Source organism: Coptis chinensis, chromosome 4, assembly GCF_015680905.1.
Source record: "Coptis chinensis isolate HL-2020 chromosome 4, ASM1568090v1, whole genome shotgun sequence".
Lineage (NCBI taxonomy): Eukaryota > Viridiplantae > Streptophyta > Magnoliopsida > Ranunculales > Ranunculaceae > Coptis > Coptis chinensis.
In genome coordinates this window covers 93455592-93574215 of record NC_141459.1, presented here as the reverse complement: position 1 = coordinate 93574215, position 118624 = coordinate 93455592, and the positions used below count along the sequence as shown (strand labels likewise).

Genomic DNA, 118624 nt, shown 5'->3' with positions numbered 1-118624 from the left:
TCTTAAATTCATAATTAGTTATTCACAATCTTAGTTCTAAATTAGTTTTAATTTCAGTTTAATTTAATTATGTCTTATTGTTATTATTGTTCTTGTGTTGGGAATGGTAGTATAGAAATTTCACATCAAATCATTACTCTCACCATTGTTCCTTTTGGGTTTGATTAGTTGAATTCGATTTAAGTCTAGAGAGTTAAGAGTGGACGAATCCTTACTCATTATATTGCATGATTATGTTTTGAGAGTAAGAAGAATTGATTTAAACGTAAGAACGGTAGGATTACGTATTAGTGTTGTTAACATTAATATTAGTGTTTTATTGTTTTTACGGTTATCATCTACCTAACACAAAACAAAAAAACTCATTATGGATATATACAAAATAAGAATCCTATCAATATTGAACTTCTAATGACATAAGAAAACCTAAACAAACCTATATATATAAAAACCAACGATTTGCCTAACACAAAAAACAAATAAAAAAAAAAGGTAAACTTTCAGTTTTTTTATTTTTTATTTTTTTTATTTTCTTATTTACATGTTGAATTCAATACATTAGTTTTACATATCTAACTGAGTTCTTTTTATTTTCTTTATTACATACAATAGAGGATATTCAATCAAGGCTTCACAAAGAGTTAAAAAAAATGGATAAGGTAAACTATTTATTATCTAGTATCTTATTTAATAATTTTGTTGATTTCTCATATTGTTATACAAAAGCATGAAGTAGTATTTTGATTTCTGTTCAAACAGTAAACTGATAACCATTTTTAAAAAAAAATGGTTAGTATAATCTCAAATTTTTTGTTTCCAATGAGGTATGAAAACCGAGAAGAATGAAATATCAGTTTGTCCTGTATATATAGACAGATTAGTTTGTGTCCATGCATCTGGCATCTATGTTGGTGTTCTTTCAGATACTTTCAGTAGACTGCCTACAGAATTAGAGAGAAATCTATAAACTTCTCTATTTATTTTTTCTTTATATTTTGGAATCAACTTCTATTATGATACATTTGCGCTTTATGGAATTAGTAAGGACTTGAGAAGAGGAATAAGTTTATCATGTATGATCAAATCACATAATAATAACTAAGAAAAGAAATTGGACCTATTACATGGTTCACCATCAGTTATAATTTATAAGATAAGAAAAATATGTTATGTGAGTGTACTGCTTCATTTAGTTAGCTTTAGTATTGTAGAATGTCAGGGTTGAAGGGTTTGCGACTGGGTGTTGAAGGAAGAGATGGTTCGTACTTATAATAGGTTGTTAAGGAGATAGGGAGTGGTGGATAAAGATAGTCGAGACTCGAGAGTTGGAGTCTGACAGAGAGTTGGCATGTGCAATCAAATAGTAATAATAGCTAAGAAGAAGAGTTGGACTTGTGACATGGTTCAATGTTAACTTCAGCTCTATAAAATGTCAGGAGGAAAAGGTCTGGGACTCATTGAAGGGAGAGATTGTTAATAAAGTTTTTGAGTTGTTAAGGAGATGGACAGTGGTGAACATAGATAGTTGAGATTCTGACTCTGAAGTGGGACATTTACATCAGAAAGACAGAGTGGTCTACCTACTGAGCCACTGTTAACCCAGATTGTGTCAACCTCAAAAAAATTTGTATGTAGACATCACTTTGTGTTATGATCTCAAGTCATATTAGTTGCAAAAAAAAATTCAAACGCAATCACTAAAAATACAAAATAATAAATAATAAAAAGCACCCAACCAACTAACCAAAGAAACAAGAAGCACACAAAAAATATAAGCAACAAAGATTGAAAGCAAAACAAATTTGAGTTTTCTGTACCTTATTGTTTTCAAGAGAGCATGGTATGCCAACAACATCAGGAACATCCACAGGGAAGTAACACCTACTCACTATAGCCCACTTTCACCCATATTTAGTGTCCTCCCACAGAGCCTGCAAAACAGTCAAAGAGCCTTCAATAAAACAAAGCCTAAAATAGTGCATGTTCTAAAATTAGCAAATTTCTATAAGCCCTGACATAAGTCAAATGTTGAAGAACCCACTAAATTGGAAATTAAGAAAGAACAAGTTCAACTTTGTGCAAGTCGATAAATGGTGAGACTTGATATTTCTGGATAATAACAAATTCTCTGTACTGATAAAAATGCATTTCCTTGAGCTTTGAAGATGTCAAATTGCCATTGTTAGTGTAAAATAAACCTAAGTTGTTGACAAATGACTAGGGCTATTAATGTTGCCTTCTTCATTAAACCAAAACACTTCGTCACCAATTGATTGACAATTTGTAATTGTTCCTGTTCAAACTACATAAAATTTTGTTGTCGTTACTATCACATTCCAAATCATTAACTAATGTAATTTTTAAAATGTAGCTCATGGAGTATGAAACCAAACACAATATTTCACTCAAGATATGTTGAAGGAAATTCTCATCAAGGAAAAAATTAAGGAGAACTAGTTTACATATCAAAGATTGAAAACAACCAATACGCGGCAGATGTCATAATAGATTTGCCGATAATGAGAGAAATCTTCAAAAATCCTAATTATCCTATAAGCCAATCATTTCCGGGGACGTATCAAGCTAAGAAAGTGGACTCATAAAATGCGGCTGCAGGAAACGCTATCCGCTTTCTATAGCAGATATACAAATTTGAGATTTTAGACGTCAACCACAAAGAAGTCATTACTAAACGTGAAGAGCTACATGAAGCAAAGACTAGAGAAAAACAACTTCATCAATATATTGAAAACTTGAGAAACGAAAATGCCTATTTGAAGTCAATAAATGAAGCATTGCTTATAGGAAGACCAAATTGGGAAATTGACTACCTAAGCATCCCAAATAATTGATCAGAATTGGATGAGAATTAGCGTAGTATTAAATATATCAAATGTATTTTTTTAGTTGTTTTCGAGATGAATTCTCTATTAGATGAGGATTAACATAGTGTTAGATCCATCAAATTAATGCTTTAGTTTTTTTCGATTTGAATTATCTATAGTTCATCATAACTTAATAAAATATTTATTTTGCTCTACATTTGCATTTACTTTTACAGAAAAATTAAGTTTTACATTTGTTGTACAGATGAAGACAAACAACCGACTACCAATAATCACGGCAGACATGTACACAGGTTTAGATGATACTACTGACAACTCAATGGTTAGAGAAAAAAAATTCAACGCTATCACAATCACAAAAACCCCTGAAATTGTAATGGATTTCAATGCTGATGAAGAAATTGCAAAATGTATTGAAAAAAATGGAATTGCCTCAAGGAATGAAGGATTTGTCAACCGAGTATTCAAGATCAAACTCGAGAAATTTATGATGAGTTTACGCAATAGCCAATATTTTAGAAAAGGTAAATCAATACGTTTTACATTTACTGATTGTTAAAAATTAACAAATCAATGTTAGAAATAAAAATTGATAAATTATTTTTTTTTTATAGCTATCTACAGGATAAATTTTCGAACAAGAATATTTCCAAGAGCAACTATTTTTTTATTTTTACATGCAGTAGAAAAGAAAGAATATGCCAACAACGAGGAAAACAAGGACACATACTCAACTGTAGCAGAACCAACTTAAAGGACATTCAACCTAGAAAACGAACAAGTTTTCTATATCAACAACACATAAACCATCAGAGCGTGACAGGCATAGAACTATGAATAAAAGCTTACTATTTATGAACATTAGTCACTATTGAAACTGCTATTTTAAATTTTAGTTTAAATTTTGTCTAGCAAATGGAACTATGTCATGATCAATTAGCCGATAGTTTAATATTTATTGATTATGCCAATTCTTTTGTTTATATATCCTCTAACAAGCATTATAAGTTATTATTTGACGTACTGTTTTTGAGGAATTGAGGAAAACTGATTATTGCAATATGGGAATTTCAACATAGTGATACCGAGTGATTTAAATTCCTATATATTAATCGGTAATTCGAATTGGGTTTCAAATTCGACTTACCAATCCTTATATAAAGCCCAAAAAAAGTGGAACCATCTGATATTACTGCCAAATTGGCTATAAAAATTGCGATCAACTTAACACTCCACCCTCCTAACATGAATTTAAATTAGTAAAAGATTAAGTGAAGGCAAGCAAATGAAGAGTGGGGAGGAAATATCGTACCATGAGATTTGTTAGGAAGAAAGGAAGCAACATCCTCGTCATTTAAAATGCATTTGGCTCTGAATAGTTGTTCGGCTAGCTTTGGGAGAATTATAAAAGAAAAAGAATTATTATTTGCCAGCCAGGCATGCAAAATGAGAGATGGGATGACAGAGAGAGTGGTACCTTTTGGCCCTGGGGAATAGAGAAACAGAGCTTTTGGATGTTGGAATTGATGGAGAGGGCACGTTGACAGAGCGATTGTTCTTCAACTGTGGATTTGGAGATGAACCTGGAGGCTGACTCTTGCAACTCCTTTGCCAGCTCCCCCAATCTCCTTGCTTAAGTGAAAGTTTCGGATAATTTGATTTGGGGTGTGCTTTGTAACTTAATTTGAATAGAAGTTGCGATACAAATTCCTGCTTAAAATATATCTTATAAAATTTGTTGGGCCTAGGCCCAATAGTACACGATGTAGAAGTTTGAAAAAAAAAACTAATTTAAGATATATATACAAAACTAAATTAAAATCCTACGAAAATCCAATCCCGTAGTAATTGAGCCTCCTACGAAATCATGCCTTATCTCCTACACGTAGAAGTTTGAAAAGAAAAAAAAAAACTAATTTAAGATATATATACAAAACTAAATTAGAATCCTACCAAAATCCAATCACGTAGTAATTGAGCCTCCTACGAAATCATGCCTTATCTCCTATATATGTACAAAAAACAACAATTGCACTACACATATCGAAAAACTAGGTAGCCTACTTTCTTCCTCTTCTCCATTATTTACGATTCTTTTCTGAGTTCATTTCATATTGATTTTTTTTTTTTTTTTTTTTTTTGTTATATTAAAGAGTATTGGATAAAAAATTTATAAATTTTATTATGTATATTGCAGATAATGGCGTATGAAAATTACATTTTGTGTAAAAAAAAATTGCTAAAGGAAATTCTAGAAGCAGGACTTAACGTTCAACAAGATCCAGTCTACAACACAGAAATAGAGAACAGACGATTCCAAAGCACTGTAACATTAAAGGTACCAAAAGACTTATTCTTTAACAATGAAGACGCCGTAGTTAAAGAAATTGATGGAAGCACTACATATTCTGTTGCAAGAGCAGAGGATTCAGCAACTTTTCACGCAATACAGTTTATAAAAGATGAACATGATATAGAAATTGAAGACTTCAATTTCAAAGAACTTATGAAGAAAAGAAAAGAGGTTGAAGAAGCGAGAATCAACTCGGCGTCCCCTCGTAAATATTATGCTAGATTGTTTGGTTGATGATAAACACAACAAAGATAAGATATATTGTCTCGAAGAAAAAAATGAAAGAAATGAAGGACAGGGAGAAAAACCAAAACAAGGACAAAAGCGACAAAGAGGAAAAGAACGCTTTCATAATAAAGAAAACAAAACAAAGAGAATTAGTACTTGAATATCAAAATTTTATTATGTTGATCAAATAGTATTTTTTTTTTTTTTTTTTTTTATGTTGAACGCTTATTTTAAATTTTATATATGCATTAATTTCAATTATTAATGTTGTCTGAACTTTTGAAAGAAGAATGTATGGCATTGCCTAATATGTAGTCAATCGTTCTAGTGATTCTATATTCTCTATAGAACTGTGTTTCTCCGGTCATGCCGTGTTCTTAAATAAAATTAACTCTTCAACAGGATCAACATCATATGTGTTGTCATCGAGTTCAACTGATCAGGTATGCAATTGGGAATCAACAACTACTACAATTATCAGGCTGAAAACGAACCAACACTCCAACATAACTGCCAGGTGGGGCTGCATCAACACCCAAGCTCATTACCTTACAATGAAATATGATATATTGAACTAGCTAGCTATAGCTAATGTATTTGAATGTGGTAATACAGTAGTGGTTAATCTGGAAACATATAGACAATTTTTTGTTCAACTGACAAAAGAAAACATGCAATCGTAAAGACTTGCAACAAAAGTTTCTAAAGTGATATTACATTTTCAACAAAAGAAGAAGCTACTCCTAACATATTCCTGACACATATTACAATTCAAAAACATACCAAACTACCCTCCAAAAACAAAAAAACTAACACCAACTTTCTAAAACTAACAAAACAGCAATTGGTATTTCTTAACAATATCCACAGCTACCTCACCAACTAACATATGTGACTTTGTTATCCATTTATGTGGTATTTCTTAACAATATCCACAGCTACCTCACCAGCCAGCATATGTGACTTTGTTATCCATTTGTGTTTACAACAGCCACACATTTGTCTTCCAAATCCATACTCTGACATATTACTCTTGATGCAGGTTTACTGCTAAACCTGTCAAATTAAACATCAAATATTCAATTTAGCCAAAACAGAAATTAGGAGAAACAGGAAGAAACGGCAAAGAAGTGATATAAAGAGAATAACCTAAGAATGTGGTTTGGAGGGTTTATACAACAACACACACACACACACAGAGAAATTGAAAGGGGAAAGAAAGCCTATGACCAACCCAATCTGTAACACAAACATTTTAGGATTGTATGGATCTAAATATGACCACCAGCGAATGGGTAGGGTACATACGTATGCATCACTAAGAATGTGAAGAGACTCCATACAAATCATCACACACTACAAATAGGAAGCCCACAAGGAATAAATAAGCAAATGACATGTTAACTACTTCTGTTCAATTGCCAAAACAATTAACCAATTTCCCTGCTGGAAGTGCGAGTGGATCAATAATCCCTTCCAATTACCTAAAGCCATGTCATCAATACATCAATATACAATGCCCTTCTCTAATGCATTTGTAAGCAAATCCAATTATCACATCTACCCCAGGGCATGACAACTCAGTTAAACAACTAACAAAAATAAATAAACTTCGGCTAATCAAGATCATGCACACATACCAGAACAACACCCAAGGATCACTTGAAGAACTAATCTAACCATTTTCAAGAAGTTAATCAAAACAGGTATCTAAAATATAAAACAAGGGATATTAATTATACTATAAACAAAGAAAAAAAATTTATGATAAAAAACAATTACCTATCAACAACTTTTACTGCTAAATTCTTCTTTGTATTTTTTTAGTATTCACATTCCCACCACTTGAACTTCCTTCATCATAAAGTTCTTGAATGCTCTTCATTTCTTGAAAGTTATTAAGGTTAAGAAAAATGATGAGGGAAAAACTTCTACACTTTCACCGAAACAACTTAACGATTCAGTAAGTGCAAATTTATACATCAACAAAAATGTCAACCACAATTAAATGGGTTAATAGACTTTATTATGGGCTATGTCTAAGATGCACTATAGCCCTAAGAAGTACACTATGGGCCTAAGCGATCAAATTGGACTGTATGTGTCAAAAACCACTCAATTCTTTGTGAAATTAAGGAGAGCATTATCTAATTATACTAATTATTAATGGGTAGGTCAAACTTTTTCTTGAACTATGGATGAGAATAGAGATGAAAAAGACACTAGGATTAGTAAAAGATCATTGATCATACTTTCTTGCCTTACCCACTATTGAGTAAGAGGAATCTCTACATACCTTAGATCACTATCGAGGAAGAGAAACTCATAGCACAGGCAATCCTTACATGTGAAGGTAGTTTACTTGCTTACTTTAACAAAAAAAATTAGATGAGTGATAAATATAATATTCATATCTCATAGCTCTACATAGTTACTAATAATTTTCATAATAAAACTATCTGTTTTTCCATAATTTTTGGTCATAAATCAAATTAATTATATTTGTTTAAATTTTTTTAGCACATAATAGTTCCTGAAAAAAAAATTTATTTTAATAATACTAGGTTATAGTATTAGTGTTAACATCAAAATTTTAAATACTACAATATTATATAGTTAAAATTTTTTAGCACATAATAGTTCCTAAAAATGATCCCCGTTCGTTGAACGGGCTCAAAAACTAGTATGTGTTAACTATTAAGGGAATTCTCTCAATGTACCAACACATACTTCTTATCCGTATAAATCAATAATAGGGCTTGGAGCTCTTGGAGCTTTAGACGCTGGGAGCAAAAAATCACTCATTGATTATCTAATGAACCCGGTTTTGCTGTCCCAAACATATGGTGTTCAACTATCAAACATTTAAGGACTTGTTTGCAAATTAAAATTTCTATGATTCTTCAAAATTGCACCCTTCCCTAGTCCTCACTTTGGCTTAATAATCTCCCACGATTTTCTCTAGTTTGTTTCCAAATAAGGAACCAACTGTTGGAGTTATCCCTCATATGAGGAAGAGGAGAGAAATTGGTACTGTTCATGTAAAAAGGTCTGAGTGCGCACGCGCTTAGATTGGTTGTGACCAAGGCGCGCTCGCGCCCTTGCCGTGAAAAAGAAAATAGTTTTTTTTCAGCCCTCTCATGAAACATGTCTTCAGGAAGTTTTGGGATGGAAAAATAAGAGGGCGCGCACGCGCTCATATTGGCCTTGCCAAGAGCGCCGCCTCGATCATGCCTTAACATCTCAGGTTCTTATTTTTCTACAGTAAATGCGAAATTTCACAGACGCGTCGAAATTTCAAGTTACTATAAAAACAAAAGTTAGGTTTTGGAAAACCAAGTCTTAAATAGAAACCAAATTTTGAGAGCAATCAAAATTGAGAGAAAACATTTGCAAAGAGAAAAGCTTGTAAGGAGATAGGAGTGATCTAGTAAGGTGGAGAGACTTGAGAGGAGTGATTGTAATATTCATTTTCATACTTATAAAAGGATTAGCTCTTGTGGAAGTAGGCATCATTGAATTGGTGAACCACGGTACATCTTTGTGTTGTGGTATGTTTTACTTGCTTTATATTTCTATTGTTTATTTGTGATAGTTATATCCATAGTTTAGGTTGTGGTTGTTGGTTGTAGTGAAATATTAGATTTTTTATTGGAGTAGTAGATTGTCGAAGTGCAAGCTATTTTAGTAGGGATCGATTGGTATCGTTTTTTCCAACACCAACGAACATCTTCTTCTTTCCGGAATCATAACGACCACTTGAGATGAAGATGAGAAGTCTTAAACCACATTAGGAGCTAATGACAAAGAGGAACATTGAATTTGTTGGTGTCTAGCAAAGGATTCACAGTTTCATCTTGTGTTGTCCACTTGTGCACATTTGATGTTACTTTAATAAGTACTTATAATTTCCTTGATAAACAGTTGAGATTTTTTTTTGCTAAAGATATTTCATTATCTAGGAATCAACATTGTAGTACAAATGTCTCTCATATCATGATTAATCCATCCACCTAAGAATGTGGGTGGAGTTACATTCCACATAAAAGTGAACTTTGGCATCCATTGTCTCCAGCTCTCCGGAAATTGATCTATGTGTTCTGTGGTGAGATCCCAATCCATAGTTTCAGTCTGTTGAGCTGCGTAATTTGCCAAGGCATCTGCACCATGATTTGCTTCCCTATAATTCCACTGCAGGATAAAATTTCCTTCATTCATCAATGATGCAATACAGATTATGGATGAAGATTACCTGGATGAATATGATGGGATCGTCAAAGTATGAGAAGTTGCTTTGATCAGTAAGGAAGTTACAGTAGAAAGAGGACGGCATGAGCAGCCAGGGGCGCTGAGTTTTGTCTTGATACAAGTGTGGGTCGCGCTCTGGGCTTTATCGTGGGCTTTACATGAATAATCGATTGTTTTGTTTATTTTTGGTAGGATTAGTTCGGGAAAGTCACCGCTTGTTTAGTTTAGGGTTAGGACGCCTATTTAAAGGCTTAGGAGAATTGTGATAGGATTATTCATTGATTTTATAAAGTTATTTCATCGTTTCTTGGTTAAAGAGCGATTCTTTTGATTGTTTGCGAGCTAACGCACTTAGTATTACATTAATCAGTTCCCGAATTTCCATTATCAAGTCTTTAACTAGTGCTGGAACCTGAGAAGCCTTGTTAGTCACTAGCTGATTTATAGTAGACTACAATCTATTTCCATCACCACATTTGTAAGGTTTAATTCTTTCACTGCCTTGATTCCTACCCATAATGCCATAATTTCTGCCATCAACACCGATTCATAGGCTATTAGAACTGCAATGGCCATTATAAAATTGCTATTCTCATCTCGTAATAAACATCCAGCCCCAGCAACACCCGGATTTCCATGAGACGATCCATCCGTGTTTAGTTTAAGCCAACCCCTCGGTAGACAATCCCATTTGACATTAATCTCCATCATCTTCTGATTGTTTGATGAGTTGCTGCCATCAATTTCCTGCATTGTTACTGCCATCTTTTTAGCTTTTATCACATAACTTAGTGGATATTGTTTTGTCCCAGTGAACTTCTTTTCATTTCTTGCGAGTCAGATATACCATAGTCCAGTACCAAGTAGCGTAATCCATGTGCTTGACTCATCAACACACATTTCCTAAGCATTTCATCATATGGTGTAACACTTAAGCGATGCTTTGGTGATTCTTCAGTAGCCATACACAGTGAACACATAGACTGAACATGGAAACCTCAATGACATAACATATCAGCAGTTGGTAGCACTTGATGTGTAAACTGCCACATAAAAAATATAACCTTTTGCGGAAGGTTGAATTTCCATATTTTGGAGAAGAGGTGGAGTTTCTCTCTATTTGGTTCACAATAATTCTGCATCAAATTATAGGCACTTTTGACATCATATATCCCAAATTTATTTGGCCACTAGAAGGTAAAATCTTCTTTCGCAATGAGAGTAAGTGGGATGGACATGATCCTTTTCGCATAGTCTGCCGGCCAGAGCTCCTTGATAAGTCTGGTATTCCATTGTCTATGAATTGGGTCAATGAAGTCACACACTCGGTCCATCATGCAACCAGTTGGTTTTTCAATGAGGGGCAGTTTAATATGAGTATCCGGAATCCAATTATCCCTCCATGCTCGAATTGAGATGCCATCACCTACCTTCCATCTCCTTCCTATAACCAACATATTCCTCAAGTAGTGCATAGTTCTCCAAGTTCTTGATGAACTTGTGCTTAGATGAGCATGCATAAATTTTTGGTTCTTGAAGTACTTATCTTTCATTTGTGTTGCCTAGAGTGATTGGGGATTGCATAATTCCCAGGCTTTCCTTCCAAGTAACGCCAAGTTTTGCATTTGAAGGTCCTTGATTCCCAGGCCTCCGAACTGAAGTGGTGTGCAGGCTAGATCTCATGCAAAGTAATGCAGTTTCTTTTCTCCCAGTTCTTGCGCCCATAGAAAATTCCTTTTTATTTTATCCATTTCGTCGATAATATTCACCGGTAATTGAATACACGCCATGATATGTGTAGGCAATGCTGAAAGGACAGAGTTTATTAATGTCAATCGCCCACCTTTGGATAGCAAGGAAGCCTTCCATGACGCCACTCTGTTGTTTAACTTTTCTATCAACGGCAAGAAATGCCTTCGTTTATTTTTTTCATTGAACACCGGTGGTATATATACCCAGATAAGTAGGGAACTTATGAGTACAAGGCATGTTAAAAATACTGTGAAAAATTCTCATTTCACTAGCTGGGAGCCTCTTGTGATGAAGGAATTGTGACTTCGTTCTGTTTATACTTTGACCCGAGGCAGCACAATATCTTTCTAAACATCTGTTAATTTCTTCCACTTCTTCAACATTTCCTTTCCCAAAAAGAATGGTATCGTCCACATACATCAAATGAGTGATCGGTGAGTTGTTCCTAGAGAGTTTGAGACCATGAATCAGCCCTTGCACTTGGAGTCTATTGATATTAAGAGAGAGTACTTCAGCACATAGTACAAACAGAAAAGGAGATATTAGGTCGCCTTGACGAAGTCCTTGTGTTGGGGAGAAGAAACCATAAGTGGATCCATTTAGGAGAATAGAAAACGTGGGACTTTTAACATAGAACATCACCTTCTTGATCCAGTTTTCATCAAAGCCAAATCTATTTAATACCTCCTCAAGAAAGGGCCACTCAATTTTGTCATACGCTTTGTGCATATCCAACTTCAGGCCAAAGAGTTTGGACTTAATATTTGCTCTGTTCTATATAATGTGGAACGCCTCATGAGCCAGAAGAGCATTATCATGTATGGAATGCCCTGGTAGAAAAGCACTCTGTTGAGGTCCGATAATTCTTTGTAGAATCGGTCTCATTCTCTGGACGATTATCTTTGCCATGATCTTGTAACTAACATTTGTTAGGCTGATTAGCCTGAAATGCTCAGCTGCAGACAGATGTTGAACTTTCGGAATAAGAGGACTATATTGGTATGATTGAGCTATTTAGTGAAAGTTCCTGAGTTAAAGAAGTGCTGGACAAGGCTTGTTATCTTTTCGCATATCTCCTCCCAATATGTTTTATAGAACACTAGCTGCTTGAAATCCGTCAGGCCCCAGAGCTTTGAAAAATCCAATATTCTTAATAGCCAACCATATCTCCTCATGCGAAATTGATCTAGTCGAGGTGTCATTGTCCTCCTGGGTCACCATAAGTGGGATAACATCCATCAACGTTTGATCAGGATCAGGATTCGACGTTGACAGAAGGTTTGAAAAGTAATCAATCAAATGATCTCCAATCTCCTGCCTCTGTGTCAACACCTCACCATTTTATTTCACCAACCTGTTAATATTAGTTCTTCTCCTTCTGTGAATCACAATAGAGTGGGAGTATTTGGTATTCAACTCACCAATTCCGTACCAGTCATGCCTAGCCTTTTGTCCCCAGTGTATGTCTTTCAATTTCAAAACCTCTTCATGCTCCATGAGAAGATCTTGTTCTTGCTACAGTTGTTGTTCAGTAGGACACCCAATTCGATGTTGTTGCTGTTGGCATTGTTTTATTTCCAAATCGAGCTGATTCAGTTTATAATCCAGGTTTCCAAAACTTTTATGATTCCACTCGATCAGATCAGTCCTACATGCTGCCAGCCTTTTAGAGAAAGTGTATGAAGGAGACCCATAAAAATCTTGTGCCATGATATTTTGAATCACTCTTCTAGCTGCAGCCTTCATCCTTGGTTCACATAGCTTCAAACCTGAAAGGCCTCTTAAGCTTTGGTTTTGTAAGATCAAAGCTCAAATGAAGTATCTTGTGGTCTGATGCCAATGTGGCTTTATGGTATATCATTGTGTTTGGAACCATTCCTCTCCATTTGCTTGAGCACAAAGCACGGTCAAGCCTTTTAGATACTCTGTTAAGAAAACTTTGTCTGTTATTCCAAGTGAAGATTGGACCAACAAAGCCCAAATCCATGAAAGCACAATTCTAAATCATCTCTACAAATGGTTGGCATTGCCATTGATACACATGTCTGCCCCTTCTTTTTTCCTCTCTATGAAAAATGTCATTAAAGTCTCCAGCACAAAACCATGCTTGGTCAGTTCCAAGATTCAACAAATCCAATATTTTCTACTGTTCTTTTCTTACAGAGAAGTCATTGTTGCCATAAACTCCAGAAAAATACCAAAAAGATAAACTATTCTCATTGATTTTTGCATGAATGATCCATGAGTCCACATACACTATATCAAGGTCTACATCACCATCCCGCAATAACCATAAACCACCAGAAAGACCTCTTAATGGATATACAAAAGACTTATAACCACCCATAATACTTCTAATAATACTATTAGATTTAATTAAGCTAGCCTTAGTTTTACACAAAAAGATGATTTTTGGTCTCAGCTTCTTGATAACATCTTTAATCTCTCTTACCGTTGAAAGGAGACCCATACCTCGACAGTTCCATATTAGACAACTCATGGCACCCTGTGGAGCTGTTTTCGGGCAGCTGCCTCCGTATGGAATTTGTTTCGCCTACCAAAAAGGCCAAGTATGTTCCCATTTGAGGAGATTGAATTCTCATTGCCCCCTGTATTCAAAGATGATTTGTGCCTATATTCACGGTCTTGAAACATACTCCCATCAAATTCTTTCTACCGCTGTGCATTCCTCAACTCACTGTTATCTGGCTGTGCCGCTCCATGTTCAATTTCCTGTCTTTTAAAGTGCAATGAATTGTCACCAATTAGATCTGATTCAGAATACCCAGAGAGGTCCACAAAAGGGATATTAGTTGGATCATTAATCATAGCTTGAGATGTCATAACATAGGCTGGATTTGATAAAACATTCATCTGCTAGATTGGCATCTGTGAAGTAAAAACCAATGCACTCGGAAACTGCGTTTCAAAGTTGACAAGGTTGCTGTTAATAGTCCATTCATTGTTAATCCATGAAGAAGGTCCAATGTTATTAGTAGGTCCAACATATGGTTCCGGGGAGTTAATTTCCATGATCAATGGTCCTTTTCCTTTCTCCTGCATATGGTGGCAATGTTCTTCATGCATATCATCTTTGATTGGTGAAAGCCTATTACTTTTCTCTTGGTTATTGTCTTCCTGAATCCTTAGCGGTTGATACACTTGTGATAAGTCATACTGGTTGAGCAGAGATACTTCAATAACTGGACAATCTGCCATTGCCTTAGGGAAGATTCTTGTTTTTGGATTATAAAGATCAAAGCGTTGTCCATTTGATGTGAACTGTGGTTCCACACTTAAATCCGCATCTGCTATATTACATGAAGCTTGATGATGGCCATGATGGCCAATGAAACCACATTTGAAACAGCACACCGGGAGATTTTCATAAGAGAATTGGACCCATTTGACACCATTAACAGCTTCAGGATGTTTAAATCCCGGTGGGATTAGATTAGAAATATCCATGAGGGCTTTAACTCGAGTCAGCTGAGCAAACTTATTGTATTTGGGGTACAATTCCAGATGAATAAGTTGATTGGGTGCAAAACAGCCTGAGTCTATCAAGTTGCCCTCAACAATTTCCCTATCTTGGAATAGTTCTGGGAAGTTCATGAGCTGCATCCACACATAAAACTTATTAAAGTCTGGTTCTCGATTCTCCTTCATCTCCATCCATGGCACAATTTGTAGAATATGCTGAGAGACGACCTAAGGTTGAGCTCGTAAAATCATCTCAATCTGATGTTGATTTTCCATCCACACTTGATAAATATCTCCTTTATACAGATGCATTTCAATGATCCGAAATGGAGCCCCTGTTTTTTCAAGGTTCACTTTGAAAGTACCAGACAAGAGTTTCCCATCTAGAATTTTGACAAAGAGACTAAGTTTATTACGTTCCAGTAGCTTATAGGTTTCATTCGGTATGAGTAATTGATTGATGGGGCCAATCGATAGGACATCTTGATTTTTCTGGCGAAGTCGAAGAAAGGTTATTTTTGATTGGGTTAGTATTGTTGAGGTTGATGGGAGATTTTCCTTTTGATGATGCCATGGTTGTAGTAACAAACTCGACTGATGAGAAGTATGAGGAAGGAAAGATCAACTGAACTTGGTATATATAGCCTGTTAAGAGGATCCATACTTCACTAAGCACATCCGCATGAGAAATTTTATCATTAACACCAACCACGCAGCCAATCATCTATCAAGAAGAAAAAAAGTTCCTTCCTTTCCAATGTAATCCTTTCTAATCACAATTTACATCTGAATTCCATCGTCTAAACTAGCATGCGTTGCTGAAAACACATCATTACTCTTAAGCCAATCAGATTACTCCAGTGCCAATCAAAGCTACATACCCACCTGGAGAGAGCAATAAAGACCTAGATTCTCTTCACAACTTTCTAAGTATAGAAACAGACTTTTGGGTATGTGAATCGGACTGACTCAGTAACAGAGGACTGAGTGACTAACACCAGGAAGAGAATATAGTGGAGATAGGAAACCTCGATCAGTTGCAAATTTCATTTTGCATAAACCAAATAATAATTTACGCATGATGGCACATTTGTTATTGGTTGTAACTTGTAAGAAATGACTTTTCACATATTTAGCATTTGGTTTGGTAGCTTAATCACCGTGAGCTTTGATACACAGTGCAACAAAGCTGCTATGATGCCTTCTCTCAATGATGCATTCAATTAGTAAGGGTAGTTTCATTAGGCACTCTTCAAATTCCATTGGGTACTCCCCCAAAAAATATATAAATATTACAAGTTTGCCATCACCTAAAAAAACATGTTTTCAGCCCAAGCCCAAGCCCAAGCAACGGTCGAACCGGTCTCGCCATGTTGAAACCACCAAGCCGTTTGAGTACTCAAACGATCCCGCCATGTAGTTTGAGTGTACACGCAAGTGGTCTGCGCGTGTCGTTTGAGACAAAGCTCTCAGGTTTTTAGCTAGACGATATGGATGTCGTTTGGGCAATCTCTAAGACGACATGGCGAGGTCATTTGAGGACTCTCTGGGGCGACATAGCTGGGTCGTTTAGACTAAAAAAAAATCAAGAAATTCATTTTGTTTTTTAGTCACTTTCATATCCATGATTAAACGATCAATTCCAAACACAAATTCCACTTTTCTTATACATAAACATCAAACACAAACTATACATCAAATTTCAATTAAATACTAAACACAAATTCCAATTTTCAATTACATCATTCAAAACGATCCTTCCATGCACAATTCAAATAACTTAAAATATTGTATTAACTCATACAACTAGTGTACAAAGAATATTTTTTAAAAAAAGCAAAGACATTTAAACGACCTCACTGGGTCGTTTGTGCCATATACAAAACGACCTCATTGAGTCGTTTGGGGCACCTTGAAAACGACTTCACTGGGTAGTTTGGGGTTTTTTCAAATAAAAATTGTCTTGGTTTCCTCCAATACTCGAATTTTTTCCATTACACTTCAATTCCACCAAAAAAACAGTTAAGTTTGTAACATAAGGTGCGCGTCCAAATAAAATCCAATTTCACTCCAATCTCATCAAATCACAGTATTATAGTCGCTATGTCGTTTAAACAGACATAACAAAATAGTCTCTGCAACTAAATAAATCACAAAAAAGGTTACAGATCTCTTCATCTGATAGCCATTGTTCTGAAGAATCACCCACACCAAAATTATCAACATTACTTGTACTTGGATCAGTAGCCCAACATGATTTTTCTTCACTTCCCATGTTCCAAACCGTAGTATTATCTTGTTCTGCAGAACTCGACGATGATAGTTTCTCCAAACGACACAAAATACTTTGTTTTACATCCATTAGGCCATTCTCCAATTTGTTCAACTCATCCAAAGAATCAAATTTTGAGACGTAGATATTCTCCCACCAAAACCCATTGTCTAAACTCTTACCCACCTCTTGTTCAATATTTACACCACGCAAATCATCAAAAACTACTAAAGAATTTTGTGAAGTGTTTGATGAAGAAGGGTTGTGATATCGTTTTAGAACGTCATCAACCAAAGTGTTACTATAAGAATAAAGATTACCCGAAGATGAAAACACCAACATTGCAATGTCAGTCTTACATAGTGAACAGAGAGTACTTGATTTCTTGAATATCCCTTGTCTTCTTTTATAGAATGTCACTTGTCTTCTAGGCTTGTCCTCAATTCTCTCAATAGAAATCTTTCTCCTCACCATCTCTTTCTTATTAACTCAATCACCTGAGAGCTTTGTCTTGGGCTTGGAGAGGAAGATGAAGTTTTGGTGGAGAAGAAGATGAAACCAAAACTGGTTGTAGCCGGTTTTCTCAGTTTTTGTTGAAGTGTGTGTGTGTGTGTGTGTGGGGGGGGGGGTATTGGGCTTCTCGTTGGGCTTGTGTTGGAGGCTGCCCAATATAGGACTCTTAGTAATTTTTAGAACTCTTTTTTCAGTACTCATTTTCAACATCATGATCAAACATCTTCACGAAGTCACGAACTACGTGACTATACACAAGTATGCGAACTGTGTTACGCATCGGTTTTTTTTTTAAATCTTTAAACCTATCGTTCTAACATCTTTAAAAAATAATATAAAAACATTAAAAAGGGTTGATTATAATTTCAATGACATGAAAGAGATTTTCTAAATTATTTTAAATAATATGAAAGCTAATTCTAATTTCAGTGAGGTGAGAAAGTTTTTTTTATAAATTACTTAAAATGGAGGGAGCTGATTAGAATAATTGAGGGATGTGTTTTTAAATTGTAAAACATGAGAGATTAGAAATAGCCTATTCGGTTGAGAAGTGTGGTTCCTGATAACCCCGCTATCATATAGTGTAGAGATATAGATTGAAATTCATTTACCAACCACAACATTTCGACGAAATTGAATCTCCAGTATCCCACTCACGATCTAATGCATAGTACAAAATATCCCGATATATCGCGATATTTGGGGATATCTATCCAGATTTCAGAAAAAGATATATAAATATCACGATATGTTCAGAGATATATACGACTACAAATATCGGTGATATTTTGATGATATTTGTGATATTTGGAGATATTTAGTGATATTTTTTGTAGTTTTTGGGGAAGGATAGAGGCACATTCACTGTAGCCACATTCTAGCCACATTTTTCACATACAAATGAATTACGGTCTGGTTTTTTGTGGAGATGATCTCCCCACCATGAAGATCATTATCACAAAAAATTATAATATTTCGATATGTCTAACCATGTCAAAATTAGTGTCCTTTTTTGAGCTTTTTATCTAACGGTCCAAAATATTTGTGAGTATGTTCTAAAGTTAGATTTCTTTGAATTACCTGAATTTTTGTGAGCATGTTATCCATGGTGGGGAGATCATCTCCACAAAAATTCAGCCTTTAATTCAACTTGTAAGTCCACGATTTTGCTTGGATTAATTTTTTAGAATGTTAAGTGAATTTATCCCCCCCAATTTCATTTAATATTTACCATTATATTTCAAATAAATATAAATAATGTATCATGATATACAAAGAAATATCCACAATATCCACAATATTTGTCGATATTTTGGATCTATTCATGATATTTACATATAAAACAATGTCAAATATCTCCAGAAAGAGGGATATATCCACCATACATATCCAGAAATTGAGTATCAATAAATACCAATATCCTATATTTTGTAATACGATCTAATGTACACTCACTGAGTCAAGATAAAAAAAATCCAAAATATCACCAAGTATCTCAGAGACTTCAAAGCGAACCGTTATTTTTTTCACTACCCGCCACAAAGTGATATAGAAAGCTAGTCTCTTGAAAGCCACAAAAAATTCTCAAACCTCAAAACTTCCCCAACCAATATACCTTTTCTCTTCTTCTCATATCCCTATGCACCATCCCCTTCTTCTTCTTCTTCTTCTTCTTGTTCATGGCTCTTTTCACTACCATCTCTTCCACCCCTCTTTCCCTTTCCTTCTCTCTTCACACTCAAAGACGTTTTCCTTTTCCATTATACACCATTGTTTCTCTTAACTCCTCATCTTCTGAATTTTCACCAAGGAAAAGTGTTGCACCTTCTTCTACTTCAAACAACACTCCAACTACTGCTACTACTACTACTACTACAAGTGTCCCTGAAACTAGTTTTAACTATGCTTTAGCCGGAACTCCAAGTACTGGAAGTAGTCCTATTTCTCGCTTTGTCCGCTCTACTGAATCCAACATTGAGAGGGTGAGTGAATTTTTTATATTTTATTCGTATTGTATAGATATTGTAGGACGTGGGTATTTGTTTTTGTGCATTTTAGTGTTTGAATTTTGTTCAAGTTGTGATTTTTATTCCACGGATAATTTATATTATTGTTTTGTTTAATTGGGTATTTCATTATGAGCTTTTTGTTAGTCATACTTTTTTCAATCATGATGGTTGCAGTCTAAGGCAATGAAGTAGTGATAATGCAAGTAACACTACCTTGTTGTGGATGTAGATATCTTCTATGTTTTTAAAAATTTGTACTTGCTGAAATTCGCCTATTGGTCATGCAGAAACACATTACTAATGTATCCCTTAGTGCTCCCTGGTTGTGGAGTATAGGTGCACTGTAAAGCAGGAAATGAACATGAACCAATCATGATAACAAATGGCACTTTATTAATGAATTGCAGAAATTGAAGCAGTGATAAAATGATAATACATGATATTGCATATTTGCATGCTTTGTAGTCATTGCATATGAGATAATATGTTTATCATAGCTTTGATTTCAAGAAGTTGAAGATGTTATAAGCGTTTAAATATTTATGTCGCTATATCATTGAAAGAGTTTTGCCTAAAACTTGCTATAGGGGGTATGGCCTTGTATTACGATCCTAATGTAAAACACAAGGGTCTTTTTTATGAAGATTGCTCTCTCCATTTATTCAAAGGCGAGAGTTTTTGTGTGCATCACTGTACACAATTTCTTGAGATCAATTTTTGTTCCCTAATTTTTTTTAACAGGGTAGATGTAATAATCATGAGTTCCCAACCCACTCAAGGCGCTCAACCCAGCAACTTCAGATCAAATGAGAAATCTCCCTAAGAATTATTGGTTGCTATTTTCCTATGCACTATGATTTTGGCTTTCATTTATTCATATTGATAAGATACTTGTCTGACGATGAATATCTACTTTTTTAACTTTTTATTTTCAATTTAATTATTCTCGGGAATGTTTCTTCTATTACTCTGACATCCTAAAATGTTTTTTGCTTTATGACCAGGTGATATTTGATTTCCGTTTCTTGGCTCTTCTAGCTGTAGGAGGCTCACTGGCAGGTTCCTTGTTGTGCTTTTTAAATGTACTTTCTCCCTACTACCCTGTATCCATTTTCGGTTGAGGAATTCAAAGTAAATTGTGGGCGCTGAAGCATTATTGTGAATACTGAATAGTTTCAGCTTTGCATCAAAAGGGTTTATTGTTGATCTTTTGGTTTGTAAAAGTATACACCTTTATGAACTTTAAGATCATTGTGGAATAGAGATGATATTTATTAAGGTGAATTTATTTCATTAAAAGAAGGATTGTAGTGTGAGTTGTTATTACATAGTCCACAACGTACGGTTCTTTATGTATCTTTCTTTAAATTAGGCTGGATCTACTTAGGCTTACCATTCTTTATCCTTGTCATCAGGGATGTGTTTACATTTTTGATGCATACAAGATATACTGGACATGCTGTGTCAAAGGCATTCACACAGGACAAATGGTTCTACGATTAGTTGAAGCAATTGGTGAGATTCTTTTCTTTTCTCTAAATGATTAAATTGATTAGATCAATTGCAAATGGAAAGGTATTATTCAATTTTAAATAGCATGTGCTTTAGGATCATGGTAAAAACTGCCGAGGTTTTGAAGAGGTTAGACTCTGAGTAGCTGGAATCTTTAATTGTTTCTATATTCCCCCCTTTTGTCAGAAAATTGCAATTCTTTTATAGTGGGCAAAATGTCCCAGCAAAATATTGACAGAAAATTCAACCAACTTTATTTTCATGGGGTTTCCTAAAAAATCACAGGTTTGTGATTAGGATCATTGATTCTATGGTTCTAGCCTTCCTCATGTGCGGTTAGAATAATGGATTTTATGCTATTGGGATAATCGAAACTGTGATTCGATTGAGCCATATAGATGAGCAAGTCAGGAATATTTGGTTATGCACACTGATTTACCTGTTGACAAATACCAATGGTAATTACAACAGAGCCTTTCATAATTAAAGTCTGTGTTTCTAAGCTGAAATGGTCTCACATTTCCTTGGATAAAGTTAGGGAGAGATATTTATGGCCTTTTTTTATTATGCTGAAATGGTCCCATGAACTCATGCACGATTCGGTGCGACGAGGTGGTACTTCAGTAGCACCAGAAATGTAGGTCTATGGCCACGAGTGTGTGCAAATGTGGGAGAGTGATGTCATGGCTACAAAAACGGCAGGGGACTGTTTAACACCATCTACAATCGAAATTTATACACCATACACAGGGTTTTTGAGTTTAACAATCAACAGAAATGGAAAAAATAATAAAAGCAATATATTACTGCTTTACTCCTAACCCGGAAGAATAATTTGTATGGAGGTTGAACACCCTCCAACTGTCTTCACATCCACTGAAGTTTGTGTTGTTTTGATTATGCATTTGAATTTTTGAAATGTGCATTCCATCATAATAGCTTTTTTTTCCGATATAAGTATCTTTAACTTAATTTTTCAGTGCAGATGTTTATCTTGCTGGAACTGTCATGCTAATATTTGGCATGGGTCTATATGGGCTATTTATCAGTAATGTTTCTCCTGATGTGCCCTCCAGCGTCGATCGTGCTCTCAAGGGATCCTCACTGTTTGGGATGTTTGCTCTTAAGGTATTTACAGTCCAATGTGGATACAATCTTATAAAAGTACTTAACAAGAGCCATTGTAGTTCTTGTTAATCACATATTTGTATGACTTATGTTTTTCTCTCTTTTTTTTTATGTAATAAGGCGGGCGAAATTTCATCTTCATATTTTACTTGATACGTGCTGTTAATTTTATATTTTCTTGCTTGAAGTGTTGTACACTGTGTAAATCAGTTGTACACATCTGGTAGTCCTAAATTCCGACATCTGTTGTAATTTTAATCTGTCAAACACAAAAATTTGACTTCAACATTCTGAATTCAGTCATTTTCTTCCGTTTTCATAATCTCCTGTTTTGTTATAGTGCGACAGTTGCTCCTTTTTTTCTAGTGTTTTTAAAAAAAAATTGTTTCTATCTTTTGCAGGAGAGGCCTAAATGGATGAAAATCAGCTCACTTAATGAGCTAAAGACAAAAGTGGGACATGTTATTGTCATGATTCTTCTAGTAAAAATGTTTGAAAGGAGCAAGATGGTGAAAATAGCTACTGGTATGGATCTTCTAAGTTATTCAGTTTGTATTTTCTTGTCATCCGCTTCCTTGTACATTTTGCATAATCTCCACAAAGAATAAATGTAAATATAATATCCTGCATTTTTCAGTTGTTATATAATATGGATGCTTGTAATACTGATTAGTCTATTGTAAATAATGAAACATTTTGAGCATTTTCCCCACTATTAAGCAGTTGATGAATGAAAAAATTGACTATGAAAACTTATCTGGTGGTTGATTTTTGATCAAGGTAGTCTGGATGTAGTTGCAGTATCTTTCTTGAACTGGAGGGACTACATAAAATACTGTTCACTTGATAATTTAAGTTCCAGGGATGTGTTATGTTGCGGAGCCTGACTTTAAGCTGTGAGCCCACATACTTGTTGTGGCTGCAGGGGGCAACGCCCCCAACCAGTAGGCAAAATCTAATATCATATTATATCGGGAAATCTAGTTTCCTATTCCGGTTTGGCATGTACACCTGTTTTATATAAAAGGGATTAAAAGGTGAAGTCATATTTTTTTTCTGTGAGAGTTACAGGGGGACTTGGGAGTTGTTTCGAACCTAGGTTTATGAGTGCTTCTTGAACATAGTGAACAACTGGCTGAATATAGTGGATTTTGACGTAGGCAAGATTGCAGAACAATGTTATATTGTGTGTTCTTGTTTTCGTTTGCGCAATATTGTTTGTCTCTTTGCTTAATTTTGTCTATTATTGTTTATTTATTAATTGCCGATGATCATATATTGGTTAATCTGAACCTAGAAGGCTGTCCATACTTTTGTTTTAGTACAAATACTTGATTCTGTTGATGTGGTACATGTTGAGATCCTATTTTTCGTAGACCTGTTTGTGACAATCACTAGACTTTCTTAGTCTGCAAACAAATGAGGACAATTTAGAGAATATCAAACTAAAAATGGACTAGATAAATTGTAAATGGGAATATATTGTTTACGAGAGAAGAAGAGCACAATAGTTTTTGAAGTAAAAGATGGGACAACCGCTTCAGCTAACTAGATTTTCATGTACAACAGTACAAGGGGAGAAAGCACTTGAGTTCTCAAGTAATATAAGGTCTCTAGGAATTTCTTTGTGCAGTCCAAATGGTGCCCCATCTCAAGACTAGTGAATCATCAACTATGGAAAAACAGAAAACCATAATCTAAAGTCAGTCAATGCAATTGAGAGACCATAATCTAACTCAGAAGAAGGTTGGAGTCGTTCAAGTTTACAGTTTACACTTGGACAAATCTACAAGAATTCTCGGTGTATGCGGTGTAGAATGGGACATACTGAATCGAGCAATGCTCTAAACCAGGCCACTACTACTTAGGTCTAGCAGTGTAGAATGGGAACATGTGAACAATATTTCAGACCAGATCATACGATAGTACTATGTCTCCACAGTACAAAGTTTGAAATGCGTATCCGTGTGGAATTCGGCTTGGAGTTGCAAATTCAAAGGTTGACAATATGCAACTATGCATGTATATAAATGTTACATTTATATGTGCTCACAAGTCATAACTCACTCGTGACTGATCTTTTAAATTCCTTAAACAAATTGTTAAGAAATATGATCAGATCAATAGAGTTCTTTCTCCTTCGATCCATCTGGCTCTTTTATATTGCTTTGCCAGTTATTAGACAGTCCACTGCTCATATCGTTGGAAATGAAACAGACAGACTTGCGTTGATTGCTTTCAAGCACCAAATAACTAAAGATCCTCTAGGGGCTACGAGTTCATGGAATGATTCTCTTCATTTTTGTGATTGGAAAGGTGTTACTTGTGCTCGTCGGCATAGAAGAGTGAGAACACTGAATCTTTTGTCCCAAGGGATAACCGGGTCCATATCTCCTTGTATTGGAAACCTCTCTTTCTTGAGAAGTATAATCCTCGCAAACAACAGCTTACATGGTAAAATTCCTCAGGATATTGGTCGTTTGTTCAGGCTACAGTTATTACATATGGGAAACAACTCCTTGTCAGGGAGCATTCCCGTCAATCTGTCACATTGCTCAAACCTGCAAACTCTTGGTCTTCAGAACAATGAGCTTACTGGAAAGATACCCGAGGAGTTTGGATCTTTAAATAAGCTCATTTCATTGAATCTACAGTTGAACAATCTCACAGGAGTCATCCCTTCTTCGTTCGGAAATCTTTCATCTATCAGAACTCTCGGTATGGGATGGAATAATTTGACTGGTAGAATTCCTGATTCTCTTGGCCAACTGAAAAGGATAACATTTCTTTCCCTCCATCTAAATAAGTTGTCTGGTATTGTTCCTCCATCCTTTTACAATCTTTCCACTTTAGAACATATTTCTTTGACTGGAAACCAACTTGAAGGTAGCCTTCCACGCAATTTCGGACTCAAGCTTCCTAATCTTCGCAGAATTGCGGTAGGAGATAACCTATTTTCAGGATCCATTCCTATTTCTTTATTTGCAAATGCTACAAGAGTTCAACTATTGGAATTAACGTCCAACAGTTTCACTGGAGAAGTTCCAATAGAAGTTGGAACCCTCAAGAAACTTGAGAGACTGAATTTGGAAATAAATTTCCTTGGAAGCGGCGGCACAGACAATGACTTGGGGTTTATTAGTTCCTTGACCAATTGCAGCAATCTAAAACTGTTTTCTATCTCATACAACCTTTTCGGAGGTAGGCTGCCCAACTCTGTCACCAATCTCTCCGTCCAACTTCATACACTATATCTTGGAAACAACAAAATATCTGGTAGCATTCCTTCTGATATTGGAAAACTCATTAAGTTAAGAGCCCTTTCTATAAGATCTAACTTTCTCATTGGTACTATTCCAAAGAGCATTGGGATGCTTCAAAACTTGCAAGTCTTGCTTTTAAGGGGCAACAGACTCTCTGGACAAATCCCTTATTCAATAGGAAACATATCTTCTTTGTTCAACCTTGATCTAGCAAACAACATCTTAGCAGGATATATTGCTGCAAGTTTTGAGAATTTCCAGTTTTTGAATGCACTCTACCTAGATCACAATAACCTTACCGGTATTCTGCCAAAACAAGTACTTGGGCTAGCCAGACAATTAACTTTTGCTGACTTATCTCATAACTCTTTGGTTGGGTCGCTACCTTTGGAAGTCGGCAACCTACAGAATCTTATATTGTTGGACCTTTCTGACAACAGTATCAATGGTGAAATTCCTTCCACTCTTGGTAATTGTTTAAGTTTGCAAGAACTGTATTTGCAAGGTAATTTCATTCAAGGAGTCGTCCCCTCTTCTTTTGGCGGTTTGAAAGGTATTGAAGATATCGATCTTTCACGAAATAACCTGTCGGGAAATATTCCTAAACTTCTTGAAAACCTTGGTGCTCTGGAAAGTTTAAATCTATCATTCAATAACTTTGAGGGTGACGTACCAATAAGAGGGATCTTTGAAAATGTGAGTGCATATTCAATTGGTGGAAACAGTAACTTATGCGGGGGTGTTACCGAACTTCATTTGCCGAAATGCCCTATCCAAATGTCAAAGAAAAGGGAAATGTCTCTTGCTTTAAAGGTGATACTTGGTGTTCTTCTCCCTCTGTTAAGTATATCATTCCTGTTTCTTGCATTTTGCTTGAAGCAAAAGCGTCGAGCAAATCTTTCTTCAAAACTCTTTTGGAAAAGTAGTCTCCAACGGATTTCTTACAACGAGCTTCGCCAAGCAACAAATGGTTTTTCTCCACAAAACTTGATTGGTACGGGAAATTTTGGATCCGTATATAAAGGAGTTCTTAATAGAGATGAAAGTATTATAGCAGTGAAGGTGCTCAACCTCATGGAAAGAGGTGCATCCAAGAGTTTCATGGCCGGGTGTGAAGTCTTGAGAAAGGTTCGACATCGGAATTTATTGAAAATCAAGACTGTTTGCGCCAGTATTGATTTCGAAGGAAATGACTTTAAGGCTTTAGTTTTTGAATTCATAACAAATGGAAGCTTAGAAAGTTGGTTGCATCGAAGCTCATCAGATAGATCACGAAGGCCTTCGAGAAACTTGAACCTTATCCAAAGGTTAAATATAGCGATTGATGTTGCTTCTGCATTGGATTATCTTCATAGCTATTGTCCAACGCCAATTGTTCACTGTGATCTGAAGCCAAGCAACATCCTTCTCAATGATCACATAGATGTTGCTGACTTTGGACTAGCAAAGTTTCTTCACGGGAACACTAGCATTTCTGTTGAAAGCGAAACAAGTTCAATGGGCGTAAGAGGAACTCTTGGGTATATCCCTCCAGGTATGGGTTTAACTGTTTTAATTAGTTGTTGTGAATTTTTTGAAATCTATGATCGTACTTAAGAAAGCAATGAATGTTGTGTAGAGTATGGAATGGGTGCAGAGGTCTCTACACAAGGAGATGTGTACAGCTATGGAATAATGTTGTTGGAGATGTTTACAGGAAAGAGACCAACTGATGCAATGTTTGACGATAGCCTAAACCTTCACAACTTTTGTAAAGTAAACTTAACTGTGGGATTGATGGACATTTTAGATACGTGTTTTGTTCTTCAAGAGATTCCAAATGGTGATAATGGTGTTGAAGAGCAGATATGCATGACAGATCGAATGAGAGAGTGCCTAACTTCCGTACTAGAAATTGGTGTTGCATGCTCATCACATTCAGCTGTCGACAGAATGAGCATCAGTGAGGTTCTCAAGAAATTGCATATGCATAAAGAAGTCATTGTTGGAATTCAAGATCACGGAGAAATGTAGAACGAGCCTAGAGTTGTACATTTTGGTTTAGCTCAAGACCAGTTAGATTGATGCAACCACTGAAATTCACATTTTGTCCAACAAGCTGGTTTATACTAGCTGAGGACTTATTTCTTAACTTTGAAGATTTTTGTCATCTAGCTAAAGCACAATCCAAATTTTGAATATAATCTATTTAACCAAGTACTTTTAGATAGGGGTGTGCATGGGTACCCAATTACCCGAACCCAAACCGGAATCGTTTATAGCGGTTCTGGATCCTAAAATGTTAGACCCATTTAAAGTGGGTCTTCAAGAACTAACCTGATAAAGAACCGAAACACCGATGGGTACTCGAATCGAAATCGGAACCGATTAGTTTGATTTTGATATATAAAATTTAGTATTATATTACATTAAATAAAGACAAACCCAAACATTATTATTATATATAGTCTATATTTGTTAGGTGTAAAATTATACTAAATATATATAACATTTAGCATAATAGTGAATGTGTGTTATTAAATATATGCATCTTTTATAATATTACATTAAATATGTGTATTATAAATATTAATAATAATGTTTACGTGTCTACGTCTATGCGTATAGTCGTATACTATAAATTAACTAATGCACTGTCTATATTAACTAATATATGAACGTGTACGTGCTTGATATATTACATGTATATATATTAGATAACGAATACGTGCGATGCTAACTAACAATTGTGGTACATGTGATATTTATTCTATATATGATGCATTACGTATAATATAATATACATATGTTCGATTTAAAATATACACATGCGTCTAATGTATGAGAATGTATTTAAAATTTTTAGATAACTTTCAAATATTATTATTGAATTTAGGACCATTACTTCTTATGAGAGGACAAAAATATCGATGACAAGTGTTATAGTCGCCGTAAACCAATTTTTATATCGGTTATATAACTAAAAATATAATTTTAGCAATAAAAATGTATAACCCGATAAGGAACCGAAACCGAAATCGGAACCGACTTAATTAATGAGTATGGATCCGGGTTTTCAAAATATAAGAAAAACCGTAAAAAACCGAACCCGATAGAAACCGCTAAAAATAGACTCAAAACCGAAACCGATAAGAACCGACCCAGAACCGACCCATGAACACCCTTACTTGTAGAGAGAAATTTGCTCCTTGGGCTTAAAGCTCCCTGCCTCCTTACAATTCCTAAATAATATGAAGTTTCTGAAATAACGGCGTGATTAGGGTTCCATACTCCACCATAAGGCTACTACTACTAGAGCAATCTTGGTCTCTAGGCATTGTCGTTATTCCTAAAGGGCTTTATTCATTTGTCAAACCTATCCCTACACTATATCATAGCCGGGTTTTCAGGCGCTCTCTCCCCCATCGAAGTCAATTTTAAATCTCTCTATTAGGGCATTTCCAATGGGGGGTGTAAACCGTATAGAGTGGAAATTTTACACTCCAAATGTCAAAAAACTCTTTCCAATGGGGTGTTATACCGTAGGTAATAGATTATTAATTGATAGAGATGGTGGGGAATTTCCCCTCTCGCTATCAGTTAATAAAAATCCCGGGCGACACTCAAACAGACGTCTGAGTAAAAACAAATTCGGACGTCACTTGGAGTGTCGTCCATATCTATTTCTAAAGTCACAACTTAAAAATTTTAAACTCGGGCGTCACTTGAAGTGACGTCCCACTTTAATTTAAAGAGAAACGTCATTTGAAGTGACGTCCGAGTTTAAAATTGAACTTTTTTACACTTTTCCATTGGGAACAATAGAGAGTGGATATTTATGGACTCTACAATAATTTACAATTGAAGTAGTAAAATCCTAATGGCACCTAGGTGGCGCCTATGTGGATGTGTAATTTTACACCCCCCATTGTAAAAGCCGCACCTCCTTCAATGAAATTAGAACACACTCCCTCTTTATTAATAATTTTTAAAAAAAAACCTCCATCAAATCACTAAAACTATATAAATATCCTCATACTTAAATTTTTTTGAAAAAACGTTCCTGAAATTATATAATTAGCCCCTAATGTTTTTGTAAAATTTCTTGAATTACAATTATAATCCAAATAAACAAGCTACCTATTGATCTCGAAGGAAACCAAGCTACTTTCGATTTCAAGAGACGGGTTTGAAGACTTATAAAAACCGATGGTAGCACGGTTTGCATACTTGTTGTACAATATTTATGATCACTTAATTGGCATAGTATACAACGTACTATACATGTTTTTGCACTTTGGATACTATACAATTTTCTAGGCACTAAACTACATTGTACTATCAAAAAAAATTCAGGTTGCGACCTGAGCAAATATTCTGGCCAAAATCTGCTGACGTGGCCAAATTTGGAGGTTTTATAATCTTACGTGGAGACATGTCATTTTATTTATCATAAAAAACATGTGTTGACATTTGCCACACAAGCTGAATAGCCAACAAGTTGAATGTCATTTCCCGCATTTTCCCTCTCCAACTTTTCCCTCTTTTGATTAGCGCCCAAAAATTGGGGATTTCATCAGAAACCCTAATTGACCAAAATTTGTTGTCTTTAAGATTAAATTACCTAATTCACACAAACCCTAACCTATATAAAACACTAATCCATAGGAATCTGGTCCAGATTAAAGTAAGTTAATGTTTTTTTTATTCTTAAGTTAATATTTTTTATATTGTTTTTTGTCATATTGTTGACGGCTATTATACATGAATATTATACTATGATTGTTGTTATATTATTGATATATTGTTGCTAAATTACTGCAGTGGAAACAGTTGTAATTAATCTCCATCATGGGGGTTCATTTGTTACTAGTCCAGACCTTCATTTAGCTTGGTGGTAGGATAGAGTGCTTGGACAATATTGATCCAGATAGGTTTGGGTATTTTAATTTAAAATCAATGGTGGAGGAGTTGGGGTATTATAATGTGAGTAAAATGCACTATGGTCAAGCCAGCAGTAAGGGTTATATGTTAATTTTTGATGATACTAGTATTATGAAAATGCTGCAAGAAGCTAGCTGTATGGGAATATAATTGAGGTATACATTGAACATGATGTTGAGGTGGATTCAAGTGAACAAAATGTTATGCATGATATTGAAGTAGTTGAGTTAGAGAATGGAGAAGACATTGAGATACAAACTCGATTCTGAGTGATAAGGTTTGTATTTCGGATGATAATGAGTCGATGAGGAAGATTTTAGGTTTGAGGATTTGCCCGAATTGTCCGATAATGATGAGGAGCTTATTGAAGTTAGGAAAATGATAGAAGAAAGGAAAAAACAAAAAAGACTTGAAAGAATGAAATCAATTTGGGATGATGGTGATCATGAACCTGAAGTGAATGGTACCGAGCCGAGCAAGCAATGAATCCGGGGTGATGATGATGTTGAAGCAATGAACGCTGAATCTTAAGTCGGGTGTCAGAAAGCAGTGGATGGGCTTTATGTTGATGAAGGCAACAATGTGTTTATTAGTGATGATGAAGTTGACCATGGGGATGTTGATAGTGACTATATAGATTCAAGTGATTATGAAAGTCTAGATACTGATGAGGATGATGGTATTAGAAAAACCAAGAAGTTTAGGTACCCTAGTTTTGATCCCAAGATCGATGTATTTCATGTGCAACCAAGACTAGGGATGGTGTTTGCATCCCCTAATCACTCAAGGATTGTTTTGAAGATTTTTGCGGTTGCTCATGGGTACCAACTTTGGTTGAAGTTAAACAACGAGAAAAGAATCCTTGCATTATGTCTTTGAGGATTGCCCCATTTAGACTATATGCTAGTTGGATGACAAGCAAGAGAAGTTTCAGATAAAGTCTTATATAGAAGAACATAAGTGTTCAAGGATATTTGATGTCCAGATTGCTAACCGTAAATGGATTGCTAGGATATATGGAGAGAAGATTTGAAGTATCCTAAAATGAAATTGAAGGATTTGAAAGAGCATATTATGCACAAGTTTAAGCTTGATGTGACATTGTGTCGACAGTAGAGCTAAAGCATAAAGTTCTAGATGCAAGTGGAAAATAGGTTGGGTGGTGTATATGCAAAGTTGTGGGACTACCAATTTGAACTAAGAAGGAGTAATCCAGGAGTACTATTGAGATAGAATTATTTCATCCTACACCTAATGAACTGCAGGTGTTCAAAGCATGTATATAGGGTTTCTTTGCACTTATAAATGCATGGAAGAGTGGTTGCGAGACCAATTATTGGAGTTGATGGATGTTTCTTGAAGGGTACCGCAGCGGGGAGCTACTTGGCGACCATTGGTAGAGATGCAAACAATCAAATGTTCCCAATAGCATGGGCAGTTGTAGAAGTGGAAAACTCATATAGTTGGATGTGGTTTTTGGATTTGCTGATGCAAGACTTGGGTTATAGTGAGGGTTAGGGTCTTGGGTTAACTATTATTAGTGACCAGCAAAAGGGTCTTGTACAAGTGATAAAAGACTATTTGCCTTTTGCTGAGCACAGAAATTGTGTCAGACATGTATATGCCAATTTCAAGAAGACATTCAATTCCCTGGTTTACAACTCCTCAAGAGTTTGAACAAAACATGGATGAAATGAAAAAGTATTCTGATGATGCAAATCACCACTGCATGGTGAAGCAAAACCCAAGACAGTGGTCAAGAGCTTTTTTTAGCATGTTTCCTTGTTCGGATTCTGTTGACAACAACATATGCGAGACATTTAACTCAACAATAGTGGAAGCAAGGGAAAAGAACATCATAGAAATGCTTGAGGATATCAGATTGCAAATAATGGCTAGAATGCAAAAGAAGATTGCAGCAATGGCTAACTGGGAGATTGCCTTTTGTCCTATTATAATGCAAAAGTTAGAAAAAAATAAAGAAGATCATAGGTTTTGGGCTGCACATTACAATGGAAGCAACTCATTTGAGGCCAGGAAGAACAAATATGAGGCCTTTACTGTGGATGCAACTGCTATGAGATGTAGCTGTAGAATGTGGGAAATGAATGGCATCCCATGTCCACATGCCATTTCAGTTATGTATTATCTCAACATTGATCCATTGCAACATGTATCTAGTTGGTATAGTGTGACAGAGTACAAGAAGATATATAGTCATGTGTTATAGCCTTTGAATGGTCAAAACATGTGGCATAGGACAAAGAGGCCTGCTATTTTGCCTCCCATAGCAAGGAGAATGCCTGGCAGACCCAAGAAGAATAGAAGGAAGGAAGGAGTAGCAGTGGGAACTGGAAGAGTGACACAAGTGGGAACTGGAAGAGTGACAGAAGACAAGGCTTCTCACCAACTATGCAGGAAGGGTAGGAAAATGCATTGTTCTAGATGCAATAGTGAGGAACACAACATAAGGTCATGCAAGTCTACAGACCCATCACTTAGAAAGAAACAAGTGAGTATGCATTTGTCTTTTACTTTTATAAGTTATTTTTACAAGTGGTTTTGATTGTATTTAAATATGTTAATATAACATTAGGTGAGGAAGAAGACAGGAGATTGAATAATGTCCCAGCTGAGGATGGAACTAATGAAAGGCCAACTAATGTAACAGCTGAGAATGCCAGTAATGAAGGTAGGTGTACAAGAGGCAGAGGTACAAGGGGTAGAGGTCAAAGAGAGAGAGGAAGAAGGGAACCATTCCCTATAGGCTCTGGAGTATACACTAGTCCTGAAGGAGAAACTTACATCAATGTGAGTCTTCTAATATATTTAATGTATTTTTCATTTATTATATTTTGTGCATTATCTTATTCATAGTGCATTATGTGTAGACTGCTTCAAGATTGACACCCTTGAATTCAAATGAACCATCTCCAAGTAATGAAGGGTCGAGTACTTTAACAGATGAGAGTGCAACTAATCAGCAACCAAGTACAAGGGGTAGAGGTACAAGGGGTAAAGGTACAAGGGCTAGGGGTGAAAGAGGAAGAGGAAGAGGAAGCAGTGAGCCAATTATTGTTCCACTTGGTGTAAACACTAATACTATTGAAAGAGAAGTCGACATCAATGTGAGTGTTTTAGTTTAGTTTTTCAATAAATTAGTTTGAGTGCATTGGCTTATTCATTGTGCATGATTGTGTAGATCGCTTTAAGATTATTTCGTTCCACTTGCACCAAGAGTAAGCTGTGTCAATGGGTGAGGGGAGTACACATATTACCTCCATTTGGAAGAAAATATTTTCATGTAAGTTATTACTTTAAGTTTTTTATTCATTTAAGTGTCTACAATTTAAAATTTAGTTTAGTTTATGTCTTTATTCTTTAGCTTAGTTTGGTAAGTTTTTATTAATTATGCTTTATTTCTTATATAGCCACCACAAGAAAGGAGAGTTGTACAAAGGAAGACTTCAAGTGCAAGTGATCAAGTTGGAAGTAGTCAAGGGTCAAATAATACACCACTTGGAACTCAGGAATCAAGTACTGCAAAGAGTACAACATAAGGCATCCCATGAATTATTTGGTAAAATTGATCTAGCTCATTTTGGTGTTTTAAGAGTGTATTAATGGTTTCAAACTTGTTGCTTTAATGAACAAGTGTCACGTTTTGTATGTTTCTCTCAAACATGGTCATGCAAAGAACAAGTGTCATATTTTGAATGTAAAGAAAGCTTTTTTTTTTTTTTGTCAAAGAGAATGCTTTAATGAACATATTGAAAACTGATTTGACTAATGTCTTGTAAATAGTGTTATAGTTTTAATTTTGGACTTTATAGTTGGTGATAATTAATGGTGTTTGGTATGCAATCTATAAAACCATCCTAGAGGGGTAGAGGTTGTATGCAATAGGTTTAGATTCGAAAAAACAATGCCCAAGGGTCAGATGATCTATGTTGAGGGTAAGGGAGAACCCAAAACTTTTGAAAGAGCATTAGTTGCAGTTTGGGACCTCATCAAAACAAAGGAGGGGAAGAGAGTGTTCATGGAAGTTGTTTATGGGAATGATGCCATTAATTTGAAGCCTTGTGATGACTATGGAAGGGTGTGCATCATTGAGCTGTTGGAAGAGGGAGAGTCAAGTTGACCTAGAGAACCAAGTCCAGAAGTTCCACCTGGATTCGAACATAAGCTCAGGAAATCTCCAAGGTTATCAGCAGCAGCAGTAAATGAAGCAGCAGTTGCAAATGAAGCAGCAGTGAGGGAATCAGCACCAACACCATCCAAGCAGCAAGTTCAAGAGGTTATCCTGGGTCTTGCTGCTGCTGCAGCTTATCCTGGGTTTTGTATGAAGTCCAAGAAGTCCAAGAAGTCTAAGTCTAAGAAGTGAACTGATGTTTGATGTGTTGAAGTGAACTGATGTTAGGTTTATCTAGGCAGTGTCTTGTGTCTTGTTCTTGTTTCTATGTTTTGATGTTTTTTTTAGCTTGGTTGTCTTGTTCTATGTTAAATTATCAAGTCATGATGTAGTGTAGTGATGTTTAATGTTTGCTTTTGCTATGTTAAATTATCAAATGCATTTTTCATTACATACATACAGTGACAGAAACACAGAAACCAGAGAACTCTACAATTTTATTCCATTTTCATTTTCATTCAACTCATTACATTACAAAAACCATGTTACAGAACATTACAGAAACACAGAAACCAGATAACTCTACAATTTCATTCCATTTTCATTTTCATTCAACTCATTATATTACAAAAACCATGTTACAGAACATTACATAAACACAGAAACCAGAGATTCAACTCATTACATTACAAAAACCATGTTACAGAACATTACAGAAATACATAAACCAGAGAACTCTACAATTTCATTCCATTTCATTCAACTCATTACATTACAAAAACCATGTTACATAACATTACAAAAACACAATGCACTTCACTTATTAACCAAACAAATACTTGTAAAGCAAGAATACAACGACCAAAATCAAACAAGTTTTCTTCATCTTATAATTCTGGTATTCCAAAGCTGTCACCTTTTTCTTCAACTCTGTTCTCTTCTTCTTCTCAGAGTGAACAATTACATTCAATTTTCCTTGCAACTCTACCTTTTCATGTTAGCTTCCTCCAAACTTTCTTTCAATCTGTCAACCTCTTTGTACAAATCAATGAACCTTTGCTTTGTTGATTTTGGAACTTTGTCCTCCCAATCAAAGTAGCCACAATCGTGAGTTTTGTAATTTGTACAACCAAAAAATCTTCTTCCCAAATTTCCAACAGTCTTTGACATTACCAAAGGAGATGGCTCTCACAAAAGCATGAATGATTCGAATTGATAGAGGTGGACGACATTTTGAACTATTCAAATTGAGAGTTAGGGTTTCAAATTGAGAGTTATGGTTTTCAAATTGAGGAAGAAGGTTAAACTCGCAATTGAGGTACCAGGTCACATGTATTTCAAGTTTCAAGTAGCAATTGAGGAAGAAGGTTAAACTTGCAATTGAGGTACCAGGTCGGGTTTCTTTTTAGTGTTTCAAGTTTTCAAATTGAGGTACCAGGTCACGTGTATTTCAAAAAATGCCACATATCTAGATGGTCGGACACGTGGCATAGGCCGGTGGCCACATCAGCAAAAATTGACCGGAAATACTTCCAAGTCGCAAAGTGATAATTTTTTGATAGTACAATGTAGTTTAGTGCCTAGAAAATTATATGGTATCCAAAGTGCAAAAACATGTATAGTACATTGTATACTATGCCAATAAAGTGTATTTATGATTTAGGTATGACCAATATATTGCAGTCGAAAGCCAGTTGAAATGTGAAACACTCACGGAGAACTCAGTTTAGACATTGACTTCAAAACAAGGGAATGATAATAACATTGTAACCTTCAAAAGCCCAATTTGACATGGGCCCATTTGACATTAAAACTTAGCCGAAGGAAAATTAGACGCGGAAATTGGAAATGTTTGTGTGCTCACGTACTCTGGTAGAAGTGGATGAACAACCTATCACCCAATTATCTCCCAATCATTGTTACATGAGATTTTTAAGAATGGAATATGTTGTTCTTCCACTTGTTATGATCTTTCTTTTCTACAATACAAATGATATTATTTGTGTTGGTCTTATTGCAATCTCGAAGTGTAATACAATCTTCACATGTAACTTGCTTCTGCGCATTTTTGCATAAGATGATACCACACAAAAATGAGACTGTAATTACAGTAACTGTAACTATAATATCTGTGTATACTTCCCTTGGTTCATGTAGGGAAGAAAAATTCGGAAATATGACAAAGACCAAGTCCCTAATGCACAATAAGCTATTGTACTTCTGCAAACAGACACTTGTGTCCATCAATTACCTTATTACATTACATTAGCCGATTTAGTCTATGTGAGTATGTAATGATGATATAACAGAAGACTCGATCAAGCTGAGTCTACATTGCTACCAGATCCTGCAACCTGTACAAAACACAAAAAAATCAGCTATGTAATTCAGCATAATGCTCTAATCAACTAACAAAATCTTTGCAACAATCCCATATCAAAAACAAATAACATAAGCTAATGCTTAAATGTTTGGTTGTTTTAGTGAAAGGATTAATCATTACCATGTAAATATAAGGATCCTTGCAACCGCCTGCACCAGATCGCTCCACCTCTTTTAGCTTCAATAGCCTGCAAGTGTTAATCATACGAAGGCTGATGAAAATTTGCTTTCCAGTAAATGACATTGATAACCAGATACTATGGTCCAATTTCATCTCTGTAAACGCTCTAATGTGCTATTTAGGCGGACAGAATCCATGGGCAAATTATGCACTTCTAACTTTATGGGCATAATGAAAAAGGGGGCCTAACTCTTGTTTACTCAATGTAGGTCCATGGATTAATGTAATGAATGAAAAAGGGGGCCAACATGGTAATGCCACATAATAGGCATACTTTTCATTTTCAAAGATAATGGTAAAAATTGTACTGAAAGATGAAAATCACAAAAAAGGGGGATCAACCTAGTGAGACTTATAAGGTCCAGCTTAGGCACAAAAAGCCCAAAAACTCCAACGACAGAAAGAGAGAAGGTTCCAAATATTTCACAAACTGACCCGAAGTACACTGCAGCTGTTTGACTGACAGAATGAGCAGCGCTCTTGCACACCCAGTACATAAATGAAGGTGACAACAGCAAAACAGGAATCAGTTATTCTAACTACAAACTGACCCCAAGTACACTGTAACACTGCAGCTAGTTAATAAGCTGTGCTCTTATAAACCCAGTACATAAATGAATCACACAGCACACCAAAACTAGGATCAGTTTAAACCAATCTGATCAGCTGATCTTCCAGCCAAAAAAACCAATCATGAGTCATGACACATTGAATGCTTATAGAGTAACTCTAGGTATTTTACTTCCAGATCCTGACACATTCTCTCAGAGTACAAAGGTGGTTACTTAAAAGTTAAAACACAGAATAAGCAACGTTCCTACACACCCAGTAACAATAAATAAAACATAAATATAAGACAAACTAAAACCAATATTACAACCAAGCACACACTGCACAATCAGTTTCAACAGAAAACCTGACACCCATTATTCTCACATTTCATGGACTTCAACCGTTTGATAAGAGAGAGAAACAATAATACTCACAATCGGAGAGTTTTGCTTGTATCACGGCTCTCACCAACAACTTTTCGAATCTGAGTTTCTGAAAAACAGCCACGAGCTAAAACCTTCAAAATTCTTTCAGCTCTTTTTCTCAAATAACCCACAGATCTAGCCCTTTTCAACTTTTCCAACTCACTCTGTTTATTATTATTACTTGAACCATTTGACACACATGAGATTTCAGTACTAGTCACTGGTGTAATTGTCCTATTACGATGGCGGTTTGAACGCCTTCTTCTAATTACCTGTAAATAACAAACGATTGGTTGAAATTAGATCTGATATGAAAATTGAAAAAACAGAACAAACAGAGATTTAAATAAAATTGACCTCGACAGCTTTTTTAACAATTGGAGATGAAGAAGAAACTAGTTCGGTTGAACAAGTTGATTTCGATTCATTACTTGTTCCAGTCTTGTACAAGAAACACCAAAATTAAGTTTAGATCTAACGAAATGACAAAGAAACATCAAATTGAAATGTAGATCTGAATAATAATTATATATACCTTGAGTTTAATGCTATCAGGATAATAGTAGTAATAATAATCAGCAGCAGCAGCAGCAGCAATAGCTAAGACTATCAACCCATCACTAGTAACAGTTGACGATGACCTATAAAATAAAAAGAAAGAATAAAACGAGATTAGTCCTGAAAAAGAATAAGAAGAAGAATGGGGGAGATGGAATGTATGCTTACGTGGAGGAGAGAGAATGAGGAAGAAGAAGAAGAGATGAAGCAACAGTTTGTTCAGATTGAGAAGGGAATTTGGAGATGATTCGGATTGATTTGCTTTTTTTTAAGACATGACTCGAAATTGAAGGTGTTGTTGTTCTGGCGCGAGGTGAAACCATTTTTTTAGTGTGTTTCAAATTTTGGATCTCAAGCGGGAAGAAATGAAAACTTTCTTTTGTGGCTTTAAACTGTTTTTGGTTGCGGATATTACCTGAAATACCCCTTTCTGTTGATATTATGACGGTTTCTGTGTGCTGCCGAAATAAGCTTCAGTTGTTGTCTTGTTGAGATCACGTTACCAAATGTCGCAAATTTCACTACTTCTGCTAGATTGTCGAATTATCAAAGTTTCCGTGATATTTCAGATTCTCGTTTTTGGTAAACAAAATATTCTTGAGCTTGGTGTCATATTCCGTAGTGCAAAATATCGTGATCTATCTATTTGAATATAGCCACGATATCTGTGCTATATAGTATATATCGACTTAAATATATTTGATATATCTAGTATCTACATATGTCACGATAAACTCGAGATATATCGTGATAGTCCTTAGATATATATTATAGTTGTACCTTCTTGGCTCTATTTTTTGAGCATTTAGAGAGTGTCCACGTCATACAACTAATTACTAAAAAATCAGAATGAAAAACTGGAAGTTTCGAAAACGTATGACAAAAAAATAGAAATGGGAGAGCAAAAGAGAAGTTTACGTAGACCTTAACCCAAAAAACCAACTTCGTCACAAATAAATAAAAAAATATACTAAAAATTCGGAAAAAACCCAAACATCGGTGCACAACTAAAACTCTAAAGTTAACTCCGTGCCGTATTGCAGAACAAGGGTATTCCTTAAACCCTTAGCAAACGGAACAAGGACGAATACCCTTTATAGGTATAACTACTCGATTTGTTGGTTGGTTTAAATGGATTTCTCTGTTTTCTGTAAATCTAGGTGTTGGGTTTGTTGTTGTTTTTATAATATTGATTACTTTTACCAACAATTCAAATTTGGGTATGATAGAAAGATTGGTGGCAATAGTAGTTTAGTGAAATCTATTTTGTTGTTTAATTGAGTTTATAATGTATAATAGGTCTATAAGCTTAACTGTTATAGAGATTTTGTTTGAGCGAAAAGTCGAAGATAACCAAAGTCCTCGAATTCTACTCAATTTTAGATACGTTAAGACCAGCAAGTTATGTTTAGGTTGTGCGTCGACCTGGGTACCCAATACAGTTAAGTTTATATGATGTCATATGATGAAACTTATTTGTATCGAAACCTCGAGGCATTGGTGTGCACAGTTAATATATTTAAAGCATGTTTAGTGATTTTTTTTTGCATAAGTGTAGGTTACAGTTGAGGAAACGTAAAACTTCAACTGCTTTGATGTGTGCTATCTGTAATCACATTAATTGGAATAATTGCATTAATTTGTACCAATTAGCAGGGTTAAATTTTACGTACTATCTCTTACTTTTGATTATTGCGAGATTGTCATGATGTAGTATACTTTTGAGTAGCCTAATTTTTTGATTACTATGGTATATGGTTATATATATTACATATGGAATTGTTGATTATTAACGAAAAGTTATTATTATTGATTTTTCGTTTGAATTGAGCAGCTCTTCTTGCAGACCCCAAAAAGAGGTGCAAAAGCTCCAGCACCAGCAAAGAAGAAGGATGTTGTAAGTTTTACTTTCATTGTTGAGTATTATTGATAGACATATATTCAAATGGGTTTTGGGTCATGTATATCTTCAGCATATAAAAATCATTAAATGAGGATTTTGTATCTATGCTCTCTACTAGAGTAACGTTTAGTGGATTAGTTTTTAAATATTGTAATTGAAGAGCATTTATATTTGCTACAGGAAAATGTCACCAATCCTTTGTTTGAGAAGCGTGCAAAGCGGTTTGGGATTGGTGGTGCCTTGCCACCAAAGAAGGATTTGCACAAGTTTGTTAAATGGCCAAAGGTTGTTCGTATCCAGAGGCAACAAAGAATTCTCAAGTAGCGTTTGAAGGTTCCTCCTGCATTGAATCAGTTTACAAAAACACTTGACAAGAATCTTGGTAAAGTAGTCATAGTAATTATTTGCAACTTTTACTTAAATAAAGAACTTAAAAAAGTAAGGGTACTTATCAAGTTAAAATTTCAAAATGTCTTGATGGTGCATCAACAAACTTATTTAAGATGCTACTTAAATACCAACCTGAGGACAAGGCTACTGATATTCACCTTTTGATATGTTAGAGATTTGAATCTCTTCCTTGGCCAAAATGCGAAAACAAAGTATTTCTTTACTCACGATCTTCGTGTTCGTATATTTTTGAGTAGGGATTCAAACCAACCTAAATTCTAGGACCACTTACAACTTAGTTTTACTCTTTTAGAAAACTAGTGAGTAAGTTTAGCTATGATTGTGTAAATACTAAATATTTGGTTTCTTTACTACACAAAAATTGAAAACATTAAGTTACGTAAACATGCAACTAAGACACGATAAAATTTTAATTAAAACAAAAGTGGAGAGTTAATTCTCCTCATGTGAAAATAACTTTTGTTATTTGATTTTAGTAAGTGCATCTTAATCTTCCTAGAACTCTTAGACAAGTCCTAATAAAAGAAAACTTGATCCCTAACATATATGACTCATCTCTAAGCTTCATACATGCTAACATGTAGAACCAAAGCAATGACTTATCTCTAAGCTCATCACTTTGATCCATAACTAGACTCTACACCAACTATCATTTGGGGATAGGATGTAGGTCTAGTTGTTCTTCTTAAACAACTTACTAAACCAAATAACAAAGATTTTCCCTCACATGAGTATTATTAACTCCCCACAAAGGGAAGGTTTAGCTCATGATCCTTGGGCTAAAAGATGAGAAGTACAAAATATAATTGTAAAAAGAGAGAGAGAACTAAAAGAAGAAGAACTATCTATATAAACTCAATTGCATTTAGATTTATTTTCAACTAGAAGAACACAAGGTTTCCTCCATTAAAACTATTACAAGCTTTCTACCAAAACTAAAAACTAAATTAAAATCTAAGACTAAGGAACTAAAATAATACATGGTAAAGGAAAAGAAGTCAATGGAGTAAATGGAGTGTCCCCCCTTGTTTTGTTTTCTTTTTCATTTGAGAGAAATCTCATTTCCTCCTACGTGAAACACCAAACTACATTTACTTCCTTCTTAACCACACAATCTACAACAAAGTGACACCTATCTTTTTTCACTATTAACACCTAATCTCATCTAACTTTATTAACTACATGCAAGGTGTCACTTTTGCACCAATTATTTGCAACTTTGTCTTGACTTGTATGATGACTCATCAAATCTTACAGGCCTGCATAGTGGGTCCATGTGCAGTTCAGTGGCGGTTTGGTCTTTTGGCAATTTTACAACTTCCCGTCTATGCGTAGAGTTCATCGCCCTGATTGTCTGAGCAACTCACTTGTCGCATTCAGAGTCCTGGTTCAAGAGGTGGGAGCTTCAGAAGTTTGATACTTCTGTGCGAATTTGTTGGGCTTCACATGGCTGATTTGGAAGAATTCATATATATATCGTTCCCCGTGCTTTAACGCAGGTTTAACCAATATTTTCATGTTTACTGCGAAAACCTGCAAAAGTACGAAAACATACTTATTTCATGATTATTAAACACATAATTAACCAAATTTATGTCTCAATGGGGTTTAATATTACAGTTTTGGGTGCTTATTAGTTGCTAAAAAGGAAAGACTTCTGAAAAGGGCACAAGCTGAAGCAGAGGGAAAAACTGTTGAATCGAAGAAACCCATTGTTTTCAAATACGGTCTTAACCACATCACATACCTCATTGAACAGGTTTAGGTCATCACTTGGGGAGTTTAATTAGCTAGACTGAGTTCTAATTTTTTTGATGTTGTAGAAAAGAGAAGGCTCAAGGAGAAATGGAGAAGCTGGAGGCAAATCTTTGCTTTAGGTAAAAATACTGCCTACTCCATGCATATGTTCTTTACTTTGTCTTTTCTGGTCCTGATTTTCTTTTTACTGGTTAATGCCAGTTCTGCGAATGGAGTTGGATATTCAGATCTTTATGCAAAACCATGATCGCAGCAGATTCGAAGTTTCAACATTTTCCTACGTCAGTATCTTGGGTTTCTTTGCTCACCATGTCGCCAACATTATGGGTTGCGATCTATGGTAGCCGATAATTTTGTGGATGGCCCGAGAACCGAGAATCGTGCGTGGTGAGGAAAATCACAGCGAGATACCCGCGCTATTTATCTATCAATTAACTTTTGAACAGTCAGGAGAATCAGGTAAGTCTTTTCACTACTCAGAGTCAATTAAATCTGCACAAAACTTTGTTTTTGAACAACAAATAACTGCTTACCTATCTAGAATACAAAGGGGTGGTACTATTCAACCTTTTGGTTGTATGCTTGATGTTCAAGAACGTTCTTTAACTGTTATTGCTTATAGTGAGAATACCATTTCTTTGTTGGATCTTGATACTCAAGTTTTTAGTGACTCTTTACTTAGTCTTGATGTCCGGTTACTGTTTACTCCTGCGTCTGGGGCGTCGTTGGCAAGGGCGGCTGCTTCGAGGGAGATTTTGCTAGTAAACCCAATTTGGGTTCATTCTAGGAATACCCAAAAACCGTTTTATGCTATATTACATAGGATTAATGTGGGTATTGTGGTAGACTTGGATCCAACACATTCTGGTGACCCTACATTTATAATTGTTGGGTTGTACAATGGCAAAAACTCGCTGTGAGGGTGATTTCTAGGCTACAATCACTCCCTGGGGGAGATATTGGTTAGTTGTGCAATACGGTGGTGAAAAAAGTGTATATTTTTGCTACTTATAAGTGTCAAATCCATCATTTGAATAGCCAGATCATACTTAGATAACTTCAAATTGGACATCTTTGGCTCTTTGTGGCTTCAATGATTGCTTTTCTTTGTTTAGTATGCCTATTTTACTTTATATATTTCAATATTTGTATTTTCTTGCCTACATGAATGCTTACAGAATCTGAGAGTTAGATACTTACATAAATGAGTTTTAGGAAATTTTGTACCATAAAGATGTTTTATCGCCTTTAATAATAACCATGTACCATAGGTTGATCTTCCATACTACAGTCTAATTAATATTGGAGTCTATGAGTTTTTTTCTTAAGAGTTGAATAAGATTCAACAGTTTGGTTTTACCCCACTGTTGCATTTGTTTAGTTGTCGTGAAATTAAGCATGTGTGTTCATTGTTAATGTCTAATACTCTCCGTGTTCTTTTTTGCTCATTGAATATTGACTTGATTTAATTGATCTTCATTAATACTCCATTGTTTTCGGTAGGATGATTAGCCCTTTCTTGACTCTTAAGACAACAAGTTTATTTTTGCAAGCCATTGAGATTTGCTGATAACCTTTTCAAGTTGGTCTTGGATTATTTTTCTTATTATATTACAGCGAAGTCGAATATGGATCAAGACATCAAGTCAAATTTATAAATCCTCTTTCAGTTTTGATGCAATCTCTTGCAATCTCTTTCAGAAAGCGGATGATTTGGTGTTGGTGGAGATGGTGGATAGAGGGTTCATGCCTCGAAGATTTACTTTCAATCGAGTTGTGATGCCTGATGGTCAGTTCAGTTGCTAAGGCCTTACTCCTTGGCATGTAATGTAACTTAAGTGTGATTGTACTGATATGAGTTATTTGTAACTTAATATTTGTTTTACCTTAAACAAGAATAATCAGTAAGAGATTGCTTTCAGAATATCTTTTCATGCTAACTTTACATGGTGTGTTTCTTTCTGTCCATTGACTGTTATCTTTATCTTCCGTTTCAGTATAGCAAATGCTTATAATTAATTATCCTTGTCACCTTTGTGGATCTGCTCCAGCAGATTTAAGCTCTTTTTAGCCTTTACGAAGATGGTTAGCATGGTTGCACTTCCTACTTGAAATGGCTTTCAGTATGTTAATCGCCAATCCTCTGTTGCTTTGTATGAAGTTGACAGAGTCCATTGAATAGACGGGGTTATGTTGAATGATCCTTATTCACCTTCCTTTATGCCCTACGATCATTTTCTCTGCATAATTTTCTATGTAGTGGGAATAAGATAATACTTCACTTATGAATTGACAAACAAAAACAGAATCTGCTTTGCTTAGTATCACAGGGTTCCAACTTGCAACACAGCTTTAAGAATTAATTGTGACAAGGAATGTTTACATAATTTAGACAAAAAGATATACATCTCTACATATTAAATGGCTCTATAGTCTATATGGTCATTGATGTTGCGATGCCTGATTCTCAGTATCCTTTTACCTATTAAAATTGTAGTCCCAAACTGTAACAAATGATGAAACAATCTTCACCTCCACACTCAATATATTTCTATGAGTACTTGGAGCACCTTTTAGTTTGTTCATTGACAACTTGGGTAGTTGGGTGTCATGTAGATACTCTGCAACATTCTTTTTATCAATTAAGTTCTTTCTACTTCATATACAAAAACTCTCTTCTACAACTTTGTCAAAAAGAACTTTACACCACTCCTATCTAGGATTTACCTGAAAAACTTTGTTGTACCAAATCAAATGAAGGATCATGTGAAATATGTCATATTTCACAGGCTTTGGGTTCCAAAGAAAATGTCGCTGCACCCTCCTCACTCTCAATTGCAGTTTTTTATACTTCTCCTCTGGTATTCAAAGGAGAATATTCTTCAAGTTTGGAATGTCTTTCTCAGGGATGAATACTGCAAATGCCTCCCAGTTCAAAACCTTAAAGAAGGGAGGCACGAAATTGTCTGATATAATCACAGGGACACATTCATAAAAGATGGCCTCAACCACTCTTGGGCTGTTCACCTCAAAACCCTTTGCGCAGATACAATACTTGTTGTTCTTCATGTGCTGAACTTAATTTGCCTTGCTTTTGGTTCCATGACCCATATGGCTAGAGATTTTCATATCAGGGTCTTTGTTTTCCCAGTACTGTAGTAGGATAGGATGGAGATACCCATGCATGCCCCCAACAAAAAACACGATAATCTGCCTCTTAGAAGGAGGTTTTCCACCAAGATCTCTGAGAGGATTAGTTGCTCTATGCACATTAGTCTCTGGAAGAAACGCGTCTTTGCCAATTACAAAACCTTCATTAACATCAGCATTGCAGAGTGCTCTAATGCACCTACTCATAACATTCAAACTAACCTTAAAAAATGCATTAAACTAACCTTAAAAAATAAATAACAGATAATCAGAAACTGGATGCAAATGCATTGAACTAACCTCAAAATATAGTTATGTTATATGTTGTGGGAGTGTCTCGATAAGTATATATAGTTTTGCATTTAAAACGGTGTTTATCTTATCTTTTTTCTTATGATTGTGAACACCTTGCTATTCGAGTAGCTTCAATATGAACTTCGTCTTATTAGACAATCTCACAAAACTTCAATCAAACTTCTTTTATTAAATAACAAAATGAAGTTGAAAGGTTTTCTTAATGACGAGTTATTTTTTTTACTAGAGAGTACGTGGGGTTTTCATGTTATAAGAAATTTGGATGAGTGATCAATACAATATTTGTATATAATAGTTATGCATATATAGTTGCATATATTTTTCAGAATAATTAATGTGACAGGACCCGTTCATAGATAATCTTTGAAGATCCCACATAGTAAGTCAGGTATAATTTAAAGAATAATTAACTGGAAATCGAGAATTGGATAATCTTTGATGATCCCATATAGTAAATCAAACATAATTTATTTTTATGTCATATTTGCAAAGACACTACAGATGGATTAATAGAAAGTTGATATTATACACCACATTGGATAATTAAAAAGAAATTGAAAACTGGATTCAAATTCATTGAACTGAGCTCAAAGAGTAATTAACGGAAAATTGGAAACTTTATGTAAATACAATAAAATAAACTCAAAAAGTAATTAGCTAGAAATTGGAAATTTGCTGCAACTGTATTAAACTAACATAAGAGAATAACTAACGGGAAAATAGAAATTGGATGCAAATCCTTGAAAAATATTTAACGGGAAATCGGAAACGATATGCAAAAATGCATCAAACAAACCTCAAATAATAATTAACATGAAATCGAAAACTGGATGCAAATGCATTGAACTAACATCAAAAAATCAGAAACTAGATGCAAATATATTGAAATAACCTCAAAGAATAGTTAACGAGAAATCAGAAACCAGATGAAATTGCATCGAACTAACCTCAAAGCATAAATAATAAGAAATCATAAACAAGATGCAGATGTATTGAACTGACCTCAAAGAGTTATTAATGAGAAATCAGAAACTAGATGCAAATGTAATAAACTAATCTAAAGACTAATTAACGAAACATCAAAAAATGGATGCAACTGCACTGAACTAACCTAACTGAATAATTAACGGGAAATCATAAATTTGATACAACTGCATTGAACAAAAAAATCTCAAAAATTAATTAACGGGAAATCGAAAACTTGCTACAAATACATTGAACTAACCTCAAAGAACAATTAACGGGAAATCGGAAATTGGATACAACTGCATTGAACTAACCTCAAAGAATAATTAATGGAAAATCTGAAACTGGATGCAGTATCCTTGATGAATATTTAACGGAAAATCGGGAACTAGATGCAAATGCATTGAAATAACCTCAAAGAATAGTTAACTGGAAATCGGAAATCGGATGTAACTGCATCGAACTATCCTCAAAGCATAAATAATCGGAAATTGGAAGCCAGATGCGAACTAACATTGAGAAATAATTAACGGGAAATCAAAAATTGGTTGTAGATGTATTGAACTAACCTTAAAGAGTAACTAACGAAAAATTAAAATGTGGATGCAAATGCAATGAACTAATCTCAAAGAGTAATTAACGAAACATTAAAAACTAGATACAATTGCACTGAATTAACCTTAATGAATAATTAACGGGAAATCAGAAACTTGATACAACTACATTAAATTAACCTCAAAGAATAATTAATGGGAAATCGAAAACTAGATGCAACTACATTGAACTAGCATCAAAGAAAAATTAACGTAAAATCAGAAACTTGATGCAAATACATTGAACTAACCCCGAAACATAGTTGTATTATATGTAGGGAGAATATAATGTCTCAATAAGTATAGTTTTGCATTTTAAATAGTGTTTATTAGAATTATTTTATTATGATTGGGAATGTCTTGTTATTCAAGTAGTTTGAATATCATCTTCATCACATCACGCATTCTCACAAAATTTCAATCAAACTTCTATTATTAAATAACCTAACAACAAAAATAAGTCGACAAGTTTTATTAAGGTTTGGTGCTTTCTTTTTATAGAGAGTGGTGCAAGAAAATTGAATGAGTGATTAATATAATTTCAATATCTCATAGTTGTGCATAGTTGCTAATATTTTTTAGAATAATTTAATATAACGACAGCCGTTCGTAGGAATTATTCTTTGCAGTTAGTTCAATGATTTGCATCCAATTTCCAATTTCCTGTTAATTGTTTTTCGAGGTCAGTTCAATGCATTTGCATCTAGTTTTCGATTTCCCGTTAATCATTCTTTGAGATTAGTTTAATACATTTGCATCCAATTTCTGATTTTTCTCTTCTGAATGTGTATTGCTACATTTAGTTATTTTGATTAAAAAAATAATCTTCTACTTACTACAATGTGAACATAGCATTTTTTTTCTTGGATATCTTATACAAAAAAACAGAAAAAGATCACTATGGAGATGAGAACAGAGCAATATTCAAGAGGGATTGAAGTGTCATTCAAACCCATGCTGGAAGAAATAATGAAAGATCTAAATCTAGATCAACCTTTTTACGAAAGTTCAATACATAATGGAATGTACAATGCAAGCGTCAAGGTGAGAAATGATGTAGTTGGTGTGGAAGGTGCGTTTGAAATCATAAGTTTTAACAGAGTACCATCAAAATCCATTGAAGAGACTGAAAACACTGCAACAAGACGGGATATTGAATTTACACAAAAAGTTATTGAATTCGAAGTTGTTGCTACAACTTCAAGGAGTTGAAAATTAAGCAAAAGTTCTTCAAAGAACAACAAGAAAGAATCGGATTCCTCGAGAAATCAATGAATATCAAACAACGAACAGAGGCAAGTTTTTTTTTATTTAATATGATTTTTTATATGTTATATATCACTAACTTTTAAAGTTTAGGTTGGAAGAATTGAAGCACGTCATGGAATATCCAGTACAGATATTAGAAGTATTATTTTACTCAATACCAAACTCATGATCAAAGAGAATAAAGAACGGTACTCGAGTATCAACAAATTCAATAAAAAGGTAAACAGATTTAACATTCAATTTTTTTTGGTTAATTGTAATTTTTAAGTGTTTTACTAACAATAAATTGATCTATAAATTGATGCAGCAAAATCAATTTCAAAAACTTATCCCTCTAAAATTCAAAGATATGTTGATGCACTGCACCGAAATATTAAAGATAGACGACCCAGAATTTTGCAACGAAATATTGGGAGAAAATCAATACAGATGTCAAATATTAATTGACGTTCCAATCTTTAACATCAAAGACAATCACCAATTCGAAGGAAATTCAACAACTCGAGAAGATTCAGAAAATTCAGCATCGAAGAAAGCAATTGATTTTTTGTGTAGTGAGATAGACTTTGAAGTAGTAGACTATAACTACGAAGAAATAGAATAAATTTGCAACAAACTTGAGATTGCATAAAAGAACGACACGCTTAGAAATCAGTGCATACAAATTCAGGAAGACGAAATTCAGAGTCTGAAAGAAGATATTGATTATCTAAAGGCAATTATAAAGAGGGAATGGTAGAGTTATGATTCTCTCTACATAATTATCTATTCAATCTTGGAGATGAGATGACTTATCAGACATTTTTACATATATGGAATCATATTTTTAGTAATAAATGTAATAATTTTTTAGCCAAGGTTTTGTGTACAAATGGAGTTTAAGAGCTATCCCCAATCATCAAACCACAGGGAAAGAATGACAGGTATCTTCGAACAAATATATTTCTCTACTCATGTATATTACAGAAAAAAAACAAAAATTGCATTGCCACTTGCCAGTATGACATAATCAGAAGTGCTAACGTCAGAGAATAACTAAAGGGAAATTAGAAATTGGATGCAAATCCTTGAAAAATATTTAACAGAAAATCGGAAATGGTATGCAAAAATACATCAAACAAACCTCAAATAATGATTAACAGGGAATAAAAAACTAGATGCAATTGTATTGAACTAACCTAAAAAAATAATTAATAAAAATCAAAAACCGAATGCAACTGCATTGAACTAACCTCATAAAATAATTAGCAGAAAATTAGAAACTATATACAAATGCATTGAAATAACCTCAAAGAATAGTTAACGAGAAATTAGAAACCGGATGAAATTGCATCAAACTAACCTCAAAGAATAAATAATCTGAAATCATAAACTAGATGCAGATGTATTGAACTAACCTCAAAGAGTTATTAATGAGAAATCGGAAACTGGATGCAAATGAATTGACCTAATCTAAAGACTAATTAACGAAACATCGAAAAATGGATGCAACTGCACTGAACTAACCTCAATGAATAATTAACGAAAAATCATAAATTTGATGCAACTGTATTGAACAAACCTAAACAAATAATTAAAGGGAAATTAAAAATTTGCTGCAAATGCATTGAACTAACCTCAAAGAATAATTAACGGGAAATCAGAAATTGGATGCAACTGCATTTAACTAACCTCAAAGAATAATTAACAGAAAATCAAAAACTGGATGCAACTGCATTAAACTAAAATCATAGATTAACTAACAAGCGGGGAAATCATAAATTAGATGCAATATCCTTGATAAATATTTAACGGGAAATCGTAAACTTAATGCAAATGCATTGAATTCACCACAAAGAACAATTAACATAAAATCGGGAATTGGATGCAACTGCATTAAACTAACCTCAAAGAATAATTAACGGAAAATCATAAACTGGATGCAACGGCAGTAAACTATAATCATAAATTAACTAATGGGTTTTATCAATGTCTGCTGCTTCCTTTTTATAGATAGTACAAGAAATTTGAATGAGTGATTAAAATAATTTTCATATCTCATAGATATACATAGTTGCTAATATATTTTAAAATAATTTAATATAACGACACCCGTTTATAGGATGGGTTCGAAAACTAGATCTTATTATGTATCTAGTGTTATTAGTTGACAATTTCAATTCAATTGACTATTTATCACTGTTTTAACGATATCAAAAAAATATTGATAACATAATGATACTTGTCAATATTTTTATATATATGTGACAATATATGAAAATTAAATAGCCGTGTAAAATATGTTAGGAATATACAACTTAATTGTACTTACTCTTTACCAATTACCAAACTATACAAACCTTTTTGTCTTGTAAGTGTCTTGTACTTCTTAATTAAATTCGAGCCTAGTGTAGATACACTATATCTTTAAGACAGATTTTTCCCCTCACGGTGTTTGAAGGTTGATGGGAAACTGTCTCCCAAGATAGAACGGATTTCTTTCTATAGAAAGCTAGCACTTCAATTCTATAGAATCAGCGAACACAACATAGTATTTGAATAAGAACAGGGGGAGAAGAGAAAGATCAGAACTCTGTGTGATCTGGTGTCTTTTTCTCTCCGAATTCATCCACTATTTATAGGTGAGTGGTGCCTTTTTGAAACAACACAATGACTCTTAGGAAAAAGTAAGAAACTCTTTGAAAAGTCACATGTTTCGAAAAGACACACCATTTCGGCATAAAGCACTGTTTCGCTGCCTATTTCGAAAGGTCACACCTTTTTGGTATGATGCACTGTTTCAAACCAATGCACATTTCGAAAGGTTGCACCTTTTCAGCATAATACACTATTTCGAACAAGTGCATTCTTTTGAAAAGGTTTTTCTCACTTTACGTACTGTTTCAAGAAAAACCCATTTCATCTCAAGTGGGGTAACTTGGGAGACAAATTACTCATTCATATCATAAATCTATTTTTCTAACAATCCCCCACATGAATGAAAATCTGTTCTTTTACAAATGAAAAAATACCTCATCAGGTCAAGTAGCATGGGAGCCCTTGAACTTACCTTAGTGAAAGACGATTGGATTTAATTAGACGATCAGTAGACTTCAATTAATGTCCTTGAACTGTCAGCTATTTGTATAAACCTAGACAATCATTTTCACGCAGTACCTTCTCGAATACTGTTGGTTCTCACGTTTGTGTTCATTTTGGCCTTGAACACTTCTTGGTTTCAGAGAGTACTTTTAAGACATTTGCCTTAAAATTCTCATAGAAGCGGCCCTACTTCACATTCACATAGGTGATTTCTATAAAGAGTATCTTACAATACTCTACTTGGATAACATAACTTTCCAAGATATAGTAAATCATTAAAAGCTTGACTTATCCTGGTTCTCACGGTAGATATGCACTGTCTTATATAAGACTGGGTTAGAGTATAATATTACTCTCCAGTGCTAACTGAATCGCAAACATAATTCAGTTGGCCCATTAAACCTAGATCTTAGGATCTCCAGTAAACTAGGTTGGTTTTTCCATTATGAGGACTCTTGGTTGATTATCTCAAAGGCTTTAAGCTCATTCCCCTTGATAATCTTTCCACTTACTCTCTTGTTAAACCTTTTGTAAGCGGATCCACAATGTTATCTTTTGACCTTACATAGTCGATTGAGATAACTCCATTTGAGAGCAATTGTCTAACGATGTTATGTCTACGACATATGTATCAAAATTTTCCGTTATAACTATGTGCTCTACCAATAGCAGATTGGCTATCACAGTGTATACACACTGCTAGCACAGGTTTAGCCTAGTTTGGAATATCCTCTAAGAAATTTCAAAGCCACTCTGCTTTTTCTCTAGCCTTGTCCAATGCAATGAATTCTGATTCCATAGTGAACCTCGCTATGCACGTTTGTTTTGAGGATTTCCAAGAAACAGCTGCACCTCCAAGTGTAAAGACATATCCACTTGTAGACTTTGAGTCTTTAGTGTCAGATATCCAATTAGCATCACAACTCTTTCTCGAACGGCATTTGGATATCTTGTATAGTGCACTCAAAATTTCGAGTATACTTTAAGTATCCCAAAACTCTCGATTATGGCAGTCCAATGATCTCTGCCAGGATTACTCGTATATCGACTTAGCTTGCTCACAGAGTATGCTATGTCAGGCCTTGTACAGTTCATGACAAACTGCCAAGTATATGAGAATATTCTAGTTGAGATACGCTATCTCCAGTATTTTTGGCTAAATGAAGATTTACGTCAACTGGTGACCTTTTTGGTGTGATGTTATATTTCTTGAACTTTTCAAGAATCGTCTCAATGTAATGAGATTGTGATAGAACAATTCCATTCTCCATCCTAGAGATCTTAATTCCTAGGATAACATCAGCAACACCTAAATTTTTCATGTTAAACTTACTAGACAACATTTGTTTGGTAGATTTTATGACATCCATGTTACTACCCAAAAATAACATATTGTCTACATAGAGACAAACAATGACACATCCCTTTTGAGTGCTTTTGACATAGACACACTTGTCACACTCGTTTATTTTGAAACCGTTTGACAACATTGCATTGTCAAATTTCACATGCCATTGCTTAGGTGCTTGCTTTAATCTATATAAGGATTTAACAAGTTTGCAAACTTTCCTTTCTTGTCTAGGAGCAATAAACCTTTCGAGTTGTTCCATGTATATTTCTTCATCTAACTCACCATTCAAGAATGCCGTATTTATATCCATTTGATGGATCTCAAATCCATGTATTGATGTTATTGCTATTACCATCCTTATGGAAGTTATTCTTGTAACTGGAGAATAAGTGTCAAAATAATCCAATCCTTCCTTTTGTCTAAAGCCTTTAACCACAAGTCTAGCTTTATACTTGTCGATTGATCCATCAGTCTTAAATTTCTTTGTGAATATCCACTTATATCCCAAAGTCTTGGAACCTAGTGGTAAATCCACCAATTGCCATGTATGATTTTGCATTATAGATTCAATCTCGCTATTTATTGCTTCTTTCCAATAAGTAGCTTTTGGAGATGACATTGCCTCCTTGAACGTTTGAGGATTATTTTTCAACAAGTATGTTAGAAAATTAGGTCCAAAAGACGTTGACGTCCTTGACCTTTTGCTACGTCTAGGTTCCTCCTCAATTCGCTTTGTGTAGGATGGTTACTAGTTGTAGTGTCTAAAGTTCTCTTTGTTGAACTTGGCTCTATACATATATTATACGGAAACGTATTTTCAAAGAATGAATCATTTCTTGACTCAATAATCGTATTAACATGTATATCTTGAATCTCTGATTTATGAATGAGAAAACGATATGCACTACTATTGTTTGCATATCCAATGAATACACAATCAATAGTCTTGGGTCCTATCTTCACCTTCTTAGGTTTAGGGACTTCCACTTTAGCAAGACACCCCTACACTTTTAAGAATTCGTAGGAAGTCTGATGACCTTTCCATAATTCGTATGGTGTTTTAAGCGTCTTCTTGTTAGGATTCTTGTTGAGAATGTAATTGGCAGAAAGCAAAGCTTTCCCCGACAAATTCTGGGGTAAACTAGAACTTAACAACATAACATTCATCATCTCTTTTAGAGTTCGGTTTTTGTGTTCCGCAATACTGTTTGATTGAAGTGAATAAGGAGCCGTAGTTTGATGAATGATTTCATGTTTAGAACAGAAACCTTCAAAAGGTGATTCATATTCACCTCCTCTATCACTCCTTATAGCCTTAATTTTTTTGCTTAGTTGATTTTCAACTTCATTTTTATAGTGTTTGAACACTTCAATTGCCTCATCTTTACTTCTCAATAAGTAAACATAACTATATCTAGTGCTATCGTCAATAAAAGTAATGAAATACTTTTTACCACCTCTAGTTTGCACGTACTTAAGATCACATATATCTGTATGTATTAAGTCTAGAGGTTCAGTACTTCTTTCAATGGAATGAAAGGATGATCTGGTAAACTTGGATTCTACACAAGTTTCACATTTATGGTGTGGGTCTATTTTTATCTTTGGTATATAGTCCAAATTAATTAATCTACGCAAGGTATCATAATTAACATGTCCTAATCTACCATGCCATACATGTGAAGATTCAATCAAGTAAACAGAAGATTCAACTTTATTGGCGCTCTTTGGCGCAATAGTAAAACAATATATCCTAAAGAGCCCATCCTGAAGATAACCCTTTCCCACGAATACATCATTCTTAGTTAGTACAAATTTATCAGAAACAAAGACTAACTTAAAGTCATTCTTGCTCAGTAGCGACCCAGAAACCAAGTTCTTGCGAATGTCAGGCACATAGAGCACCTCATTCAGAGTTAGTTCCTTCCCAGAAGTCAACCTCATCACCACCTTTCCTTTGCCTTCAACCTTGGAGGTGGAAGAGTTTCCCATAAAGAGTTGTTCTTCCTTTTCCACAGCATGATAAGTGGTGAACATCGACTTGTTGGAGCATATGTGGCGAGTAGCACCAGTATCCACCCACCATTCCCTTTCATTTCCAATCATAAGACATTCAGAAACCACGGTAGATAGGTTCATGTCATTAACATTATCAGAAAGCGTGTCCATTGTCACATTTGCTTCAGTCTTTTGCTTCTTGTACTTCTTTGGCTTGCGACATTCACTTGCCTTATGTCCAACCTTCCCATAATTGTAGCACTTGCCCTTGAACTTAGTAGGCGTACTACTCTCTTCACCTTGAGCTTTGTCTTGGCGCTTCCTCTTTCCCTTAGCACTTGATCCTTCCACAATATTGGCCTTTGCCACCATAGGATCCTTGCCTTTCTTCTCAGATAGGCGGTTATCTTCCTCTATCCTTAGACGGACAATCAATTTTTCAAGATTCATATCTTTGCATTTATGCTTAAGATAGTTCTTAAAATCCTTCCAAGATGGTGGTAATTTCTCAATCATAGCAGCCACTTGGAAAGATTCTCCTAGGGTCATTCCTTCAGCAATGACATCATGGAATGTTACTTGAAGTTCTTGGACTTGGCTTATGACGGTCTTCCTATCCGTCATTTTGAAATCAAGAAATCTGCCAACTATGAATTTCTTCATGCCAGCATCTTCACTCTTGTATTTCTTGTCCAACGAATCCCAAAGTTCCTTAGCAGTCTTGAACACACAATACACATTGTATAATGAGTCAGCCAACCCACTAAGGACATAATTTCTACACAAGAAATCAGCATGAAACCAAGCATCCTTGGCCAAAACCTTCTCCTTGTCGGTTTCATCAGGGCTTACACCAGGAGCTTTATCCCATAGAAACCTTGCCAAGTTAAGGGTGGTCAAATAGAAAAGCATCTTCTGTTGCCAGCGCTTGAAATCAGTTCCATTGAACTTTTCAAGCTTCTCCCCATGAGGAACAGAATGGGAAGCAGCAGTAGGAACATCAATCAGGAGTAACTAGTGGTGTTGCCATATTCTGAAATACAACTACACTTTGTTATTCCCTTAAACCAAAAAAGAAAAGAAAATATAAACAAATTTTGTTCAGTAAAGAAGAAAAAGAAAAAGAGATATGTCTTAAGTTGTTAGGAATTTACAACTTAATTGTACTTACTCTTTACCAATTACCAAACTATACAAATCTTTTGTCTTGTAAGTGTCTTGTACTTCTTAATTAAACCCGAGCCTAGTGTAGATACACTATATCCTTAAGACAGATTTTCCCCCTCACGGTGCTTGAAGGTTGATGGGAAACTGTCTCCCAAGATAGAACGGATTTCCTTCTATAGAAAGCTAGCACTTCAATTCTATAGAATCAGCAAACACAACATAATATTTGACTAAGAACATGGGGAGAAGAGAAAGATCAAAACTCTGTGTGATCTGGTGTTTTTTTCTCTCCAAATTTATCCACTATTTATAGGTGAGTGGTGCCTCTTCGAAACAACACAGTGACTCTTGGGAAAAAGTAAGCAACTCTTTGAAAAGTCACATGTTTCGAAAAGACACACCATTTCGGCATAAAGCACTATTTCGAACCAGTGCCTATTTCGAAAGGTCACACCTTTTCGGCATGATGCACTGTTTCGAACCAATGCACATTTCGAAAGGTCGCACATTTTCGGCGTAATGCACTATTGCGAACAAGTGCATCCTTTTGAAAAGGTTTTTCTCACTTTACGTACTATTTCAAGAAAAACCTATTTCATCTCAAGTGGGGTAACTTGGGAGACAAATTACTCATTCATATCACAAATCTATTTTTCTAACAAAATATCCCCACAAAATTGTATATATCCACAATACTTTTATTTATCAAAAAAATAATAAAGATCAGGAGTGGAGTTGGTCTAGCGTTTTTTCTTTTTGTACACATTACTCAAAAAGTATAAGGCAGGGGCGGATCAATGAGTTGCCCCCCACCACACACACAAAAAAAAACAAATATATCTAAACACCTTTAAAGGGGCGTGCCCGCGCTGTTAAGCTTGGCTTTAGCCGCCAGGACATAGAGGCTTTCACGAGCTAGCCTTCCACCGCCATACCCTCTTACTGCTTTTTAATATCTGTTGGTTTTAGCCTTCTAAGCCTTCTAGCTGTGATTCCGTTTGTTTGATCCTACTAGAATGGAACACGTATTTTTCTCAGCCACTCAAGCCTTCAAGCCGTTGTTTAAGGCTGTTCTTATCCTTATTATTTAAACTCATAAAACCCCAAATTTCTTCTCACGTACGTTTTTATCTTCTGAAAGCAAACTTCTTTTCTCGCTGCTCACAAAACCCAAACTTGCCATTAGATCAAGAATTACTCGAACTTCCATTTCATATTAGCCAACTTTGCCATTGAAAGAAATAAAAGATCAACAATCATAAGTGCCTTGAAGCAAGTCTACTGGAATCAAGGATTTAGTTGATGGTTCACTCCTCCAATCAAGTGGTCAAGCCAATCCCTCAGAACCAGACAATTTTGCTACCCCGTATCCATCTCATAGGCTTCTTTGGAGGTTTTCCTACTTCGCTACTTTTTTATGCTTGAAATTGTCTCTTTACAACTTCGGTGCTCTGTTTCTTTTTTTTAGTTTTCTAATTTTTTGTGGGGAAAATGGTTTGCTGAGATAAGACAACCAAATTAAAGGACAAGAATATGGCTTGGTTCATATTCAACACCAATTGCGTCTGCAAGAGCATATGATACAGCTGTTTTTTATTTAAGAGGTCCATCTGATAGACTTAATTTCCCTGAGTTTTTAGTACATAAAGATCATTAACTTAATGATTTATAAGTTGAATCTATTAGAAAAAAAAAGCAATAGATGTTGGTGCCAGAGTAGTTAATCTTTCAATAGTATGTTATCCGGTTCGAGCATATGTCGATAATAAAATGTGAAAATTCTTCGTATATGTCCATACTAAAATGTATAAGCTAACCTCTCTAAACACCTTTAGATTGGCATTATTGCTCTTCTATCTTTTACAACTTGGTTACACACTGTTCTTATAAATTTATTGTTTTGTTAAATGACTATTTATTCTTTGTAATAGTTTGTTGACATATGTGTATTAACTTTTTCTTCTCTCTAATTGGATAGTCCAATGTCTTCGGTCAATAATCAACCTATGAATTCCATGCTGCAAGAACCCTAAGAGGAGCAACATTCTCAACAAAGGGAGCACATTCATCATGTTCGAGATATGACAGTTGAAGAGAGAGACGCTCAGCGAGAACGTGATCGTATTCGGAAGCGAGCGCGTCGTCAAAGTATGTCAGAGGAACAACGTTATCAAGAAAGGGAGCGCAATCGTCTGAGAAATCATGAGTATCGACAAAGAATATGTATGAGGCAGGACACAATTGGCATATGTCCTTGCTCCACCACCAGGTTAGCAAAAAAAAAATTGTTTTCTTCTATTTCTTCATATTATCCTTATTATCATTTAAGTTTTTTGTTTTTTCCTTCATCCAGTTGCTTCAGTTAACATTACTAATGATAATTATGCTACGCCGAGTGAAGACCGCTTTCTTCCAGTTATGCAACAACATTTGCAATCAGAAATATCAAATTTAACTGCAACTTCCACCGGCCCATTGCTAAATATTGACAACAATATTGTACAAATTACTCTTGATTCTACATGTATTATTTTTATTTCATTTATGATATATTTGATTTTGTATTTTTGTTAGCTGACTTTCCATATCATTTTTTTCTTAGGAACGTCCACTTCAAACACGGATTTGGATTTTCGCACGGATTTGAATTTAGATGTTGACGTCTGTCCTAACACAGATGGTTTTAATGAAGAGATTAACAATGTTGAAGGTGGTGACAGTGAATTTGCTAATGATATTTTTCATTCCTCATCAATATTGCATCCTACTGAGGAAGGTATACATATTTATATCCGATCCTCTCTATGTTATTTACTACTATTAGTATACTTTTCATTAATTTGACTAACTGAATACAAAATATATGTTATTTTCTTCATTCAGCTGTTTTGTTTAGTCTTTTTACATTAACTTAGCTATTTATTGAGATGTTAAAGTATGTTATGATTAATGATGATACGTCAATATTTAACCATGCTTTATCAGCTATATATTGCTTTAATTTTGATTATCTTCTTTATTTTCATTTGCTTATATATGCATGTATAATATTTGTATTTATTATTGTACGTTTTCTGTTTAATAGATGTATCGTCCTCAGCAAACATAAACTTAGATGATACAGCTCGTTTACCAAATGTTCACTTCAATTATCAGAATGAGTCCATGCCTACAGGTTCTTATGCATGTTAAATTGTATATTTTTATTTATGTTTAGGGATCTAAATACAAACCTGTTAGAAAAGACATAGTCTCATGAGACTCTTCAGTGGATACGTCAAGATGCTCATCTACATTCATATGTGGTAACGGAGTGATACCTATAATTTTTCAATTTCATATTATTTATACATATACATATCAGGGGTTATATTATTCATTCCTACGAAGTTATCGGCGTCATAGTTATGATAACCATCCAAGAAATTATGTAGATTCCTCTACTAGGCAGGCTCTTGATATGCCAACTTCAAAAATATGTCCATACTCTTATGCAAAACTTAGATTTTAATTCAAATGTTCAACTGAGTTGTGATATTTCTATTTATGATTTGATGTTTTTTATTTAGGCTCATGAAACATAAACTTGGATGATAGTGTTCGTTCACAAAATGTTAACTTAAATTAGCAACAGTGTATCCCCGCAAGTTCTTATTCATCTTAGAATCTGTTGTTGTAGTTGTATATTTTTTGTTTATATATACAAATATAAATTTTTGATACTTTTTTTTTTACTATTATAATTATAGGTATCACTATGTTACCACATATGAGTATAAATGACCATTTTCAGTTATCGAGTGATCGAGGGATCGGTTTCCTTAGATTATGTTTGCTCTACCAGTTTTGTATCCAGATTTGATAGACATATTGACATCGTCTTTGTGTTTTTTTTAATGTAATATTGTTTATCAATTTCATATTTGCAGCTCAGAGATCATATTGTTCAATTCCATCCAGTTATCCCCGTCGTGGTTATCATAACCATGCCAGGAATTATGTCGATTCCTCTGCTATGCAATCTTTTCAATTGCCACCTTCAAGAATATGTCCTCACTGTTCTGCAAAACTGTTTGCTCATGAAACATCAGAACTTTGTTGCTTAAATGGTAAAGTATCTTTACCTTCAACCCCTATTCCAAATGAGTTATTAGATCTATTCAAGAAAAATTGCCAACAAGCAGTTGATTTTAGGCAGAATATTCGATCATATAATCATGTGCATGCTTTTACTTCTATGGGTGTTCATATAGATGAAAACTTGGCAAGTGGTCAAAATGGTATCTACACATATCATGCTAAAGGATCTATATATCACAGAATTGGATATCTATTACCACAAGAGGGACAGAGACCAAGATATCTTCAAATGTATGTTTATGATACTGATCATGAAATTGATAACCGTTTGGTTGAAAATAACTCACTAGATCGAGAAGTTCTTGCAATTTTAAAAAGAACTTTAGATTCGTGCAATCCTTTTGTTGGTATTCTGCGACAAATAGCTCAACGTGATGACTACCACAATGTGAAGCTGCATATAAAGGACCATCCAGATGATTTACCATAATATAATTTGCCAACAACATCACAAGTTGCAGCAATACTGGATGGAGGGGAAGACCCTTTTGATAGGAATGATAGGGATATCATCATTGAGACAGCACATGGACATCTATATCATCTTCCGAACACTGCTGGGTTTTATGATCCCTTACAATATCCTTTATTATTTCCTTATGGAACATTTGGTTGGGACTTGACTATTTTCGCTTCGAATTTGAAACGGGTTAGTTGTAGAGCATTCTACTCTTACAAGCTTCAGCTAATTACTTATTTTATTTTGTTAAATGACAAGTTTATATTCTTGAATACTTTCTATATCATGCTCATTTATATAAATTGATATTAGTCTTATGTTTTTAGATAACACATTTCCAAATGTAATATTATTTAATCTTTGTAATTATGTTTTCAGTTATTTGTGAATTTTGTCCAAAACAAAATATTAATCAATGCCATGTGAATTTTTTAATTCCAATGGAAAAACATAATTCTTTCTCTTGGTATTATTGCTTATTTATGGGATATTGCCAATATGGGCATAGCTAGATTTGATCATAAGGTTTTGGTTTCATAAAAAATACAGTCATATATAAGCATAATAAATAAGAAGAATCATTTTTATTAGAAAACTATAAAAAAAAAAACATGAGATAGTTGGCAAATTACAAATATAGCAGCAAATATAAGAAAATTAATATTAATTCGCCATATTTAATATCTTGCATCGTATTTTTAGTACCACTTATAATACTTAACCTTATACTCATGCTACTCCTGGGTGTTTTGGTATTGTTATGGGCATTAATCCCATGAATAATATTCACTGTTCTATGTCCTATATATTTAATCTCTAATACATATCTGTCAACCTTATTTTTAAGATTATCGATTATCCAAAATATATTATCTTCCCTGAAAAATATTAAATCAAACTTCTTGTTAAGTTTATTCATTGTTCTAAGCGCATGTTCTTGCTGTTGTCGAAGTTTTACTTTACTTGGAAACACAATTTTCTCGGTCTTAAAAAATTTCTATGTTTTTTCGTCTCATTTTCATCGATGAGGCCAATTGTCTTTAAACTATCTCTTTATACCTAGGCTTATCTAAATTGATTAATCATGTATTGAAGTGAAGTAATATTTATGGGGTCGGCTTTCATACATAGAAGACGACAAAATCACACCTTACAAAATTTACTTTTTTACTAGGATAATATCTTACTGGTAGGCATTAGGATTTCACTTGCTATAGATTTTGGTATTCTGGTTATATATATATATATATATATATATATATATATATATACCTTTGGAAGAATAATATGTGCAATTTTTGTACTTATGTATCTAGAATGCTATTATATTTGCATGAATTATTAGCAGAATTGTATTATCAGTTTTATTTTAAAATTATTTTATCTTGCCTTACCAAATAATAAATAATAGGTTGTTTTTTTTATTCATTGTAATTTCTAAGTTTTTATAGATTCGAGACGCATGTGAATCATTGTTGCTTCGTGCTGGGCGTTTATTGCAACAATATGTGGTTGACAACTATGTGAAAATCTCTACGCAACAATTAAGATACATAAGAGATCACCAAGAAGAGTTGAGAGCTGATTTGTATAAAGGTTTAAAGGATGCTTTCGCTATAGGACAATTATGTTCAGGTATAACTACAATTAAATACTTTTATTACTTCTTTACAACTCCACTATCAAGGTTTCTTCTTTTATATCATTTATACTTTTATTGTTACATTTATTATTTATTTATGAATATAGATACAATTGGAAGAAAAGTTGTTCTACCTGCTTCATACATTGGTAGTCCCCGTGATATGCATGAGAGATATCATGATGCGATGGCTATTGTCCAAAAATTTAGTAAACCAGATTTAATTTATTTATAACAATGACATGTAACCCAAACTGACCCGAAATTAGAAGAGAGCTTCTCAGTGGACAAGTTGCAAGTGATAGACCAGATCTTATTGCGAGAATTTTTCATTCAAAGTGCGAGGAGTTAAAAAAAGACTTATTTAAAAGAGGTGTTTTGGGAAAAGTCATTGCTCATGTTCATGTTATTGAGTTCCAGAAACGGGGTTTACCACATGCTCATTTTCTTCTTATTCTTGATCAAGCTGATAAGTTGAGAGGTCCAGAAGATTATGATCAAGCTGTTCGAGCTGAAATTCTAGATCCCCTCATAGAACCTGAACTGCATGCCATTGTCTTACGTCATATGATACATGGCCCCTGTGGAATTCTAAACGCAAATTGTGTTTGCATGAAAAATGACAAGTGTAAGAAAAATTTCCCGAAGAAATTCTCCCTCTCGACTCTTCAAGGTGATGATTCTTTTCCAATTTACATGAGAAGAAATGTAAGCAAATACCTAATTCATACTCATCGTGGTGATTTTCATGTGGATAATCAATGGGTCGTTCCATATAATCCGTGGCTTCTCAAGAAGTACGACTGTCATCCCAATATAGAAATTTGCTCTACTATACAGTCGGTCAAGTATTTGTATAAATATGTATACAAGGGGGTTGATCGAGTTTCTTTACAACTTTCATCTTCTGAGTCTTCTGGATCTATTACTCAAGATGAAATCAAGCAGTTTGTAGATCTTGCTATTTGGATCGTCCTCAAGAAGCAGTGTGGAGGATCTTTAAATTTCCTTTGAACCGTATGTATCCTTCAGTCTATTATTTGCAAGTTCATCTTGAGAATATGCAGCACGTAACATTTCGTGAAGGTGAATCCATATCTGACTTGGTAAATGATGATAACATATCACATACCATGTTAACTCAGTTTTTCCAACTTAATGTCGTCGATGAGAATGCAAGGCAATACTTATATCGGGAGATTCCTAAACATTATACATGGATCAAGGCAGGTAAGTTCTGGCAATTGAGAAGAGGCCATAATCGGGTGATTGGCAAATTATATACTGTGTCTCCTTCTGATAGTGAAAGATATTACCTGAGGATACTGTTAAATCATGTCCGTGGACCAACATCATATGAAAATCTGCGTACAGTTGGGTCTCATGTATGCTCCACATTTAAAGAGGCTGCATAAAAGCTCGGTTTAATCGAAGGTGGCAACGACATTCGTCAAACTCTTCAGGAAGCAATAACTATACATATGCCTTATGCATTACGAAAGTTATTTGTCGTTATCTTGCTGCACTGCAATCCACCTCATGTCCATGATTTACGGGATGAGTTTCATACATATATGATGGAAGATTACTCTTTGTCGTCCTCCCCAGATCAAGCTGTAAACCGTCTACTTAAAGACATTAATTCTGATCTTTCTCAATATGGAAAGAAGTTGTGAGACTACAACTTACCTTCCTTTTCTAATAACACAAATGAAGAGTCAACAGAAGATGATCTAATATCATAATAACAATCAGTACCCGTGCCTCTTGAAGATCTCTCTTCTATTATTAGCTTGAATGAAAAACAGAGATATGCTTTTGAAAAGATAACAAATTCAGTTATGAGAAATGAAAGTAAAGTTTACTTTATTGATGGTCCTGGAGGAACAGGTAAAACTTATCTTTATCGTTCAATACTTGCTTATATGAGAAATGTTGGACATATTGCAATTGCAACAGCTTCATTAGGAATTGTAGAAATAATGATGCCAGGTGGTCGCACAACTCACTCGAGATTTAAAATACCTATACCAACTTATCCAACATCTACCTATACTATAGCAAAACATTCGCCCCTCGCGAAACTGTTATGCCGTTCTTCTTTGTTTATATGGAATGAAGCTACAATGACACATCGATATACATTTGAAGCAGTTGATCGCACTTTAAGAGATCTGTAGACACCCCATTTTTGCACCCCAGGCATAATTCATTCACGATTTTATCTTGAATTAAATTTGATCATATAAGGTGATTTGCTTTCTAGAGTCTTCATTTCTACATCAAACTTATTTCTTTTCATCTTATTTTAGTATCTTTAGACTCTCCTCATCATGTTCTAGCTATGGCTGAAGTTTCGTTGCTTTCTAAGTTTTGAGCTAAAAATGACCAAAATGCCCCTGAAACCCTTTGGAGCACAAATCTCGTTTTTTCCACTCTTTATTTGGATGAGATTATTTAATATTTGAATTCCCTTTGAAAAATCCTTTGAAATGAGTACAAGCTTGCCTAGGTTCCTTTTGGATTTCATAAACCCTAATCTTACCCTGTCTCCCGTTCTAGCCCGTTGTGCGCGCTGTTCAGTGCAATATATTATTGGAGTAAGATTTCGACCCAAGGGTATTTTTTAAGAGTTCCTGGGCCTTCCAAATGGATTCATGAACAACTTTTGTGAAGAAGAGTTTGCCTAATTTTGACCCGGTCAAAGAGAATTTGCAGCATTGAAAATATGGTCAAAATGGGCTTTTTTGTGGATTTTGGACCCGTGCTCGTGGACTGTGGATCCAGATCGAGTTGGACCTTTTCATTAGGGTTTCTAGCCCATTTCTCAAGCCTCCAAAACCCTAGAAAACCTTCATTTATTGTTTGATTTGATTTGATCCCTAAAATCAAGAATATTCTAGAGAATATGCCATTTTGGAGCCAAGTTTGGAAACTCTGGATTGTGGGCTCATTAAGGACGTGTAGGGTTTGTTTGTTTGCCCTAATCCATCTAAAAGATCCAAAAACCAAGGGCCAAGATTGCACCCCTTATCCCACCTATTGAATCAAGGGCCAGATTTAAGAGGTACAACCAAAAAGATATCAAGCCATTGGATTTTTCTTCATCAACACTCAGCCATTGGATCAAACTCATTACCATATTTGAATCCATCCCAAAAAGCTATAAATATGGGTCTCATTCACCCATAAAAAAACATCTGGAGTTAGGAATTCGGAGTTAATAATCTGGACCTAGTTATTCAGAGCTAATAGCCTTCTTTTCTTCAGTGTTCTTCATTTTTTTTTTTTTCTAGTTCTTCATTTTAGTCTTCTTTTCTTCTCGTCGATCTTGAGTAGAAACTTCTTTTCACCAAAAATTGTTTTTTCCTCAAATCACCTGTTTCAATCCAAAAATCACAGTTGTTAATTCAAGATCAAGTTTATCATCAATCAATCGATCAATCTACAATCAAGTATGATGCAATATTCCAAACAAGGTGACATCTTTCTTTTCTCTTTTATTTTAATTAGTATTGCATATTAGGATTATTTGTTTTTTAGTTTTACTATAACATATAGTCATTTGCTTTTAAATAATTTAGTGAAGATCATCCAATTAGGTAATAAAATTTTAAGCTTTCTTCATTCATCACCTATCTTAATACATTACACCTCAATAGAAGTAAGGTTGGTTTTACCAAGCGAGCGTGGGTGCCTAACACCTTCCCACATCGTACCTTGACTCCCGAACCCAATAATCATCTAGTTTCGAGGGCTAGTCCTTCACATAGGTTTTACTCAACTTTTCCTTAATAAAGTTAGTGGCGACTCTAAAATCAATTGCATAGACCTAGGTACACATTTTTGTGCGTACAGGTTTTTTGGCGACTTCGCTGGGGAGAGCACTAGAGAGTCAGACTTACATTTTCTTTGAGGTGTTTTAGTTAAGATAGGAAAGAAGAAGGCTTATCTAGAAGCTAGTTGGAATAGAAGAACAAGGTTAAGGTTATCTCGTGCAACCATTAACTCGCTTATTGAAATGGAGAATAAACCAGACGGTTCTTCTCAAGAGTTATCGCTGCCACCTATATCTTCATCACAGATGTATGTGCCACAAGGAAGTTCTCCACTAGCAACTCCATCTGAGGGACAAGTTTTATCAGCGAACATTCGAAGTTCACATACAAGTAGTATTGGTGAATCGTCAACCCCTACCAGTCAAGAGGAATTGATGGAGAAGGCGATGGAAAAGATGTTTCTCAAGATAATGTCCAAGTTTGCAATAACTCCAAGTCTGGGTCAATCACAACAACGAGGTATCACACTACCCCCCATGGTTAGTCCTAACCCTACCATTCTACCAACCTCATTACTCACTCCGTATGCTACACATAGATCAACCCAATTGCATGTTCCTATGCCAACCCATACTCCGTCCCAATTTTTTCCTCAGGATAACACAACCTACGTGCCTCAATCATCCACTCAACAAACTTTTCAAAGCCCAAACCAAATTCCAACTACAACCATGATGTCCAACCCATTCATGTTTCTAACCCCAACTTATTTTCCACAAACTCCACAACCACTATTCTACACGAACCCTAAATATGAAGTGCAAAACTCAATCCAACCACCGGTTGACCACGGTATGGAGGAGATTAAGAAATTGAAAGAAGAAATGACCAAGATGAAAGGTGAAGACCTGGACCTTGATAATCTATGTCCATATCCATAGATCAGAGTACCACATGGATTCGAATTTCTAAAGATGGAGCGATATGAGGGAACCGGTTGTCCAAAGGCCCACATTCGTATGTATGCAAGTTATCTACAACATATGGGAATCGGGCCAGAACTAATGGTTCAACTATTCCAAAGGAGTCTTAAGGGTGCAGCCTTACTTGGTGGATGAATACTGAAACACAAAAAATCAAGACTTAGCCTGAACTGGTAAACGCTTTCGTATCTCACTTCTCTTACAACACTGATATCCAAATGGGCCGAAGGCAACTTGAAACTTTGAAGCAAGGTCTGAATGAAAGGTTTACTGAGTATATTACAAGATGGAGGACAAAAGCGGCCCAAATCATTGATAGGCCCATGGAGCAGGAGCAAATTAGGATGGTTATGAAGAGTTTGAACCAAGAGTATGCGACCAGGCTAAGTGCTAGTTATCATCCGACAAATCAAGCCTTAGTTGCTGCTGGATCACAAATTGAAGGTGGGTTATCATCTGGCAATATTTCTCCCATTAGCTCAATATCTATAGGATCTAATCCGTAGAAGAAGAAGCCTCCCACTGTAACGGTGAACAACAAAGAAGCCAATGTTGTTGCTACACAAGTTCAACCTTAGCCACATACGCAAATTCAGTCGAAGGTGGCAAACATCCCTTCTTTTAATCAAATTGCATATCCTCCAAGACAACAAGGATATCAAAATATAGGGTTCCCAAGCCTCAGAGGCAGTTCACAGAGCTACCGTACCCATTGTCGGTTATTCTCAAGGCTTTGATCCAACAAGGCCTAGTTACACTATTGCAACCTAGGCCTCCTCCAAATCTGATTCCGTACTGGTATGATACTTCAAAACACTGTGATTTTCATCAATCTCCAGGACATCCTATAGAGAAGTGTGGTACTCTTAAACATACGATCCAGGATTTGATTGATTCGGGAAGAATTGATGTTTCATATCTTGGCACTCCGAATGTGACAACAAATCCATTGCCATACCATAATAGGGGAGTTCACACATTAGAGCCAGTCAAGACTAAAGATCCAACTTCTTTTATTACTCTTATCAAGCAAGAGTCCAGTGTTAGCACCACAAGGCCAATCAATCTTCATGATGCAGTTAGAGAATGCATGGGGCAAACAAAGTCTAGAGGTATCCAATTAAATGAGGTGGTGGCACCATTTCTACATACTCCACAGATTCAAAAGTCATTCAAGTTGACTAGAGAGCATCTAGAATCCTTTATGATGCAGAGGCCCATTACGAAATGGGTAGTTCCTTTGAATACATCTCAATCCGCAACATCACAAGTTGGGTCAGAACCTCAAGGACCCGTGATTCGCCAAAATCCAACTCAGCAGCAGGTGATCCCAACTCCTATCACAATACCCAAGTTCCAGTTTGTGCCAGCCAAGAGTCACGATACCGAGGAGGTTCTAGGGAAGAAGTTAATTAAGCCTGACAAAAGTAAAGATGATTCAGCAATCTCACTATATCAGTTGAAGCAATTAGAACCTAGTTTGGCAGAGGAATGTGTTGAGACTCATCGTTTGACAAGAGGAGGAAGGATATACAAGCCACCACACTTACAGAAAGATCAGGTTTTGGCCCAATGGCTAACCGCCTTACGACTCTTGAACGAGAAGCAGGATGGTAATGAAGTAATCCAACAATTGCAGAAAACCAAGTCCAACATTTCCATATGGGGTTTACTCATGGCATCACCCCAACATAGGCAAGCAGTTTTTCAAGCCTTGAACCAGGCTCACGTTCTAACTTCCATCCAGCCAAACGATTTGGCACGTACAGTCACTTCCCTCAGGAAGACAAACTCCATAACATTTTCTGATGATGATTTGACTACAGATGGAATAACCCACATGAAAGCATTGACTATTACGGTGCATTGCAACAACCATAAGGTGCCATTTGTGCTGATTGACAACGGATCCAATTTGAATATCTCCCCGGTCAATTCTGCGAAAGCCATTGGAATCATGCCGGAAGACTTCACTTTCACTAAGGATACAGCCAGAGCAGTTCATAGGTTTGATAATCAGAGAAGAGAAGTCCTTGGCAAGTTCATAACTGACGTCCAAATAGGTCCAGTCATGTTCAAAGTCACATTCTTGGCTATGGACATCGAGGCTAATTACAATTTCCTTTTGGGCAGACCATGGCTACACCAGGCCGGCACAATTCCCTCTACACTTCACAGAAAGCTTAAGTTCTTATGGCAAGGGAAGATTATCTGCATCACTGGTGATTCGGATGATTTGGATTCTTCAGAAGAGCATAAGGTAATACCAATGATTGAAGGAAAGTGTAACTACACTGAGGAACCATTAGGGATTGTGGAGTTTAGAGCACCCGACAAAGAGAAGCTCCCTACCCCGTTTTGTAATGGAAATCCCAAGACGACTCAGATTTTTCGTGAGCAGAACTATTTTCCAGGACTTGGATTGGGAAAAATCCAAAACGGCATCTTAGAACCGCTGCAGAATCCTAGTCAAGATGATCGAAAGGGCTAGGCTATACTGAGGAGATTGTGGAAGGACTGTCAGAATTGTTTATCAATTCTAGTGCCACGGTGAATTGTCTCGGATTGGCTCTACCTGATCTAGGAGCAGAGATTGAGGCTATTATTGATTCCAACATGTTATGGAGCGAAAATGATGACCCAGATCCAAACTCAGAAATTAATGTTTCAAAGCCATATATTAATTCCTATTCAGGATATCGCCAACTTAGGTTGGATCATGAGGCTAGACAGTTTAGTTGGATAAATGAGGTTGGATCGACATCCTCCTCGTCAGGTATAGACTATACTCCATCTTTTACTTTAGCCAGTTCCCCAGGGTTAGGATTTGACCCAGGAGACAAGACTGTCACACCTTATCATGTCCAATTGGACCCTCAAACCATACTTGATTTGGATGATCTATTGAATATGGAATCTATTGAACATGCCACTTTCTGACTCCCAGACGCAATATGAGATTTGAGAAAGGTTTTTAGAGACCTTAGATTTTGATGAGAATCCATTCATTGATGGAGACTATGATGATTGGGGAATGCAAGTCATTATTGATCTAATCTCCAACCATCATATTGCTCCGGTTGAGCCATCAGAAGAATTCAATAGGGCTTAAAGGGCGTGAAACTTTTTGTTCTAACTCCTTTTGTATATAGTTATATTTCAAAAATTCAAAAAAATCAAATATTTCAAAAAATCCAAAAAAATCAAATATTTCAAAAATCCAAAAAAATTCAAATATTTCCAAAATCCAAAAAAATCCGGATATTTCGAAAACCAAAAAAAAAAATTAAAATTTTTCAAAAATACAACAAAAAAAAAAAGTTTCCAAAATCCCACATATATGATTTACCCACTTGCCTTAGTGCAGGATGATTGAATGACTTGTGCAGGTTATTATGATCCCCTCTCCCCCGACAATGATGAATAATGGACAATGAAGCTGCTGAGTCCATTCTTTCTCATAAGCAGTCTGAGGATTGACAGACGCTAGTCATTGTGGAGACAAAGACCATTAACCTTGGCACCACATAGATGAACCACATTATGTGCATATTGGTATAACCTTGATCTCCTCTGAGCGTTGAAGCCTGATCAAATTACTGAAGGAATCCATAGAAGTGTTGATCATATCTATGACAATCTATTGTCTTAAGGTGGGACATGATTTTAATTCTTCGTACATGAGAGAATCACTCACCGAGAAGAAGAAATTAAGGAGGAAGAAAGTTTAGCGGTTATGTTTGAGAAGATTTTTCAAATGTCTAAGATCACCAACATTAACATCAGCATTCAACATTATGCATTTACCCTTGTGGAAAGAGCAAAACTCTACAACATCATTTGATCAACTACCCTACTGAAAAAGGGGAATATTCTGCATTCCATCAATCAACGGCTACTTAGCCAATCAACCAACCAGCTACCCTACCGTGGAGAAGGCAAATTCCATATTGCATCATTAGCCTCGATCGAAGACATGAGAGCTATCTATCAAAGAAGTCAACTGACTCGAATCTGACTACATCAAAGAGCAGAATGCTAAGAGGAGTTCATCTATGACCAACATTCTTGAGAGCCGAGATATGAAGAAGGGCATTGATTTTCTACTGGGACTTAGATACCAATGGAGACAGATTGTTGCAAGTAAAGCTAAGCAAGCAGATCCAGACTAGAGTGGAATCAATGAACCAGAAAGTTCAAACCCAATAGTGAATGTCCATTCACTATGAAGATTCTATATGGAAAATCCTACCAATGCCGACCAATTAAAGAGGTACTACTTTTTAACCCAACTTTGTTTATTTTAAGTCGAAGAATATAGTGGAAATCTTAGAGAGACGATGGAACAGACCATCTTTGATCGTTTTGTTTTTAGCCTCATAAGCCCACCTAATATCATATGTTCCCGATTGAAGCCCATTTGAGCCTTAGCATATTCTTTTGTTTCCCACAATATAAGCCCATATATTTTAGGAAGCCTAATAAATCCTTAGCCTACCCATAGATTACCCATACCCACTTTTATAGAACTTGTCATGGTCCAGGGGCATCATTCCATCCATCTTTGGATCACGAAACATGTTATTTATCCCAAGAAGATGTTGAAGAAAATCCTAGTGCAAGGGGAAAAAAAATAAAAATAAAACTCCCGTCAGAACTCAAAATGCTTAGAGTTGCACAAAATAATTAACACCGGTCCAAAATGGAAAACCTAAACAAGGGGCAGTTTCATTTGAGATTTGGAATCCGTATCATCATATATATATATCAAAAAAAAAAAAAAAAAACTCCCGTCAGAACTCAAAATGCTTAGAGTTGCACAAAATAATTAACACCGGTCCAAAATGGAAAACCTAAACAAGGGGCAGTTTCATTTGAGATTTGGAATCCGTATCATCATCTTATTACCATCATTCCAATTACTTATCCCTTTATATGACAAGTTCTACTCCAAAAATAATTTTTTTGATCCTATCCCTTCTTTCTGAGCCCATCACCTAAGCCTACATTATAGTCCTATGAAAGTCCGCTCTTGATCTCTAAGTCCACTATATCTCTAGTTGAGAAGTACTTGAGGCAAAAAAAATAAAAAAATAAAAATGGAAGGCATTGGAGGATTCACTACTAGTGATTGAGATGTATGAGGAAGTCTTCTCCAGAAGATTGGTCTTATGCTTTATGCTCTATCTGTTTTGGAAGAAAGTTTTTGGGTGTCGTTCAGTACATTGTGAAGGTCAAGTAATCAAAGGGAAAAGAATATCATCTACTTCATAGGTGCCAAGTTTGATCGTACTTCTATCCTATGGTCGTCCTCATGTTCATCTTCTTGTCGGTAACTCATTCCCCACCCTCACTTGGTATTCAATCATCTGTGGTATTTCTTATTCTGTGAAAAAAAATTATTTTGTTTTCCATGGTTTTCAAAATTGTTTTCAAAATGAATTTCAAAAAAAAAAAAAAATTTTTTGATTTGTTTTCGAAAACTTGGTTTGTTTTGGATGGCTTATGATGAAAGATCTAGGATGACATTTGCACATAGAAAATTCTGAAGCCAATATATCCTAACTAAATCATGTACTTTTTCTACTAACATATCATTCAAATAAGTTGGTTCATACATGCATCATCATCTAACCACTCATGCATATTCCACTAATAACATAGTTGTATTATGTACATTATATATATTATACCAACCTGTCATGGAGAGAAATAATGCCCCATGCCTATTCTTTGCCAAAAATTGTTTTTCTAGTCTCACAGGCTGTGCAACAAAATTCTAAGATGCTAGATTGAGGGTAAAGCTGCCAAGTATGGATAAGGCAAGTGAGATTCCATTATATGTTGCACAAAGAATCACTGTTAGTTCGAGGAGAAAAAAAAAAAAACATTACCGTAACATGGCATGGTCTAGACTGTGTGGCGCTTTGCCTGCTTCGACACCATCACTTTTCTCTCTGGACGTTGGCAAAGGTACGTATATTTCCTCCCCTGTTTAAATAGGCTTGGTTTGGATGGCTTAATTAGAAAGTGAACATGAATGTGTGATGAGCGGTGGATTTTGTTTACAAAAAGTGAAACTGTTCGATTTTGTCCGATTTGGTTTACTAAACAGAAACAGTTGATTTTGGAAAAAGACAAAACAGTTTGAATTGTCAAAGATTCCTTCTAATTAAATAGAAGATCTATTTTTATAAAAACTGCTTCGGTGCAAGCACCAAAAGTAAAGGTCGGTACACCTCACCTAGTTTGGGTTCGTCGGTTCGAGCAGTTTGCTCTAATTGGACCCGGCTTTGAGTGTCCAGTACTCCAGTCCAGTTGTGACCCGTTTGATCCGGTTTTGACCAGGTTGACCCGGTTTTGACTAGGTTGAGTCGGTTTTGACCTGTTTGATAGTTGACCAAAAAAATAAATAAAAAAAAAACAAAAAAAAAAAAAAAAAAAAAAAAAACTTTCAAAAAATAATAAATAAAAAATGATGAATATTAGTATCATGGGGTTTTTACCCTCCAGTATGAGAAAATATTCATCAAGTTTTTGTTTTCACCATCGCATTATTGACAACCACTTGATAATTAATATAATTTCGGTAACTCCATTTGTACAACATTAAATTTGTTCGCGAGAACATTGTCAGTTTTTACTAATAGCCTCACGGACGGATCAGCCTGAACTCAAAGTGACAGCTTTTTCCAATCCGAGTACTTGAACATAATTGATTGATTGATTGATTGATTGAACTTGAATATCATCATCCCCATCATTCATCTTTCATCTCCAGCACATCTTTTATCTTCCCCAGTAGTATTTGTCTGTGTCTTCGTCCATCTTCTTTAGAATCTCCTATCCTCTGTGGATCTTCTTGCTCTCCTCAGTAGGTTTTTCCTTTCGTCAGTGTTTGGTTATCACCCTTATATGAGAATCTTTAATATAAGTCAAAATCATGAATAAATTGATTTATCCATTTAATTTCACTAGTTTTCTAAAATGAATTTGAAAAATATCATATTTCAAAAAATTTGTCCCTTGATTTCAAAAAGTTGTTCATCCTTATCCATCACCATTTTTTGGCCTAAGCGCAACTATCCTAGTACACACTGATGTAATGTAAGGCATAAAATACACGAATTAGAAGGTGTGATAATTTGGTTGAGTACTGAAAAAATGTAAGGCGTAAAACACGCATTTGTAAAGTACGAAACCATCCTCTCTTGAGTGACAACCATTTTTCAACTGTACTTTCACAAACAACTTGAAAAAATTGAGGATTTCAAATATCCAGAGAAATGCGCTCTTTCAAAAATATATTTCAAATGAATTTTCAAAAATTGCATGAGATCTTTTGGCTGGAGCTTGGTAAAAATGGTTTGTCTCCATGGCTTTGCCGTTCAGTTGCAAGCAACTTCCGCCAAAGAGGGGCAACTATAGACATCCCATTTTTGCACCTCAGGCATAATTCATTCACGATTTTGCCTTGAATTAAATTTGATCATATAAGGTGATTTGCTTTCTAGAGTCTTCATTTCTACATCAAACTTCTTTCTTTTCATCTTCTTTTAGCATCTTTAGACTCTTCCACATCATGTTCTAGCTATGGCTGAAGTTTCGTTGTTTTCTGAGTTTTGAGCTGAAAATGACCAAAATGCCCCTGTAACCCTTTGGAGCCCAAATCTCGTTTTTTCACGTTTTTCTTTGGATGAGATTATTTCATATTTGAATTCCCCTTGAAAAATCCTTCAAAATGAGTAGAAACTTGCCTAGGTTCCTTTTGGATTTTAGAAACCCTAATCTCACCTTGTCCCGTTCTAGCCTGTTGTGCGCACTGTTCAATGCAATATATTATTGGAGTAAGATTTCGACCCAAGGGAATTTTTAAGAGTTCTTGAGCCTTCCTAATGGATTCATGAACAACTTTTGTGAAGAAGAGTTTGCCTAATTTTGACCCGGTCAAAGAGAATTTGAAGCATTGAAAATATAGTCAAAATGGGCTTTTTTATGGATTTTGGACCCGTGCTCGTGGGCTGTGGATCCATCTCAAGTTGGACCTTTTCATTAGGTTTTCTAGCCCATTTCTCAAGCCTCCAAAACCCTAGAGAACCTTCCTTTATTGTTTGATTTGATTTGATCCCTAAAATCAAAAATATCCTAGAGAATATGCCATTTTGGAGCCATGTTTGGAAAATCTGGATTATAGGCTCATTAAGGACGTGTAGGGTTTGTTTGTTTGCCCTAATCCATCTAAAAGATACAAAAACCAAGGGCCAAGATCGCACCCCTTATCCCACCTCTTGAATCAAAGGCCAGATTTAGGAGGTGCAACCAAAAAGATATCAAGCCATAGTATTTTTCTTTATCAACACTCAGCCATTAGATCAAACTCATTACCATATTTGAATCCATCATAAAAAACTATAAATATGGGTCTCATTCACCCATAAAAAAGAAATCTGGAGCTAGGAATTCGGAGTTAATAATTTGAACCTAGTTATTCAGAGCTAATAGCCTTCTTTTCTTCAGTGTTCTTCATTTTTTCTTTCTAGTTCTTCATTTTAGCCTTCTTTTCTTCTCGTCGATCTTGAATAGAAACTTCTTTTTACCAAAAGTTGTTTTTTTCCTCAAATCACCTGTTTCAATCCAAAAATCACAGTTGTCAATTCAAGATCAAATTTATCATCAATCAATCGATCAATCTACAATCAAGTATGATGCAACATTTCAAACAAGGTGACATCTTTCTTTTCTCTTTTATTTTAATTAGTATTGCATATTAGGATTATTTGTTTTTTAGTTTTACTATAGCATATAGTCATTTGCTTTTAAATAATTTAGTGAAGATCATCCAATTTGGTAATAAAATTTCAAGCTTTCTTCATTCATCACCTATCTTAATACATTACACCTCAATAGAAGGAAGGCTGGTTTTACTAGGCGAGCGTGGGTGCCTAACACCTTCCCATATCGTACCTTGACTCCCGAACCCAATAATCATCTAGTTTCGAGGGCTAGTCCTTCACATAGGTTTTACTCAACTTTTCCTTAATAAAGTTAGTGGCGACTCTAAAATCAATTGCATAGACCTAGGTACACATTTTTGTGCGTACAGGTTTTTTGGCGACTCAGCTGGGGATCGAACCCAGAATATGCAATTGATTTTAGAGTCCTCTGGAATGTGTTTAAGGATATGCCATTGCATAGACCTATACGCATAGAAGGGTTATCCTGAGGAAAAAATTGGGACGGAGTATGGGTTGGCATAGGAACATGCAATTGGGTTGATCTATGTGTAGCATACAGAGTGAGTAATGAGGTTAGTAGAATGGTAGGGTTAGGACTAACCATAGGGGGTAGTGCGATACCTGGTTGTTGTGGTTGACCCAGACTTGGAGTTATTGCAAACTTTGACATCATCTTGAGAAACATCTTTTCTATCACCTTCTCTATCAATTCCTCTTGATTGGTAGGGGTTGATGATTCACCAGAGCCATTTGTATGAGGAGTTCGAATATTACTTGATAAAATTTGCTCTTCAAGCGAAGGTATTGGTGGAGAACTTCCTTGTGGCATAGACATTTGTGATGAAGATATAGGTGGCGCGAGAGATAGGCGGCTTGAAGAAGAACTGCGGTAAATTCTCCATTTCAATCAGCGAGTTAATAGTTACGCGAAATAACCTTAACCCTGACCTTCTGTTCCAACTAGCTTATGGATAAGCCTTCTTCTTTTCTATCTTAACTGAAACACCTCAAAGAAAACGTAAGTCTGACTCTCTAGGGATCTCCCCAGCGGAGTCGCCAAAAAACTTGTACGCAGAAAAATGTGTACATAGGTCTATGCAATTGATTTTAGAGTCGCCACTAACTTTATTAAGGAAAAGTTGAGTAAAACCTATATGAAGGACTAGCCCTCGAAACTAGATGATTATTAGGTTCGGGAGTCAAGGTACGATGTGGGAAGGTGTTAGGCACCCACGCTCGCTTGGTAAAACCAGCCTTACTTCTATTGAGGTGTAATATATTAAGATAGGTGAATGAAGAAAGTTTGAAATTTTATTACCAAATTGGATGATCTTCACTAAATTATTTAAAAGCAAATGACTATATGCTATAGTAAAACTAAAAAACAAATAATCCTAATATGCAATACTAATTAAAATAAAAGAGAAAAAAAAGATGTCACCTTGTTTGGAATGTTGCCTCATACTTGATTGTAGATTGATTGATGATAAACTTGATCTTGAATTGACAACTGTGATTTTTGGATTGAAACCGGTGATTTGAGGAAAAACCAACTTTTGGTGAAAAGAAGTTTCTACTCAAGATCGACGAGAAGAAAAGAAGGCTAAAATAAAGAACTAGAAAGAAAAAATGAAGAACACTGAAGAAAAGAAGGCCATTAGCTCTGAATAACTAGGTCCAGATTATTAACTCCGAATTCCTAGCTCCAGATGTTTTTTTGTGGGTGAATAAGACCCATATTTATAGCTTTTTGGGATGGATTTCAAATATGGTAATGAGTTTGATCCAAAGGCTGAGTGTTGATGAAGAAAAATCCAATGGCTTGATATCTTTATGGATGCACCTCCTAAATTTGGCCCTTGATTTAAGAGGTAGGATAAGGGGTGCGATCTTGGACCTTGATCTTTGGATCTTTTAGATGGATTAGGGCAAAAAAACAAACCCTAGACGTCCTCAATGATCCCATAATCCAGGGTTTCCAAACATGGCTCCAAAATGGCATATTCTTCAGAATATTCTTGATATTTGGGATCAAATCAAATCAAACAAATATGGAAGGTTCTCTAGGTTCTTGGAGGCTTGAAAATGGGCTAGAAACTTTAATGAAAAGTTCCAACTCGAGCTGGATCCACAGCCCATGAGCATATGTCCAAATCCAACCAAAAAGGCCCATTTTGACCATTTTATGAACACTGTAAATTCCCTTTGACCGGGTCAAAATTAGGCAAATTCTTCTTCACAAAATTGTTCATTAATCCATTAGGAAGGTCCATGAACTCTTAAAAATATCCTTGGGTCGAAATCTTACTCCAATAATACATTGCACTGAACAGCGCGCACAACGGGCCGGAACGGGATATGGCAAGATTAGGGTTTCTGAAATCCAAAAGGAACTTAGGCAAGCTTGTACTCATTTCGAAGGATTTTTCAAGGTGAATTCAAATATGAAATAATCTCATCCAAAGAAAGAGTGGAAAAAACGGGATTTGGGCTCCAAAGGGTTACTGGGGCATTTTGGTCATTTTCAGCTTCAAAACTCAGAAAGCAACGAAACTTAAGCCCTATGAGGAGAGTCTAAAGACGCTAAAAGAAGATGAAAAGAAAGACGTTTGATGTAGAAATGAAGACTCTAGAAAGCAAATCATCTTATATGATCAAATTTAATTCAAAGAAAAATCGTGAATGAATTATGCCTGGGGTACAAAAATGGGGTGTCTACAGTTGTCCCTCTTTGGCGGAGGTTGCTTGCAACTGAACGGCAAAGCCATGGAGACAAACCATTTTTGCCAAGCTCCAGCGAAAAGATCTCATGCAATTATTGAAAATTCATTTGAAAAATATTTTTGAAAGAGGGCATTTACCTAGATATTTGAAATCCTCAATTTTTTTCAAGTTGTTTGTGAAAGCACAGTTGAAAATGGTTGTCACTCAGGAGAGGATGGTATCGTACCTTACAAATGCGTGTTTTACGTCTTACATTTTTTCAATACTCAACCAAAGTATTACACCTTCTAATGCGTGTATTTTACGTCTTATATTACATCAGTGTGCACTATGATAGTGGCGCTTAGGCCAAAATTGGTGATGGATAAGGATGAACAACTTTTTGAAATCAAAGGACAAATTTTTTTGAAATCTGATATTTTTCAAATTCATTTTAGAAAACTGGTGAAATCAAGTGGATAAATCAATTCATTCATGATTTTGACTTAGATTAAAGATTCTCATATAATGGTGATAACCAAACACTGGCGAAAGGAAAGACTCACTGGGGAGAGCAAGAAGATCCACTGGGGATGGGAGATTCTAAAGATGAAGGAAGAAGACACAGACGAACACTGCTGGGGAAGATAAGTGATGTGCTGGAGATGAAAGATGGATGCTGGGGATGATGATATTCAAGTTCAATCAATCAATCAATTAATTACGTTCAATTACTCGGATTGGAAAAGACTATCACTATGAGTTCAGGCTTATCCATCCGTGAGGCTGTCAGTAAAAACTGACATTATTCTCAAGAAAAAATTTTGTGTTGCACAAATAGAATTACCAAAATGATATTAATGATAAAGTGGTTACCAATTAGGGGTGGGAAATGGGCCGGGTCGGGCTAGCCCGGCCCTAAACATTTAAAGCCTTTCAGTTATTGGGCGGGCCCTAAAGTCCTAAAGTCCAATAGGGCGGGTCGGGCCGGGTCATAAGTCTAAATTTCAATCCCTGACCCTACCATATGCCCTCTTTAACAATTTAGGGCCGGGTCAGGCCGAGCCTATATATTTTCTTATTTTTACTGCATCAGTTTTAAAACTCATTTATATTACAAAAAAATTTCAAAGATTTGCAAACTCAAAGTCCTACCACTTTGAAATTTGAATAACAACCAATCTAATAATAATTCTTGATAAGTCCAACAATTTAAAATGTATATCAACAATCTAATAAACTGAAGTACATAGAGACTCATATTTATATTTCAAAATTAAAGTTAAAATGTACAAGACACATTTTGGAATGAGCTTTCACTGACATAAATCCGTTATTTCTTGTACTCAAATCTCACCAAAATTGCATTTAACATTGAAGAACACAAAGACAAATAAGACTATGGAATGAGTTTTTACTGACGTCAACCTATTTTTCATTAGGCTAGTGCCCAATGCTCATTATTGTTCTTGGCGACTAGGTTAGACGGGGAGTTGTGAGGTGTACGTGAGTTGTGAGATAGAAACAATTAGGTTTACAAGTTTTTATAATATAAGACAAGTTATTAGAAGTACTCATACGGTAAGTGATAAATTACAAAGGACAGTGTTATTTTAATTGAAAATATGTAACAAGGAGTTGGATAGTTTTAGTTGTGTATTTTGTAGTGAAATTATAACTAGGGCTTGGTTAGGGCTTAGTTAGGGTCGGGCCTATATTTCAAAACTTTAGCCCTGACCCTGCCTTAGAAGGCATTAGGGCCGGATCAGCCCTGCCCTAAACTCTGTGAGGGCTTTAGTTGTAAGGGCTTTATAGGGCTTAAAATCGGGTCGGTCAGGGCCGGGTTAGGGTCGTTAGGGCCAAATTCCCACCCCTATTACCAATAGTGCGATGGTAAAAACAAAATACTTAATGAATATTTTGTTTTTACCATCGAGAGTAAAAACCCTATGATACTAGTATTCATATATATATATATATATATATGAATATATATCATGGGGAAAGGAGACAAAAGGACCCTAAAAGGGAGAAAATATTCATTAAGTATTTTGTGCCAAATCGCGACTATTGGTAAAAGGGGTGGGAATATATATATGAATACTAGTATCATGGGGTTTGAACTCAAGGATGAGAAAATATTCATTAAGTATTTTGTTTTACCATCGCGACTATTGGTAATGACTATATATATATATATATATATATATATATATATATATATATATATATATATATATATATATATATATATGAATACTAGTATTATGGGGATTTTACTCTCCAGTATGAGAAAATATTCATTAAGTATTTTGTTTTTACCATCGCACTATTGGTAATAGGGGTGGGAATTTGGCCCTAACGACCCTAAACCGAGTCAAATTGGTGAATACCGGGTCATATTGGACCAATTGGGTCAACCTGAACCAAACTGGTTAAACCAGGCCAAACCGGGTGAGAACCCCAGTGAAGCGTACCGAATTTTTTTTTTTGGTTGCTTTTGGTGCTTACACCGTCTCTGTTTTATAAAAACAGATATTTTATTTTCAAAAGAAAAGGAATCTAATCAACAACCTAATAAAACAAAAGCTTCTAATATACAGATCCTATTCCCATATATACATGTATGTCTAAAAGAAAATTATTATAAGTTAGGCAATGATTCCTATTTAATATACACCTCAAAATCTATATATACACGATGAGAGAGGAGAAACCCATACCTTTGAACGTCCAACAGCAGCGAGTCGATGCTCATGGAGTGTCGCACCATGAATGGTATGCCAATATTTTACTCTTTTAAATTTTGTCTTTTTCTAGATTAATTAAACTTGCAATCACATGCAACTGCCCTTTATATAAATCAAATTCATGCCCGCAGCCCTTATAAATAAGATTGTAAAAGGAGAACTCATACCTTGCAAACGTCCAGAAGAAAGAAGTGATGGTGCCGAAGCAGGCAAAGAGCCACACAGTCCAGACCATGCCATGTAACGGTAATGCATTTTTTTTTCTGTTCTTTTCGAACTAACAGTGATTATTTGTGCAACATATAATAGAAGTTCACTTACCTTATCCATACTTGGCAGCTTTATCGTCAATTTCGCGTTTTAGAATTTTGTTGCACATCCTGTATGACTAGAAAAACAATTTCTTGGCAAAGAATAGGCACGGGACATTATTTCTCTCAATGACATGTTATTATAACATACATGATATACATAAAACTATAATGCAACTATATTATTAGTGAAATATGTATGAGTGAATAGATAGTGGAGATTATGATATATACACGAACCAAATTATTTGCATGTAATGTTAAATAGATAGTGGAGATTATGATATATACACGAACCAAATTATTTGCATGTAATGTTAGTAGAAAAAGTACATGATTTAGTTAGGATATACTGGCTTCAAAATTTTCTACGTGCTTGTAATGTTATCCTAGATTTCTCATCATAAGTCATCCAAAGCAAACCAAGTTTTTGAAAACAAATAATTTTTTTTTTTTTTTTTTAAATCAATTTTGAAAACAATGGAAAACAAAATATTTTTTATCCACAAAATAAGAAATACCACAAATGATTGCATCACAAGTGAAGGTGGGGGAATGAGTTACCGACAAGAATGTGAGCATGAGGACGACCATAGGATAGAAGTATGATCAAACTTGGCACCTATGAATTAGATGATATTATTTTCCCTTTGATTGCTTGACCTTCACAAAGTACTGAACGACACCCAAAAACTTTCTTCCAAAACAGATAGAGCATAAAGCATAGAACCAATCTTTTGGAGACAACTTCCTCACACATCGCAATCACTAGTAGTGAATCCTCCAATGCCTTCTATTTTTTTATTTTTTTATTTTTTGCCTCGAGTACTTCTCAACTAGGAGATATAGTGGACTTAGAGATCGAGAACGGACTTTCATAGGACTATAATGTAGGCTTAGGTGATGGGCTCAGAAAGAAAGGATAGGATCAAAAAAATATTTTTGGAGTAGAACTTGCCATATAAAGGGATGAGTAATTGGAATGATGGTAGTGAGATGATAATACAGATCCCAAATCTCAAATGAAATTGCCCCTTGTTTAGGTTTTCCATTTTGGGCTGGTGTTGATTATTTTGTACAATTCTAAGTATTTTGAGTTCTGACGGGGTTTTTTTTTCCCCTTGCACTAGGATTTTCTTCAACATCTTCTTGGGATAAATAAGATGGGGGTGATTATTTCGTGATCAAAGATGGACGGAATGATGCCCTTGGACTATGACAAGCTTTATAAGAGTGGGTATGGGTACTCTATGGGTAGGCTAAGGATTTATTAGGCTTCCTAAAAGATATGGGCTTATATTGTGGGAAACAAAAGAATATGCTAAGGCTCAAATAGGCTTCAATCGGGAACATATGATATTAGGTGGGTTTATGAGGCTAAAAACAAAACGATCAAAGATGGCTTGTTCCATCGTCTCTCTAAGATTTTCACTATACTTTTCGTCTTAAAATAAACAAAGTTGGGTAAAAAGTAGTACCTCTTTAATTGGTCGGCATTGGTAGGATTTTCCATGTAGAATTTTCATAGTGAATGGACATTCACTATTGGGTTTGAACTTTCTGGTTCATTGATTCCACTCTAGTCTGGATCTGCTTGCTCAGCTTTACTTGTAACAACCTGTCTCCATTGGTATCTAAGTCCCAGTAGAAAATCAATGCCCTCCTTCATATCTCGACTCTCAAGAATGTTGGTCATAGATAAACTCCTCTTAGCATTTCGCTCTTTGATGTAGTCAGATTCGAGTCAGCTGATTTCTTTGATAGATAGCTCTCATGTATTCGATGGAGGTTAATAATGCAATATGGAATTTTCCCTCTCCACGGTAGGGTAGCTGGTTGGTTGTTGGCTAAGTAGTCGTTGATTGATGGAATGCAGAATATTCCCCTTCTTCAGTAGGGTAGTTGATCAAATGATGTTGTGGAGTTTTGCCCTCTCCACAAGGGTAAATGCATAATGTTGAATGCTGATGTTGATGTTGGTGACTTGCCCCTGGTTCATAAGTTTGGATAGTACTTCTTGGACCATCCTTTCCACAGTTTGCTTTAATAAGTCTTCCGATCCAAGAGGGGGTGATGTTGGACTCTGACCACCTCCTTGGGGTGGTTGTCCATTGCTAGATAGTGATTGTTCACCTTGAGAGATAAGCAGGGAACTAATCATCGGTTGAGACGCTAGTGGAAGAGACCCTTGAGGAGAATTAGCTGGTAGATTCTTCATTTCCATAAGTGAGCTAACGGTTGCACAAGATAAACCTTAACCCGGCTTTCTATTCTAACTGGCTTCCGGATAAGCCTTCTTCTTTCCTATCTTAACTGAAACACCTCAAAAGAAAACGTAAGTCTGACTCTCTAGGGATGTCGCCAGCGGAGTCGCCAAAAAACCTGTACGCACAAAAATGTATACCTAGGTCTATGCAATTGATTTTAGAGTCGCCACTAACTTTATTAAGGAAAAGTTGAGTAAAACATATGTGAAGGACTAGCCCTCGAAACTAGATGATTATTGGGTTTGGGAGTCAAGGTACGATGTGGGAAGGTGTTAGGCACCCACACTCGCCTGGTAAAACTAGCATTACTTCTATTGAGGTGTAATGTATTAAGATAGGTGAATGAAGAAAGCTTGAAATTTTATTACCAAATTGGATGATCTTTACTAAATTATTTAAAAGCAAATGACTATATGCTATAGTAAAACTAAAAAACAAATAATCCTAATATGCAATACTAATTAAAATAAAAGAGAAAAGAAATATGTCACCTTGTTTGGAATATTGCATCATACTTGATTGTAGATTGATCGATTGATTGATGATAAACTTGATCTTGAATTGAAAACTGTGATTTTTGGATTGAAACAGATGATTTGAGGAAAAAACAATTTTTGGTGAAAAGAAGTTTCTACTCAAGATCGACGAGAAGAAAAGAAGGCTAAAATGAAGAACTAGAAAGAAAAAATGAAGAACACTGAAGAAAAGAAGACTATTAGTTCTGAATAACTAGGTCCAGATTATTAACTCCGAATTCCTAGCTCCAGTTGTTTTTTTTCTGGATGAATGAGACCCATATTTATAGCTTTTTGGGATGGATTTCAAATATGGTAATGAGTTTGATCCAAAGGCTGAGTGTTGATGAAGAAAAATCCAATGGCTTGATATCTTTCTAGATGCACCTCCTAAACCTGGCCCTTGATTTAAGAGGTGGGATAAGGGGTGCGATCTTGGACCTTGATCTTTGGATCTTTTAGATGGATTAGGGCAAAAAACAAACCCTAGACGTCCTCAATGAGCCCATAATCCAGGGTTTCCAAACACGGCTCCAAAATGGCATATTCTCTAGAATATTCTTGATTTTTGGGATCAAATCAAATCAAACAAATAAGGAAGGTTCTCTAGGTTCTTGGAAGCTTGATTTTTGGACCTGTGCTCGTGGTCTGTGGATCCAACTCAAGTTGGACCTTTTCATTAGGGTTTCTAGCCCATTTTTCAAGCCTCCAAAAACATAGAGAACTTTCCTTATCTGTTTGATTTGATCCCATAAATCAAGAATATTCTAGAGAATATGTCATTTTGGAGCTATGTTTGGAAACCCTGGATTATGGGCTCATTGAGGACATGAAGGGCTTGATTTTTTGCCCTAATCCATCTAAAAGATCCAAAAACCAAGGGCCAAGATCTCACCCCTTATCCCACCTCTTGAATCAAGGGCCAGATTTAGGAGGTGTAACCAAAATGATATCAAGCCATTGGATTTTTCTTCATCAATACTCAGCCATTGGATCAAACTCATTACCATATTTGAATCCACGCCCAAAAGCTATAAATATGGGTCTCATTCACCCACAAAAAACAACTAGAGCTAGGAATTCGGAGTTAATAATATGGACCTAGTTATTCAGAGCTAATAGCCTTCTTTTCTTCAGTGTTCTTCATTTTTTTTTTCTAGTTCTTCATTTTAGCCTTCTTTTCTTCTCGTCGATCTTGAGTAGAAACTTCTTTTCACCAAAAGTTGTTTTTTCCTCAAATCACCTGTTTCAATCCACAAATCATAGTTGTCAATTCAAGATCAAGTTTATCAACAATTAATCGATCAATCTACAATCAAGTATGAGGCAACATTCTGAACAAGGTGACATCTTTCTTTTCTCTTTTATTTTAATTAGTATTGCATATTAGGATTATTTGTTTTTTTTAGTTTTACTATAGCATATAGTCATTTGCTTTTAAATAATTCAGTAAAGAGCATCCAATTTGGTAATAAAATTTCAAACTTTCTTCATTCACCTATCTTAATACATTACACCTCAATAGAAGTAAGGCTGGTTTTAACCAGGCGAGTGTGGGTGCCTAACACCTTCCCACATCGTACCTTGACTCCGGAACCCAATAATCATCTAGTTTCGAGGGCTGGTCCTTCACATAGGTTTTACTCAACTTTTCCTTAATAAAGTTAGTGGCGACTATAAAATCAATTGCATAGACCTAGGTACACATTTTTGTAATGCATGAGGTTTTATTAATTTCATTTGGGATATCCCTAGAGAGTCGACTTACATTTTCTTTGAGGTGTTTTGGTTAAGATAGGAAAGAAGAAGGCTTATCCGAAGCCAGTTGGAATAGAAGACCAGGGTTAAGGTTATTTCATGCAACCATTAACTCGCTGATTGAAATAGAGAATCTACCAGACGGTTCTTCTCAAGAGTTATCTCTGCCACCTATATCTTCATCACAGATGTATGTGCCACAAGGAAGTTCTCCACTAGCACTTCCATCTGAGAGACAAATTTTATCAGCGAAAATCTGAAGTCCACATTCAAGTAATTCTGGTGAATCGTCAACCCCTACCAGTCAAGAGGAATTGATAGAGAAGGCGATGGAAAAGATGTTTCTCAAGATGATGTAAAAGTTTGTAATAACTCCAAGTCTGGGTCAACCACAACAACCAGGTATCACTACCCCCTATGGTTAGTCCTAACCCTACCATTCTACTAACCTCATTACTCACTCCATATGCTACACATAGATCAACTCAATTGCATGTTCCTATGCCAACCCATACTCCGTCCCAATTTTTTCCTCAGGATAACCCAACCTACATGCCTCAACCATCCACTCATCAAACTTTTCAAAGCCCAAACCAAATTCCAACTACAACCATGATGTCCAACCCATTCATGTTACCAACCCCAACCTATTTTCCACAAACTCCATAACCACTATTCTATACGAACCCCCAATACCAATTGCAAAACCCAATCCAACCACCGGTTGACCCCATAATGGAGGAGATTAAGAAATTGAAAGAAGCAATGACCAAGATGAAAGGTGAAAACCTAGACCTTGATAATCTATGTCCATATCCACATATCAGAGTAGCACATGGATTCGAATTTCTAAAGATGGAGCGATATGAGGGAACCGGTTGTCCAAAGGCCCACATTCGTATGTATGCAAGTTATCTACAACCAATGGGAATCGGGCCAGAACTAATGGTTCAACTATTCCAAAGGAGTCTTAAGGGTGCAGCCCTTACTTGGTGGATGAATACTGAAACGCAAAAAATCAAGACTTGGCCTGAACTGGTAAATGCTTTAGTAGCTCACTTCTCTTATAACACTGATATCCAAATGGGCCGAAGCCAACTTGAAACTTTGAAGCAAGGTATGAATGAAAGTTTTACCGAGTATATTACAAGATGGAGGACAAAAGCGGCCCAAATCATTGATAGGCCCACGGAGCAGGAGCAGGAGCAAATTAGGATGGTTATGAAAAGTTTGAACCAACAGTACGCGACCAAGCTAAGTGCTAGTTATCATCCGACATATTAGCCTTAGTTGCCGCTGGATCACAAATAGAAGATAGGTTATCATCTGGCAATATTTCTCCCATCAGCTCAATGTCTACAGGATCTAACCCGCATAAGAAGAAGCCTCACACTGTAATGGTGAACAACAAAGAAGCCAATGTAGTTGTTGCACAAGTTCAACCTCATCCACATATGCAAATTCAGTCGGAGGTGACAACTCACCCTTTTTCCAATCAAGTCATTTTCCCTCCAAGACAGCAAGATAGGGGTTTTCCCAGGCAACAGAGGCAGTTCACAGAATTGGGCTTCCCATTACAAGTTGTATTGATGGCTTTAGTCCAACAGGGCTTGATTACGTTAATGCAGCCGAGGCCTCCTCCAAATCCGGTGCCATTCTGGTATGACGTTTCAAAACATTGTGACTTCCATCAGGCTCCAGGTCACACGACGGAGAGGTGCATGCTCCTTACATCTTATCCAAAACTTAATTGATAAGGGTAAGATAGATGCGTCCAGTCTCGGCACTCCCAATATATCGACAAATCCACTACCAATGCATAATGGAAGAGTTAATACTTTAGAAGCTATCAAGAAGGATCCGGCATCATTCATCATTCTGATCAGACAGACATCCATTGTTAACACCACAAGGCCAGTTAATCTTCAAGATGTAGTTAGAAGATGCATGGAACAAACAAAATCTAGAGGTATCCAATTAAATGAGGTGGTGGCACCATTTCTACATACTCCACAGATTCAAAAGCCATTCAAGTTGACTAGAGAGCATTTGGAATCCTTTATGATGCAGAGGCCCATTACGAAATGGGTAGATCCTTTGAATACATCTCAATCCACGGCATCGCAAGTTGGGTTAGAACCTCAAAGACCCGTGATTTGCCAGAATCCAACTCAGCAGCAGGTGATCCCAACTCCTATCACAATCCCCAAGGTCCAGTTTGTGCTAGCCAAGAGTCACGATACCGAGGAGTTTATAGGGAAGAAGTTAATTGAGCCCGAAAAAAGTAAAGATGACTCAACAATCTCACTACATCAATTGAACCAATTAGAACCTAGTTTGGCAGAGGAATGTGTTGAGACTCATGGTTTGACAAGAGGGGGAAGGATATACAAGCCACCACACTTACAGAAAGATCAGGTTTTGGCCCAACAGCCTGACCCGCCCACGGCAACTGAACCAGAGAAGCAGGATGGTAATGAAGTAATCCAACAGTTGCAGAAAACTAAGTCCAACATTTCCATATAGGGTTTACTCATGGCATCACCCCAACATAAGCAAGCAGTTCTTCAAGCCTTGAACCAGGTTCACATTCCAGCTTCTATCCAGCCGAACGATTTGGCACGTACAGTTGCTTCCCTCAGGAAGACAAACTCCATAACATTTTCTGATGATGATTTGACCGCAGATGGAATAACCCACACGAAAGTCTTGACTATTACGGTGTATTGCAACAACTATAAGGTGCCATTTGTACTGATTGACAACGGATCCGGTTTGAATATCTCCCCGGTCAATTCTGTGAAAGCCATTGGAATCATGCCGGAAGACTTCACTTTCACTAAGGATACAGCTAGAGCAGTTCATGGGTTTGATAATCAAAGAAGAGAAGTCCTTGGCGAGTTCACAACTGACATCTAAATAGGTCCAGTCACGTTCAAAGTCACATTATTGGCTATGGACATCGAGGCCAATTACAATTTCCTTTTGGGCAGACCATGGCTACACCAGGCCGGCGCAATTCCCTCTACACTTCATAGAAAGCTTAAGTTCTTATGGCAAGGGAATATTATCTGCATCACTAGTGATTCGGATGATCCGGATTCTTTAGAAGAGCATAAGGTAATACCAATGATTGAAGGAAAGTGTAACTACACTAAGGAACCATTAGGGATTGTGGAGTTTAGAGCACCCGACAAGGAGAAGCTCCCTACCCCGTTTTGCAATGGAAATCCTAAGACGACTCAGATGTTCCTTGAGCAAAACTATTTTCCAGGACTTTGATTGGGAAAAACCCAAAACGACATCGTAGAACCGCTACAAATTCCTAGTCAAGATGATCGAAAAGGGCTAGGCTATACTAAGGAGGTTGTGGAAGGACTGTCAGAATTGTTTATCAATTCTAGTGCCACGGTGAATTGTCTCGGATTGGCTCTACCTGATCTAGGGGCAGAGATTGATGCTATTATTGATTCCAACATGTTATGGAGCGAAGATGATGACCCATATCCAAACTCAGAAGTTACTATTTTAGAGCCAGATATTAATTCCTATTCAGGATATCGCCAACTTAGGTTGGATCATGAGGCTAGACAGTTTAGTTGGATAAATGAGGTTGGATCGACATCTTCCTCGTCAGGTATGGACTATACTCCATCTTTTACTTTGGCCAGTTCCCCTGGGTTAGATACTGACCCAGGAGATGAGACTGTCACTCCTTACCATGTCCATTTGGACCCTCAGACCATACTTGATTTGGATGATTTGTTGAATATGGAATCTATTATTGACCCAGTTCCAGTGGATCTTGAGAGCATGCCAATTTCTGACTCCCAAACGCAATATGAAATTTGGAAAATGTTTCTAGATACTTTAGACTCTAATGAGGATCCATTCCTTGACGGGCACTATGATGATTGGGGAACCTAAATATGCATGACCGATCCGGTCCCCAACCAAAATAGTCCTCTCTTTGAGCCTTCGGATGAGTCCGATATGGCCCAAAAAAAAAGCCCGTGAGACTTTCTATTTCAACCCATGTATATAATCATATTTCAAAAATCCAAAAAAATTCAAATATTTCAAAAATCCAAAAAAATCAGAAGAGTTTTAAAACTCCCGCATATATGATTTACCCACTTGCCTTAGGGCAAGATGATTGGATGACTTGTGCAGGTTATGACCCCCTTTCCCCCGACGATGAAGAAGAAATGGACAATGAAGTTGCTGAGTCCATTCTTCCTCACGAACTTTATGAAGACCGATCGACGCCAGTCATCAAGGAAACAGAGACAATTAATCTTAGCACCACAGAAGAACCATGCAATGTGAAGATTGATACAACTCTAACCTTCTCTGAGCGCAGAAACCTGATTGAATTGCTAAAGGAATACAAAGATGTGTTTGCTTGGTCCTATGATGATATGCCGGGGCTGGACACCAGTATAGTAGTTCACAAGTTGCCACTATCTCCATAAAAGAAACCGGTTAAGCAGAAACTGAGGAGGCTTAGACCGGAATGGATGCTGAAGATTAGAGAGGAAGTAATCAAGCAATACAATGCTAGTTTTTTTATGGTTACTCACTATCCTACTTGATTGGCTAACATCGTCCCAGTCACTAAGAAAGATGGTCGAGTAAGAATGTGCGTTGATTACAGAGATATTAATAAGGCAAGCCCGAAGGATGACTTCCCGTTGCCTAGTATTGATATTCTGGTCGATAACACTGCTGGTCATGAACTACTATCATTCATGGACGGATTCTCTGGATATAACCAAATCAAGATGGCGAAAGAGGACAGAGAGAAGACCTCATTTATCACCCCATGGGGGACCTTTTGCTACAAAGTTATGTCATTTGGTTTGAAGAATGCGGGAGCTACGTATCAAAAGGCCATGATTGCTTTACTCCACGACATGATGCATGTGGAAGTAGAAGTGTATGTGGATGATATGATTGTTAAGTTATGGAGTCGAGACGACCACTATGTGAATCTGAAGAAGTTGTTTGAACGGCTTCGTAAGTTCAAATTACGGTTAAATCCTCAGAAGTGTGTTTTTGGAGCCACGTCCGGAAAGTTGCTTGGTTTCATGGTTAGCAAAAGGGGCATTAAAGTTGATTAGGCTAAGGTCAAAGCCATTGTGGAAATGCATGCACCCGCTATGGAGAAGGAAGTAAAAGGATTCTTAGGGCGACTTCATTATATCAGCAGATTCATTGCACAGCTCACACCCATTTGTGAGCCTATCTTCAAGTTGCTAAGGAAAGATCAACCTAAGGAATGGAATGAGGAGTGTCAACGGGCGTTCAACAAGATTAAGCAATATTTGTTAAAGCTGCCGGTACTTGTTCCCCCTACCCCTGGCAAACCATTGTTACTTTACATCTCTGTCACAGAGACTTCTATAGGAGTAGTGCTTGGACAACATGATGGGACAGGTAGAGTTGAGCGAGCTATTTACTATTTGAGCAAGTGTCTCCACAAGTATGAAGTAAACTGCACTCCTATTGAGAAGACATGTCTGGCACTAGTTTTGGCAACATAACGTCTTAGACACTACATGCTTGCATATTCAGTATTGTTATTGTCAAGAATAGATCCGCTCAAGTACCTGATGGAGAAGCCTATGATCACTGGCCGAACCTCACATTGGTAGCTGCTTTTGGCAAAGTTCGAGATTACTTATGTCACACAAAAATCTATCAAGGGAATGGCATTGGCAGATCACCTAGCAGCACACCCTTTGCCTGATTATCAGCTGCTCAGGACCGAGTTCCCAAATGAGTATATTCTTGCAGTTGAGCCAGACACGGAATTAGTAGAACCACAGTGGACTCTATATTTTGATGGGGCTATGAATCAATCTGGAAATGGAGTATGGGCAGTTCTTATTTCCCCCGAAAGAGTATGTACACATGTTTCTATCAGACTCGAGTTTGAGTGCACCAATAATATGGCAGAGTATGAGGCTTGTATTGCTGGACTTCGAGCTGCACTACAGCTCCATATAAAGGAGATTGATGTTTTTGGAGACTCCTTGCTAATTATCAGCCAAATCACAAAAGAATGGAAAGTTAAGCATGCCAACCTCCTTTCTTATCACAAGTGCTTGAGAGAACTGGTTAGCAAGTTCGACCGTATTACTTTCACTCACCTTCGGCGGAAAGGCAATAGCTTTGCCAATGCTTTGGCTACTTTAGCCTATATGCTCAAGATTCCGGAAGGTGAAACATTTAGGCCAATCGAGATTATATCACAAAGTGAGCCAGCTTATTGCTTTGCTATTGGTGTAGCAGCTGAGTCCTCTGATGGAGAGCCATGGTACCACGACATTCGTGAGTATCTTCAGCATCAACGACTCCCTAATGGTCTGACTAAAAGAGAACAACGATCACTTCGGCTTTTAGCTTGCCAGTTTATCATATGTGGAGATGTTCTATACAAGAGGTCGTACAATGGGATTTTACTCAGATGCTTGAATGAGAATGAAGCTCAGACAGTTATGACTGAAATACATGAAGGAATTTGTTGCCCTCACATGAGTTGGCATATGTTAGCTAAGAAGATCATGAGACTGGGATACTATTGGACAACTATGGAGACAAATTGTTGCAAGTACGTTAGAAAGTGTCAGATTCACGGGAATTTGATGCGCACACCGCCTGTCAAGTTAAACCCATTTTCTGCGCCTTGGCCCTTCTCTGTTTGGGGGCTCTATGTCATTTGCAAGTTAAATCCTTCAGCATCCAACGAACACAGCTTTGTCCTTGTTGCCATTGATTACTTCACTAAATGGGTCGAAGCTATATCTTTAAGTAGTGTTACGGCATTGAATGTGGCGTAGTTCTTGCGCACCAACATTATTTGCCGGTATGGGATACCACATGAGGTTATCACTGATAATGGTACATGCTTCAAGGGGAAGGAGTTTAATGCTATACTACAATAGTTCAAAATTCAGCGACATTTGTCTTCACCCTACAGACCTCAGATTAATGGGGCAGTTGAAGCGGAAAACAAGACATTTGTCAAGATTGTAGAGAAGATGACCGAGACATACAAAGACTGGCACAAGAAGTTACCATATGCACTATGGGCTTATCGAACTTTGTTTCGTACAGCCACAGGGTCTACTCCCTATGCACTAGTCTATGGAATGGAGGCCGTTTTGCCAGCAGAAGTAGAAATGCCTACTCTACACGTTTTGCAGGAGGATGCCAGTTCAGAGGAGGAATGGATCCAAGCCAAAGTGGAATCTTTGAACCTAATCACAGAAAAGCGACTTAAAGCTACAGCTCATGCACGAGCTTACCAGCAGAGAATCGCCCGAGCATTTAATAAGAAAGTTCGTCTGAGAGATTTGAAGGAAGGGTATTTGGTTCTGAAAGAAATTAGGCCTAAACATCTGCCAGACCCACGAGGGAAGTTCATACCTAATTGGGAGGTCCCCTTCATTATTAAGAAGATTCTACCTAGGAAAGATGTGATCCTCACGGATCTTGATGGTGTTGAGTTCTCAAATCCTACCAATGTCGACCAATTAAAGAGGTATTTTTCGTGACCCAACCTTGTTTTTTTTAGACAAAGAGTATAGTGGAAATCTTGGAGAGATGATGGGACAGGCCATTTTTACCCGATATATTAGCCTAACAAGCCCACCCAATGTCTTATGTTTCCTCTAGAAGCCATTTTGAGCCTTAGCCTATTTTTTCATCCCCACGATTTGACCTATGTCCTTTAGGAAACCAGATTTACCCTTAGCCTACCCATAGATACCCCAATCCCATTTTATAAAACTTGTCATGATTAGGAAAATCATCTTCATCATCAATTATTGATCGTTAAGTATCTACCATGGTTCTAATCTATAATATACTATGATTATCCCAATGGTTACCCCCAAGAGAAACTAAAAAAAAAATCATGCAAGGGGCAGTACAAATCAATTCAAGGGGCGGTTCATATGAGGTTTAGGATGTTTTATCATTTTCTTTTCGTGACAAGTTCTACCTTATATATAAAAAATATATATATATATATATATATATATATATATATATATATATATATATATATATATATATATATATATATATATATATATATATATATATATATCTCTTATTCTCTTAACCCACTACCTAAGCCTACATTATAGTCCCATGAAAGTCCGCTCTTGACCTTTAGATCCACTATGTCTCCTAGTTGAGAAATGTTCAAGGTAAAAAAAAAAAAAAAAAAAAGTTGGCATTGGAGGATACACCGATCTGGTGTGATCCGGTCGAGGAGGTTATCGGGGCGGAAGGAATGTTTTCAGAAGTGTCTCTAAGAAGTTGTCCTATGCTTACTTTATGATCATTTTGAGTGGTGGAAAGGATTTATGGTTGGTTTTCAGCATATAGTGGAGGTCATGCAATCAGATAGGGAAAAGGGTGGTGTCTGCTTACTACTTTTAGGTGCTAAGATTAATCATACTCCTATCCTGAGGTCGTTCTCGTGAGGATCTTCTTGTCGGTAACTCGTTCCCCCACCTTCACTTATTATTCAATCATTTGCGGTGTTTTTTGTTCTGTGGATAAAAAAATGTTTTGTTTGCCATTGTTTTCAAAATGAATTTCAAAAAAAAATATTAAAAAAAATATTTTGTTTTCAAAAAACTTGGTTTGTTTTGGATGGCTGATAATGAAGAATCTAGGTTAACATTACATAGAGGATTCTGAAGCAATATATCCAAAATAAACCATGCCATTTCATTAATCAGTTTCATGCGTTTTTTCTAACCACTCATGCATATTCCACTAATAACATAGTTGTATTATTGTTTTATGTACATCATGTATATATTATACTAACCTGTCATGGAGAGAAATAATGCCCGCGCCTAATCTTTGCCAAGAAACTGTTTTCTTAAAGTTCAAGTGCCATCCATAACTACAAATTCCAAAAGTGCAGTGAAAAGTGAAAGAATAATTGCTACCATTGGCAAATCAGGTAATTAAGTGAGATTTGAATCACAGAGTTTGAGCTTACCATTGGCAGGCATCAGCATGGCGACACCATAGTCACTTTCTTACTGTGTTTTGCTTGGACGGTCAACAGGTATGATTTCCTACTCCCACCTTGTTTATATAGCATGAGGATTTGCATGTAAGTTAACTTGTATTATATGAGAAAGAAATTAAAAAAAATAATAAAAAGAATTGGCTTACCGCGTGTGGTGCTTTATTGGCTTGCTGGACATTGGCAAGGCATGTTTTTTCCTCCTTTGGTCCTGTTTATATATAGGGCATGGTTGGGCGGTAGCGGCAAAGGTATGGCTTCTGAATACTTGTGTTTTTCTCTTCCTGATCATGTGCCTTATATATGGTTCGGCTTGCATATCTTAGAGTTTGCCTAGCAAAGGCGGTCAGTGCTTAGTTGGTTGTCTTTCCCAGTGTAGTAAAAGGCGTTAAAGAGCACCTAAGGCGCAAGGCGCGAGGCATGGCGCACGCCTAATTGAAGTGAGGCACGTAGTAATAAAAAAATAGATATATCAAATAAAAAATAAAATAAATATTAAATATGACATGAATTATCACTTATTTGCTTAGCCAAACTTTAAAATTAATTGTATGTGATTGTAAACATAAAACCATTGTAGTCATTTAAAAGAAAAATCTTAAGCAATAAGTAAAGAGAAAAATAAAACTCGTATCTCTCGATACAATCTAGCTCAACTTCAATAAACTAAAATAATGAACCGATCGAATTGAGCCAAATGAGTTCTTCATAAAATAGAACACGTGATTAAATTTTAGAATCCCGTAAAACTTCATTTAAAATTTAATCCATTTTTGTGTCTTCTCTCAATCCATACAACCTAACAAAAACTAGTCAAAATTAAGTTTAAAGTGTACTCCACAATGAAACTTACTAAATTTGTACAATTTCTTATATCATACAACAATTGGATCGAGTGTAAATGTGTCACGTATAGCAAAAATTGTAAAAAAAAAACAAAAACTGTAAAAGTTGATAAGGCGCCTTTCAAATGCTCAAGGCCTCGACAAAAAGCAAAAAACACAAAAAACGCACGCCTTATGTTACCTCTCGCGCCTTGGTCCAGGCGAGGCACTAAAAGTGCGCCTTGCGCTTTAAGCGCGCCTAGGCGCGCGCCTTGACTACATTGGTCTTTCCTAGCTAAAAAATGACGAAACAGGAATAAAGACAAGAGGTCAAGACCTAAAAGGAATAAAGGGTTGGTTGTTCATCCTTATCCATCACCATTTTTTGGCCTAAGCGCCACTATCCTAGTACACACTGATGTAATGTAAGACGTAAAATACACGCATTAGAAGGTGTGATACTTTGGTTGACTACTGAAAAAATATAAGACGTAAAACACACATTTGTAAGGTACGATACCATCCTCTCTTGAGTGACAACCATTTTCAACTATGCTTTCACAAACAACTTAAAAAAAATTAAGGATTTCAAATATCCAGGGAAATGCCCTCTTTCAAAAATTGCATGAGATCCTTTGGGTGGAGCTTGGCAAAAATGGTGTGTCTCCATGGCTTTGCCATTCCATTGTAAGCAACCTCCGCCAAAGAGGGGCAACTGTAGACACCCCATTCTTGCACCCCAGGCATAATTCATTCACGATTTTGCCTTGAATTATATTTGATCATATAAGGTGATTTGCTTTCTAGAGTCTTCTTTTCTACATCAAACTTCTTTCTTTTCATCTTCTTTTTGCGACTTTAGACTCTCCTCATCATGTTCTAGCTATGGCTGAAGTTTCGTTGCTTTCTGAGTTTTGAGTTGAGAATGACCAAAATACCCATGTAACCCTTTGGAGCCCAAATCTCGTTTTTTACACTCTTTCTTTGGATGAGATTATTTCATATTTGAATTTCCCTTAAAAAATCCTTCGAAATGAGTACAAGCTTGCCTAGGTTCCTTTTGGATTTCAGAAACCCTAATCTTGCCTTATCCTCTTTCAGCCCGTTGTGCGCGTTGTTCAGTGCAATACATTATTAGAGAAAGATTTCGACCCAAGGGTATTTTTAAGAGTTCATGGGCCTTCCTAATGGATTCATGAACAATTTTTGTGCAGAAGAGTTTGCCTAATTTTGATCCGGTCAAAGAGAATTTGCAATATTGAAAATATGGTCAAAATGGGCTTTTTTGTAGATTTTGGACCTGTGCTCGTGGGCTGTGGATCCAGCTTGAGTTGGACCTTTTCATTTCTAGCCCATTTTTCAAGCCTCCAAAAATCTAGAGAACCTTCCTTATCTGTTTTATTTGATTTGATCCCAGAAATCAAGAATATTCTAGAGAATATGCCATTCTGGAGCCAAGTTTGGAAACCATGGATTATGGGCTCATTGAGGACGTGTAGGGCTTGATTTTTTGCCCTAATCCATCTAAAAGATCCAAAAACCAAGGGTCAAGATCGCACCCCTTATCCCACCTCTTGAATCAAGGGCCAGATTTAGGAGGTGCAACCAAAAAGATATCAAACCATTGGATTTTTCTTCATCAGTACTCATCCATTGGATCAAACTCATTACCATATTTGAATCCACGCCCAAAAGCTATAAATATGGGTCTCATTCACCCATAAAAAACATCTGGAGCTAGGAATTCGGAGTTAATAATCTGGACCTAGTTATTCATAGCTAATAACCTTCTTTCCTTCAGTGTTCTTCATTTTTTCTTTCTAGTTCTTCATTTTAGCCTTTTTTCTTCTCGTCGATTTTGAGTAGAAACTTCTTTTCACCAAAAGTTGTTTTTTCCTCAAATCACCTGTTTCAATAAAAAAAAATCAAAGTTGTCAATTCAAGATCAAGTTTATCATCAATCAATCGATCAATCTACAATCAAGTATGAGGCAACATTCCAAACAAGATAACATCTTTCTTTTCACTTTTATTTTAATTAGTATTGCATATTAGGATTTTTTTTTTTTTTAGTTTTACTAAAGCATATAGTCATTTGCTTTTAAATCATTTAGTAAAAGATCATCTAATTTGGTAATAAAATTTCAAGCTTTCTTCATTCACCTATCTTAATACATTATACCTCAATAGAAGTAAGGCTGGTTTTTATCAAGCGAGTGTGGGTGCCTAACACCTTCCCACATCGTACCTTGACTCCCGAACCCAATAATCATCTAGTTTCGAGGGCTAGTCCTTCACATAGGTTTTACTCAACTTTTCCTTAATAAAGTTAGTGGCGACTCTAAAATCAATTGCATAGACCTGAGTACACATTTTTGTGCCTAACACCTTCCCACATCGTAACTAGATGATTATTGGGTTCGGGAGTCAAGGTACGATGTGGGAAGGTGTTAGGCACCCACGCTCGCCTGGTAAAACCATCCTTACTTCTATTGAGGTGTAATGTATTAAGATAGGTGAATGAAGAAAGCTTGAAATTTTATTCCCAAATTAGATGATCTTCACTAAATTATTTAAAAGCAAATGACTATATGCTATAGTAAAACTAAAAAACAAATAATCCTAATATGCAATACTAATTAAAATAAAAGAGAAAAGAAAGATGTCACCTTGTTTGGAATGTTGCCTCATACTTGATTGTAGATTGATCGATTGATTGATGATAAACTTGATCTTGAATTGACAACTGTGATTTTTGGATTGAAACATGTGATTTGAGGAAAAAACAACTTTTGGTGAAAAGAAGTTTCTACTCAAGATCGATGAGAAGAAAAGAAGGCTAAAATGAAGAACTATAAAGAAAAAATGAAGAACACAATGGCTAAGACAATGGCTTTGACCTTAGCCTGATCAACTTCAATGCCCTTTTTGCTAACCATGAAACTAAGCAACTTTCCGGATGTGGCTCCAAAAACACACTTCTGAGGATTTAACCGTAACTTGAACTTACGAAGCCGTTCAAACAACTTCTTCAGATTCACATAGTGGTCGTCTCGACTCCATGACTTAACAATCATATCATCCACATACACTTCTACTTCCACATGCATCATGTCGTGGAGTAAAGCAGTCATGGCCCTTTGATACGTAGCTCCCGCAGATTCTTCAAACCAAATGGCATAACTTTGTAGCAAAAGGTCCCCTATGGGGTGATAAACAAGGTCTTCTCTCTGTCCTCTTCCGCCATCTTGATTAGGGTTCCGCCATATTAAAAATGGGGTGCAAAAAAACCTGTACGCACAAAAATGTGTACCTAGGTCTATGCAATTGATTTTAGAGTCGCCACTAACTTTATTAAGGAAAAGTTGAGTACAACCTATGTGAAGGACTAGCCTTCAAAACTAGATGATTATTGGGTTCCGGGAGTCAAGGTACGATGTGGGAAGGTGTTAGGCACCCACACTCGCCTGGTAAAAACCAACCTTACTTCTATTGAGGTGTAATGTGTTAAGATAGGTGAATGAAGAAAGCTTGAAATTTTATTACCAAATTGCATGATCTTCACTAAATTATTTAAAAGCAAATGACTATATGCTATAGTAAAACTAAAAAAACAAATAATCCTAATATGCAATACTAATTAAAATAAAAGAGAAAATAAAGATGTCACCTTGTTTGGAATGTTGCCTCATACTTGATTGTAGATTGATCGATTGATTGATGATAAACTTGATCTTGAATTGACAACTGTGATTTTTGGATTAAAACAGGTGATTTGAGGAAAAAAATAACTTTTGGTGAAAAGAAGTTTCGACTCAAGATTGGCGAGAAGAAAAGAAGGCTAAAATGAAGAACTAGAACACAAAAAAAATGAAGAACACTGAAGAAAAGAAGGCTATTAGCTCTGAATAACTAGGTCCAGATTATTAACTCCGAATTCCTAGCTCCAGATGTTTTTTTTATGGGTGAATGAGACCCATATTTATAGCTTTTTGGGATGGATTCAAATATGGTAATGAGTTTGATCCAATGGCTGAGTGTTGATGAAGAAAAATACAATGGCTTGATATCTTTTTGGTTGTACCTCCTAAATCTGGCCCTTGATTCAAGAGGTGGGATAAGGGGTACGATCTTGGCCCTTGGTTTTTGGATCTTTTTGATGGATTAGGGCAAACAAACAAACCCTATACGTTCTTAATGAGCCCACAATCCAAAGTTTCCAAACTTGGCTCCAAAATGGCATATTCTCTAGAATATTCTTGATTTTAGGGATCAAATCAAATCAAACAATAAAAGAAGGTTCTCTAGGGTTTTGAAAGCTTGAAAAATGGGCTAGAAACCCTAATGAAAAGGTACAACTCGAGCTGGATCCACAGCCCACGAGCACGGGTCCAAAATCCACAAAAAAGCCCATTTTTGGCCATATTTTCAATGCTGCAAATTCTCTTTGACCGGGTCAAAATTAGGCAAACTCTTCTTCACAAAAGTTGTTCATGAATCCATTAGGAAAGCCCAGGAACTCTTAAAAATACCCTTGGGTCGAAATCTTACTCCAATAATATATTGTACTGAACAGCGCGCACAACGGGCTGGAACGGGACAAGGTAAGATTAGGGTTTCTGAAATCCAAAAGGAAACTAGGCAAGCTTGTACTCATTTCGAAGGATTTTTCAAGGGGAATTCAAATATGAAATAATCTCATCCAAAGAAAGAGTGGAAAAAATGAGATTTGGGCTCCAAAGGGTTACTGGGGCATTTTGGTCATTTTCAGCTCAAAACTTAGAAAGCAACGAAACTTTAGCCATAGCTAGAACATGATGAGGAGAGTCTAAAGATGCTAAAATAAGATGAAAAGAAAGAAATTTGATGTTGAAATAAAGACTCTAGAAAGCAAATCACCTTATATGATCAAATTTAATTCAAGACAAAATCGTGAATGAATTATGCCTGGGGTGCAAAAATGGGGTGTCTACAAGATCTTACTGGAGTTGAGCTGCCCTTTGGTGGAAAGGTCTTTGTTTTAGGTGGAGACTTTCATCAAACACCGCCTGTTGTCCCATATGGAAGCAGATCTCAAATATTAGATGCTTCCTTACCAAGTTCTCCAATCTGTGAAAGTATTGAATTTATTCACCTAATAGAGAACATGCGAGCAAGAAATGATCCATCATTTTCAGATCTACTTATGCGGATCGGTGATGGTTCTGAAACATATACTACAAATGACATGATCAAGATCCCTGATGACATGGTCATTCCATGGCAAGATGATCAATCTTTATTTCAATTAATCGATTTTGTCTTCCCAAATTTGCAAGATCATGTACTAGATGATGCGTATATGATGGAACGAGCAATCATTACTCCTACAAATGAGGACGTCGACAAAGTTAATGATGAAATTATCAGCCTATTCCCATCGTCAAGTTTTACAAGTTTTTCTTTCGATTCAGTTGAAAGTGATGTTCAGCAGTTATACCCAGAGGAGTTCCTTAATTCTATATCTCCTGGTGGTTTGCCTCCTCACAAACTTATTCTTAAACTTGCCTGTCCTATTATATTATTGCGAAATCTTAACCCAAAAAATGGATTATGCAATGAAACACGATTGTTATGTCGAGGATTTTATGGTAATATGATATATGTAGAAATAATGACTGGTAGTTTCTTTGGAAGACCAGCTTTTCTACCTCGAATTCCGATAAAATCTTCAGCCGACATCAGAAGACCTTTTGTTTTGACAAGAAGCAGTTTCCCATTCGCTTAAGTTTTGCTCTCACTATTAACAAGTCATAAGGATAGACAATACCACATGTTGGTATATATTTGCCCAATCATGTTTTCAATCATGGCCAATTATATGTTGCTATGTCAAGAGGAGTCTCGAGAAATGCAACCAAACTTTTGGTTAAAAAAGGAGTTCTACCTGGGTTAAGCGGGTTTTACACAAGAAATGTCGTATATGCCGATTTACTCTGCTTTATAATTTAATTGTTGCACAAAGGTTTCTTTTGAGCAAGGTACTTCCTAAATTATTTACTATTTGTTTACTTAATGTCTATTGGTTTTCTATGGGCTATTTGTTTACTTAATGTCCATTGGTTTAGAATTATACGGAAATCACCATTTGAATCTTTTACTCTTACCTATTTCTAATCCTTTGGTATACAATTTCAACTACTCTATGAATAATTGCATTATTTAGCTTCGTTTTCTAAGTAATAACATGATTACCTTAATACAAATATAGTTAATAACTTAATATTTTGTCTTTTTAATTCATTTATTATGCAATGCTATTATAGCCCCGGTATTTGGTAAATGGTTAATCTTAACTAACCAACTACAACCCTTTATATGCAACTTGCTTTTTGACATTAAAGTAATCCCATGCTGACATTATATCACTCATTACCTTAAATATTATGATGCATTAGGTGAAGTACCTATTTACTATTAACCTGTTATATCAAAAAGGCAATTAACTGGTGCTATGTTGTTTCACTAGACATTTTAAACCATTTATAGACTACAATGTTACTGCTTTCTTTATCTCACTTGTTGTTAGTGCATAATGCCTCTACTAAACACACTTGACCAAAAAAACCCGCCAGCTATTTAATACCTACATTAAGAATAACCAATACAAACAAAATATTTGGACAACACATAATCAATTATTACCTATAAAAGTACATCAAAAAATTTGAACTCCGTAAAAAATGAATGCATTCTGATTTGCTTACTCCAGCTATTGCAACTAAACTATTACATACTCATATTTGAGATACTAAGAGATTAACTTTAGTTAGGAAATATGGCCAATTGATTCCTTTTTGTTTATATAGCATATCATTTTATTTATTTTTTATTTGTACAATTGTTTAATTTTTACTGTTTTAGTTATATTCTAATGTTATATTTATTAATTATGTACAGGCAAAAGATCCAAGGTAGTTTTGGAGTAGCTTAGGAATGGAACAATTTTACACGATACCAGTTATTATACTGCAGTACAACTCCAAAATCCAGAGATATGCATTGTCTTATTTTGTCAACTGTTCCATTGTAAGTTTTCCATTTCTACTATTAGTTTAGTTTTCATAATATTTTGTTGTCAATATTTAAAATACTTTTTGTACCAACCCCATGACTTAATATTAATAAACAGTCACATTTTGTAAGTTATATAATTATTTGTAATTATACCATGCTATGTGACTTCTTTTCCCTTGCTATATAAATAGAGAAAATATGAATTTTGATAAGGGATTATAGTTTATATTTGCCACTTAATAATGTCCAACCACCTTTATCTCAACTTATTTGCCCAGTTAAATATATGTAAATATCACATATTAGGCCAGATATGAGTACCAACTAAAAAAAGATTTATTCAAAAAGAGTATTTTAGGATGAGTTGCTCCATGCATACATGTGATTGAATTTCAAAGATATGGTCTACCCCACGCTCATATACTCATACTATTCAACGACAACGACAAGCTTAGAAAGCCTGATGATTATGACAAAATATGACATGTTTAAATTTGTGATCCCGTGACCAACCCAGGGTTATACAACATAATAATGAAGAACATTAGCCATGGTCCTTGTGGGCATTAAATACTCAGTGTGTTTGCATGACCAAATGGGTTGTGTAAAAAAAGGTTTCCCAAAGGGTTTGCACCAGTGAATGTACACACAAGACTGATCCATATGGTATATACCCAAGATGTGATGACAGTTGAGTTGTTTATCTACATAATGAAGTTTCTGGTGACAATAGATGGGTTGCCCCATATAACGTCTAATGTTTATAAAGTATTACTGTGACATCAACCTAGAGGTGTGTACTACAATCAAATTAATCAAATATTTCTACAAGTAGAAGTCAACTCTCATGAACCACATGCTCAGGCTAAAATCTAGAAGTTTCTATCGGCGTCGTCGCTGTGTCTACAAGAATCTCTTTCAAGAATGTTCAACTTCTCTCTTACTATATTGTACCCCGCTGTATCTGCTCTACAAATCGAGCTTGAGAATATATATGAAGTCATTATCGCGGCAGTTGCAAATGGTCTTTTAAAGTTGGTATGATCCCATCTTTATTTTTCATCCAATATCAAATATTTTCATTGCAAAGATGATAACCCATAAAAACTCAACTAGATTGCTCTAACTTGATTCTTACGGTTTATCAATTATTTATTTCATACTCTCACATATAGATTTATGCAATATATAGAGTACAGAATCGTTCCACTCTTAACTCTCTAAACTTAAACGAAATCAACTAATCAAACACAAAGAATAATGGTGAGAGTAATGTGTGATGTGAAATTTCTATTCTATGATTATACTATATATTCAAATAAATCTAAATAAACTAAACTAATAAAAATAGGGTTTTGATAGAAGTGAAAGTATAGAGAAGAGTAATCAATCCACCTAATAACTAGTTTCATGCAAGAATCGAATTATTCATTGAAAAGATATCATATTTAGGTTTTCACGCAACGATTCAACCTAAAGCCTTAACCTTTATCATCCCTAGCAACAACCTACATCTCTATAGTCATTATTACTAGCATGTATGATTATTACAATCAAGTCTCTCGACTTAATTACAACAATCCCTAGTTTAATTTATCATATGCTTATTTTGGAAGTCATACAATAAACTAAACTCATTGAAATACATACACAACAAAATAATTCTACTAAGCAATCTATTCCTCATTAGGTTTCATAATCACTCTCTCTAATGGGGGAATTAGCCTAATATCATTGGATTAATTAAACTAAAATAATGAAAGGAAAACATAATGTAAATTAAACTAAACTTGATTAAACAAATAGAACAAGTCATTATTAAATAAGTATTAAACTCTATTAACCTATTTGAACAATAACAATAATGATTCAAAATGAATTAAAACTAAAATTAAAACTAATTTAGAACTAAGATTATGAATAACTACTTATCAAATTAAAACAAACTAATTATGAATTAAAGAAAACTAAATCTAAATAAGAATTTAAACAATAATCTAAAATGAAATGAAGAACTAATACTTTATTATAAAAACTAAATCTGATTCTAAATAATAATCTACCTTGTTCTAAAACTAATTAATTGAATATAAAAACTAGATCTAAAACAAGCTATTGGAACTAATTAATGGAGTCTATCCTCATTTTCTAATATAGATCTAACTATTCTTAAGATCTAAGTCTTCTCCATACAAATGGAGGAGACCAGATCCACTTTTTCGTGCATGGGCTGAGGAGCCATGTTTTGGGCTGGAAAATTGAGCCCAAAACCCAATTTCTCTAGTCTACAAAGGCCTTTTCAGCTGGATTTGACTTCCATGAACTTTTTGCCTACTTTTTCTTCTCTGATTGGGTCAAGGCTTAGACTATTGGAAAGTTCTTTCCAAGACGGTCGTTTTGACATAAAGTAGGCCTAATTCCGAGGTCTGAGTCCAAAGATATGGCCTTCGGAAGTTCTGCTGACTTTTGCGCGTTGTTTCTGCCCGCGTTGACTTGGACTTTTCAGCTTTTATCGGGATTTAAAAAGGCTTTTTCTCCTTGAATCTTGGCATTTAATCACAGAACTTCTTAACAACCAACCCTTGCTTCTTTATCTCGCAAAAGGGGCGCATTTCTGCACATATTCGACTCCAATGCCTGAAATACATAAGAACACGATAGCAGTACTAACTCTTACTTATTAATCATTGGTCAAAAGCGATATTGTTAAAGGGGTTAAAACTACAGTTTTGGGCTCTTATCAAAAGACTCACAACTGTCTTTTTTAAATGATGATCAAGCAATGTCGAGAAACAGGGCCAGATCTGGGGGTTTTAAGGACACCATACGTTCCGTCGCTGTTTCACTAGGATACGCTGAGATTCGTACAAACAATTGACTGCCGTCACGATTGTATATATATCTTCATCAGTTTTATCTCAACAGTCCAAAATGGCATCCATAACCATGCACAAGTCTCGACAAAAGTTACCCTTACTAAATATGCCTTCAGTCGGGTAAGTGTACACTATATTTATATTTCTATTTAATTGAATTGGATTGATTTATTTGTTGCTCATATCTCAAATTTTTATTATATACTGGTAACTTCAAAGCATTGAAGCTTTGGAACTATTCATTATTAAGCATCGGAAGGATTATGTGCATTTCCATCACACAACTGAGCAATAAAGGTACAGTATTGCACATTCTTAATTCTATATCTATAGCACGTCTACTACTACACAAGCTGTCTCTAAAATTATAAGGATAATTTTCGGCTGAGTGGTTGTAGATTATAGATTGGAAGGAACGACTTGCTATGCAACACTGAAAATCCCTTTTTTCAAAGGAGGCAAGTTGATTTAATGAAATATGAAGCTGAGCCTGGTCCAGTGATGAATATTTTCAGAAATATTAGCATGCATTTTGTAGCCACGGCCATCTAACACTTACAATATGTGTGACAGGCCATTGATACCATCACTGCAAATGTTGGGGACTTGGGGCCCTGGAGCCTTGATTTGATCAAGAAAAAACCCTTTGTCATTTTCTTGGAAAGTTTGTGGCATGGAGAATTCTGACCAGCACAACACCACTTTAGATGAGGTAAATATGACATCATGTGTATGCTTTTCTTAACTGTTGTGCTGATTACTATTTTTCCTTTTTGCATTTACATTTGAATATAAGTCCTACTTGCACCAGTGATCCTTATATGCTTTATCTTTGTCTATTAAGCCACTCATAGAACCAGACTACTCTGTCGTGTTTCCCAACCAAATGTCATGTATGCTGATATTCTAACTGAAAGTTATGCTGATAAATCGACCTTCTTACATCGCATTCTTGTTAAATCATCAGACGATCTCAAGCTAGCGTGCAATTTCATTCGGAAACAGTTCCCAAATCTTCTAGACGTTGGTTTACAAATACACAAATCACAGAGACAGACCATTCCTCATCTAGGAACTTCTTTACCAAACCATGTTTTGGATACTTCACAAGACCACAATGTTGTTCTATGTTGTTCTCTCCCGTGGTGTACCTAAGACCACAATGAAAAAAATTGTTAAAAAAATGAAGAATAAGAGGCCACTTGGGAACCTTCACAAGGAATGTTGTCTACAAAGAATCTACTCTAGAACCTTCACAAGGAATGTCGTCTACAAAGACGTCCTCGGATCGTGTAACATAGTAACAAAGTCCAGCTCATGATCTTCTATCACATTGCTCTCTTACTGGTAAGTCCTTCGTATACACATTTAAAATTATCCATTTAACAGTCACATACTTTCATCCAACTAAACTTATCTGTACATAGTGTTCTTGCTACAGTAACCCACTATAAATTGCAGTGACTGAACTCTATACCGACTGAACTTTTTTCTTGCTGTTATGTTGTTATGTTCTGTATATAGTGTTATTATTATTATTTTTTTTTTTTGTTTATACAGAGACAACTAATAGAACTTACATATATATATAATCCAAAGAGATTTCATTGGTCTGCCGGCATCAGTATGTACTAAAGGAGTTTGGCTCCTATTAGTCTGTGAAGCTATTAGATCATTTGCCAAATTGCAAATGAACCTATTGTTGTCAAGAAAGGGGAGCATATTGACGAAGTTAATCCATAGGAGTAATAGGTCTTTGAGGGTTTGATTATTTGTGTATTAAAGTGTTGTCCATTTTACATGACATTCAATACTAATGAATGTGTTATATTATCTGTCTCAACATAATTAAAAAAAAAAAACAAATATATACTAATATTGATTTACATTGATGCTTTCAAGTCTATTATGATTACAAATAAAGTTAATCCATATCATATATCATACTAACCCTGTTACAGATTTATGATCACAACTATAAGAAGCCAAATGTAGCTCAAAATAACAGTTGCTCTGAGGGATTTATTTGCCGCTACAAATTGAAATGTCAGGTCCAATGAAAACTACCGGTAGCGTCAAGAACAATGACGACTGCTATTACTATTGGTATATTACCCTTTTTCTCCACTGTTGCTCAATTGATTTGCCCAGTAAATTGTGCATGCTAACCTCATATTACTCATACTATAGATACCAAATAAGGGAACCATCAAATTGTTTCTGTCTCAGCTCGACAGCTATACATGTAGATACATATTCATCTTTAAAACAAAGCCTTGACATTCTTAGCATAACACAACTGAGCAAGAAAGGGACAGTATTGCGTCCGAAGTCACTTCTTAAGTTCTTATATTGCTCCATTAATTAAGAGAAGGTATTTGTTCTTTATAATCTTCAAATTATTAGTTAATGAACAATATAGTACGATACCCAATGGATATTTCTGTTTCAATTTTATTCGTTAATTGTATCCCACTTTAAAATCTTGAGTCGAGGGAAATTAGTGGCCACCAAAGTTAGCAGCCTAACTGGGGAGAAGTGTCGCCTTCTTCTGCATTACACCAAATTTAGCAGTCTTTTACTTTAAGTCTGTCATGATAACATATACCAATGTTGTTGTTTCGTCACATCAAAAGGTTACCTCTCACCATCAGAACCTTAACTATTGTATTTGATGAATAGCTCACTATTTTTCCCCATTCCCTTCTAATGAAAATTTGAACTATCACTTTGCACCATTCCTCAACTCTTTATTCGAAATAAACCATGTTGTGCTTCCCCATAGACTTTATTCCTACTTCATCTCATTCTAAGTTAAATATAGTATTAGCTTTTTAACTTTCTTGAAAGTATATACTTATTCATTTATGTGAATCCCAATTACAAGAACAAATCGTACAACACCTCATATATTATTAATTCTTCACTTATTGTCATATAGGAAAAATATGAAGAGGTGGATCTGATCACCAAGGGTGGTAACTATGGATGGCCTGTTTATGAGGGATATTCCCTGTACAAAGTTCCTATAGGAAATACTTCCATTAGTTCCTCGAACTTCATCTCACCTGTATTGGTATATAGCCACTCTGATGTAAATAAGAATGAAGCATCTGCATCAATTATTGGTGATTATTTCTATAGATCCTTGACTGATCCATGCATGAATGGAAGGTGAGTTCAGTACTCTGAATATACTCCCTTTCAAATATACAATCACAAAATTAGTGGCATCTGTTACTAACAACATTAATGTATGGATTACCAGGTACATATATGCAGATTTATACGCAAAATATATGTATGTCATTTGCATTCTTTGCTGCCATGTCTCAGGTTTGTTGGGCCCTCCTTATCTGAATTTATTTTAATGGTTTTGATTGTGTTAAAAATGTGTTATTTTTGTGGAATTGAATGGAGAGGGGCAAAGGGGCTGTGTGTTATGTTGTTTTTATGCATTTTTTTTTATATAGTTTTGGGATACTGTTATAGTGCTTCATCTGACTGAAAACATGCAACCAAGGAGAGATTCATTCTTCTTAGCCCTGCTGTTTCACATTATATTCATGCCACAGATAACATTGTCGAAGAGTTGTATGATTTGTTGGGAGTAAATAGACTGATTTTTTAGAGCGGCCAGACATGGAAAACAATCTTGAAGAAAAAATATAGACCTCGCTTGATCATCACATTGATTCTTCCGATATTCCAGCAATTTACAGGGATGAATGTCATTATCTTCTATGGTCCAATCATTTCCAAAGTGCTTGGGTTTCAAACTAATGCATCTCTTACTTTTGCAGTCATGCATGCAGCTATATAAGCTTCACTGCCTTTTTGTGCTTTATTTCTTTGGTGAACTCTCCTATGTAATTCAGCCTCATTATTTTATCACTTAGTTTTTTTGTACCTAGATTTATTCTTATTTGCATGCATGCCTCTATTGTATTGTCATCAAGTATTTGAAATTCATTTTCAAAAAATATGTCTACCTTCTGAATATTGTCAGAGAATACAAAGAGGAGTTCACTTTGTAGAAAGGAAAGATGCAAAACGAACGTTACATAGTCGGCATGGATTTGGCTATATTTTGCAGTATGTAAAGGATCAACATTGACTGATGTTGGGGATGCGCTCTCTGCTATGTACATTCCATGTAATGAATATGGCTCTAAGTTTCTTAATCCCCTCCAAGTTGTATGTGGAGTTGCCCATACTATAATTGTTGCTCACAATGGGTATGGGCTTTGGGCATCGGGAACAGGAAGGAGTGGTGGTCTTGGAAGTGATAATCCAGCTAACAGTTATGCTCCCTGCAGTGTGCTATGGCTAACAGTGGATGAGGATTTCCAGGATGCTTTGGAGTTTGCTGGTGAAGAGACAAGAATACAAGATGAAGAACCACGACGATTGGCAGAGATAGATAAAAAATTATCTTTGCCCATGGAAGAGATTTAGCATCTTCGATCCAATTTCACTCTAACTGAGCGCTATGCTAGCATACTACATGACTCTATAAAGTTTCTTTGTGACTCATACAAATTTTTATACTACAATAGGAAGTGTGTTTGTTGTGTGTTTTTTTCCGCGTGATACCTAAAAAATTTGTCAAGATATTATTTTCTTTGGCTGTGTTGTGTTTGTTTTTCTTAAATCTTATTCAAACTGTTTTTTATATGGACGGTTAATTTATTTGGTTAACAGTTGCGTCAGTTCGACTTATAGAGAATTTTGAAGGAAAAGACTTCCCTCCTTCTGGGGACAACATGTTAACCTCTTTGTCTAAACTTTAAAACATACCCGAGTTTTACAGAGTATTTGAGACTGATTGGCGTCAAATCAGAAGTTCTATGTGTTACTTGGAAGTATTTATTCCTGCAAAAGACGAAAAATGACTGAAAGAGTCCAAGAGTTTTTTTTTTTTTTTTTTTTTGGTAAAGAAAGAACCCAAGACGTCGGTGCTCACTAAACTTTCTTTGTTCATAACTCTTTTTTCTCAACCTGAACCACTTAAAAACATCAAAAATTAACAAGTACAAAAGCATCAACAAAAACATTTCATTTTTTAATGCCACTTATATACAACTAACCATAACGTGCGTAGCACGTGCACTCACCTAGTAGTAATAATTATTCCCAACAAAAAAACCCAAAAAAAAAATATTAGTTACAATTATTGTTAAGAGCCCCGGGGGGAGAATCCTGCATCCGCCCTGGGTGGAAGGGCATATATAATTTACTTATGGTTATGGCTATATAACCGCAATAATCTATGTTTAGACATTGAGTGGGCCAAAGGTCATGAAATTATCAGCATATTTGTTGTGAAGAGAGTAGTTCCATGTCACTTTAATTCTCTCATTAGACTTCACTGCAATATACCCTCCATCATCTTTACCATCTATATGCAAATTTTAGAGCTTTACCGAGTTCCCAAAGCCCTTTATTTGTTATGAAGAATAAACACTTCAATTCCCTCCAATACTTCAATTCAACTAGCATATTTGATCGATCATTAAGATAGAAATTGAAATTGTGCATGCATTATAGAAGTTGTACGTTTCTTGTGTAACAATAAAGACCCGTATATATAGAGAGAGAAATACAATTACAATGTTCATGAGAGTATTATGTGCATCCCCTCATACACTCTATGATATGCCTACAAATTATTTTCCACTGCATAAATTTTATATCTACCTAAAAACACATGTTTTATGCAAAATAACGACAGCTAGCAGTCTAGCACCATGAAATGTCAGCTACCAAATTGAAATGATTCGAAAGAATGTAAATAATTTAAACAATTGTTGCCATGTCCACTCCTCCACTTCCAAATTTATTTCAAAATCTAGAATTGCATGAACTTTTCAAAGCGCTAGCAATCAAATTGTGCATGAGATATTTTGAAAAGCACAACAATTTTGGGGGGCTTAAGAATAAAAGTTGGCGGGCTAAGAACCTTGATCATAATAGGAGCCCAAAGATACATTGGTTCACCAAAAAAATTATTTCCACGTTGTTGGACACTTGTACGGTATGGCACTGTGGAAGTATAGCTGCACTGCTCGAAGTTCAAATTATTTGCCAACATTCACGCAAAGAGCAATTTTGCTGATGAGTACAGTTCGCAACATTCGGAAACATCCTAAAAACCTGAATTAACGGCTGAGATTAATTGATGACGTTTCCTTGTGTACTACTACTACTGTACAATTTGGTTAAACAAAAGATCTGGGCTAATCATTCCATACTGACTGATGATAAGGTCTTTGAGTAATAGTAGGAATTCCACTCAAATATCACTTCCTAGTTCTTGTTCTAATGCCAGCATTGTATGGTATAAATTTTGTATCGACTACAGTTTTTTTCATTTTTTTTCTCTTAATTTTTAGTTCAACGTACAGTACAATGGATGAAGAACATGATACTGTGGTTGATTATAGTGCTCTTCATAATAGTTTCTTGAAATCTTTTCCAGTTGGCATACGATTTAAACCTAGTGACATTGAACTCCTAGAACATTACCTCCTGAGGAAAGCCACGAATCAACCTTTACCTCCAAGTAGAATGGTTGCTGTGAATATTTACAAGTACGATCCCGAACAGCTTAAACCTTTTTTTTTTTGTCATTGCTTTTCTTTTTTAATGTGCTTAAAGCTTGCTTAAACAACAGTTTAGCCTTTAGTTTAGTATGTTAACTGTTATAAGTAGCGTCTTTAAAAGTTTAAGTAGTTAAGTAGGATAAGTGGGATTTATTAAGTTCAACTGTTTAACCTTCTAAAATTATTATTCTAAAATAGTTTCAAAAACTTGAAATTAAGGCCGGAAAACTCGAAATTTTGAATAAGAATGGTCGACAATTATAGTACGTGTAGACTGTAGAATGTAGATCACTAGATCATACTCCATCAAACATAAAACTGATGAAAGCGCCCAGTAACACAAACGACGTGGTTTTTTAAGTTGTTTTTTCCCCATCGATGATCACCGAAACGTCCGAAAGACACACTCTTGACGAAATTTCTAAACTTGCAACGAAAAAGTTGCATATTTTGTTGCAGAATTGGTGTCTGAAATCATTATAAAGTTACTGCAAATTGCATATAGTAAATTTACCAATGTTAAAATTTTCGTTTCTTATAAATCATAGCATGGTAGTCTAGTAGAGTCGGAAAGATTATATAAAAACGTTTATTTGTATCAGTTTTTGGCTAGCCCTCCATATCTAGACCAATGGATCCAACCAGCAACACTAGTAACAATTTCGTCCCCAGCCACCTGAAAACCTTTGGATTGGCCGGGCAAGAATAGACACCACTATGTCATAAGAAGTTGAATTCCAACTTTTATTTCCCAGTGCCCCTAGCCGATGTGGGGTAATTGGAATTTGGAACACACTAACATACGTCGTCGTCGGTATAATTTGTTCTTTTTTTTAAAGAAATTATGGGGTCTACCTGCATTTATTTCGAAAATAGGTACATCCATTTGCTTCTTCCTCCACCGTACATTGAAGCGTTTCATACGTCGGTATAATTAATTGCTCGTTGGATGCTATTGTTTCCAACGAAGTTAGAGTCCAAAAAGACATTCTGATATGATGGATGGTTAGCCTGGTGGTTATGCCCGAGGCAACATCAGCATCACGTTGAGTCGGGGTCACATGCAGCGCCGGGTGAAAACTCATAGACATCATAAGACCACCCGTTCTCCACAGACCGACCTACATTAGGTCACATCCACCAACATTGTCCCCAATTTAACCATCCTTGGGCTCAGGGCCTCAGGCCGAGGTTTTGTCTTTGGAAGACCACAATACTAAGTTGTGTGAGATCCGCTCTCTTATATTGTTTTTTCTTATTTCTTCTTTTACACTCACGTCGGACTATTTTTTCTTATTAGTCCACTTGCAGATAACACCTAATTCGACAAAAAGAGAGGTCACTTTCCTGTTATTTTCTTGTTCAAGTTTTGTTTTTTACTTCTAGTATAGCAGTTTGATCAGCAGGTCATCATTCCATGCTCCAAACTTTCTAACTTATGTGGTGGCCGGAGTGATGGACTATAGTAGAACCTTGTTAATTTAATACGTGATAAGTTAACTGTCGAGTTTAACTAATGAAATTTGCTGGTTCTGACTTGGGCCAATAGACTAAATTAATAATTTTGTTAATTAAATTCTCCAATAATCACTAGTTCAATGTTGTTTGTCATTTGGTGAAATTTAAGTCTAGCGCTGGATCTCATCTCTAAGGCTGAGTCCAATGGTCAGCCACCCTTTATCCCTATTCCTCAATAGCACAGTGGTATGAGGATAGAGAATAGGTTTGGTCGAAGCAATGGTTTGAACCATCCTACGCCAGTTTAACTGGCGCGGTTTGAAAAAAAAAAAAAAAACCATTCCACGCCACTTCAACCAGCGCAGAATGAAAACCCACATTTTATAAAAGACGAAACTGCCCCTCAGCCTTTTAACCGAAATTTTTGTTCTTCCTCGCCTAATAGGATACATCCGTAATAAAAAATAGAAATAGTGGGGGTAGTGTAGTAATTTACATCGTTCTCATAATTACCATGTTATCACGGTGGGGGACTTTGCAAAACCACTCCACTTCAAAATGGGCGGTTTAAAATTGCATATTAGATTCCACGAAGTGGCAAGACCGTTTGAGTTTTTAAACCACTCCATTTCAAGTGGTAGAATCTTTTCTCTATTCCTCCATTTCACTCTCTATATATAGAGAATAAAATAGAGATGGGGGCAATGACCACCGCCACTCCCTCCAATTTTGAAGAAATGGGATGCCATTGCTCCCAGCATAATCTCTCAGGCGTGTTAAAAAGTTACGGTGTGGTGTTTTCATGTTGCAAAATGAAATTATATAACACTATTGTCGCCTTCAGTAGTTCTTTACGTGAAATTGGTTCCGTGGTACGACTAACACCATAGATAATTATTTCTAGAATAACCTTTAAAAATCCATAAATATTTGAATAAATTAATAACTATTAATTTACTGATTAATTAATATCATTGTTAATTTATCGATTAATTAAAACTCTACTTAATGAATGGATTTTGCCTGGTCTCAAGCTAGCGTATTGACTTATCGAGGTTCTACTGAACATAGTGAAAATTTATAAATTAAGGATGTAGGGGCATTTATAAATTAAAGTATGGAATTGTAAGGAATTGGAAATTCATGACACGATTAGGCAAAAAAAAAAGAGACCGGTTCCTCTATAACCGGGTACAGAGATTGATATATGTACCACACACACACATATCTCGTATTTCGGCGCACACACACACATCTCGAGCGTACACATAGGTATCGAGGCACACACACACACATTTCGGATTCGGATCAACGATGAGATAACACGGTTACAGAGATGATCTCTGTACCCGGTTGTAGAGATCTCGAGTCCAAAAAAAAAAAAAACTTTAGTACGTACAATTTAGTAAAACTTGAGTGATTTTAGGGTACTAACAAGTTACGGTTTTTTAGACCCCCAAATAATAAAAAAATAATAATCTAAAACTCCCATGATAAAATACGAATATGCCTTCAATGATTTCTATTTCGTATGTAATTCGTATACAAAATAATAAGTCTTTCTATTCTACTATTTAACAAGCATGAATCGATGAGCGCACTCAACGGGTGTTTAAATTTTTAATTCATATATTTGATGGCCATTGAGAGCATATTCGGTATTTCATCATAGGAGTTTTAGATTATTATTATTATTATTTTATTGGAAGAAAAAATAGAAACATGGACTAATGAGAGTCAAACCTAATGGACCGGCATCAAGCGTTAAAAGAGTGTGGGTGTGGGTGTGGGTGTGGGGGGGTGGGGAGGCATGTCTAAAAAAAATTAGAGTGAGGGGTTATGTCTAGTTCCCAATTATAAAGGAAGGGGGGAGGGGGTTTGTCTAAAATAACCCAATAAGTTATTAACTCTGGACTTTTTTTGTTTTCTTTGCGTGTTTTTTCTACTAAACTAGTATTTGCCGTGCCATACAACGGCACAGATACACACTCCTTCAAGCTCCTCGACGGCAAGATCTCTGCCCGGTACGGTACAAACAAATATGCATATTGATTGCCTCCGATGTGCATCCCCATACTCATGTTTCCAGAGCCCAACAACCCATAAAAGTTCAGCCCAAAAACAGTCGAGGCGTTTTTTGTGTGGGTGGGTGAGGTGAGAAAAACTTTTAAACTCACCTCAAAAAAACTTATTAACTCACTCCAGAAAAACATTTTAGTGACTATGGTTAGGGGGTGGCACGTCCACCCACTCCAACCTTCTTTGTTATATAGATCATACTCAATTTATTCATTATTTTAAGCACAATATTATGTATGTTGAACCGGTTGATGCCCCGTGAATGTGGGGAGACAGCTTGGTACTTTTTCTCACTGAGGGATCGAAAGTATCCTAAAGGTAATAGTCCAAGTCGTAGTGCTGGACGTGGATATTGGAAAGCTACAGGAAGAGATAAAGACATCTTTAGCAATGGTATAAAACTTGGGGCAAGGGAGACACTGGTGTTCTTTATAAAGATGGGAAAAGAGGAGGACAGCGTGAAAACTAATTGGATCATGCAGGAATACAGACTTGAAAGTAAGAACCCTCGTCAAAGAATGAGTGTGAAGGACATGAAAGTATGTACTTCTAGCTTAATTATATATATCACATTCATCTGGCATGTTGAGCAATAATTTTTATTTTTATTTATTCACTTTCTTTTTGACTGATTGTTGGTTTGATTTCGTTAATTTGAAGTTGGACGACTGGGTCTTATGCAAGATTTACCATAGAAATGGACATTCCTTAAAATCTAGCAAAAAAGAAGACCATACAGTGCAGACTTCTGATCCCACATTAGAATCTGATGAGAAGGAAATCATGAGTCCCTCACAGATGCAGAACCAGAACAATCATATTGATACTACTGCTCCAATGCAATTGAACAACAACACCCACTGACCCACAACGTACTTGGTTTACCGACTAATGTTGCTGATCATCGATATGCTTTACACCCGTGTTATAACGGCTTCAGCACGAACCACTGCTCTTCTTTCAGTCCAAGCATGGTTTTGGGGAACCATAATCATAATCAATTGCAAACCAAAGCTGCTGAAGCAGAGGAGTCAAGATTGATAAAAGAACATGAAGAATTTCAAGGCCTGCAGCTTCACGCTCATTATAACTTCAACTGACTGTGAAGAGGAGGATATATGACAGTGGATGAATGTATGATAATCAAATCTTCGATCAAGTGACTCGATCTCTTGATTGGTAAAAAAATTCACCATAACTTTCTTTCCCTTTGATTGGTATCCTTTTAATTAATTTTGACTTGCTTTAGGAGTTTAGGACACACTCTTTGTTGCTAGCTATTTCAGTCTTAGGCTTTTTTTTTTTTTTTTTGGTAAAACTTAGGCTTTTTAAGTTACATGAGTTCATGACATACAAATATTTTATTTCAAAGTGACTGTACGTGGTTGTCTATCTAGTCTTTTTTTTGGTATGGGTGGTACATCTTCATCACTAAGGTTCATTGTACACATGCAAAACAGTCTATTAGCCAAATTTGTCCAAATATTGGGGCATTTGGCTAACCTCATGGCATGTATGACGGGTACTTGACCCAATGAGCCAGAGTCGGCGTACAAAATGATTACCTGAGCTACATAATTAAAGATCAGGTGTTGCGTGACTCAAGTACAAAATAGTCGAAAAAATAACTCTCAACACCACTTTTTTTTTTTCGGGTAGATGAAATATCAAGTATATTTTTTACGCCGAAATAAAAAAACGGCTCGGATAGATGAAAGGTCAAGTATACATATCCCTGCGTGAAATAATAAACGGTCTGGCCCAACTGAAACGACCCGGTGTATATAGTATGATTGTTCATACATCAACATAATGCATATATGATCAGTAAGAACACCTATTGGAGTATGAAATTGTTCATACCTATAAATAATCATTGTTCATACATCAATAATATTTA

General features: G+C 35.7%; 5 protein-coding genes, 5 long non-coding RNA genes and 4 pseudogenes across 12 annotated transcripts; 11 read left to right on the top strand and 3 right to left on the bottom strand.

Annotated features, from left to right (window-relative positions):
• The first annotated feature begins 19259 nt into the window (after window positions 1-19259).
• LOC147505758 (uncharacterized) lies at window positions 19260-23098 on the top strand. Its single transcript, XM_086558207.1, has 5 exons — window positions 19260-19677; window positions 20709-20786; window positions 21120-21219; window positions 22202-22344; window positions 22746-23098. Exons 1-5 carry the CDS (start codon window positions 19375-19377, stop codon window positions 22950-22952), a joined length of 831 nt encoding a protein of 276 aa, XP_086414333.1. The 5' UTR covers window positions 19260-19374; the 3' UTR covers window positions 22953-23098.
• A 1153-nt stretch (window positions 23099-24251) lies between these two features.
• LOC147505757 (uncharacterized) lies at window positions 24252-27768 on the top strand. The gene is made up of 2 exons (XM_086558206.1): window positions 24252-27141; window positions 27226-27768. The coding sequence occupies exons 1-2, from the start codon at window positions 24375-24377 to the stop codon at window positions 27618-27620; spliced, it is 3162 nt and encodes a 1053-aa protein (XP_086414332.1). The 5' UTR covers window positions 24252-24374; the 3' UTR covers window positions 27621-27768.
• Window positions 27769-31950: 4182 nt separating this feature from the next.
• Window positions 31951-33644, top strand: LOC147505756 (uncharacterized). The gene is made up of 3 exons (XR_015220667.1): window positions 31951-33042; window positions 33127-33341; window positions 33422-33644. It is a non-coding gene; the product is annotated as an uncharacterized LOC147505756 (long non-coding RNA).
• Window positions 33645-33776: 132 nt separating this feature from the next.
• Window positions 33777-34318, top strand: LOC147505755 (uncharacterized). The gene is made up of 2 exons (XR_015193461.1): window positions 33777-33834; window positions 33962-34318. It is a non-coding gene; the product is annotated as an uncharacterized LOC147505755 (long non-coding RNA).
• A 2427-nt stretch (window positions 34319-36745) lies between these two features.
• LOC147505754 (uncharacterized) lies at window positions 36746-39115 on the bottom strand. The gene is made up of 6 exons (XM_086604182.1): window positions 38929-39115; window positions 38738-38843; window positions 38560-38643; window positions 38212-38474; window positions 37166-37232; window positions 36746-37016 (listed from the first exon to the last, which is right to left on the bottom strand). Exons 1-6 carry the CDS (start codon window positions 39081-39083, stop codon window positions 36981-36983), a joined length of 711 nt encoding a protein of 236 aa, XP_086460308.1. The 5' UTR covers window positions 39084-39115; the 3' UTR covers window positions 36746-36980.
• A 776-nt stretch (window positions 39116-39891) lies between these two features.
• LOC147505753 (large ribosomal subunit protein eL8y-like) lies at window positions 39892-42951 on the top strand (annotated as a pseudogene).
• A 240-nt stretch (window positions 42952-43191) lies between these two features.
• On the top strand, window positions 43192-43889 carry LOC147505752 (phytochrome E pseudogene; annotated as a pseudogene).
• Window positions 43890-45544: 1655 nt separating this feature from the next.
• Window positions 45545-57932, bottom strand: LOC147505751 (putative glycosyltransferase At5g03795; annotated as a pseudogene).
• LOC147505750 (uncharacterized) lies at window positions 57728-61603 on the top strand. 2 transcript variants are annotated; one of them, XM_086604178.1, is made up of 6 exons: window positions 57728-58115; window positions 58748-58991; window positions 59076-59246; window positions 59325-59498; window positions 59808-59897; window positions 60652-61603. In XM_086604178.1, exons 5-6 carry the CDS (start codon window positions 59888-59890, stop codon window positions 61290-61292), a joined length of 651 nt encoding a protein of 216 aa, XP_086460304.1. In that variant the 5' UTR covers window positions 57728-58115; window positions 58748-58991; window positions 59076-59246; window positions 59325-59498; window positions 59808-59887; the 3' UTR covers window positions 61293-61603. The 2 variants fall into 2 exon arrangements, with proteins under 2 accessions (XP_086460304.1, XP_086460305.1); XM_086604179.1 differs by having other exon boundaries at window positions 58701-58991.
• Window positions 61604-65656: 4053 nt separating this feature from the next.
• LOC147505749 (uncharacterized) lies at window positions 65657-74047 on the bottom strand. Its single transcript, XR_015193459.1, has 3 exons — window positions 73621-74047; window positions 73424-73530; window positions 65657-66343 (listed from the first exon to the last, which is right to left on the bottom strand). It is a non-coding gene; the product is annotated as an uncharacterized LOC147505749 (long non-coding RNA).
• A 7727-nt stretch (window positions 74048-81774) lies between these two features.
• Window positions 81775-85461, top strand: LOC147505748 (uncharacterized). Its single transcript, XR_015193460.1, has 3 exons — window positions 81775-81942; window positions 82046-82160; window positions 85084-85461. It is a non-coding gene; the product is annotated as an uncharacterized LOC147505748 (long non-coding RNA).
• A 6391-nt stretch (window positions 85462-91852) lies between these two features.
• Window positions 91853-94791, top strand: LOC147505746 (uncharacterized; annotated as a pseudogene).
• Window positions 93812-94327, top strand: LOC147505747 (uncharacterized). The gene has a single exon (XM_086605619.1). It carries the CDS (start codon window positions 93812-93814, stop codon window positions 94325-94327), a length of 516 nt encoding a protein of 171 aa, XP_086461745.1.
• An 11231-nt stretch (window positions 94792-106022) lies between the features above and the next one.
• On the top strand, window positions 106023-109647 carry LOC147505745 (uncharacterized). 2 transcript variants are annotated; one of them, XR_015193457.1, is made up of 6 exons: window positions 106023-106702; window positions 106802-106879; window positions 106981-107040; window positions 107156-107929; window positions 108544-108688; window positions 109524-109647. It is a non-coding gene; the product is annotated as an uncharacterized LOC147505745 (long non-coding RNA). The 2 variants fall into 2 exon arrangements; XR_015193458.1 differs by having other exon boundaries at window positions 106025-106702; window positions 108634-108688.
• The last annotated feature ends 8977 nt before the right edge of the window (window positions 109648-118624 follow it).

What these genes read in the sequence shown, in the direction of transcription:
- LOC147505757 (XM_086558206.1), top strand. Translation starts at nt 24,375, where the DNA reads ATGTTACATTTATATGTGCTCACAAGTCATAACTCACTCGTGACTGAT. An exon ending in TCTTGGGTATATCCCTCCAG is followed by an intron (nt 27,142 to 27,225) that starts GTATGGGTTTAA and finishes AATGTTGTGTAG; the next exon opens with AGTATGGAATGGGTGCAGAG.
- LOC147505758 (XM_086558207.1), top strand. Translation starts at nt 19,375, where the DNA reads ATGGCTCTTTTCACTACCATCTCTTCCACCCCTCTTTCCCTTTCCTTC. An exon ending in ACGATTAGTTGAAGCAATTG is followed by an intron (nt 21,220 to 22,201) that starts GTGAGATTCTTT and finishes TTTTCAGTGCAG; the next exon opens with ATGTTTATCTTGCTGGAACT. An exon ending in TTGGGATGTTTGCTCTTAAG is followed by an intron (nt 22,345 to 22,745) that starts GTATTTACAGTC and finishes TATCTTTTGCAG; the next exon opens with GAGAGGCCTAAATGGATGAA.
- LOC147505754 (XM_086604182.1), bottom strand. Translation starts at nt 39,083, where the DNA reads ATGGTTTCACCTCGCGCCAGAACAACAACACCTTCAATTTCGAGTCAT. An exon ending in CCTCATTCTCTCTCCTCCAC is followed by an intron (nt 38,844 to 38,928) that starts GTAAGCATACAT and finishes TTTATTTTATAG; the next exon opens with GTCATCGTCAACTGTTACTA. An exon ending in TTGTTAAAAAAGCTGTCGAG is followed by an intron (nt 38,475 to 38,559) that starts GTCAATTTTATT and finishes TGTTATTTACAG; the next exon opens with GTAATTAGAAGAAGGCGTTC.
- LOC147505747 (XM_086605619.1), top strand. Translation starts at nt 93,812, where the DNA reads ATGACCGAGACATACAAAGACTGGCACAAGAAGTTACCATATGCACTA.